The following is a 105,907-nucleotide window of genomic DNA, read 5'->3' as shown; positions in this document are numbered from 1 at the left end:
AAATCTTTTTGGTAACGCCTGCTATCAATGGTAACGTGATAGTTTTGATCGGCGTCTTAGGGGGTTGTTTATCCATGGTTGGAGAAACAGCTTTGCGGATAATGCGGTCCGAATATCCATTCATCTTAAGGGCCTGGTGTACGTGTTCCAGTTCACTGGCTAGGTGGTGTTGGTCAGAAATGCAGTGGGCCCTATGGTGTAGTGTTTTGATGAGGGAATTCTTCTGTGCCGGATGGTGGTGGGAATCAGGTTTCAGATAGGAATCTGTGTGGGTGGCTTTCCTGTAAACAGAGTGTCCCAAAGGGCCATCAGGTCTCTTCTCAAACAAAACAACATCCAGGAATGGTAGCTTACCATCATTCTCCACTTCCATGGTGAATTTGTAGGATGGGTGTATGGAGTTGATGTGGTCTAGAAATTGGTTCAATGCTGGGAGGCCATGTGGCCAAATGACGAAAGTGTCATCCACATATCTCTTCCACAAGGAAGGACGTAGGGTGGATGTCTGGATGGCAACTGTTTCAAACTTCTCCATGAAAACATTCGCTATCACTGGTGATAAGGGGAAACCCATGGGGCAGGGGTCGGGAACCTTTTTGACTGGGAGAGCCATAAAAGCCAAATATTTCTAAATATATTTCATTGAGAGCCATATAGTATTTTTAACGTATAATAAATTAAATATGTCTTACTTTTATTGCGACTTCTGGTGCTGCATGGTTTTGCTGATGGCCTTGTAGTCTGGTTCATACGTGGTGAGGTTGAGCTTCATGCAGGTGTTGAGGCTTCCATCAGTTAAACGTGAGCGTAGGTTGGTCTTAATGTTCCTCATATGCGAGAATGACTGCTCACATGCATATGTAGAGCCAAATATGATCAATACGGCAATACTCACACGCTGCATTGTGTGGTATGTCACAGGAAGCTCGTTCCAAGTTTTAAGAATCAGCTGGTCTTCAGGTTGAAGATTTTTCATTTCTGTCCACTTGTGTTCCCTCGCCAGCTCTGCTCGCTGTCGCGCAAGACTTTCCAACTCTCGATTAAGTGACTTGAACTTACTCATCCACATGTCTGATGCCTTCAGGTCAGCAACTTCCAGCTCAAAGTCTCCGATAGAGACCCCGGGGATGCATGTCAGGTCGACTTTGTCCACTGCACACTCATGTGGATGAGTGATTAACTTGAAAAGACCAGTGCGCGCACGAAATTCTCCAAAACGTGCTTTGAATGACTGCAGGAGATTGGACGTAAAGCCAGCTAGCTGCTGGAGATCCAGATGTTGAGTGGAGTCACTTGCTAAGCATGCATCTCTAAATTGTCGCAGTCTTTCAAAGTGCAGAAGACGACCTGTTTCAATGTCCCTGAGAAAGACTTCCAGCTTGCTTTCAAATGCAAACACTGCTTGTTGAAGGGATGAGATTGTATTTCCAATACCTTGCATTTTCACATTGAGCTGGTTCAGATGGCCAGTTATGTCCACGAGATAGTGAAACTGCAGGAGCCAGTCAGTGTTGTCTAGTTCAGGATGCTTGACGCCTTTCATTTCAAGAAAAGTCCGGATTTCACTCAGGCAAGCTGCAACACGGCTGAGCACCTTCCCCCTTGACAACCAACGCACGTTGCTGTGTACAAGCAGACCGGGATAATGATTCCCAACTTTTTCTAACAGAGCTTTAAACTGGCGATCATTTAAAGCTCGGGCAACAATAAAGTTGACCACTCGAATGACCAGCGACATCACCTCACCAAGCTCCTGGCCACACGTCTGAGCGCAAAGCGTCTCCTGGTGCAGGATGCAATGAAAACTTAGGATGGCTCTCTTTTCATGTTCACGGAGAAGCGCTACAAATCCTTTGTTCTTCCCCAACATACAGGGTGCACCATCAGTACAGACAGAAATAAGTTTATCCATCGGTAGTTTATTTTCTTTAGCAAACTCCTTGAAAGACGTGAATAAATCCTCTCCTCTTGTTGTCCCTTTCATTGGCAAAACAGTCAAGCTTTCCTCACGCAGTCTGTCACCTGCAGCATACCTGGCAATTATACTGAACTGAGATAGATGGCTAACGTCTGTTGACTCATCTAACGCGAGAGAAAAGTATGTCCCGGCGTTTATGTCCTTAATTTGTGTTTCCTCGACTTGATTTGCCATCATGATGCTACGATCGTGAACAGTTCTTGCTGACAGAGGCATGTCTTTTATTCGTTTGATTATCTTGTCTTAATTTGGGAAGTCATCAAACAGTTCATTGACCACATCAAGCATGAATGTTTTGGCATACTCGCCATCTGTGAATGGCTTTCCATTCCTTACTATTGCCAAAGCACCCGCAAACCTAGTGGAATTACCGTCACCTTGCTTGGTCCACACACAAAGTTGCTGCTGACTCGTCTGCACTCTCCGCTGTAGCTCTTCGCATGTCTTTTTCCTGCTGTCCCCCGCTGGATATTTCGATGCAAATGAAGCATGGTGCGTATCGAAGTGCCGCTTTATATTTCACCGTTTCATCGATGCAATTTTATCATTGCATATTAGACATACCGCAGATCCTGCTCTCTCCACAAATGCAAATTCCTCTGTCCACGCAGCCTGGAATGCACGGTAATCATCGTCTTTTTTCTTTTCGCCATCTTTTCCGTTACAAGGGTTGAAGCGGATAAACTAGTTGGCTATCTGATCAAATGGATTTCTTCACCTTTACAATGACCCGTGACATGCTCGCGAGCCATTGGTTCCCGACCCGACCCATGGGTCACGGGTCACGGGTCCCGTGACCCGTGAAATTTATCTTCAAAACTAATTTCTGTTTACTTTAAAATGACACAGTATTATTAAACAATATCACAAGTATTTTAAATTCAGTTCCAAACTGATTTATTATTTTTTATTTTTTTTATTTTTTTTTCAACTCAAAATTGTCTGGGAGCCATATGCCATCACCGGAAGAGCCATATATGGCTCGCGAGCCATAGGTTCCCGACCGCTGCCATGGGGGTACCTTCATTTTGTTGATAGAAAGTACCATTCCAGGTGAAGCAAGTGTTGGTAAGGCAGAGTCTAACCAGAGAAGGAACATCAGGGTTCAGTCCATGCAATAATACAAAACTTAGTCCAACAGGTAACGTAACAACCACCACACTTGTAATTACTATGGCTATCTTCAGCCCCGATGGTTTCCACCAAGTTGTTTCTCCATCACTCAACCCCGATGGTTCCCACCAAGTTGTTGCTCCACCACTCAGCCCCGATGGTTTCCACCTTGGTCGTCGATTAGTCCCCCAGCAAGCGCCCCGACCTCTGGTCTCACTCCCGCTTATAGACCCGCTCCACCCTGCCCCTCTAGACAGTCCCCCCCCCACTCTACTGTAACACGCGTGTTCTTTATTGAATAATGAGTACAGTGCCTTACGGCCACATGCGCCTAATGATCTCAACGCTGGGCCTTCTAGCACTTTCTGTCTGCAGTCCTCTACACGTGAATTGACTTTGGCTTGACAGCAAACTGTTCTTCAGGAGCTAAATACCAATGTGGACGTCTGCTGGCCAAGATGAGAGGGTGCCCTGGTGGCTAGGAGATGTTAACTACCTCGCCTGGTATACACAAGGTCGTGGGTTCGATCTCGATCTCTTTCACCCCATGGTCGCATAGAGGAGGAGGACTACACCAACTCTCTGCCGAAAAAAAACTATTAACTATTTTTTTTATTTTACCAGGTAAGGCCCACTGAGTTTTGTAGCTCATTTTCAGACGCGACCTGTCCACAAATGATAGCTCAACGAAGTGGCTTATCATTATCATGTGGAAATGTATTGCAGCCAAATATTCTGAACGCATCTTGATTCTGAATGTCGAGGGAAAAACCGGAGGACCTGGAGACAAATCCTCGCGACCACAGGGAGAGAGAGACACGCAAACTCCAAATATACAGCAGGCGTCAGGGTCGGGATCGAACCCACGTCTTCCTGCATACCAGGCGAGGTAGTGAACATCTCTGAGGAGGCACCACTGTTTTACTAGAGAGCGTACCCATTGCATGCTCCACCGTGCAGCAGCGTTCGAGTCCCTTCCTCACGACCACCGCCTCTGCTGAGCGCCCTCCGCTCCCCGTTTCTCCTCCTCCTCCATCCATCCTCCTGTTCTCATTTCCCATTCTGTCTCTTCTGCCTTCCCCTCTCCCGTTCCTGTCTCCCCTTTCATGCACCATTTGTCGTCCTAGCTTCCTGACTGTTTGTCGTTGTTGCTGCTGTAACTTTCTCACCCCCGTGCCTTTTACCGGACATCGGTGAACGGAAAAGAGCTTCACAGCTCATTGGATTTCTCCAGGATAAATGTAAGATTCTGATCGTCTCCTTGACTCCACTCCCCTCGCCGCGGGCAGCAACGGCGTTGCTCGCGACTCTCAACCACGAGGCAACACTCAGACGCACAGAAATATAAAAGTAGATGCGACTCAATGCACGTTTCCGAAGGATAGTGAGCAACTCTTTTCAGAGGTTCCTCTGATACATATTGTAGGTCTGTTGAACTTCTCTCGCACCGTACGTTAGCCAATCGCGCTCATCGGGAGGTGCGCTACATCGATATACTCGTCCCTGTCATAGGAATGCGCAATTTCATCCACTGGGTCAAGTTCGCCGACGTTTAAACGCCACCCCCCACTTCAGCTGTAGGATTTGCTTATTTTGCTAATTTCTTGTGGGTGGTGCGATTTAAATGCCCTGGGGTCAGGGGTCAGCAACCCAATGGCTCTGGAGCCACCGTGAGGCTCTTGAAGGACTCCTTCGTGACGCCAGTTATTTATTTATTTAGGGAGACCACCGCCGTCTCACATTCAGCACACACAGTTTCACTGCGGCGACTCTAGGAATATCTCGTTGAGATTTTTAGTTTTTGCACGCTTTTATAATTATTTAACTCACTCTGTTGTTGTATCCTCAGATCTTGTAACTCAATTTTAACCCAGTTCCCAATGTGGTATCGACTGCAAACTTGGTATACTTACGTCTTACTGATGACAATACTATATTCTATCATAAAAAATAAATAAAAGTATTTTAAAACATTAATTTTTTAAGGTTATATTTCGGCTTGGGTCTAATTGTCCACGCTCAACTAACGTTAGCTGTAAATCACCACGGTCCCTTACGTTATGGCAAGCTTCGGGGCCACTTCCTGGAGTCGTGGAGTTTTGCCATTACGAGTACGGTACATTTCATTAAAGCGTGTTTTTGAAAAAGTATTTTTAAATATTACTTATTTTTACTGAATTCTAAACAAACGCCTGCATCTTGTTGTTGTTGTTTTTGCTGTTGCCCGCCGATCCACCACTTGCCCCTTGGGGTGGTGAGTTGGGCACGGGCGGTCTCGGTTGTCGTCGCGCGCGATCGCGTGAATAACTACAACAACAATAATAATATCCACAATAGAGGTTATTTTTTGGGTTAGATCGCGTGAATATAAATGTGTCGTTAAACCCGCCACCACCCGACACAGCCAATTAGAGAGGTTTGTCACGTAAACAGAACACGCCAGTTCGTTACTAGTGCAGCACACACCGTTTGGGTGTTGGAGAGTGATCCCACTACAACATTTACAATCAGTGTAGTGTATAGCGTAGTTTTATAGTGTAGTGTATAGTGTAGTATACGAGTACAGCACTACACCGTTTGTGTGTTGGGGAGTAAACCCACTACAACATTTACAATCAGTGTAGTGTATAGTGTAGTGTATAGCGTAGTGTATAGCGTAGTGTATAGCAGAGGTGTGGACTCGAGTCATGTGACTTGGACTCGAGTCAGACTCGAGTCATGAATTTGATGACTTGCGACTCGACTTGGACTTGCATAACAATGACTTTGTCCCACCTCTGGTGTATAGTGTAGTGTATAGTGTAGTATACTAGTACAGCACTACACACGTTGTGTGTTGGAGAGTAAATCCACGACGTTTACAATCTGAGCACGACGTTTCACCAGTAGTTACAACCAGCATCATCAGGCGACAGACAGATTTGTTGTGAAATCCTCCTCCTGTTTCGTTCCCTAAATAGAGGGACACAGGAACGAAACAGGAGGATTTCTCCACAAATATGTCAAATGTATGTGGTGTTCTTGACTGTGGGAAGTCGCGTGAAATAGCATTCGCTAATTAACAACGAGGGCGGAGCGGGGGGGGGGGGTCGTCTGACAGCGCCGCTCATCACACCCCGGCAGAACCGGCAGCATCCAGGGCTGCGAGGCCGGGCCTCTGTAGCCGCACCACCACCACCACCAAGCAGCGGCAACAGCAGCCGTCTCATCCTCCCTCCCTCTCCATCTCCCTCGCTCCTCCTCTCACGCAGCGCCAGCAGTCACCTTCAAGCAGCAACTCCAGTCTCTCACCTGGTTCAGTCTCTCACCTGGTTCAGTCTCTCACCAGCCTACTCACCTGGTGAGTGGGTGAGTGGTTGGGTGAATGGGTGAGTGCGTGGGTGACCTGCAGTGTGGTGAGTGAGTGTGATTTCGATTTAAAGCTTTCGTGACTGCAGGGATTCATCTTCTTGGTTCTTTCGGTAAAGTCACGTAGAAGGGAAGTAATACAATAATAAAAATAAAACATAATAAAATAATTCTCACGACGTTTCGGCCACAATGCAAGCAGCCGTCCTCAGGTGAAAACCAGGTCTGTCGAGGCGACAGCGTCTGAATGAAACAGCACCATGCTTGGAGCATATATTTAAGCTGGGTTGGAAGGGGGAGAAAGGGCGCCTTGACAAAAGAATTTGCATATCAAGAGGAATTTAGCATATTTATGGGAAATGCAGGTATGTGATTAGTACTACTTATGCCCGTGCATTATGCAGGATTAGCAGCATCAAAGGGAGGGGATATGGGAAATGCAGGTATGTGATTAGTACTACTTATGCCCGTGCATTATGCAGGATTAGCAGCATCAAAGGGAGGGGATAGGGGTAGTATTTATAAAGGGAAGGAGTGTTAATAGTATGTAGCTGTAGTAACTAAAACCACCACGTAAACAACTAAAGTATAAACTACATAGTATCATCAGTATACTAAATATACTCTACAGTAAGCTGAGTTACTAACAGTAAGTAATACATTACAATTCTACGTCGTAAAAAATATAATATGCTTCCATCTTAACTTTATTCTCTTACATCACACGAGTCTACACCGTACTATATACTGTCATAGACAAACCCAACATTAAATTATATACTGTATTGCTGTAAACCACCCTATACCTTATACATTGTAATATTACACTGTATTATTCTACCCACCTGCTGCTTGCGTTGTGGCCGAAACGTGAGAATTATTTTATTATGTTTTATTTTTATTATTTTATTACTTCCCTTCTACGTGACTTTACTGAAAGAACCAAGAAGAGTGAGTGTGAGTTTGTGTAAGTGGGCGGTTGAGTAGGTGAGTGAGTTAGTGAATGGATGAGTGAGTGTTGTTACGACATGCAGTGTGGTGATTGAGTGTGAGTGGGTGGGTGAGTGAGTAGATGAGTGAGTGATTGGGTGTGTATGCTGTAGTGACCTGCAGTGTGGTGATTGAGTGTGAGTGGTTGGGTGAGTGAGTGAGTAGATGAGCGAGTGAGTGGGTGTGTGTGCTGTAGTAACCTGCAGTGTGGTGATTGAGTGTGAGTGGGTGGGTGAGTGAGTAGATGAGTGAGTGGGTGTGTGTGCTGTAGTGACCTGCAGTGTGGTGATTGAGTGTGAGTGGGCGGGTGAGTGAGTAGATGAGTGAGTGAGTGGGTGTGTGTGCTGTAGTGACCTGCAGTGTGGTGGTTGAGCAGAGTGTGATGGATGAGACGAAGCGGGTAGAGGCTGAGTCCTCGACACAGCTCAAGGAACGAATCAACGAGTGACGTTCACGTGAACCGTGGTGGTGGTAGTAGCGATAGCGCCTCGGTGGCGAGCTGTTAACTATCTCGCCTGGTCTACAGGAGGTCGTGGGTTCCATCCCGGGCCTAACGCCTGCTGTATATTTGCAGTTTGCGTATCTCTCCCTGTCGGCCAGGTGCATTTTTCTCCGGGTCCTCCCTTCCCCCCCCCTCCACATTTAGAATCGACTTGTGCGTCCAGTGTTTGGCTGCTATAAATGTCCACTTGACGATGAGCCACTTCGCTGGGCTCTCGTTCGTGATAGCCAGGTCGCTTCTGAAAACCATCTATGCCGCTCAGTGGGCTCTGACCTGGTACATTTTCTTGCTCCATATACAGGAATGACAAGCAGGTGACTGACCGCCGGAAAATGAACGAGCAGTGGTGGCGTGGTCATTACGTCTGGCCTGACGACGCTCGCTCCACGTGGCACGAACACGCGGGCAGTGCCTGGCCTCGATAGGTGCTCGCAAACCACCACGCGTTCCTTGTGGAAACTCCACGTGGGCGACTGAGACAAACTAAACACACCACCCCGGGGGTTACGGATCGTGCTGTGTACAGTGCTGCGCTAAAGTAGGCTTGAGCCGGCCATAAACAATTCATCACATCCCATGCTGTTTTTTTTTAAAGGAGCAGCGAATAAGCCACGCGCAGGGCTCGGCGCTTCAAGGCGAGTGGGGTGGTCATGGGGTGATGCGTGTGGCCGGCGGTCTTCACTTGGCTCCGAGTGGATCCATCACCACGGCCGTCGACTCGTGACGCTGCGCCGTCACCGCACGGTACCCGCCCGCTCGCTCTCGTCCAGAGAGGGCGGCGGGGAGGAGGGCGACTCAGAGGCGCCAGGGGGAGGAGGAGGAACCACAGACGAGGAGGGGGAAGGCAGCAGCAGCTACGCGGTGACGAGGAGCCGACGCTACCCAACAATTGCCCCCCAAGCTCTGCGGTCCTCTATATGTGAAGGTGTTATTGGCCATTTAACGAGTGCATGTGTAATAATCCTTCTTGAGACGGCTTCGGAATCAGTCCTTTTATTTCCACTCCACAATACACTTTACTCACTCACTCTCCGTTGCTGGCAGACAACGGAGAGAGGACAGACTTCGCACTCAGTCCCCACCGCGCACGTGGCACCCAGAGCCCCCGTCCGCGCGTGACCCTGCTCTTGTCAGTTTCTAGTCTGCTCTCGATCGTTCTCTCTCACTCTCTCTTAATCCCTTCGTCACGTGGTCCCCCCAGCCAATCGTTCATGGACAGCTTCGACCATTCTCGATGGTTCCCTGTCAATCCCGGGACCACGCCCCTCATCCGGCTCCCCATTAGCTGGGGCCCCGAATGGCTAGGCCAATCACTCCTGATGACATGCCGTGATCACGCCTGGGCCATGGTCCCTATCTCAACCCTTATTGGCTACAAGCAGGACCGGCAAGCCAATCCCCACGTGAACCCTCTATGGCTGTTATTACATCACCCCCCCCCCGGTGAAAAAATGTAGCCGTCTCGGCTGGGAAAAGGGTGAAGAACCAATTCCGCAACATCTTATTAGGGCACCAAGGTGCGTTTAACAATTTGAGGGTGAACCGGCATTCCCGCGCCTAACAACATTTAAAACAGTCACCCATAATAAAAAAAAAATCACGACATACATTAGGGTGCCCCTGCAGCGCAGTAACGACAGGGAAATCAGCGAAACGATCAAACGTTAACGAAACGGAAGAGATTTCGACCGCGTACGCGACGCGGGACCCTCTCTGCTTCCAGCGCAAGGTTGCTTTGCTTCCGGATGGACAGGAGGTGGCAGGCTCGAAGAAGAAGTAGGTTGTTGGTGCTTGGTCACGTCCAGGGCGGGCCCCGTTGGAGGGCGGGCAGCGGGGGCTTCCTCAGCCCTCAGAACCTGTTCATCTGCAGGAGGCACAACACAGTCCCCCCTGGGATCAACGGGCGTGTCAAGCGGCGTAGTCGGCCCGGCAGAACCCGGCAGGTCAGCTAGTGGGGATGAAGGACCGACACGCGCGTCAACATAGGGTTTAAGTCGCGAGGAATGAACATACCACCGACGTTTTCCGTATTGAACGCGGATACTTTGCGAGTTCCGAACATCTACCAGCATCACAGGCCCCCGCCACGGCCTGTGCAGTTTAGGGGATGTGCCCGCCGGTACCTGGGGGCAGTGGAGCCACGCCAGGTCTCCCACTGACCAAGGCATGCGAGTATGCGATCGACGCGCATATCGTTCGTTCCTTGCCTGAGCACGGGCCGTCGCACACCGGGCAGCCTCTCGCGCCTCCGTTACTCGTTCAAGCGAGTCACGCACGTGGTCAGGCAGGGAGCGGGACGGTTGTTTACTCGGCGTCCCCAGTTGCACATCGATGGGTGGAACATTTTCACGGCCATACATAAAAAAAAATGGTGAGTATCCCGTGGACGTGTGCGGAACCATGCGGTATGTCGCTAAGACGCCTGGTATGTGCAGGTCCCAATCGGTTTTCTTGTCACTGACCGTGTGACAAAGCATAGCCGAAAGGGTACGGTTGAATCGTTCCACCATACCATCTGTTTGTGGATGGTATGGGGAGGTGCGAACTTTCTTTGTACCTAACGCGTCACAAACTTCCCTAAGCAATTTAGAGGAGAAATTCCGCCCTTGATCTGTGAGCAGCCTCTCAGGTGCCCCTTTGTCCATGACATATCCGTTCAAGAAAGCGTCGGTGATGGACGCTGCCGTTTGGTCGGGCAGAGGCCAGGCCATCGGCCATCGAGAAAAATATTCCACCCCGACCAGAAGGTATTTATTGCCCCTAGCCGACGGGGGAAACGGCCCCAGAATGTCGAGAGCCACTAATTCGTTGATACGGGACACTTCAATGGAACGCAACGGTGGTACATAGTGGTTCCGAGGCGGCTTCCTCTTCGCACAATCATGGCACGAGCGGACAAAATCATTGATGTCTGCCGTCATACCGGCCCAGAAAAAATCCTTTTGCATCACGGCCACAGTCTTTTGTACGCCGAGGTGCATCAACTTATCAGCGTGCAGAGCACGGAGCAGGTCGTAGCGAAGCGAAGTAGGCACTACCAAGCGTGGTCGGTCAGACAACCCGTCGGTACACATTAACAATCCCGACTTACCCCGGAACATCTGCCACTTCCAACCCGCCAATTGCGATTTCTGTTTCCCAACCAATTTACGTAGCGGAGACAGCGAGGCATCGGCCTCCTGCTCGCGCAACCAGACCGCGTGCGGCAGCCGTAAGGTATCATCGGTGTCCACCGACACCTGCTGGTCCTCCTTCGCTTTCGCCCCTGTGTCGTCCTCATTCGCTATCGCCCCCATAACCGGGCAGGGCGACGTGGGCGGTGCCGCGCAGCGGTGCGTGCCCGTCAGGCAAGTGCACGGAGGAATGGGCGGCAGCCTTGAGAGCGCATCAGCGTTCGCGTGACGGGCCCCCTTTCGGTATGTTATATCGAAGGAAAATTCCTGTAACGATTCCAACCACCGGGCCAATTGGCCTGACGGCTGATCCAATTTGAGGGAATATTGCAAAGCCGCATGATCAGTGCGGACCAGGAATTTCCGTCCATACAGGTACGGCCGGTACAATCGAACAAAATGGACAATTGCCAAAAGTTCCCGCCTTGTCACGCAATATCGCGTTTCTGCAGGGGATAGAACCCTGCTGCCGTACGCCACCACCCTCTCAACCCCGTCCTTGCGTTGCGACAAAACGGCCCCAATGCCGATATCACTAGCATCCGTATCAAGGATGAACGGCTGCGAAAAATCTGGGTAATCTAACGTAGGCGCCGTGGCGAGGTGGTCCCGAAGTGCCATAAAGGAACTTTCTTCCTCCGCACCCCATTTAAACCTTTGATTTTTGCCAGTTAGAACGTGTAATGGTTTTGCCAACGTCGCAAAGTTCTTAACGAAGCGGCGATAATAGGAAGCGAATCCAATAAACCGCCGAACATCACCCACCGAGGTGGGTGTGTGCCACTCACGTACACACTTCGTTTTCAGAGGGTCAGTGGATACACTGTCCGAACTGACAATATGACCCAGGTAACGGACGGAGTGTTGCAGAAGGTGGCATTTCCTCGGTTTAAACTTAAGGTCAGCCGCACGCATTCTTTGAAAAACTGTCTCAAGGCGTTGGAGATGTTCCTCGAACGTGCGGCTAAAGACAATTATATCGTCTAGATATTTGAGGCACGTTTCCCACTGCAGTCCCGCCAACACCAATTCCATGAGCCGCTGAAACGTGGCCGGAGCCGCGTTCAGGCCCATCGGCAACCGATTAAATTCAAAGAGACCTTGCGGCGTGCGGAATGCCGTTTTGGCTTTTGACTCGTCATCGAGGGGAAGCTGCTAGAAGCCCGAGGACAGGTCAAGGGTGGAAAAGAATTTAGCACCCGATAAAGCATCCAATGAGTCATCCATCCTCGGTAAGGGGTACGCGTCCGCTACCGAAATTTTGTTCAACCGGCGGAAATCAACGCAAAACCTCGTACCACCATCTTTCTTCTTAACCAGAACGACGGGCGCGCCCCAAGGGCTGTTGGACGGCGAAATAATATCCGCCGCCAGCAATTCATCTACTGCCCCACGCACGTGTTCCCTTTCCGCCGGGCTCATGCGGTGAGGGTGCATACAGACGGGAGACGTGCGGCCGAGGTCCAAATCATTTCTGCTGAAAACATCAGCGTACCGCAGCAATAGCGAACGCAAGGCGTTCCTATGTTCATTTGACAAGGAAGAATTCTCTCCGCATAAATCTGCGATCCAGCGTTCTTGTGAACGATCATGTGGAGACCCATCCGCGGGCCTCCGAGCGCGCGGCGGTTTGTCACAAGAGGCGAAATCGGTAGTGGCGTGAGCCAGCACCGATCCCTCCGGAACAACAACGCGGTCAGGTCCCCCATTCAAGACCTGTATGAAAGGTGCCTGACCTGGGCGCACGATCGTTTGTGCCGCCGCCAAAGAAAAAGATTTAGATACCGAATTCGATGGGGATAATAGCACGCCCTTCGCATCCCTTCCCATTTGAAGTGGTTTTCGGTAACGCAGCGGGATAAGCATTTGCGCTCCCGATGGAACCTCCACCGTAGCCGCAACGACAGCAGTAACTGCGTTACCTGTAGGCGCATTGGCCAGCAGGGAAGGCAGGAACGCCATCCTACGACCCCCCGGCATTTCCAAACAGTCCTGGTCAACCCGTATTCTCAGCGGCATCCGGCGCAGGAAATCCGTACCCAACAAGCATGGAACAGCTAGCTAGCGAGAAATTAACACAGGTCCTGCGGCGGTAATATTTCCGATAGCGATGCTCACATCCACCTGTCCGCAGATACCCATGCCCCCCCCATTGGCGGCAACACACGCATCATTAACCTTGCGTATCCGCGACGCAGGAATGGACAACAAATGAAAAATAACATCAGAAATGATGGTAGCCGATGCGCCAGTGTCCACCAAGATACGGACGTCAACGCCGTCGATGGTACCTCGTACCGTCGACGAGCCCGACGCCGCAGCCACAATCCTGCGAGCCAATTTCTTCCACTGTGTAGCAGAGCGTGTCAATGGAGCAGGAGAAGTAAAATTATCCTTAGGAGTGTAAGAATGAGTGCGAGTGAATGAGTGATGTGACACGACCTGCCGGGTGTCCGATTTGTGCCGACTCGCCCGAGGTTGTTGCAGCTCCGCAGCAGGTAGAGGAGATGGAGGTCCCCTTGGCGGAAGAGGCGACAGCAGAGGTCGGCAGCGGCAGTCACGGGCGAAGTGGCCCCGTCTGCCGCACTTGAAACACGCGGCCGACGTCGGCCGGTGGTCGGACGACCCGGCCCTCGCACGCGGCCGGCCCGTGTAGTCGCCCCGCTGGTCGCGCAGCCGCCGTCCCGGAATCCTATGCGGGACAGCAGCAGCCAGCATGTCGTCGTCGCCCGAGTCGTCGGAGCAGTGGACAACCAGTCGCGGAGACCACCCCAGAGGCGGCACGTCGACCTCGGGTTTCCCCGTCCACGCCGCCATCTGGTCCCAACGCTTGATATTAAACTTAGCGTCCAGGCAGCGCGCCACCCACCGCGATGAAAGCGGTTCGTGGCCGCACACTGGTAGAGAGATGTTGAGCTCCTGAGACAACTCCAGCATGCGGGAAAGGATGAGTGGATCCAAATGCTCGGCCATTGCGTCGGGGTAGGCGGCCATGGCCATCGCCATCAACGCCCCCCGATAGGCCAACGGCGATTCCTCCGGTGCTCGGCGACGCGACATTAATTTTCTGGTGGCCGATGTCGGCGGGTCATAAAATTCCGCCATCTCTGTGAACGCATCCCGCAGTGTCTTCTTCTTGGACGCCGGGATGGAGCGGAAGACTCCCAGAGACACATCATCGAGCAGCGTAGGTAGCGCTCCCAGCGCTTCTTCCTCCGTCCAGTTCACAGATCTAAAAGCTGACTCGAAGCGCCACGTAAAAGCACTCCAATCGCCCCCGGCGATAAATTATTTTATTTGTGGAAGGCGATGTCCGCGGTGGCAGGCGCGTGCCGCGGGCGTCTCCGACTGCCGTTCCCGCTCTCCACTCGGTGCAGGCAAAATGGCGTCCGGCGGCCGCGTGGTGGTAGGCGCGCCCAAAATGGCGGCCGACGACTCCGGCACAGCCGCCCCACCCAAGACGACGGCATCCTCCCGCGTGGCAGGAGCAATGGCGGGTCCCGATTCCATAGCAGGACCCCTTCCCGTGGCGTCCAGCTGATCGGCGATCTGGCGACCCACGGCTGGTGAGGACGCCACCGCGGTCACCAGGCTTAGCAGAATGGCACGCAACGACTCAATCTGCTCCGCCATCAGCCGCCATTCGTCTCTTGGTCCTGCGGTGGTCGCATCCTCCCCCGGTCGACGCTGAGAGGCGTCGAGGCGAGTGTCATCAGCAGGTGGCACAAGGGCTGTAGCTCCCAACAGCTCATCTTCATCCGTCTCGACCTCTTCCTCCGATAGAGGCACGGGCAGGTTCATTTTTCTGGGGTGCTTAGACATCTTGACGATCGTCCAAACAGTCGCAGAATTACTTCTGACACCAGTGTAATAATCCTTCTTGAGACGGCTTCGGAATCAGTCCTTTTTATTTCCACTCCACAATACACTTTACTCACTCACTCTCCATTGCTGGCAGACAACGGAGAGAGGACAGATTTCGCACTCAGTCCCCACCGCGCACGTGGCACCCAGAGCCCCCGTCCGTGCGTGACCCTGCTCTTGTCAGTTTCCAGTCTGCTCTCGATCGTTCTCTCTCACTCTCTCTTAATCCCTTCGTCACGTGGTCCCCCCAGCCAATCGTTCATGGACAGCTTCGACCATTCTCGATGGTTCCCTGTCAATCCCGGGACCACGCCCCTCATCCGGCTCCCCATTAGCTGGGGCCCTGAATGGCTAGGCCAATCACTCCTGATGACATGCCGTGATCACGCCTGGGCCATGGTCCCTATCTCAACCCTTATTGGCTACAAGCAGGACCGGCAAGCCAATCCCCACGTGAACCCTCTATGGCTGTTATTACACATGTACGAGGGCATCGCAGCCACCTGGAGGAAATCCACGCGTGCGAGGGAGAGACACTCGATCCCGTCCAGATTGAACATGCGGGATACATCTTGTTGCTGTGCCGCCTTCTCCGGGCGAGCCGGAGTGCCGGTTCCCCTTCGACCCCCGCCACAGGAAGGGAGTTTCAGATCACATCCGTGCGTGATCCACCAACCCTCGCTGCTCCCACAGTGCTGGATCACATGGCATGTTGTGATATTTTTGTTATCAAGAGCTCGCGGATAGATGCCTCTGACTCAATGTGGCCTCTTCCCTTTGGTGAATTAAAGCGCATTGAATAATTGGCATCACGGATGCAAATGACTCTGCCGCAGCGGTTGTGACCCACGAAGCTGAGTTTGGTTCCCGGCCAGGGCGAATTGTCTCTCAGTCGGTCCCTTCAACAACTTCCCCTACACCAATCAACACGCAGTGACCGGGGTGGTGAAGTATGGTCAAGCAGCAACAGAAAACCACCGTTCGCCACCGAAAGGCGATGACATCACGGCGTTTGTGCCAGGCTGGGTGCACTTTGTGGCAGTCGCGAGTAGTGGCTGCTGGCAGGAGGAGGCCACGGGATAAACCCAGGTGCTATGGCTCGACTGATGTGCCATGCTAGGTGCAGGAGATGGCGGGACAGACCCCGGTGCTATGGGTTGACTCACTGGTATGATTAGCAGATGCACCATTAGCCAACATCACGTGGGGAGGCCTTCATCCAACAGTCGACTAATGAAGGCCGTACGTTTATTGTGATAATTTTAAAGGAATGATCACGATCCTCATTGCCGGCTCTCGCCTGGATGAATGGCAATATCAGTGAAGGGAGCTTTGTAAAATTAATGAGGAATCCCATTGGGATTGCTCCCCTCTCTGGGAAAAACACGACGCTCCATACTTACTTTTCACACAGACAATGGCGCATTTGCCTGACGAGGAAGAACATCTCGTTACAACCTCGACTTGGGACGCCGTGCGACCGCCACGACCGCACGGTACCCACTCGCTCGCTCTCGTGGAGAGAGAGAGAGGGTAGGGGGAGGGCGACTCAGAGAGAGAGGGCGATTCAGAGAGAGAGGACGACTCAGAGAGAGAGGGCGACTCACACACAGACGAGGAGCGGGAAGGCAGCGGCAGCCACGCGGTGATGAGGAGGCGGCGCTACCCCGCGAGTGATCCTCATGGCGGCACCCCGGGGTACCGAACAATACAAAGCGGCCGAGACAATTAAATGTTGTATTTCTGGGACAATATTTTCCCCAGGGGTGTACTTCACTCTACGATTGGGGTACCAATCAATCCGATGTTGGTGCTACTCCGCGATGTCGAAACGCAGCGAGGACGATTGCGCCGAAACCCTGAACGCTCGCGATACGCACCGTAGTGGTGCATCGTGTACAGCTCGTTGAGATACGTTGATTGCCGCATCGCCCACCATCAACAGACTAAACATGACTGCATCATGGACATCGTGTGAGAGCCGGGGTACTATGGATACCCCGAGGTACCGCCATAAGGTTCAATTGCCCCCTAAGCTCTGCGGTCCTCTACATATGAAGGTGTTATCGGCCAAATGATGGGGGTGTGGACACGTGGGAGCAACCCGAAGCAACTCGGAGAAGATGCACAGGTGCGAGGGAGAAACGCGCTCCTCACCCTGGCCAGCCAGGGTACGGCTCTCTCGAATGCCCGTGGTGAAGGGAGATGGAACAGATGGAGATTGGACCACACTCTTTTGCTGTGCCGCCTTCTCCTGGCGAGCCAGGGTACGGCTCTCTCTCTCGAACGCCCGCGGGAATGGAGTTTCACGACAACATCTGTGCTCGATCCACCGTGAAAGGAGGTGGCGGCTTGGAGAGGCCTTCATCCAGCAGTGGATTTATCTTGCACTTAATATTCCATAGCAATTGGTGATTCTATTCACCCCCAATAATCTCCCACTGCCACCCCACATATTGCTACTGCGTGAGGCAGCAGGCACTGAGCACTGTAGTTCAGATTTGATTGCACGCGCGCCACGGTGGCTAGCAGATGTTAACTACCTCGCCTGGTATACAGGAGGTCGTGGGTTCGATCTCGACCCTGACCTCTGTATATATGGAGTTTGCGGTGTCTCTCTCTCTCTCTCTGCTCGTGGTCGCGTGGATTTTTCTCCGGGTCCTCCGGGTTTTCCTTACACACTTCACAACGCGCCTTTAGATTATTTGGCTGCAATGACAAGCCCACTTCGTCGGGCTATCATTTGCGATGGTCTTGTCGCAGCTCAGTGGGGCCTTACCTGGTAAAATAAAATGCAAAGTTTAGTTTTAGTTTGTTTTAGTTGAGTTTATTGAGAGTCAATCGCTTTACAACCCCCGCTTATTTCAAGTGACTAAAGCACAATTCACTGCCAATAGCCACGTAGAGACGTCGGGACCCCTACAGGAGTGAGACAACTGTGGAGTCGGCTCGTGGCCTCCAATGGTAACACTACAAAGATCCCTCGCCGCGTGGCCTACACGGGCAAGTGCTATTCGCGAGCACCTATCAAGATCGGCACGGCACACAAGGGGGTGGGTGGCCCACACCACGCGGGGTATTTGTTTACACACCGCACCAGGTACTCACTTAAGGCTGAGTCGACCTAGCGGAGTCCCAAGACCGGTTAGAATGTTCCACACTGTTATCGGCCGTGAGCGGGGAATTGAACTCCGGTCGACGGGTCCGTAAGCGCAGTGCACTAACCGGTGCACCACCGCTCCCCGCAATCGCAACGCTCGCACCACCTGTGTAGCTCCTCACACCTTGATAGTCACTCATTTAAGGCTGAGTCGACCTCACGGGGTGTGGGGGAGGGGCCCAGCACTGGTTCAGATATCGCTCGCCACTGATGATAACCGCGGCTGTGGATTGAACTCGGGTCGCTGGGTTCGTAGCTTCGTGCGCGAATCCGCGATGAGACAGTTCGCCATAGCCTCCAGTGTCTGTAGGGACACAATTGGCACACACGCCTACGCACGCACGCGCAGTGCACCTCCACAATGCGCACAGATCTCCCGTGTAGCCTTGAACAGACTCCAGCTGTTAGCGAGAACCTATGAAGGTCGTCACACAGCACTCGAGCTGGTAGTGCGGTCAGCACCACGCCCGGCCGTCTTTGTCTTTCCAGTGCTGATATGTTACACACCGTAATGGGTACAGTACTCATTCAAGGCTGAGCCAACCTAGGTGAGCGCCGGGACCGGTTTAAATATTCGCCATTGCCTGTGGCTGTGAGCGGGATTGAACTCGGTTCGCCTGGTTGCGGTAGTGCAGAGCGCTAACCACTGCGCCACCGCTCCCCACAACACCTACACTCGCCCTCCCAACCTGCGTCCCCCCCCACCATTGCTCCGTGGTTGAGTCACCGAGATCCTCTTTCCGGCGCGCACGCATGCGCCGCGCGCATTCACCACACTCTCTCCCATCCCTCCCTCCCCCCATCTCTCATCTCTCCCTCCCACTCCCCTCCCTCTCTCTCCTCCCTCTCTCTCTCCCTCCCTGCCTCGACTCTCCCCGCGCCTCTCGCCAGCTCGCCCGGCAGAGAAGCCGGCCGGGAGGACGCGAGCCAGCCCGGCTCCATCATCCCGGGCGCACGCACGCGCACGCACACGCGCGGGGCGCGCTCGTCATGCTGGGGTAGAGAGAGAGAGGCGGAGAGGGAGCGCGGGCCCAGCCACTCGGCCTCCTCGCGCCGGAATGGGGAACGAGCAGAGCGGCGGAGAGGGAGAGCCCGGCTCGGCGCCGGTGCTGGGAGGAGGCGGTGGCGGCGGCGGCCGGGAGAGAAGCGCCGCTGGTCGGGAGGCTGCGCCGGGCGGTTCTCAGCCTGCGTCGGCTGCTGCCAGGCACGTGCTGCCCCCTGCGAGCACGCTCCGTCTCCGCGCGCGGCGCGGGCACAGTGCGTGAAGGGGCACGGCGGTGAAGATGCCGCTGTTAACCCTTGGGCGGGCGGTGACGGGAATGCGCGCTCCCCCGTGTCTCTGCGTGTCTCTGTGTGTGTGTCTCTCTGTGTGTGTCTCTCTGTGTGTGTCTCTCTGTCTATGTGTGTGTGTGTCTCTGTCTCTGTGTGTGTCTCTCTCTGTGTGTGTGTCTCTGTGTGTGTCTCTCTGTCTCTGTGTGTGTGGTCTCTGTGTGTGTCTCTCTGTCTCTGTGTGTGTCTCTGTGTGTGTCTCTCTCTGTCTCTGTGTGTGTGTCTCTGTGTGTGTGTCTCTGTCTCTATGTGTGTGTCTCTGTGTGTGTCTCTGTGTGTGTGTCTCTGTTGTGTATCTCTCTGTCGCTGTGTGTGTGTCTGTGTGTGTGTCTCTGTCTGTGTGTGTGTCTCTGTGTGTGTCTCTCTGGCTCTGTGTGTGTGTCTCTGTGTGTGTCTCTTTGTCGCTGTGTGTCTCTCTGTCTCTTGTGTGTGTCTCTCTGTCTCTGTGTGTGTGTCTCTTTGTCTCTGTGTGTGTCTCTGTATGTGTGTCTCTCTGTCTCTGTGTCTGTCTGTGTGTGTGTGTCTCTCTGTGTGTGTGTCTCTCTGTCTCTGTGTGTGTGTCTCTCTGTCTCTGTGTGTGTCTCTGTGTGTGTGTCTCTCTGTCTCTGCGTCTCGTGTCTTTGTGTGTCTCTCTCTGTTTGTGTGTGTCTCTCTCTGTCTCTGTGTGTGCCTCTCTCTCTGTTTCTGCGTCTCGTGTCTCTGTGTGTGTCTGTCTCTCTGTTTCTGTCTCGTGTCTGTGTGTGTGTCTTTCTGTCTTTGTGTGTGTCTCTCTCTGTCTCTGCGTCTCGTGTCTCTGTGTGTGTCTCTCTGTCTCTGTGTGTGTCTGTGTGTGCCTCTCTGTCTCGTGTGTGTGTTTGTCTCTCTCCGTCTCTGCGTCTCGTGTCTGTGTGTGTGCCTCTCTGTTTGTGTGTGTCTCTCTGTGTGTGTCTGTCTCTGTGTGTGTCTCTCTGTCTCGTGTCTCTGTGTGTGTGTCTCTCTATCTTTCTCTCTGTGAATCTTTTTGTTGCTGATTTGAATTCGTATTTTCATGCCTTCTTATATATATATAATTTGTTGGAGATCGAAATGCGGCGTGGCCTGGGCACGGAGCTGCCCGAGTAGTCGAGTCGGAAATGGACCGGGGGCTTTGATGGAAATCCCATTAAACGCGATTACGGAACACGCGCTGGATAATGCATCCATTGCGCGTTTGCCCACACGGTCGCTGCGGGGTCTTGCATGGCACCTGCCTCTTACAGGTTCCTCTCGAGGTCGTGAGATGGCCAGCCGAGGGAAAATCACAGGTTACTCCATTTAATACGATAGCTAAAGTGTGGTTGTTGTTATTTTTCCCATTAGTTTATCAGTTGTGGGGAGAGCACGTGAAGGAATTAGAGACATCTCGATGTGTTATGCAAGCGGCCACAGGTCGCCCTTAACTGCTGAAGGGGTTATGTTGTAGCAATGCATCGAGGTGTCGTCTGTTAGAGAGAGAGTGAGGCAGAGTGGGACCATTTGATCCAATCGCCGAATCGTCGCGGACCCGCTCGCCTGAATTGGCGACGGCGTTCTCTTGCGGTGAACTGACTACAGCGACCGCCCTTCCGTAGGAGAGGAGGAGACGCATCCACAGACAATGACCCCCATGGCGCCAGAGGTCAACGCTCCTCGGGCCGCCGACCGCAGAGGCAGTCGAGCGGCGAGGAGCGCACGCCGACAGGCCCGCAGAGGGACACGGGGCAGAGTTCAGCGGCGTTGAGGACAGCGGCGGCTGCCTCGCCGCCCGGTTCAGCGGCAAGGACAGCGACGGGGACCTCGTCATCAGCTGGTTCAGCACCACGGACAGCGACGGGGACTTCATCATCAGCTGGTTCAGCACCAAGGACAGCGACGGGGACCTCGTCCTCAGCTGGTTCAGCACCAAGGACAGCGACGGGGACCTCGTCATCAGCTGGTTCAGCACCAAGGACAGCGACGGGGACTTCATCATCAGCTGGTTCAGCACCAAGGACAGCGACGGGGACCTCGTCCTCAGCTGGTTCAGCACCAAGGACAGCGACGGGGACCTCGTCATCAGCTGGTTCAGCACCAAGGACAGCGACAGGGGCCTCGTCCTCAGCTAGTTCAGCACCGCGGACAGCGACGGGGACTTCGTCATCAGGCTCAGCGCCGAGGGCAACGACAGAGCCGTCACCTGCCTCTGCACGAAGGACGCCCAAAGGTTCGCCATCTGATTCACCAGCGGGACCATCGGCTCATAACTCAGCGCCGAGGACAGCCACGAGTGGAGGAGCAGCAGCAGCAGCAGCAGCGAGGGCCTCGTCGGGATCCGAACCGAGAACGGCATCCGGATCGACATCGAGGACGACGACCGCGGGCTCTGCAGCACCGAGGACATTGCTCTGCCCGATATGCAACAGCACTCCGCTGCAGCAGGCCAACTGCAGCAGGTGCACTCGCTGCCAGGCGACCGTGTGCAACCGGTGTGGCTTCAATCCCAACCCGCACCTGATGAAGGTAGGCCCTACGGCGCGTCGGCGTTGCATTGCGAAATGGAGCGCGTTGTCGAGCGCGTGGCCGAATGCCTCAGTGCGAGCATGAGAGAACGGGAGAGAGACACACGAAGCGAATGGCTCTCGATAACTGTGAGCGTGCAGAGGGACGCGTGAATGGGCGACCCCATACAACAGCGAGCGAATGGGCGAGCGAGTGGATTCTCGAGTGATTGGGTGAACGAATGGGTTAAAAGCACGAGCGAGTGAGTGAGTGATGTGAGCGAGCGAATGAATGCATGCGCTGAATGGGTGAGTGCTGCGTGCATGTGTGAAGGAGCACCCCAGTATCGGTGAATGGTCGAGTCCAGGCGGGAGGGAGAGAGAGAGAGCGAGGGAATGGGCGAGCGTCAAAACGAACCGATGGAGTTGAAGGAACGATTTCGTTTTCAGGGGCGAATGATGAATGATCCAAGGAACGAGTGAGCGGATGGATGTGCGGGTGGGCGAGCTTGTGCCAGCAATAGCGGGGGGAGGTGGTGGGCAGTGGAGCGGGGGGGTAGGTGAATGAGCAAACGGATGAATGAATGAATCGAACGAGCAACGCCAAACCGCACTGCCTCTTATTCCTCTTTCGCGGAGAGCGGACTCGCGAAGGGCGGAGGGAGGGGGGGGGGGTCGAGGTGACCTATTTATTTAAGGCGCCCCGTGCCGGAGAAGACGATCTGTGCCGGAGTGAATTATTGATTCGCACGGCCAAAAGCGGCCTCTCTCGAGCGCATACAGTGGCCGGGCCACGCGCCGCCAGCGTGCCGCTGGAAATAAATACCGCAAGTGACGCGCTCCTGTCGCTGCACGCGTGTGCTACAATGACAAAGACCCCCACCCCCGTGTAGCCTTCACGGGCTGTTGGGGCAAGTGCTGCTAGCGAGCGGTGCCTACTGTGAAGGCCGGCACGGCACACGAGGGGGTGGTTCGGTTTAGCGCCACGCCCGGCCACTCGCCTCTGTCTCCCCATCCCCAGCACCGCACCAGGTACTCGTTTGAAGCTGAGTCAACCTACGGGGGGGGGGGGGGGGGGCGAGAGGCTGGCTCAGATATTCGTCACCGATGTGGCGGCGTGAGCGGGGGATCGAGCTCCGGGAGGCCGTGTTTGTAGCGGGGGCGGTGCGGCGCTAACCACTTGCGCCACCGCTCCCCCACCACCACCGCCACCAACCACCACATTCGATGCACGAATGCCCCCCTGCCCCCCGGCACAATGCGAGCCAATCGCTGATAATCTATCATAGCCAGCGGATCAGAGTGGGGAGGGGCAGATCTGGCGGCCTCAGCCAAATCCCTCCAGGGGCCCCCCTCCCCGCTTGCGTGATGATGACGGCGAAGGCGGCGTGGGTTGAGTTGGAAATATCGCGTCATGATTTGGGGGTGGGAGGGGCGGGAGCGAGTAGGGGTGGGGGCGAGGGGGACAGAGCCACGTGCAATGTCATCACAGCTATAAAGGAGGGAGTCGTTACAATACCATAGCAGACAAGCGGTTAAAAACGGTAACCGTTATATTGATGAAGCACGGTCCGGAGGTAATGGGGGAAAGTTCCTGTACACGAGTGTCACGCGTGCTGGACGTAGAGCACACGGCACGGGCGACGTGTGGTACCGGTTTTAGTTTTTCTGCTTTTCATTATCTCAGTAAAAAAAGTTTTTATGCAAATGTACCGCGTTCATTTGCGAGACGGTGTCTATGTTGTTACGCGCAGCGAAGCTTTGTCCAATTAACCTCGGTCGGTTTGAACCGATTAAAAGGGGTGGGGGGTAAACCCAACCCTAAATATGACATCGCACACCAGACGGAGGCAGGGAGGCCCTGGTGTGTTTGTGTCGTCTGGCGTGCGTGCACTTTTGAGAGCGGTGGCACAGTGGTTGGCGCGAGACGACCGCTAACCCTCTCACACCACTACTCACTAACACCACCACTCGCAAACACCGCTAACACCGCCACTCGCTAACACCGCTAACACCGCCACTCGCTAACACCGCAACAGCCTGTTGGGGCTACACGAGGAGCGTGGGGGGATCTTTGTCTCTATGTCGAGGCACGTGGGCGGAGAGGATGCGGCTAATTGAATCATTGATCGTCGTGAATTGCGAGGCGGATTGATTCGCCACGCCAACCGAGACGACCTCCGCTGGGCAAACGCCTCTTTGGATGTCAATCTCGACTAAAACTATTCGAAAAAAAAATACTAAAAGCTATTACGATTTTTTATTTTACCAGACGTCAGAGCCCCCCTTGAGCGATGTTTTTGCAGAAGCGATGCGGCTGTCACACGTGAGCGCTCTACGAAGGGGGTTCATCGTGGTATGCGACATTTGTAAGCAGCCGAAAAATATTCCAAACGTGTTGATGGTTTATTCTGAATGTGGAGGGGGGAGAGAGACATCGCAAACTCTAAATATACAGCAGGCGTCAGGGCCGGGATAGAACTCACGACCACCTGCATACCAGGCGAGGGAGTTCACATTTCATAGCCACCACGGCCCCCAAAAAGCACCCCTCCCCTCCCTCCCAGCCACCACGGCGCCAAAAAGCGTTTCTCCCTTCCTCTTCCCACTCAAGGCCACGAGTCACTCACCCCCGTTGGCTCCCCCCCCCATCCTTGCCCCCCGCCCTTCCTTGCTCCATCCCTCCCCCACTTCCATCCGTCAGGAGCACCGTGCTCTGGAGAGAGTTGGGAGAGCGCTCCCAGCGAGGCTTTGCTGCGTAGAGCTCAACACGCAGGCAGCGTGGCCCAAATAACTCGCATGGGGTTATTCATTTAATTTATGTTCAACAAATGTTCAAACGGACTTCCACTGTCATTAATGCACGATTCATGAATTCCATTTGGAAATTAATAAAACTTTTTTTTCAGGATAAAGCTACATTATTTTGCAACCCCCCCCCCCCCCCATTAATCTCGTCTTTAGTCATATTTATTTCATATTTAAAAGGTAATCTAGGTGGATAGGTGGATGGGTAGTTAGGTGGGTAGGTGGATGGGTAGGTAGGTGGGCAGGTGGATGGGTAGGTAGGTGGGTAGGTGGATGGGTAGTTAGGTGGGTAGGTGGATGGGTAGGTAGGTGGGCAGGTGGATGGGTAGTTACGTTGGTAGGTGGATGGGTAGGTAGGTGGGTAGGTGGATGGGTAGGTAGGTGGGTAGGTGGATGGGTAGGTAGGTAGGTGGGTAGGTGGATGGGTAGTTAGGTAGGTAGGTGGATAGGTAGGTAGGTGGGCAGGTGGATGCGTAGGTAGGTGGGTAGGTGGATGGGTAGGTAGGTGGCTAGGTGGATGGCGAGGTTCGTAGATAGCATTCACACCAAGTACTTAATGAAAACATGAATAATTGAGGCTCAAGTGAAGACACCCAACCTGGGTTCACGGCCTCAAGGCACTGGTGTCCTTTGCCATTGCCACTTCCCTCCAGGGTGGCTGGGTGTGTGTGAGTGGGTGTGTGTGTGAGTGTGTGTGTGAGTGTGTGTATGTGAGTAGGTGTGTGGGTGTGTGTATGAGTGTGTGTGTGGGTGTGTGTATGAGTGTGTGTGTGAGTGTGTGTGAGTGGGTGTGTGTGAGTGGGTGTGTGTGAGTGGGTGTGTGAGTGGGTGTGTGTGTGGGTGTGTGTGAGTGGGTGGGTGTGTGGGTGTGTGTGAGTGGGTGGGTGGGTGGGTGTGTGTTTGGGTGTGTGTGAGTGGGTGGGTGTGTGGGTGGGTGTGTGTGAGTGGGTGTGTGTGTGTGAGTCGGTGTGTGAGTGTGTGTGTGAGTGGGTGTGTGTGTGTGAGTGTGTGTGCGTGGGTGTGTCTGAGTGGGTGTGTGTGTGGGTTGGCACAGTAGGGGGCACAGGTGGTGCATCTGCCAGTCATCTCAGTCAGTTAACCCATGGCACCTGGGTCTGTCTCGTAACCTCCTAACAGCAGCGAGCCTTCGACACTTCACGTGACCTCAAAGTGCACCTGGCCTGGCACTGGCACCGTGGTGACGTCTTCGTCACTTAGTGACGAATTGCGGGTATTGGTGTGTGGGTGGGTGTGTGCTGGTGGGTCTGTGGATGAGTGTGTGTGTGTGTTCGGCCGGATCGAGGGGGCTAAACGGGCGCGGCACGGGCTATAGAAGAGATGGAGTGATGTGGTACAGGAGGACGTGGAGCTAAGTGGACTTGCTGATGACTGGTACCAGCGGTGTCAAGATCGGCCTCAGTGGAGGAGGCTCGTGAAGGACGCTACTGGGCAGTTGGAGGCAGTCGCCCTCCAACAACAACGGAGGGCGGAGGAGCGACGCTCACAACAACGAGCGGAGCGCCGGGTAGCTAAAGCGCAGCAAGTTGTTACGGTAGGGGGCACAGGTGGTGCATCAGCCAGTCATCTCGGTCATCTCGGTCAGTCGACCCGTGGCACCTGGGTCTGCCCCTTGACCTCCTGCCAGCGGGCGTTCGACACTTCACGTGGCCTCAAGGTGCACTTGGCCTGGCACAAGCGTCGTGGTGGGTGTGTGGTTGTGTGGGTGTGTGTGTGTGGGTGAGTGTGTGGGTGTGTGTGTGTGGGTGCGTGTGGGTGAGTGTGTGGGTGTGTGTGTGTGGGTGCGTGTGTGTTGGTTTGTGGGTGTGTGTGTGGGGGCGTGTGGGTGGGTGTGTGTGGGTGTGTGGGTGTGTGTGTGGGTGAGTGTGTGGGTGTGTGTGGGTGCGTGTGTGTGGGTGGGTGTGTGGGTGTGTGTGTGGGTGCGTGTGGGTGGGTGTGTGTGGGTGTGTGTGTGTGTGGGTGAGTGTGTGGGTGTGTGTGTGTGGGGGCGTATGGGTGGCTCTTTAATAATGCAGCCGGTTACCCTGCCTGCGAGAAGTTCAACTCGTCGGTCGCCGTGTTGTTCCCCCCACGTCTGGGAATGGAAGAGGCAGTTGGGGTTGGTGGTTGGTGGTGGTGGTGGTTGGTGGTGACACCGGTGACAGCCGTGGTGCTGGCGGTGGGAGAGCGGTGGTGTAGTGGTTAGCGCTACGCTGTGCTACGGACCCCGGCGACACGAGTTCGATTACCGCTCAAGGTCAACATCAATGACAATTATCTGAGCCAATCCCGGGCCTCCACTAGGTTAACTCAGTGTCAAATAAGTACCTGGTGCAGTGTGTAAACATCACTACAAGGGAGACAAAGGCGGCCGCGCGTGGTGCTGGCCACCCACCCCCTCGTGTGCCGAGCCGGCCTGTATAGATGCTCGCAAACAGCATTTTCCACAACAGCCTGTTAAGGCTATACGGGGGAGTTTTGTCTTTCGTGGTGGCAGTGGTGATGGTGGCAGCGGTGGCGTTGGTGGCAGCAATTACATTTGGGCCACAAACCTCCCACCCAACCCAACCCAACCACCCACACAACGCACACAGCCCACACAGCCCACACAATCCACACAACCCACACAGCCCTCTCAGTGTCTCACCCCCTACAGAGGTGACAGGAGGGATTTTTTTGTTGGTTGTTATTTTTTGTTGGTTGACTTTCATGTTCATCCTTGCCTCAATTCGAGCCGATAGTTTCTGGAATATTGTAAATGAGCCTGGGGCCTGTTGGGTGCGTGGTGGTGGCGAGATGTTAACTCCCTCGCCTGGTATACAGGAGGTCGTGGAGTTTGCAGTGTCTCTCTCTTTCTCTCCCCGTGGTCGCGTGGATTTTTGCTCCGGGTCCTCCGGCTTTTCCCTCCGCATTCAGACACCAACGTCACGCGTTTGGAGCATTTTGGCTGCGACTGTAAATCTCCACGCGATGATGATGATAATCCACACTTGGTTGAGCGATCTTTTGTGATTGCGAGGGTCTCTTCTGAAAAAGAGCGACACACCAGCTCAGTGAGGCCTTACCTGGAAAATAAAAAAAACATTCTGCAGTTTAGTTTTGGGGTCCCTGCGCGGTCACGTGACCCGGGCACTCGCCCACCCCGGGGGTGCCTCGTGCATCGTGCGGCCCTTGAGACTCAGTGACGATGTCACCTTGCACGGTAGCCGCTCGCTTGCTATTGGAGAGAGGGAGGGACGGCGACTCAGAGAGAGAGGGCGACTCAGAGAGAGGACGACTCAGAGAGAGAGGGCGACTCAGAGAGAGAGAGAGGACGATGCAGAGAGAGGACGACTCAGAGAGAGAGACTCAGAGAGAAAGGGCGACTCAGAGAGAGAGGGCGACTCAGAGAGAGGACGACTCAGAGAGAGAGGGCGACTCAGAGAGAGAGGGCGACTCAGAGAGAGGACGACTCAGAGAGAGAGGGCGACTCAGAGAGAGAGAGAGGACGATGCAGAGAGAGGACGACTCAGAGAGAGAGACTCAGAGAGAAAGGGCGACTCAGAGAGAGAGGGCGACTCAGAGAGAGAGGGCGACTCAGAGAGAGAGACTCAGAGAAAGAGGATGACTCAAAGAGAGAGAGGGCGACTCAGAGAGAGGACGACTCAGAGAGAGAGACTCAGAGAAAGAGGATGACTCAAAGAGAGAGAGGGCGACTCAGAGAGAGGACGACTTAGAGAGAGAGGACGACTCAGAGAGAGAGAGGGCGACTCAGAGAGAGAGAGGGCGACTCAGAGAGAGAGGACGACTCAGAGAGAGAGAGGGCGACTCAGAGAGAGAGGGCGACTCAGAGAGAGAGGACGACTCAGAGAGAGAGGGCAACTCAGAGAGAGAGGGCGACTCGGAGAGAGAGGACGACTCAGAGAGAGAGGGCGAATCAGAGAGAGAGGGCGACTCAGAGAGAGAGGACGACTCAGAGGGCGACTCAGAGAGAGAGGGCGACTTGCCGCGTCATCGATGAAGGAACCGCGCGTGATTTTACTCGTCGTCTCTGGCCTCGCCTATCAAGCACAGTTGTTCCCTCCGCCCCCACCTTACGGCCACGCGCGGCGTTATTCACGGAGTGCTTCGAGCTCTGTGCAGCGCCCTCCAAACGCAGCTGCAGCAGCCGCGGGCAGCATCGCCAGGTATCATTTGTCGAGTCGAGTGAGGTGATCGTCGACAGAACCCGGGGGAGGGGAGAGAGAGGCGATGATGATGACGCTGCTGGGAGCAAGGGAATCCCCAGGTGGAGCAGTGCGAGGGATGAAGAGACAGAGGCGCGATGGCCTGCAGTGTGGTGAGTTGGTGGGTGGGTGAGTAGGTGGGTGTGTTGTTGTGACCTGCAGTGTGGTGAGTGAGTGGGTGGGTGAGTGTGTTGTTGTGACCTGCAGTGTGGTGAGTGAGTGGGTGGGTGAGTGGGTGTGTTGTTGTGACCTGCAGTGTGGTGAGTGGGTGGGTGAGAAGGTGGGTGAGTCGTTGTGACCTGCAGTGTGGTGAGTGGGTGTGACCTGCAGTGTGGTGAGTGGGTGAGTGTGTTGTTGTGACCTGCAGTGTGGTGAGTGGGTGAGTGTGTTGTTGTGACCTGCAGTGTGGTGAGTGTGTTGTTGTGACCTGCGGTGTGGTGTGTGGGGGAGTGTGTTGTCGAGACCTGCAGTGTGGTGAGTGTGTTGTTGTGACCTGCGGTGTGGTGTGTGGGGGAGTGTGTTGTCGAGACCTGCAGTGTGGTGAGTGTGTTGTTGTGACCTGCGGTGTGGTGTGTGGGGGAGTGTGTTGTCGAGACCTGCAGTGTGGTGAGTGTGTTGTTGTGACCTGCAGTGTGGTGAGTGGGTGAGTGTTGTTGTGACCTGCAGTGTGGTGAGTGGGTGAGTGTTGTTGATGTGACCTGCAGTGTGGTGAGTGGGTGAGTGTTGTTGTGACCTGCAGTGTGGTGAGTGGGTGAGTGTTGTTGATGTGACCTGCAGTGTGGTGAGTGGGTGAGTGTTGTTGTGACCTGCAGTGTGGTGAGTGGGTGAGTGTGTTGTTGTGACCTGCAGTGTGGTGTGTGGGTCAGTGTGTTGATGTGACCTGCAGTGTGGTGAGTGGGTGAGTTTGTTGTTGTGACCTGCAGTGTGGTGAGTGGGTGAGTGTTGTTGTGACCTGCAGTGTGGTGAGTGGGTGAGTGTTGTTGTGACCTGCAGTGTGGTGAGTGAGTGAGTGTGTTGTTGTGACCTGCAGTGTGGTGAGTGGGTGAGTTTGTTGTTGTGACCTGCAGTGTGGTGAGTGGGTGAGTGTTGTTGTGACCTGCAGTGTGGTGAGTGGGTGAGTGTTTTCTGACCTGCAGTGTGGTGAGTGGGTGTGTCATTGTTACCTGCAGTGTGGTGAGTGGGTGGGTGAGTGTGTTGTTGTTACCTGCAGTGTGGTGAGTGGGTGGGTGAGTGAGTGGGTGAGTGTGTCGTTGTGATCTTCGGTGTGGTGAGTGGGTGGGTTGGTGGGTGGCTGAGTGGGTGGGTGAGTGGGTGGGTGTGTCGTTGTGACCTGCAGTGTGGTGAGTGGGTGGGTGAGTGGGTGGGTAGGTGAGTGAGTGGGCCAGTGGGAGGGTGGGTGAGAGGCGGCCGTACGTGGTAGTGGTTGAACAGAGAGTGGCGGTTGTGGTAGTGGTTGTGGTTGAACAGAGTGGCGGTTGTGGTAGTGGTTATGGTAGTGGTTGAACAGAGAGTGGTGGTTGTGGTAGTGGTTGTGGTAGTTGTTGAACAGAGAGTGGTGGTAGTGGTTGAACAGAGAGTGGTGGTGGTGGTGGTAGTGGTTGAACAGAGAGTGGCGGTTGTGGTAGTGGTTATGGTAGTGGTTGAACAGAGAGTGGTGGTTGTGGTAGTGGTTGTGGTAGTTATTGAACAGAGAGTGGTGGTAGTGGTTGAACAGAGAGTATTGGTGGTGGTTGTGGTTGAACAGAGATCAGTGCTTGTGGTAGTGGTAGTGGTTGAACAGAGAGTGGTGGTAGTGGTTGTGGTAGTGGTTGTGGTAGTGGTTGAACAGAGAGTGGTGGTTGTGGTTGTGGTGGTGGTAGTGGTTGAATAGAGAGTGGTGGTAGTGGTTGTGGTAGTGGTAGTGGTTTAACAGAGAGTGGTGGTTGTGGTAGTGGTTGTGGTAGTGGTTGTGGTAGTGGTTGAACAGAGATCAGTGCTTGTGGTAGTGGTAGTGGTTGAACAGAGAGTGGTGGTGGTGGTGGTTGTGGTAGTGGTTGAACAGAGAGTGGTGGTGGTGGTTGTGGTAGTGGTTGAACAGAGAGTGGTGGTGGTGGTGGTGGGCGAGACGGAGCAGTGTCTGGTGCACGGTGAGTCCCCGAGGTGGGAGGAGGAGGAGGAATCGATGTTTGAAGTTCACGGGAACGGTGGCCATGGTAACGTCGTCTCGTTCCGCGAGGCAGCCTCCTTGTTTATTGCCACAAGAAGCAGGCGAAGGTGCGACCCTGCCCCTGCTCGGTGCCTCGATCTGAGTAGACTCTTGGAAGGGGACTTGGTTGGTTGGGGGTGGTAAGGGCACGGGTGTCTCCTCTTCCACGCCGCGCACGCGTGTAGGAAGAGGTGGGACGTGACCGCACATCACCTGTTGACCGCACGTGACCTTTTGACCGCACACCTCTCATCCCACGGGGTTCACGCTGTATTCTTGTCCAGGGAAATTGAGTTTTCGGCTCCATACGGTGTACAGCCGTTTCAATGCATTCAAAATGCGTGTTTTTGTGCGTCTATTTGTTTGTGTTTCTCCCTTATGATGGGACTTTGTAGGATGAACGTTGAGATTTATGCGGGCACGGGGGTGACCAATGCGGTCTGAATTGTTGTGTAATAATAAGGTAGGGCACTGTGAAGGGGTTGACAGGCGTGAGTTACCGGCTGCTGGGTCGACAGAGGCGACAGAGTTGGCGGAGTTGGTGGAGTTGGTGGGGGCATTTTAGGAAAACGCCCTCGGCCCACCACAGCGTTTCAGCTGCTACTGCTGTTGCTGCGGCTGCTGTTGCTGCTGCTGTTGCTACTGCTGCTGTTGCTACTGCTGCTGCTGCCCGCTACACCGCTGTGAGAATTGAAATCGCGTGGGTAAAATCGAATGGCGGGCAGGGGCGCTTGGTCACACTCCACTGCTGGCTGACGACCTTCCCGTGACCCCCCGCGCGGCCGCGCCGGCTTGTTTGGTCCCTGCGGGCGGATACACAGGCGGGAGCGTGGAAGTACGGTACAACACACTCCCCATCGCGCCTGCTGCTGCCCCTGCACACAGCACGGCGGTCGCCCATCCAAGCGCCGTCCAGGCTCGACGTCTGCTGAGCTCGCACAAGCGAGACAACGGCCACCACGGATCCCTATTTTCATATCCACCGTTTTTCTTCTCTCCAAAGACGCGCAGGGTGCAGTTGAGTGGGCAAGAGAGGCACGCGCCTGTGGGCGAGCGCTGGGTTCACTTGCTGTCGTTCTGCCCGGCGAGCGTCAGATTGATTCTGGTCTTAAGATAAAAATATATATATAGGCGACGTTTCAGGCAATGGGCCTTCTTTGTGGTACCTCAATCTGCCACGTGAGATGGGCAATGGGCCTTCCTTGTGACACGTGATTCATGCACGTGCCGAGACAATGGGGCGTTTTCCGAAACGTCGCCTATGATATGTGTTGTTCTTTTTCTGAAAGGACACGTTTCACACAGCGATGTCATTGACATGCAAGGCGCCGGGCGTTTGTGCTATGAGCCACATCCACTCATCACGAAGCTCTCATAATCGCTTGGGTTAAGTGACAATGATACTCATGCATGTCATTAATATAACGATCTTCCCACGCTCAAAGCAGTAGAAAAAAGTGTTCACTCTCATATTGCTGTTACAGGATGCAATGTTACGTAATCATCTCCAACAAACAACAGTCAAAGACAAAACACAAAGATCCCCCGTATAGCCTGTGACAGACTCTTGGGGCAAGTGCTGTTAGCGAGCATCTATGAAGGCCGGCACGGCACACGAGGGGGTGGGTGGCCAGCACCACGCCCGGCCGCCTTTGTCTCCCCCAGTGGCGGTGTTTTTTACGCATTGCACCAGCTACTCATTTGATGCTGAGTCGCCAAGGACCGGTTCCGATAAGCGTCACTGATAGTTGGCCAGGAGCGGGAATCGAACTCGAGTGGCCGGGTTCGTAGCGCTGACCGGAGCTGCGCGGACCACCTCTGGCCCCTCGCCGACCCACCCACGCCCCCCCCCCCCCCCCCGTGGTTCACGGAGACTTAATTTGTCTGCGCAAAGCGAGGGCGGGAGCGCCGGAATGCAGACGACAATTCAGGGGCGGAGGGGGGTGACGCGTCGCCGGAGTCGCCGTGGCCCCGCCGAAAGGGGGGCAGCTGAGTTAACGCACCCCTCCCGCTCGCGAGTTGCGTCTCATCATCGCCCCCCTCCCCACCCACCCCCTACCCTCTTGCGTTCCCGCACAGGTCGAGTGGCTGTGTCTCAGCTGCCAGATGCAGGACATCACGGGGCTGGTACAGCAGCAGCAGCCCAGCGCCAAACCGCACGGGCCGACTCCAACAAACCAGCAGCAGCAGCGTCGACAGCAGCAGCAGCCGCCGCCGGGAGAGAAAGCACCGACTCATCCCACGAGCGGAGGCGGTGGCGCCGGTGGCGCCGGTGGCAGTGAGCACAAGAGGTTGGGTGATTCGCGGCCTGCGGTAAGGCAGGAAGCGACGGGCACTTCGGCGAGCGATGAGAGGGCGCAGCAGAAGCAGCAGCCGCAGCAGCAGCGAGCGGCGGAGGAGAGCGTCACGGGGAAGCTGTTCGGCTATGGCGCCTCCCTCCTGAGCCAGGCATCGAACCTCATCGGGGCCGTCAACCCGGCGCCCGGCTCGCCGCCCGCGGCCAAGGCAGCCGACGCCGGTGCCGCCCGGCCGGCAGAGACCCGACGAGCGCCGGGGACCTCCACGCAGGGCCCGCAGCAGAGGGCGCACGGCGGCGGCGGCGCCGTCGCCGCTGTCCCCAGTGCCGTGGCGCTGACGACCCCCAGGGCCGCGTGCCCGCGCTGCAGGGCGGAGCTGAGCTTCGGCACGGAGCGAGCCAACAACGGGAGGACGTGCGCCGCGTGCGGAGCGAGCGCCTGCGCCGCGTGCGGCTCGGAGTCGCGGGAGCCGGTACGTGATGGTTGGGGGGAGGTGGGCGGGGGGGTCCTCGCTGGCTCGCTCGGGCACACGGTGGGGGGTTGGGTGGTGGGGACATTGCCACAACGTAGTGCCCTTGCCCGCTCGCCACCTCGCCCTCGTCTCGCGTCATCTCTGCCGTGTCGCTCAAGGACGCGCGAGTCGCGAGTTGCTTGTTCCGCGATTTAAATTGTCACAGCGGTGTAACGGGCAACAGCGGCAGCAGCAACAGCGGCAGCAGCAACAGCGGCAGCAGCAACAGCAGCAGCAGCAACCGCGCTGAGCTCTCGAGCCAGAAGGGTCCCTTAATTCTCAGGCGGTGGCAAAAATCGGTGGTAGAGACAAATGTGGCCACACCACTCAGCCTCCCTTCATGCGACATCAGAGGGACTTTGAGAGGTGCTCGCTAACAGCACTTGCGATGTGGCTATAAGTTTGGGCCACTGAGGGAGGAGGGCGGGGGGGACGATTCCCATCTTTAACAATTTTTTTTTATTATAATCGTCAAACAGAGCGAACTCATGCCGCTCACGTGAGCCACGTTCCCCTCCCGTTCAGAATCTTTCTCCAGGAGGAATCCGATCATCTATGACGTTCTTTTTTCACGGATGTCCAGAAGTAATAAATGTCCAGTTGATGCCCATCGACAGCCCCTGCAGAGCCGGCCGTGGAAATTCCACATTCCTGTCACGGGGGGAGAGGCGGGGGCCAGTCTACACATTGGATAACCACGAAAAGCGGTACCCCATTTTAGTGACCCCCGGAGGGAGGGTTGGTGATGGGCCGAGTCAACCCCCCTCAATCAGGGTGTGACCCCATGACCTTGCGGTCGCTGTGAGCCACACAAATCTTGGGGGGGGGGGGTCACCCGGCCAGTGTGTGGGGGTGGGGTTGGGGGGGTGGGGTGTGGGGTTGGGGGGGAGTGGGAAGGGTGGGGGGTGAACCCAGAGGCGTTCCGGTGGGGAGCAGTGGTGTAGTGGTTAGCGCTACGCTGCGCTACGAACCTCAGCGACCCGAGTTCGATTCCCGCTCATGGCCCACACCAGTGAAGATTATTTCAACTGGTCATGGGCCTCCACTAGGTCGACTCAGCCTCCAATGAATGTGTAAACATCGCGGGCCGGGCGTGGTGCTGGCCCCCCACCCCCTCGTGTGCCGTGCTGACCTTCATAGGTGCTCGCTCTAACAGACTGTTGGGACAAGTGCTGTTAACAAGTAGCGACAATTTGCGGCTCTTTGAAATCCAGAAGGTCATCGATTATCTGGGGGCTTCGGTGCAGCAAACGAGGATCCGGATAATCACCGTGTCGTTATTTAAAATATTTTATTTTTTGCATCACATTTTTAGGTGCTGTGTATAAACATATTTTTAGTAGTGTTATTAATTTAAGTGAATTTAATCTACGAAATTAGCGTAAATAAGCATGCAAAAAGACAAAAACAAATATCCTTACTGTCAAAAGTAGCGTACCTACCGCTCCAATCTCGAAGACTCTGCATGGGGTGATGTACCGTACGTATTCTGCTCTTGTTCCAACACAACCGCGATTTGTGTTTGACGATCGCCGGACTGGGCTACAGCCTTCGGAGTGGTTTTGCCGGTTTTGCCGGATCAACCCGGGGTGCCACTGGATAAAGGATGGAAGCCTCCGAATAATCACACGGTGCCGGATAATCGATGATCGGCCGTACATTGAGTTGTTTTTTTCGTATCAAATTCGTTAGAATCTAAAATGGATCTTATTGTTATTTTGTTTTCCCAACACCTCCCACCCTGGTCATGGCACTTTGCTTCTCCGCGACCGTCAACGCGCCGCTTCTCCTACAACGCCGCGTCTTGTTTACATCACGCGGCGTTGGATGATACAACGCAGCGAGTGTAATTGGGGAACGCGTTTATGTTTGTGGTAACGCGGATGCCAATGGGATGTGCCTCACGATCGAGCGAACGGAACCGCGGTCGCGCTCGTGCAGGAATGGGCGGTCGTCGTCATGGCTGCATCAGCGTAGCATCGCCGCACGGGTGTAGTGTATAGTGTAGTGTATAGCGTAGTGTATAGTGTAGTGTATAGTGTAGTGTATAGTGTAGTGCATAGTGTAGTGTATAGTGTAGTGTATAGCGTAGTGTATAGCGTAGTGTATAGCGTAGTGTACAGTGTATTGTATAGTGTAGTGTATGTTGGAGAGTAAACCCACTACAACATTTACAATTATAGTGTAGTGTATAGCGTAGTGTATAGCGTAGTGTATAGCGTAGTGTACAGTGTAGTGTATAGTGTAGTGTATAGTGTAGTGTATAGCGTAGTGTATAGTGTAGTGTATAGTGTAGTGTATAGCGTAGTGTATAGCGTAGTGTACAGTGTAGTGTATCGTGTAGTGTATAGTGTAGTGTATAGCGTAGTGTATAGTGTAGTATATAGCGTAGTGTATAGTGTAGTGTATAGTGTAGTGTATAGTGTAGTGTATAGCGTAGTGTATAGCGTAGTGTACAGTGTATTGTATAGTGTAGTGTATGTTGGAGAGTAAACCCACTACAACATTTACAATTATAGTGTAGTGTATAGTGTAGTGTATAGTGTAGTGTATAGTGCAGTGTATAGTGTAGTGTATAGTGTAGTGTATGTTGGAGAGTAAACCCACTGCAACATTTACAATTCGAGTACAGTGACGTTTCGCCAGCAATTACAACAACAACAACAACCAGGATCATCAGGCGCCAGCCACAGAGTTGCTGAGATATCCTCCTCCTGTTTCAAATCAATATTTACGCGATCTAACCCCAAAAACCCCCTCGATCGTGGATAACTTGGGTCGCGGAAGCCTCCCCCTACTCCGCGTTACACAACCGTAACGACGCCCGACACGCGTCGCTGCTTCACAGAGAGACTTTGTCGTAGACACACGGCCACTCTTCTCGAGGCCGGAACTTCGTCTTCTCTCCAGCCGCCCCTCCCCTCGTGCTTTCCCCTTTTATAGCCCCCCCCACACCCCCCGCCTTTCTGGAAGGTTCGCTCACCCCCATTGCCCTCAGCCAATCCTCGTCCTCCTTCTCTCTGACGTCGTCAACCGCCTTTGACGCAATCGGTCAATTAAGTAACGCACTCAACACTCTGCTTGCTATAGCAGAAAATGTAGACCCGTTGCATATTTACTCGATTGATGTTGAGTTACTATAGCAGGTAGGGGTGCAGTCCTTCCAGTTCCCTGTCAATTACTGATATCCATCCGAGCTTCAGCTGGGACGATGAGTAGATTAGGTTAATGGATCGTCTAAAATGTTGCAGTCGACTCTGAGGCCTCCCTGCAGCAATCAGAGGCCTTTGACACACTTCCAGACTGTCCGTCCGCACGCTCACCATGTCAGGGAAGTGGTCTGTCGTTTGCGGCCATTACACAATGTTGCAGGCGGATTGCATCATGGATAGCACCGTTGCCAAGCGTATGACAGCACTAATATCTTGTGGTATTTGTGCCACTACGCTGGCGCACAGGGTGGTTTTTCAGTTTCATGTATTAGGTACTGTTTAGCCGTATGAGCCATGCGGCTCTTGACTCGGGCACAACCGCAACAAACAAAAACATGAACAAGAAACATCTTAAAGTGACTACGTGCAACAGAAAAAGCCAGGAAAAACAGCAAAGTCTTCCAGAAAAAAAACACCTTATATCAACGCTGTGTGCAAAAATCCCAGTGGGACACAAGTTAAACAATAACAACCATAAGACAATTTATATTAAAATCATCAGGCTAACTCTGTACTTCAACAAACAAACATGGCTAAACCATATGTTTTCGAAATCACCAAAATAAAGCTATAAAAACAATGTAACCGTGATCATAGGAACTGTGATTCAAATTTAACAATAAACGATATACATAACATGTACGACCAAACTTTGCAGCCGTAGCTGGCAGCATGAGTCACTCCATAACAGCAGGAGTATAAAAACAATTCAATGCACCTGTAAAGATCAGCACACTATAATCAAAACTCAAGATCATTCTTTGCAGCGGTGATATGCACGAGAGGCTGCTGTGACGGCAATGTGAAAGTCGGTGTCATTTACCCAGCAGAGCGTGGACGAGTCTCAAGAGGGTCCTGCGTTTGGGATCTTTGGCCCAGTTCCTTTCAAAGAAGCCGTTGGCTCCAGCTGGGAGCCCTTTGCATCGTGTCTCGACCCATGTTAAAGGGGCCACCGCCCAGTGGCAGCTGTCCCTTTGCAGCGCCTGGCATGTGAGCGGGCATTTGTCTGCCAGTAGGGGGCAATGATTGCTGCGTGGTCGAGCCAAGGGCACCCCCGTTGGCAGCTGTCCCTGTGCAGCACAAGGTGACTCGACAACTGGCCTGCTATCAGGCGGTAGTCTGCTGCAAGTAGGGGAGCCGGGGGAATAATTGCCGCTGTGTGTAATACAGAAGCGAGTGATATTGAAGAAGAGGAGGGCGTCTTGGAGCCTGGACTTGATCGTTTGAATATTTTTGGCAGATTTCAGAATCAGAGTATTTATTTTTGGAGGAATCCGATGAGCTATCAAGCTTTTTCTCACAGATGTCCAGTAGGGGTAAGTACAAAAACACGTTAGTCGTGCAAAGTACAATTCAAATTTAACAAATCACCCACACACATACAAATACAATTGAAGCATCCCCATTCTACCAGGCAAAGCACACTGAGGTATTAACTTGTTTTTTAGAAGCAACCTGGCCACAAATGACAGCTCAACAAAGTGACCCATCATTTAGACATTTATAGCAGATTCATTGGGAGGGACTCCAAATAAATAATAACTAAAGAGGTCTTTACTTGTCTTCATTTTCTTCACATTATGGGGGAAACTATCGTGGCGAAGCGCGCCGGTGTATCATAGCGGCGGCCTTCCCAGCCCTTCTCAGGGAAGCACTACGATTGACACCGGGGGCTCCCCCTTCGGTCACTCGCTCCGAACCCGGCACTTTGTAGACGAGCATGCTCTGTGATGCCTTCTCGCGGTGTGGCCGCACGGACCCCGCGGTGTGGCTGGGAGGGTGCCGTCTCGGCTGTGAATGTGACTCGCGGCCGCCAGCGAGCGTGCGTGGTGGGGCGGTTTCAGGTCCATGTTTATATATAAATAGATTGTGTTGATGTTGTTGTTGCTGACGCACTCACTGACCTAGATTGTTTTCTGCATTCTCTCCGTGGCGAGCGGTCGGTGGGTGTGGGTGAAGAGATGTAGTGTCTGTGGTGAGTGGTGAGTGAGTGGTGAGTGAGTTGTGAGTGAGTGGTGAGTGAGTGGTGAGTGTGGGTGAAGAGATGTAGTGTCTGTGGTGAGTGGTGAGTGAGTGGTGAGTGGTGAGTGAGTCGTGAGTGGTGAGTGAGTGGTGAGTGTGGGTGAAGAGATGTAGTGTCTGTGGTGAGTGGTGAGTGAGTAGTGAGTAAGTGGTGAGTGAGTGGTGAGTGAGTGGTGAGTGAGTGGTGAGTGTGGGTGAAGAAATGTAGTGTCTGTGGTGAGTGGTGAGTGAGTGGTGAGTGAGTGGTGAGTGAGTGGTGAGTGTGGGTGAAGAGATGTAGTGTCTGTGGTGAGTGGTGAGTGAGTCGTGAGTGAGTGGTGAGTGAGTGGTGAGTGTGGGTGAAGAGATGTAGGTCTCTGTGCAAGTCTATGGGTCTCTATATTAGTCTATGGGTCTCTATGTGAGTCTATGGGTCTCTATGTGAGTCTATGGGTCTCTATGTGAGTCTATGGGTCTCTTTAAGAGTATATGGTTCTCCGTGTGAGTCTATGGGTCACTATATCAGTCGATGGGTCTTTATATGAGTCTATGGCTCTCTATGTGAGTCTATGGGTCTCTATTTGAGTCGATGGGTCTCTATATGAGTCTATGGGTCTCTATGTGAGTCTATGGGTCTCTATAAGAGTATATGGGTCTCCGTGCGAGTCTATGGGTCTCTATATGAGTCGATGGGTCTCTATATGAGTCTATGAGGTCTTTATATGAGTCTACGGGTCTCTATATGAGTCTATGGGTATCTATGTGAGTCACTGGTGACCATAGACTCTTTAAGGAGAGAACCGCGGTGTCACCGCAATGGTTGGGGCTGCAACGAGGACCCGAACCCAGCGTCAGTGCCGGCTATCGCGCTCCATCGCACGCCCTTCCACTGTGTGTAGATCGACTGTGAGCAGCCAATAATTGGTACTGCGTATTCTCTGCACATTCTCAGATCAACGTGATGTCATGAATTTATTATGAATGTTGATTAATACTCTTTGGGTCTTTCTGTAAAGTCACGTACAGTGAGGGAAAAAAGTATTTGATCCCCTGCTGATTTTGTACGTTTGCCCACTGACAAAGAAATGATCAGTCTATGATTTTAATGGTAGGTTTATTTGAACAGTGAGAGACAGAATAACAACAACAAAATCCAGAAAAACGCATGTCAAAAATGTTATAAATTGATTTGCATTTTAATGAGGGAAATAAGTAATTGACCCCTTTGCAAAACATGACTTAGTACTTGGTGGCAAACTCTTGTTGGCAATCACAGAGGTCAGACGTTTCTTGTAGTTGGCCACCAGGTTTGCACACATCTCAGGAGGGATTTTGTCCCACTCCTCTTTGCAGATCTTCTCCAAGTCATTAAGGTTTCGAGGCTGACGTTTGGCAAATCGAACCTTCAGCTCCCTCCACAGATTTTCTATGGGATTAAGGTCTGGAGACTAGCTAGGCCACTCTAGGACCTTAATGTGCTTCTTCTTGAGCCACTCCTTTGTTGCCTTGGCCATGTGTTTTGGGTCATTATCATGCTGGAATACTCATCCACGACCCATTTTCAATGCCCTGGCTGAGGGAAGGAGGTTCTCACCCAAGATTTGACGGTGCATGGCCCCATCCATTGTCCCTTTGATGCGGTGAAGTTGTCTTATCCCCTTAGCAGAAAAACACCCCCAAAGCATAATGTTTCCACCTCCATGTTTGCCGGTGAGGATGGTGCTCTTGGGGTCATAGGCAGCATTCCTACTCCTCCAAACACGGCGAGTTGAGTTGATGCCAAAGAGCTCCATTTTGGTCTCATTTGGCCACAACACTTTCACCCAGTTGTCCTCTGAATCATTCAGATGTTCATTGGCAAACTTCAGACGAGCATGTATATGTGCTTTCTTGAGCAGGAGGACCTTGCGGGCGCTGCAGGATTTCAGTCCTTCACGGCGTAGTGTGTTACCAACTCTTTTCTTGGTGAATATGGTCCCACCTGCCTTGAGATCATTGACGAGATCATCCCGTGTAGTTTTGGGCTGATTCTTCACCGTTCTCATGATCATTGCAACTCTACAAGGTGAGATCTTGCATGGAGCCCCAGGCCGAGGGAGATTGACAGTTCTTTTGTGTTTCTTCCATTTGCGAATAATCGCACCAACTGTTGTTACCTTCTCACCAAGCTCCTTGGCGATGGTCTTGTAGCCCATTCCAGCCTTGTGTAGGTCTACAATCTTGTCCCTCACATCCTTGGAGAGCTCTTTGGTCTTGGCCATGGTGGAGAGTTTAGAATCTGATTGATTGCTTCTGTGAACAGGTGTCTTTTATACAGGTAACAAGCTGAGATTAGGAGCACTCCCTTTAATAGTGTACTCCTAATCTCAGCTCGTTACCTGTTTAAAAGACACCTGGGAGCCTGAAATCTTTCTTATTGAGAGGGGGTCAAATACTTATTTCCCTCATTAAAATGCAAATCAATTTTAAAATGTTTGACATGCGGTTTTCTGTATTTTGTTGTTGTTATTCTGTCTCTCACTGTTCAAATAAACATACCATTAAAATTATAGACTGATCATTTCTTTGTCAGTGGGCAAACGTACAAAATCAGCAGGGGATCAAATACTTTTTTCCCTCACTGTAGGTACAAAAATAATAAATCATGACGTTTCGGACGCAACACAAGCATCCGTCATCAGGCGAAAAATGATGAGGGACGCTTGTGTTGCGTCCAAAACGTCGTGATCTATTAGTATTATTTGTCTACCTACGTGACTTTACCGAAAGACCCAAAGAGTATGGATTCCTGCAGTCAAGAAAGCTTCAAATCAATGTTGATAAACTATGAATAACCCAACCAACAATAATAGGAACTGCATTTTCTCAGATTAGCATGACACCATTGTAACTTTGATGGCCACATTAACCCCCCTCTGGCCTTCGCACCTGACAGGCTCATAGCGATGACATCCCCTTCACCACGTCGATTCAAGACCGAAATAGGAGAACTCTCTCCACAATTCTGGCTTGTCGCCTGATGAGGCTGGTTGTTGTTGTTGTAATCACCAGCGAAACGTCACGCGTACTCGAATTGTAAATGTTGCAGTGGGTTTACGCTCCAACACACAACCGGTGTCGTGCTGAACTCGTGTAGTGCAGTGACTTCGGAGACGATATTTGTACAGGCACCTTCTTTTATTAACACACAAGATCTCGCCTGCACACACTCTGCACTCACTTGCCTATAACACAACACGAGCCATCTAGCATCGACGACGCTGACCGAGACAGCTGACAGGCTCTCTGGCAGCGCAATGTCGAGCGAAGACTGCAGTGACGATGGCGACGAGACGACAGCGACGGCGAGACGATCCAATCCCCAAACCGACGAGCCGTGAGCTCCCCACTCTCGGCCCCTTTCTATGTGACCAGCGTGGCCTGGCTCCGCCCTGGCCACGCCTCCCTTCTCGAACCCACTAGCAGGTTCCAGGGGCTTCCAGATGGGGCCCTCCACGACCCTTGCCCCAGTTCCTTCGCCCTGCCGACACAGCCGTGTATATGCTCACCGGCGTGTGTACCGAAGTTACCGAACACAAGATTTATGAAACACGAGCTTTACTACCCGGCTTCGCCCGGGACTTGGATTCACCACGGCCAGCCGACTTTGTCTCCCCAGTGGCGATGTTGACATACCACACCACTTACTCGTTTGAGGCTGAGTCGACCTAGGGGAGACCCAGGACCGGTTCAAATAATCATCACCGGCCGTGAGCGGGAATCGAACTCGGGCCGTCGGGTTCTTAGCGCAGCGCGTCAATCGCTACGCAGTCGCTGCCCCGCCCCCCTAGGTACCTGACATCATTTATTGATGGCCCCAGACCATGGTTGCGGCTGTAACTTCACTCGCAAGCTGCTGCTGCTGACGTGTGTGTATGCAGCCTATCGCATAGGATTGCCTAGCGCCGACTAACCGGCTGATAGAGTTAGCACTAGCGTTATATTCTAAAAATAGATCTTCGGTTGACGACCGAAAGTCAATATCAGTTTCGACCGAAACCGAAACCAGACCGAAAGTTAAAAATTTACTTTCGGCCGAAACCAAAAGTATGCCGAAAGTGGCCATTTGCCAACTTTCGGCGCCGAAACAGAAACCGAAACCGAATTTGGGTCGGCCACTATTGTTAACTACCTCGCCTGGTATGCAGGAGATCGTGGGATTGATCCCGATGCTGACGATGCCTTCTGCTGTATATTTAGAGTTTACGTTTCTCCCTCATCATCATCACAGTGGCTAGGAGATGTTAACTACCTCGCCTGGTCTACAGGAGGTCGTGGGTTCGATCCCGGCCCTGACGCCTGCTTTATATTTTGAGTTTGTGTGTCTTTCTCTCTCCCCGTGGTTGCATGGATTTTTTTTCTTCGGGTCCTTCGGTTTTTCTTTTAGCATTTAGAATGTAAGCTTTGAGATTAGTGTGAGAGAGATACATGTTGCAAAATAAATTGTTCCCCCCCCCCCCCGCCACACATAATAGACGGCAATCGATGTTTTTTGGTGTCGCTGTATTTTACGGTGGTGAGATTGGGCTGTCCCAAACTTGAGTGGCCCGGCGGTGCCCACCTCGCGTTCGACAAGGGGCACGAGGTTCTTCCGCGCGGTTCTGCAGATGGCATATCACCCGATGGCATATCACCCCCCACGACCCTCCGCACGGTGGTCTCCGGCAGGGGAAACGCGTTAATTATAATCATCATGGAGACATTTATTAGATGTCAGTGCCTTCTCTGCCATTTCTTTTTTACTTTCGGAGCATTTTTCACGTTTACATCAGAGGCGCCCCCATGGAAAATAAAAATCGCGTGGAGCGGACGATGCTCGGAAGTTGCGAGAATTAAAAAAACAACAAATAATGATTAAAATAACAAAAACAACAACGACGACAGTCGTAGTTTTTACGGTTTGAACAATTTCCGGGGAGAACAGAACGGCATCGCCAGGCGATCTCTCCTGCAGTGACTCCGCCGGGCGATGCCGACTCGAGCTCCGCGCTCACCGCGCTGCGGTCGGCCACCGCGAACCACCACGAGAGTACCGCGGAGACCCCCGGGTGGACCGCGGACGGGGTGTGGGGGGGGGTCCCCTCTCCTCCGCCGTAGCGAGCGCCCGGCGGCAGATGAATTGCGGTTACGTTCTCAGTCGGAGCCCGAGCGTGAACCGCAATCACAGTCAATGTACATAAATATTACAACTAAATAAATAGATGAGCCCCAGCCGCCGCCGCCACCGCTGTGCCAGCGTGAGCGATGGGAGGCCCGGGGGGGCGGGGTGCGATCGTTCATTGCGCAGCGGCGCGGCGATGCTGGGTGCCCAGCGAGCCGAGGAAGAGGAGGGGCGGGGGGGGAGGAGGCGTCACCACGGAGAGATCGCCGCTCAGGCTGACCGGCGAGCCACGAGCCGTGGTGCGGTGGGTGGGTTTGGGTATCGGTGAGTGGGTGGGTTGGTGGGTGGGTGGATTTGGGTATTGGTGATTTGGTGGGTGGGTTGGTTGGTAAGTAGTTGAGTCGGTGAGTGTTTGCTACAACAGATGAACACAACCACGCTCATTCGTATGCAGCCGTGCAGAATCAGTGGCGGGAAATTCCACGTCCCTATGGTTTGGGAAAATTATTATCCATCGGATGACCACTGTTGACTTCCCGATGCATGTGGTATTTATTTTATCCTCGTGGCGGGCGTCTTCATATTTATTGTCGTCGTCGTAACGGTGACGCTCGGGGACGCACGCGTCGACGCCGCGAGTCCGGTTCACTCGTCGCGGGCGGCCCATCGGCTCTCGGAGTGCAGCCAGCGTGCGCGCTGCCGCCCCGCGTCAATCATGAACGCTTTGCGGTCCGGAGATGAAATCGTTTGTGTAGCAGTGGCGGTGGAGCCAACACGCCGGGCCGCCACGGTGCCGGAGAGGGAGGAGAGCGCAGCTGTGTTGACGTGGCCCCTGGGGACCACTTGGGAGACACTCGGGGCAACTGCGTGAGTCTATGGGTCTCTATGTGAGTTATTGGGTTTCTATGTGAGTTATTGGGTCTCTATGTGAGTCTTTGGGCCTTTATGTGAGTCTTTGGGCCTCTATGTGAGTCTATGGATCTCTATGTGAGTCTTTGGGTCTCTATGTGAGTCTATGGGGCTCTGTATGAGTCTAGGGGTCACCTTGTGAGTCTATAGATCTCCATGTTATTCTATGGGTCTCCATGTGAGTCTATGGGTCTCCATGTGAGTCTGTGGGTCTCTATGTGAGTCTATGGGTCTCCATGTGAGTCTATGGGTCTCTATGTAAGTCTGTGGGTCTCTATATGAGTTATTGGGTATCTATGTGAGTAATTGGGTCTCTATGTGTATTATTGGGTCTCTATGTGAGTCTATGGGGCTCTGTGTGAGTCATTGGGTCTCTATGTGAGTCTATGGGTCTCTATGTGAGTTATTGGGTCTCTATGTGAGTCTATGGGTCTCTATGTGAGTTATTGGGTCTCTATGTGAGTCTTTGGGTCTCTGTGTGAGTTATTGGGTCTCTATGTGAGTTATTGGGTCTCTTTGTGAGTCTATGGGTCTCTGTGTGAGTTATTGGGTCTCTATGTGAGTTATTGGGTCTCTTTGTGAGTCTATGGGTCTCTGTGTGAGTTATTGGGTCTCTATGTGAGTCTATGGGTCTCTGTGTGAGTTATTTGGTCTCTATGTGAGTTATTGGGTCTCTTTGTGAGTTTATGGGTCTCTGTGTGAGTTATTGGGTCTCTATGTGAGTTATTGGGTCTCTTTGTGAGTCTATGGGTCTCTATGTGAGTCTATGGATCTCTATGTGAGTCTTTGGGTCTCTATGTGAGTCTATGGGGCTCTGTATGAGTCTAGGGGTCACCTTGTGAGTCTATAGATCTCCATGTTATTCTATGGGTCTCCATGTGAGTCTATGGGTCTCCATGTGAGTCTGTGGGTCTCTATGTGAGTCTATGGGTCTCCATGTGAGTCTATGGGTCTCTATGTAAGTCTGTGGGTCTCTATGTGAGTTATTGGGTATCTATGTGAGTAATTGGGTCTCTTTGTGTATTATTGGGTCTCTATGTGAGTATATGGGGCTCTGTGTGAGTCATTGGGTCTCTATGTGAGTCTATGGGTCTCTATGTGAGTTATTGGGTCTCTATGTGAGTCTATGGGTCTCTATGTGAGTTATTGGGTCTCTATGTGAGTCGTTGGGTCTCTGTGTGAGTTATTGGGTCTCTATGTGAGTTATTGGGTCTCTTTGTGAGTCTATGGGTCTCTGTGTGAGTTAGTGGGTCTCTATGTGAGTTATTGGGTCTCTTTGTGAGTCTATGGGTCTCTGTGTGAGTTATTGGGTCTCTATGTGAGTCTATGGGTCTCTGTGTGAGTTATTGGGTCTCTATGTGAGTTATTGGGTCTCTTTGTGAGTCTATGGGTCTCTGTGTGAGTTATTGGGTCTCTATGTGAGTTATTGGGTCTCTTTGTGAGTCTATGGGTCTCTGTGTGAGTTATTGGGTCTCTATGTGAGTCTTTGGGTCTCTGTGTGAGTTATTGGGTCTCTATGTGAGTCTATGGGGCTCTGTGTGAGTTATTGGGTCTCTATTTGAGTCTTTGGGTCTCTATGTGAGTCTTTGGGTCTCTATGTGAGTTATTGGGTCTCTATGTGAGTCTTTGGGTCTATATGTGAGTTATTGGGTCTCTTTGTGAGTCTATGGGTCTCTGTGTGAGTTATTGGGTCTTTATTTGAGTCTTTGGGTCTCTGTATGAGTTATTGGGTCTCTTTGTGAGTCTATGGGTCTCTGTGTGAGTTATTGGGTCTCTATGTGAGTTATTGGGTCTCTTTGTGAGTCTATGGGTCTCTGTGTGAGTTATTGGGTCTCTATGTGAGTTATTGGGTCTCTTTGTGAGTCTATGGGTCTCTGTGTGAGTTATTGGGTCTCTTTGTGAGTCTTTGGGTCTCTGTGTGAGTTATTGGGTCTCTATGTGAGTCTATGGGGCTCTGTGTGAGTTATTGGGTCTCTATTTGAGTCTTTGGGTCTCTATGTGAGTCTTTGGGTCTCTATGTGAGTTATTGGGTCTCTATGTGAGTCTTTGGGTCTATATGTGAGTTATTGGGTCTCTTTGTGAGTCTATGGGTCTCTGTGTGAGTTATTGGGTCTTTATTTGAGTCTTTGGGTCTCTGTATGAGTTATTGGGTCTCTTTGTGAGTCTATGGGTCTCTGTGTGAGTTATTGGGTCTTTATGTGAGTCTTTGGGTCTCTGTGTGAGTTATTGGGTCTCTATGTGAGTCTTTGGGTCTCTGTGTGAGTTATTGGGTCTCTATGTGTGTCTATGGGGCTCTGTGTGAGTTATCGGGTCTCTATTTGAGTCTTTGGGTCTCTATGTGAGTCTTTGGGTCTCTATGTGAGTTATTGGGTCTCTATTTGAGTCTTTGGGTCTCTATGTGAGTCTTTGGGTCTCTATGTGAGTTATTGGGTCTCTATGTGAGTCTTTGGGTCTCTGTGTGAGTTATTGGGTCTTTATGTGAGTCTTTGGGTCTCTGTGTGAGTTATTGGGTCTTTATGTGAGTCTTTGGGTCTCTGTGTGAGTTATTGGGTCTCTTTGTGAGTCTATGGGTCTCTGTGTGAGTTATTGGGTCTTTATGTGAGTCTTTGGGTCTCTGTGTGAGTTATTGGGTCTCTTTGTGAGTCTATGGGTCTCTGTGTGAGTTATTGGGTCTTTATGTGAGTCTTTGGGTGTCTGTGTGAGTTATTGGGTCTTTATGTGAGTCTTTGGGTCTCTGTGTGAGTTATTGGGTCTCTTTGTGAGTATTTGGGTCTCTGTGTGAGTTATTGGGTCTTTATGTGAGTCTTTGGGTCTCTGTGTGAGTTATTGGGTCTCTTTGTGAGTCAATGGGTCTCTGTGTGAGTTATTGGGTCTTTATGTGAGTCTTTGGGTCTCTGTGTGAGTTATTGGGTCTCTATGTGAGTCTATGGGGCTCTGTGTGAGTTATTGGGTCTCTATTTGAGTCTTTGGGTCTCTATGTGAGTCTTTGGGTCTCTATGTGAGTTATTGGGTCTCTATGTGAGTCTTTGGGTCTCTATGTGAGTTATTGGGTCTCTATGTGAGTCTTTGGGTCTCTATGTGAGTTATTGGGTCTCTATTTGAGTCTATGGGGCTCTGTGTGAGTCTAGGGGTCTCTATGTGAGTCTTTGGGTCTCTATGTGAGTTATTGGGTCTCTATGTGAGTCTTTGGGTCTCTATGTGAGTTATTGGGTCTCTATTTGAGTCTATGGGGCTCTGTGTGAGTCTAGGGGTCACCTTGTGAGTCTATGGATCTCCATGTGAGTCTATGGGTCTCCATGTGAGTCTATGGGTCTCCATGTGAGTCTATGGGTCTCCATGTGAGTCTGTGGGTCTCCATGTGAGTCTGTGGGTCTCCATGTGAGTCTGTGGGTCTCCATGTGAGTCTGTGGGTCTCCATGTGAGTCTGTGGGTCTCCATGTGAGTCTATGGGTCTCCATGTGAGTCTATGGGTTAGGGTTTGTGAGTCACTGGTGACTGGGTTGAGACCATCAACTCGTGACACTTGAGAAGCCGGTTTTAATCAGAGTGAGCGGCTGAAACCCGGATTTGAGGCCAGGATCCTCAGCGATCAGTGGCGAGTGGTGGCACTGTGGGGTCCGCCCACCGTGCCACTAAACCCATCTGGCTAGGCATAATTCTCTAGCCACGTCTGGCATGAGTGGCGGGTCGATATCACAACCAGCCTTGGAACCTCCCGCCGCGGCTACTCATCCTCAAACAAGCATCCGATGCGACGAGCAAGACAAATCATCAGCGATGAGACAAAGACGGCCGGCCGCTTGGCCGTGGAACCCGGCCACACCGCCCCTGTCGTGGGATGCCGGAACACACCGCTCACGAACAGGCACTTACCACCCCTCCCGCGCTTCACCCCCCCCCCCCCCGTCGACATTTTTCTCAGCCCCTATGCTCTGCTCTTGGATAACGATTTGCCGTACGATCGTTAACCCAAGCAGCAGCAGCAAATCCCCGAGCTTGCCAGCCGGGCCTAATGGAATCTTGACGGAGAGGGCCACGGGGTTTCAATGCGCGCTGTTAATTGCCTTGTGGAGTGCCGGACAGCATCGTTCGTAACGCACGCGCATGCGGATGGGCGCGTGCGCGTGCGCGCCGCCGCGGGGATCCCCGCGCGTCGTTCCGAGCGGCACGAGGCGAACCGCACGGCGCCGGTAGTGCCGGCGCATCGATGGCGCGGTCGGCCACTCGCACTCGATGCACACACGCACACACTCACGCACTCACTCACGCGCGCATGCACACTAACACGCGCATGCACACACACACACGCACACACTCACGCGCGCACACACGCACACACTCACTCATGCACACACTCATGCGCGCACTCTCACGCACTCACGCACACACGCGCTTGCACACACACACGCCGCCGTGCGTGCGTGAACCGACGACTCAGCGGTTTCCAGCTGGCAGAAGGTGACGAGTCCAACTTAATCACTGATTGGAGGTTCACTCAGCACACATCATCCTTCCCTCTGGGGTAAAATCGCTACCACTTTGTAGGAAAGTCCTGGTGGTTTTTTCTTATTCTATGCATAGACCCTCCCCCGCCAGAGGAATGTGGAATTTCTGCCACCGGCTCAGGGTCGTGTACCGTGGCCGGCCTTCATAGGTGCCGTTCGCTAACAGCACTTGCCCCCAACAGTCTGGTAAGGCTACACGGGGGATCTTTGTCTTGCGAGGTGAGGGGAGACCCGTGGTGCCACTGGTCGAAGCGCAGCGCGCTAACCACTACGCCCACCGCTCCCCTGCACGTCCATTCACAGCACCGCTGGTTAGTGTGTACTGTCGTGTGTACTGTCGTGTGTACTGTCGTGGGCTCTGTCGTGTGTACTGTCGTGTGATGTTGTGTGTACTGCAAGCACATCCAGAGCTTGCGAATGGCGAGGGTCGATACCGGGCCTGCTTGTTAACTGCCACTTAGGTCAAAAATAAAATAAATCACGACGTTTCGGGCACAACACAAGCGTCCGTCATCAGGTGGGACAACCACAGCAAGAAACAATTGCTGAAGTGGGCAACAGAGGTGTTTGTATCAAGAGGCTCTATATGTAAGAGAGGGGGGCGGGGCCAGAGAGGAGAGATAGAGAGTGGGTGGGGGTGTGGGGTAGGGGGGAATGGGGAATATTTTCTACCTACGTGACTTTACCGAAAGAACCAACGAGTATGGATCCCTGCAGTCACGAAAACCTCGAATCTAGATTGTTAATTGCCCTTTAATTGTGGTTCCCAAGTGTGGCGATGAGAGATGGAAGTGGGCGTCTGCCGACAAAAAAACAAATGCGTGAGAAGGTGACGGGTTTGGGTGAAAGGGTCAAAGCGTGGAGGCTCGGCACGGGTGCGAGTGCGCCTGCTGCGGGAGGCCGACGTTTCGGTGTTAACGGATCGACGGTGAAGTTCGTTATAAACATGACGGCGCACGCCATCAGGGAGAGTGTTGCAGACTCGTGGGGCTCCCCAGAGACATAGAATGATAACAGCTGTGCGGCGTTGTGTGTCATCAAACACCCCGCACCTTCCGTGGAGTCATCCTCCTGAATTCATCATCTTCACCATCATCATCATCACCACCATCGTCGTCAAATCATCACCACCACCACCATCACCACCACTACCATCATCATTACCACCGTCACCACCACCATCATTACCACCGTCACCACCACCGTCACCACCACCACCACAACCACCACCACCTCCATCGTCGTCAAATCATCATCGTCGTCATCATCGTCGTCATCATCAAAGGAAAAAAGAAACATTGGTATTCATTATTGATTTAGTGTAGTCATTGCTATTAAACATTGAGAAATTTCACTCCTACCAGTAACTTAACTTCATTATTCTCGTCGAAGGAAGCTTCTGCTTTCTGCAAAGTTTTCATTCGGCGTGCGTTTTCAGGAACGTAGCCCTCGTCGGACGGAGAGAAGCTTTACCATTCGATGAATTTCTTTCGCACCATACGTAGCCAACCGTGTGCCAATCGCAGGTCCCGGGGACAGGCCAACAAACTAACACACAGAAAGCAGTTCTAAAGAAACGAGTTTGTCAATCAAGATGATGATGATGATGATTTTAAAGTGCATCATGGCTCCCGGTGGCTTCCTCATGTCGGACGGAAGAGCGTTTCCAGACGGCTGCAGAAAGTGCGTCTGAAAGCGCCGCAACGCGTTCGGTCGATCGGCCCGCCGCTCGTTCCGCGAACACGTTTGCTCGTTGTGCGAACGAATTGGTCTCGTCTCGAATTTTCCCCCTCGCAATCGCGAATTCTCGCAGCGAGGAGCGCTCGTGAGTGAAGCGAGGACACCGCGGCGGGAGCACGGACGGTGGCGCCGGGCTCGTGACGACGCGACAAAATTAATATCTAAATATGTGGACGAGTCCCAGGGGGTCGGAAAACCAAAATAATCATAATTTACATTGATCCGTGAGGCGCATTCCGCCAAGGAGGAAAGGCCGAGAGCGCGATGGAGAAGCCAAATAGAATGAACTGACTTAAGAGGATGTGGGTTTAAGACGAGACTTGAACGTGTCCACATTGTCGGCACGGATAATGCGGATGAGCAAACAGGCGACGAAGAGGGAAGGAGAAGAGACCCCAACGGTAACGCCGACTCGGGCGGGGGCGGCGCAGCATGCCGGACGGCTGCCACCCTACGCGGCGACGTCTCGCCACAGGATCACAAGAAGGGGCACTTTTGTTTTCGAATTTGGTGAGAGCCGCAGGCGCACCGTGGTGGTGAATACGAGACGGTGGTGGTCCCCTTTTAATAAATAAACGTCACGAAGCAGCAGCAGCAACAGCAGCCCTTAAAGAGACACGGCACGCGGCTCCGCCGACCGATGCATTGGTCCCATCAGCCTCTTGGCCTTCCAGTCCCAGTGTCGTCAAGTGTCGTCAAGCAGCGGCAGCAGCAGCAGCAGCAGCAGTGTTTGTCAACAGCCGTTGTTGATGTTGTTGTGTTCTCTCCCCGGGGTCTCAGCGGAAGGGCTGGCTCTGCTGGCTGTGCCGGGCGGCGAGCGAGACGGCGGCCGGGCGGCTCGGAGGAACGACGCCGGCGGTGGCGGCGCTGCCGATGCCGCCGCCGCCAGCACCGGGCCCGGCCGAGGATCCGCCGGACAGGCAGGCGGCGCGGGATGCGGCGACGACGGCGACGACGATGCAGCAGCGGCAGCAGCAGCAGCAGCGGGGGCGCGAGGAGGTGCGCGGTGCCCGGCGGAGGGACGCGGAGCGGCCTGACGCCGCTGCCCCCGCGGCTGCTGCGCCCGGCGACGTGGGACGATCGGGGAGGGCCGTGCACACCCTGCAACAGCAGGATCAGCAGCAGCAGGAGCAAGATCAGCGGCGGCATCAGCAGCAGTATCATCATCAGCAGGATCAGCAGCAGCAGGAGCAAGATCAGCGGCGGCATCAGCAGCAGTATCATCATCAGCAGGATCAGCAGCAGCAGGATCAGCAGCAGCGGCACCAGCAGGATCAGCATCAGCAGCAGTATCATCATCAGCAGGATCAGCAGCAGCAGGATCAGCAGCAGCGTCACCAGCAGGATCAGCAGCAGCAGTATCATCAGCAGGATCAGCAGCAGCAGGATCAGCAGCAGCGTCACCAGCAGGATCAGCAGCGGCATCAGCAGCAGTATCATCATCAGCAGGATCAGCAGCAGCAGGATCAGCAGCTGCTTAGCATGGTGAGTGTCCGGATCATTGTGAAATCCGCAAGTCCAAATCAGACGCACGCGAGGAATTACGCTGTGAGACGTGGATTAGAGGACACACACACACCCAGTTATGTCATTCTAATAGGGTAAGCACACTCACACACACACGTGGAATCTGTGTTGGCCACACGACCCAATGTAGCTGGACTCTTCCGAAAGAGAGATCCTTGGACTCGGGTGTCGATTTCTTGGGTAAATATTCGTAAAAATTGTATTTGCTCATCGCTCTGTTAAGATAGAGAGGACGACTCAGAGGCACGAGGAGGATGAACCACAGACGAGCGAGCAGCAGCAGCGAGATCCTTCCTCACAAGCTCTGCGGTCCTCTATATATGAAGGGGTTACCGGCCAATTAATGGGTGTTTACATGTGGGAGGAAACCTGAGCACGCGAAAAAAACCCACGCGGTGCGAGGGGGCAATGCTCTATCCCCGTCCAGTCCGAACAGGTGGCAGTCCACATGTTTGCTTTGCAAAGTCCATGTGGACATCTGTGCGTGATCCACCAACCCTCACTGGTGCCTCCACAGCGCTGCGGCTGCAAGCTGCTGCCATGTGTGGCGCGGACACCACCACCACCGCCACTGCCACCACCACCGCCGCTACCGCCACCGCCACCACCGCCTACGCCACCGCCACCACTACCACCACAGCCACTACCACCGCCACCGCCACAACCGCCACCCCCACCGCCACTGCCACCACCATCACCACCGCCACTACCACCACCACCGCCACCACCACCACCGCCACCCCCACCGCCACCGCCACCACCACCGCCACCATCATCACCGCCACCGCCACCACCGCCACTACCACCACCACCACCGCTACCACCGCCACACTCAGCAGACACAGGGCTGCTGAGTGTTTTCCCCTGGCACGGTGGCTTTGGGCGCCACGTTGGCGAGATGTCAACTCCCTCGCCTGGTACGCAAGAGGTTGTGGGTTCGATTCTGACAAAGACGCCTGCTGTATATTTGGAGTCTGCATGTTCTCTCTCTCCCCGTGATTGCGTTAATTTTTCTATAAATGTCCACATGGTAATCCACTGATCGTTGAGCTATCATTTGTGATAGCCAGGTCGCTTCTGAAAAAGGGCTATAGAGCCCAGTGGGCCTTACCTTTTAAAATAATCAAATATAGTTTAGTTTTTGTTGTGTTTACTGGGTGAACTCCGGTTTCCTCCGATTCGAATCCAAACTCACATCAGTGGAAATTGGGCCCCAAACCAACCCCGAGGTGATCAGAATCTCGTTCGAAGAAGCGGACCCCGAGACTCCGGGCGGGTGGCCAAGCGATCGATCCCCGGCGACGTCGCGGCTCGCGAAGAGCGCGACCCTCGCACACCGCCGGTGGAGCGCCTCCCGCACGCAAGCGGCCGGGCGGGCGAGGGAGCGAGTGGCGGAGTTCGTGTCGCGCCACGCAGCCGCTCGTGCTTCCTCTCTGCAGGGTGTTTCCCCCCCTTCCTTTCCCACCCTGGTTGTTTGTGCGGCGCCGCTGAATTATACACGAGAGAGCGCACGCATGCACACGCACGCACGCGCCACATCAATTATTGAACGCGCCCGACTCGGGAACGGCGGTAGATCGTTCAGGCGGCTCCTTAACCAAGAGCTTGTGGGGGGGGGGTGGGGGTACCTCCCGTCCCCCCCACCCCGCCCTCATCCCCTGCCCTGGTTGGGCCACCGCGCTCAAGGAACCTCCAGGATCAACCGGCAATTGCGACAGCGGCCGCCACCACCGCGTGCGATGTCCGATAGTCCGGGAGAGGTGGCGAGCGGGGCTGTCGTTCCTCCGTCAGGAGCTGGATTGGTGCCGCGTGGAGCTGCACGAGGTGTGGTGGTGGTGGACTGCTTCTGGCTCCACCACCACTAGGGATGGGACGGGTCCCTAACCGAGTCCTCCACTCAGTCCTCCGCTTGGGGCAGGGAATCCATCAGACGGCAGGGAGTGGCTGTGCGTTCGATGCTTGTCTCGGGCGCTTCTCTGTGTGATGACTGTAAGTTCTGTTCTGCAGAGTCAGAGTGGGGAGCGGTGGTGCAGCATATGATAATAGTTGTTTTACCATATTCTTAGGTTTTTTCGGTAAAGTCACGTAGGTAAAACATTAAAATTAATAAAAGTTAAATAAAATAAAAATCACGACGTTTCGGAGGCAACACAAGCTTCCGTCTTCAGGTGGAACCGTCACAGCCACGACAGCTGTATCAAGTAAATGAGAGATTACAAGAGCTACCACTCCGTATATATAATGGTTGGAGAGGGGAGAAGGGCAAAGTACGGCACACTTTTTATTAATATGGTAAGGTGGTGAGGCTTAAGAGGCTGAGCCTTTGTTATGGAGAGGTACGGTTTGTGACTAAGCCTGGCCTACATAACAATAGTGTGAAAAAAGAAACAACTAAACATGGTAAAACAAGTCTGGCTGTCTATCAATAACCTGTAATAGTTGTCTGTCAAATAAGATGGTCCAAATAAGTGTAGTTAAATCTTTTTTGCATGGTTAATCACATCTTTCCAATGATTACTCAGTTTGTAACCATCATCACGGTTGAAATTATGTCTGTGTTTGTATATTTGTATGGCTTCGTGTACAAACCTTTGATGGTAGCCAGGAGGTTTGCAGAGAACCTTGGTCTCGGAAAAGACAATTTCATGAGAGCCCACCGAGTTGTAGCAATGATCGGCAACGGCCGAAGAATCAGTTCTGCCGTGTTTCAGATCTGACTTGTGCTCGCGGACACGATCAGAAACATGACGTTTCGTTTCTCCAATGTAGCAATCACCACAACTGCAACTCAATTTGTAGACTCCAGGATACTGTAAGTCAGGAACGACATCCTTCACAGATGGAATCAGATCACGGATTTTATGCAATGTACTGAATCGGACTTGGATCTTATGTTTGTTTAGAATTTTGGAGATCTTTTTGGTCACGCCTGCTATGTATGGTAACGTGATAGTTTTGATCGGAGTTTCATGTGGCTGTTTCTGTGTGGTGGGAGAAACAGCTTGGCGGATAGTGCGGTCAGAGTATCCGTTCATCCTGAGGGCCCCGATGTACAAGTCTTAATTCACCGGCCAGGTGGTGTTGGTCAGAAATGCCATGGGCTCTGTGGTATAGCGTTTTGATGAGAGAATTCTTTTGAGATGGGTGGTGGTGGGAATCCGGTTTCAAGTAGGAATCTGTGTGGGTGGCTTTCCTGTACACACAATCAAACATAAGATCCAAGTCCGATTCAGTACAGTGCATAAAATCCGTGATCTGATTCCATCTGTGAAGGATGTCGTTCCTGACTTACAGTATCCTGGAGTCTACAAATTGAGTTGCAGTTGTAGTGATTGCTACATTGGAGAAACGAAACGTCATGTTTCTGATCGTGTCCGCGAGCACAAGTCAGATCTGAAACACGGCAGAACTGATTCTTCGGCCATTGCCGATCATTGCTACAACTCGGTGGGCTCTCATGAAATTGTCTTTTCTGAGACCAATGTTCTCTGCAAACCTCCTGGCTACCATCAAAGGTTTGTACACGAAGCCATACAAATATACAAACACAGACATAATTTCAACCATGATGATGGTTACAAACTGAGTAATCATTGGAAAGATGTGATTAACCATGCAAAAAAGATTTAACTACACTTATTTGGACCATCTTATTTGACAGACAACTATTACAGGTTATTGATAGACAGCCAGACTTGTTTAACCATGTTTAGTTGTTTCTTTGCTCACACTATTGTTATGTAGGCCAGGCTTAGTCACAAACCGTACCTCTCCATAACAAAGGCTCATCCTCTTAAGCCTCACCTTACCATATTAATAAAAAGTGTGCCGTACTTGGCCCTTCCCTCCTCTCCAACCATTATATATATACGGAGTGGTAGCTCTTGTAATCTCTCATTTACTTGATACAGCTGTCGTGGCTGTGACGGTTCCACCTGAAGACGGAAGCTTGTGTTGCCTCCGAAACGTCGTGATTTTTATTTTGTTTTTACTTGTATTAATTTTAATGTTTTACCTACGTGACTTTACCAAAAAAACCTAAGAATATGAATCCTTGCAGTCACGAAAGCTTCAAATCTAGTTTTTTTACCCTTTTAACTGGCAACAAAACTGACACATTGTTTACGAGGAGTCATGTTTGCATTAACCACAAAAAGGGTAAAAAAACAATTATCATATTTTGTTACTGGCAAATGAGGTTCCAATGGTGTAAATGCTTACCCCGAGCTCTCGTACTCTTATGGTTCATTGTCCTTGAGTTGTGCGCCTTTTGGCGTCATCTGGTCCAACACCATGTGAGACTAGGCTCTAAAGAAAGCTGTCTCGGGTGTGGACCAATCAATTTCAAGGACAGTGCATACATTATCAGAGTTATGGGTTTTTTTTGCATTCCGAATGCAGGTATTGTGGTTAATGCAAACATGACTCCTCGTAAAAAAGGTGTCAGTTTTGTTGGCAGTTAAAAGGGTAAAAAAACTATTATCATATTTTGTTGCTGGCAAATGAGGTTCCAATGGTGGTGCAGCAGTTCGCGCTCTGTGCTATGAACCCGCCGACCCGGGTGCAATTCCCGCTCATGGCCAACAACCAGTGAAGATGATCTGAACCGGTCCTGGGCCTCCCCTAGGTCGACTCAGCCTCAAATGAGTACCTGGTGCGGTGTGTAACATCGCTACTGGGGAGACAAAGGTAGCCGGGCGTGGTGCTAGCCACCCACCCCCTCGTGTGCCATGCCAGCCTTCATAGGTGCTCACTCACAGCACTTGCTCGACACGTCTGTCAAGGCTATACGGGGAAACCTTATCTTTGTGAGTGAGAGTAAGGTTAGTTTAACACGTAGGCTTTCGCGACCAATATAATTCACAATAAAGGTTTTTGGGTTAGATCGCGTTATTTATAAATGTGTCACAACCCTCCACCACCCAACACGGCCAATCAGTAAAAAATGTGTCATGTTGACAAAAGACAAATATTTCACTACTTTAGCCCACCGGTGTGTTGAAGAGTGGATCCACAACATTTACAATTGGAGTAGTAGGCTGTCTCGCAGAAAATTACATCCAGCATCTTTAGGCGATTTGCCAGAATAGTGAAGCCATCCAACTGCTTCCGGTCTTCAATAGTGCAGGATGACGTCATCATTGTTGAACCCCATCAGGAATCGAGATCAGAAGCGGAGGTGGAGGTGTATGTTTTTATGTAATAGACCAGTAATCAGCTACTTAGCATGTGACTCACCTGTAAGGAATTAAAATGTGTTTTGTATTACTTAATAATGCGCTTCCAGGCTGCTCTGAGTCTATAGCTATCACAGCGATTAAAATTATTTTAATTCTTCTCAACTTCAATTGATTCTCTCACTAATCTTGGCCAGTAATAATTAGTTCTGCATAACACTTCAACGGTATCAAAATTAATTGAATGTCCTTGTTGGTAAGCATGCTCTGCCACTGCTGACAGCTGTGTTTGGGAGAATTTAATGTTCCTTTGGTGTTCTTTCAGTTTTACGCTAATGTTACGTCCCGTCTGTCCAATATACCACTTACCGCATAAAGCAATTGATCCGATATACACCTTCTGTTGAAAACTTCGGTAATTTATCTTTAGTACAAGACGCTAGTTTTTGAACTTTAATGCTTTGCTTTTGCAAAACACGGGCTCATTTGTCAGTAACTCCCGAGATATATGGTATTTCAATTGTTTTGATAATCTGATCACTTTCACTAGTATTGTTGTTCGATCTTGATTTGGCATTCAATGCTCTGTTAATTTGAGCATTATTGTAGCCATTCAGTCTTCGTGCTTCTTTAACATGTTTAATATATTTTCTTAAACTTTCACCCTCTGACACTGTCTTTGCCCGATGTATGAGTTTCTTGATGAGAGATGATTTCTGTGCTGGGTGATTATGCGAATCTGCATTTTGATAGGCATCTGTGTGCGTTCCCTTTCGGTAGACGCTGCGTGTTATTTTTCCCTTTTGACCGCGTCCCCAAGCAAAATATCCATAAATGGGAGTGTGTTGTTCACCTCCATTTCCATGGTGAACTGAATGGCCGGGTATTGCGCATTAAGATTATTTAAAGATTCAGTAAGTGTATCTTTACCATGTGGCAGACAACCAAAGTGTCATCGACATATCTAAACCAAAAATATGGTTTCAATGTACTTGAGGTAAGTGCTCTTTTCGATTTAAAGTTTTCGTGACTGCAGGGATTCATCTTCTTGGTCCTTTCAGTAAAGTCACGTTGAAGGAAAATAATAAAATAATAAAAATAAAACATACTAAAATAATTCTCACGACGTTTCGGCCACAACGCAAGCAGCCGTCCTCAGGTGAAGAACAGGTCTGTCAGGAAGATAGCGTTAGACAGCGTCCGACAGCGTCCGACAGCGTCAGACGCTGTCTTTCTGACAGACCTGTTCTTCACCTGAGGACGGCTGCTTGCGTTGTGGCCGAAACGTCGTGAGAATTATTTTAGTATGTTTTATTTTTATTATTTTATTATTTCCATTCTGAACAATTACCCTGGAAGTTACTAAGTTGGGATAACACGCACAACAGCAACGGCAGCAAAGGCAGCAGCAACAGCAGCGGCATTGCGCCCTTCTTGCGAAAACCTGGCAGGATCCTCATGAAATACGATTGTTGAGACTCCGAGTGAGGCGTTCCTGGGTAACCAAGCAGAACAACAATGCAATAGTTGGAGTGAGCCACTCAGCGTCGATAAGATGTCAAATGCAGTGGTACACCGCCGCTGCTGAGGCCACGGCCGCTGAGGCAGCTTCTATCACTGCGAACCGCTGCGCCTACGACTCAGCCTTGGTGACTCAACCTTGGTGACTCAGCCTTGGTGACTCAGCCTTGGTGACTCAGCCACGCCGAGCCAGCCACGCCGAGTCGAGTGACTCATTAGGAGGGTCCTGCCGCTGCCGCCGCCCCTGCTGCTGCTGCTACAATGAGGATTTTATTTGTGAGATGTTTCCAAGCAATCGATAACGAGTTGTGTTTATTATTATTTATTCATGAGTTGTGTGTATTATTGACGTGCGAGGGGAGGAAACCGGAGCGCCTGGAGAAACCCCCCCAATCCTTGCGCGAGAGAGCATCTGTTTGTTCCGTACAGACGGAACAAACAGATGGAGTTTAGTCCAATTGCTGTCCCGCCTTCTACTGGCGAGCCAGAGTACGGAACCTCTTGGACGCCCACAGGAAAGGGAGATGGAACAGATGGCGATTAGTCCTCACCCCCTTCTTCTGGCAAGTCATGATATGGCACCTCCACGCGATCTAACCCCAAAAACCCCCCCCTCAATTATGCCTCTACAGTGCTGGGTTACTGGCATCCACGTGAGGCATAGCCACCACCTCCACCCCAGTCATCACCACCACCACCAACGCCACTACCACCACCACCACCACCACCACCACCTCCACCACCGTCATCACCACCACCACCAACGCCACTACCACCACCACTTCCACCACCACCACCACCACCACCCCCAACCCCCACTTCCACCACCACCGCCACCGCCACCACCACCACTACCGCGCTGCCACCGCCACCACCACCACCACCACCGCCATCGCCACCACCACCACCACTGCCAGGCTTTTGCACCCAGGTTGCGTTCTCATTAGATCTTGACAGTTAAGCAGAGTTTGTTCCTGGATAATGCTTGGATAGGCACTCGCCATGCATGCAAACAGGTGCTATTGGCTGGTGCTGTGGGGATCATTTGTCAGCAAAATACAAGCGCAGCAAAATCCATTGTTGTACTGCACTGTACTATGCTCCCACAACTATGTTCTCCACCTTCACTGAAACCCGAAACTGACCAGAGCGGTGAAGTATGGTCGAATGAACCACATGATGCACATGGCGAAGTGGAGACCCTCTCTCATTCGGTGATGGATCGACCTGGGGCGGTCGTCATTAGATTTTCCTGATTGGGCGGACATTCTCACCCGCAGGGGAGCGAAGGCGCAGGACCGCCCCGCACCAGGCGCCTCTCCGCGACCGACCCGCTGGCGCCGCTCGCCCCCCACGACGACGATCTCCAGCGCGCCACCTCGGCGGAGTCGGACCCCGGGGAACGGCCTTGTGTGCCGGTCGGGTACCCCGGCCCCGGCGACGACGGCGCCGGCGAGGGCCGTGCGCAAACTGCGGGGGCCGCGCCATCGCCGCCCGAAGGCCCCGCAGGGCGGCCCCGGCCACGGTCGCTTCCCATCGCCGCGGAGGTCCTGAACGGGGCCCGGGGGAGGGACACGGCGGCGGCGTCGACGGCGATTCCGGCGGAGCGAGCGAAGGCCCTGCGGACGTGCGGCGGCAGCCTGGACTCGCTGGAGGAGGAGCTGGAGCGGATCCAGCGGCACGACATGGTGGAGGACAGCAGCGAAGGAACGCCGTCGCCACTACCGCGGCTTTTGCAGGGTCTGGCGAGTTGCCGCGGCCCACGGGGCTATGGGCCTCCTGCCGCCCCCATCGACGGGAGGGAGAGGGACGAGGAGGAGGACCTGATACGCAAAGTCCTGCAGCTGACCACCGGCGGGGGAACGGCGCCTGCGGGCGACGCCAGAGGCTGTTCGAGGGTGGTGAAACTCGGCCCCTGCAAGGACAGCGAGAGCGCGAGCTCCGTGAGTAGCCCCGGCGAGAGCCTGCGCTTCGACAGGGAGCCCGAGCTGGAGAGCCTGGGCAGCAGCCCCGACGACCGCTCGCCGGGGAACGGCTCATCCAGCTGCCTCCCTCTGTCAAGCCGAACGGCCGGGAGTGCCACGTCGCCCTCCGTCTCCTCGCTCGAGGACGACAGCGACGCCAGCCCGGGCTGCCGCGGCGTCAGCGTCGGCGCCGTCGTCGGCGGAGGGAGGGCAGCGGACGACGAGGTCGGCGTGCCCAGGAAGAACCGCTCGCACTCGCAGAACCAGCAGCCGCCCGCGATTGTAGACTCGTCGGAGGAGGAGGAGGCGCTCGAGGGGCGGGTGGCGCTGCGCGAGCAGGAACAGCTTCACGAAGCCGAGCTGCAGCAGCAGCGCAGGAGCGCCGGCAGGAGGTCCAAGCGCGAACGTGAGGACCTGAGGGCCCAGCGGCGGAGGCAACGGTCGCGCGCGTCGCCCAGCAACTTGTCGCCCATCGAGGACGCGTCGCCTACCGAGGAGCTGCGACAGGCGGCCGAGATGGAGGAGCTGCGGCGCTCCTCCTGCTCCGAGTACTCGCCCAGCATCGAGTCGGAGCCCGAGGGCTTCGAGTCCTACGCTGAGAAGATCTACCGCCTGCAGGAGGAGTTCAAGCAGCTGACGTCCATCAACCGCAGCGCCAGCCACGAGGGCTCCGAGTCGTATGCGGCACGGAGCCGCGCATCGTCCGAGCGCGTGCTCAAGAGCGCCGAGGAGGCATACGAGGAGATGATGATAAAGTCGCGAGCGCGGCCGGTGGACGATGGCGGTGTCGGTCCGACGGCGGTGGTGGAGGTGACGACGGCGGGCCGCGCTGGGGCTTCGCCATGCACTACAGAAGGCGGAGACACTGGCCCCGGCGATGCATGGCACGGAACGTCAGGGAGGCCCTACAGGGAGGAGACGGGTGGTGACGCGGTGTTCGACTTCAGCCGGAGTCGCGAGCTTCGGGCATGCAGGAAAGCGACGAGCACCGCGACGCCAACCATGTCTGCGGCGACGGGGAGTGGCGCGGATTACCTGGGCGCAAGGTATGGCTACGGCGACCTGCTGGGCGACGTTACCCCCCTGCTCACGCCCGGCATCAGCCCGACGCAGCTGGCTTCGCCATCACCCGCCTCTCGCGGGCAAGGGAGGCCGGGCGACATCGTGAACCTGTCCTGCGGTGCCGGCGCCACGATTCCCGCCGCCAGGCCACACGTCGCCACCGCCGTCACCTTCCCGGCCATTCCTGCCGTGCGAATAACTCAGCACTTTACCGACCATGAGGATGGCGCTGATACTGCCGAATCAGCGGAGGCGTTGCCGGAGCCCAACTCGCAGCATGACTACCGACCCGTGGCCTCGGACGTGACCGTCACTACTCACACCGTCCCGTGTTCGGCTTCTCCTTCGTTGGCACAGCAGCAGCAGCTGGTGACAGCACCGGCCGTTGCCGAGGACGTGCGCTTGACGAGCTCGTTGGGTTACTGGCGGGAGCCACAGACGCCCATCTCTTCGAGTGTTAAGCAGCCGCCGCCACTTTTCAGGAGCTCCAGCTACGACTTCTCATTTGCCGTGGACGATGATGCGATGGAGAAGGCCTCCATCCTGCACAATTTGTCCAGCTTCAGCCAGGGTGCTGGTGGCGGTGCTGGCAGTGCTGGCGGGGGTGGCGGCAGAGGGGGCAGACACAGCTCCTCCGTCGATGCGGAGTTGTACCTTTCCTCGGAGCTGAACCCCATGGCGCTGCTGTACGATGCAGGGGAATCTGTCGACCACGTGATTTCAAGGCCTCCGACGGCGTCCTCTGCACCGTGCTCACATGCCTCGGGCGAGGAGCCTGGCGATCCATTGAGGGCCTTCGCTCGCCCGCAAGCCTGCCAATGGCCAGATGATGGATTTGGCCAGAGAGGGGAGGTGGAGGAGGAGGAGGAGGCCAGATGCGGCGGGGCGAAATCTCGAGTCGTCGACCTGCGCATGCTCAAGACGCAGCCGCTCATCATGACGGACCAGGGCGTGGACCTGACATCGTTCGCCTCGGAGAGCCGGCGCTTTGGTGGTGATAACGTCGGTGTCGGCGCCGCCAACAAGCCAGGCAGCGTGGTGAAGCCGGGGATCGTGAACCTGAGCGCGCTGGATTTGAACACGAGCCAGAGCCAGAGCCAGAAGGTGACGATTGTGAACCGTGGCACGAACGTGCCTACAAATTACAAAGTGGCCGCCAGGCCTGTGCCATCGCCGCATGATGTCACCACCACCACCACGACCAGCAACAGCAGCAACAGCATCAGCAAGCCATTAAACCTGGCCCAGAATGCATCGGCCACCACTATGGCGCCAACGAACGGGCCGGCGTTCGGTCTCATCATCACTGCCGATTCCTCGGTGAAGGCCGCAGCAGGGCACAGTGCGGAGGCGTCACGGGCAGAGCAGGCCGAGCGATGCCTCGGTGCCGCTGGCCGGCCAAAGTACAACAACTGCCCGAACGGCATGGTGGGTGGCGGGCATGGCCCGGGCCCGAGGGTTGCGGCCACGTCTCCGGACGGGAGGCCCGACGAGGCGGCGAGCGGCCTCTTGGGGCCTGGGGAGGGCCCGGCGGATCTCGTCCGGGGCGGCGACGGGAGGCGAGCGACGTGCTGCGACGTCGTCTACCGCTTCCCATTCCTCCGCTCACCCTCGCTCTGGGGGAAGCCACCGTCAGATTCATCGCCGCCGCCCGCCGTCGCGGCGCAGGGGAAGGCCGATCTCCTCCGCCGGCACGAATCCGCGAGCGCCTACCACTGCTTCCCGCTCGGCCCCCTGCGCTCCTCCTTCTCCGACACCAACCTGGCGGGCATTGGCGACTACGGCAGCTGCCCTTTCGGGTACGACGGCGTGGGGACGGGCAAGGTCATGGACCTGACAGCCAAGAATGGCTTTGTGGCGCGAGGCAGCCTCCTGTCGGGTGATGTCGGCCTGGGCGCCAAGTTCGCCCTGGGGGCGTACACTGAGTGCGGCCTGAGGCCCATGCGGCGCTACAACTCGGACCACGCCATTTCCAAGATGGAGTGCGATGATGGCAGCGGTGGCTGCGGTGCGTCCAGGGGGGCGCACGTGGACTTCCGGTCGACCGAGGAGACCATCCGGGAGATCAACAAGCTGTGCACGGAACTCACCTCGCTGCAGCAAGAGTGGTCGACCTACAGCGACGGCAAGGGCGCAGCGCCGACGAGCCAGCTCGCCCTCGCCGGCTACGGCGTGGGTGCCCCGGCGCTGAATGCGCTGGTGGCGGCGGTGGCGGCGCCGTCCGAGGCTGCAGATTACCTGGTGCCTGCTGTCCCCGTAACCGCGCAGCCGTCGTCCATCATGGGCCCTCTGGGCGCCACCGGCTATCGGAACGGGGCGACCAGCCGCATGGAAGCGGCGCCGAACTTTGAGGACTTCCTGCCGATGGTTGTGCAGCAGCAGCAGTGGCGGAGGGGGTCGGGGTCGCGGAGCTTCTCGGCGGTGCTGGCCGGTGCTGGCACCCAGGCATATTCCCCCGACGCTGTCACCGCCACCACGAAGACCGCCAGCGGCCACCTGGGCTACGGCATCCCGCAGCTGTGCACGGCAGCGGCGGTGGCCGTGGCGGGCCCGGGAGGCTACTTCGGCGACGGCGCTCCGCCAGGATGCTCCGAGGAGAACGCGACGCAGCGGCTGGGTCCGTACGTCCTCGACACAATCGCGCCGGACACGAGGGAGGGGGCCCTTGTCGGGCAGCGGTGGGACGAGGGGGAGGTGACTATGGAGGCGGAGGGGCGCCGGTGGTCCCTGGAGCTGGAGGAGCACGAACTGCTGCGGGAGAAACAGGCAGAGCAGCAGCAGGTGCAGCTGCAGCAGCAGATACTTGAGTTGGAGAAGGTGAAGCAGAGGCGCCTGCAGGAGGAGATGGAGTGTGAGCGTGTGGAGATGCGCCTGCGCCTCGACCAAGAGAAGCGCCTGGTGGAGCAGGAGCTGAGCGAGCTGCACGGCATGAAGCGGCGCCTCTTCCGGCGGCAGCAAGAGGAGCGCCGCGAGCAGTTGTCCCTGCAGCAGGAGCAGATGGTCCACCACCACGTGCAGATCGACAAGATCAAGCAGCTGCAGACGCAGCTTCAGCAGCAGCTGGAGGAGCAGAAGATGATCCAGGCGACCCCGTCGGTCGCCTCCGTCACTGCCACCGCCGCATTCGGCCACGACGTGGGGCCATGGTGGACGACGAGGGCCGGACAAGAGCTCGGCGGGCCACGCTGGCCGGCGCCGGGACCGCACGAGGCCGGCGCCGGCGGCCGCGTCCCCCGCCGGCCCTCCCGGCACAGCGTCGCCAGGCCCGCGGCCGAGCTCTCGCTCCGCGAAGCCCGATGGCGTAGGCCACCCCGGCGGAGGAGCCTGGGGAGTGGCTGTGGAGGAGCGCGGTCATCCTCATACTGGGAGGAGGAGGACGAAGAGATGGATGATGAAGAGGAGCAGAACGTCGGCACGGGATCAGTCCGGCGGCCGTGGTTCGATCGCGGCGTCCGGACGGACGACGACGGCGACGAGCGCCGGCGTTCGCGCCGCAACGGCGTGGACTGCGGCGTGCAGACGGACGACGAGGACGGCCGTGGCAGCGCTGGCTGGGGCAGTTCCTCCCGGAGGAGGAGGGGAAGGAGTGCGAGGGCCAGCGGCCCGGGCCACGAAGCCGTCGTGGGCGACGGCTCTCTGCCGGCCCGTGCCCTCACATCGAGCGTCGGCGTCCAGACCAGCGCCGACTGTTCGGTGCAAACAGAGCCGGCGCCGGGCGCCGTCTCGCGGCGCGACCGTGACGACTTCTATGACATCTCGAAGCCCGAGCGGACCCACCTGGGCCGGAGCTCCGGCTGCCAGACTGACGGCGACGGCGGGAAGCGGCCGGCACCGCTTGAGATTGGGGCGGCCGGCTTCCATCCCAGTGATGCCGGGGCTGGCGAGGCATCGCCCCGGTCGCCCAAGCTGCTGTTCTCGCCCGTGTCGCCGCTGGCGTGCGGCAAGCCACTGGACGCGCCATTCGGCACCAGCGAGAGGCTCAACAAGGCGCACGTGTCACCGCAGAAGCACCTGCCGCCCACGCCGGCGGCGCGGCAGGGGAAGCAGGGGCCGCCCTCTCGGCGGCACCAGGAGGAGGAGGACGACGACGGAGCCGGGAGTCACCGTGGGCTCCAGCGCTCCAAGGCTGGGGTGAGCATGAGCGTTGTATCTTTGTATGTTGGTTATTTTGCACCGTACGTACCATACTTATTTGAAGTTGCGCGTTCAATTAAATGTTATCATACGGTGTTGGATTAAATTATTTGGTAATTCAGTGAAATGCCTTGTTATTTTTTATTGTTGTTATTCGTTTATCTGAATAAACGTTTCAGGCCGTCGCCCTTCTGGCCTCCGTGGCTGGTCGTCAGGCCCTGTGATATTGGCCGAGAGCCCTCAGCTTGACCAGTGAGGCCCGTAGAGGGCGGAACTCGGCCAGCCAGCCTTTATGTGATCGATGTAAACCCAGGCTTTCTGCCGTAGCGATGCATAGTTGACGGCCTGACAGCATGCGTGCCGTTCTCCCTTGCAGGTTGACGGCCCCGGCACGGGCCGCAAGGTAAAGAGGACATTGCCCAACCCTCCCATGGAGGAACGGCCACCCACCGGGCCCGCCGCCTCATCTCCATCGCCGGTGCCATCAGCAGCGTCGACGAGGGACAGCGCGCCGGGGGCGGGCGGACCCGACGGGCGATCGGCGGCGCCGGCGGGGTCCGGCGTCGCGCCCGTGCAGCGCAAGCAAATCTTGCGTGAGATCGACGCGGAATTGGAGCGGGTGGAACACGACTCGGCGAAGCTGCGCCAGCGCCAGGAGGAGCTGGACGCCGAGGAGCGCGAGATTGACGCCCGCATGCGCAACCTGGAGCGGGGCCTCGGCCGCAAGGCGGAGAGGAACGGCGGCGGCGGCGACGTCGGTGGCGCCGCCGACCCCGGACGCTACCCCACAGCGCGTGCCCTGGGACTTGACGCCGGGCTGGCGGGGCCGGGCTTCTCGCCGGCGCGGCGCCAGCAGGAGGCGTGCCTCCCGGGACTTTACCCGGCACCGGCCGGCCCGGTCCCGCCTTGCCGAATCTTCCCATCGTCGTCCTACCTGGCTTATCCGCAGTTGCGCCAGGCCGATGGCGCGGAGGCGCCAAGGGGCTACGCGCCGTCGTCCAGCTCGCTCCCCTACGCCATCCCCACAGCCCCGTACCCCGGCCTCACAGCGCCGGTGCCGCAGCTCAAGGCCCGGCAAGCGTCGCTGGACCTGGAACCGAACCTCGAGACGAACTACGAGGTGGTGGCCGAAGAGGAGCTGCTGGGGGCGTTGCTGGCACGTCGGCGCTCGGCGGCCCGTGGCGGCAGGGACGACGACGGGCCGAGCAGCGACGCCGCGACGGTGCCGCTGCGCGACCTGGCTGCTGCCGTCGGCTTCGCCGCCAACTCGGACGCATTTTACGCCGACCTGGAGCAGAGCGTCCCACGCAACTACGAGCTCATCGACGACATCGGCGAGCTGACGAGGACGCCGGCGCCGAGCGTCGTCGCCGCGGGCGACCCCTTGCAGTGCCGGCAGCGCCGCCGGCCACCCGAGCGCGAGCCGCCGTTCGGCAGGAGCCCGTACAGGGCCGACGCAGAGTTCGCAGATGACGCCTACGAGCAGAACCTGCCGAGGAACCTGGCGCGGTTCTACCGGGGCGACGGCAACGGCGGGGAGCCGCTGGGGGCTGTACGGGCCGAGCCGCGGCATGCCGAGGAGAGGCCCGGGCACAGGCCCGTCTCGAAGGCCTTCTCATCGGCCGTCATCTCCAAGCGCGGCAAGCACAAGCGGCAGCAGAACATGGAGCAGAGGCTGGCGGCGGCTGCCGCCGGCGCCTTCGGGCCTGGTTCCGACGCCGACATGGGGTACACGGGCCGCTACGACGGCACGCTCGCGTGGCCGGAGGAGAGGCCCCGGCGCCGGCACGGCGATACGGCCACGCCGCTCGGCGGGTGAGCAGTGAAATACGAGATGTCCCCCTAAGCCAGCCAACGGGACATTGGCATTAACCCGAACCATAACCCTATCCATGACCCTAACCATGACCCTAACCATGACCCTAACCGTGACCCTAACCTAAGCATGGCCCTATAACCACAGAAATCCCATATCATGTTTCGGATGCAATGTGAAGCTTTCTGGGTGATGGGAGGGCAGCTGCATAAAAAAAACAGAATCACTGTTACCCCGAGTGCCATACTAGCTCTACGGGATTCTCGCGAACCACAACCCAAGCCAGGCTGGCTCTACCGGATTCTCGTGAACCCTAACCCGTGCCAGGATGGCCCTTCTGGCTTCTTGTGAACCTTAACCTGAACCACGTTAGCCACACTTGGGTGTGGCGGGGACGTCAGAGTGAATGACCTCCGTTCCTTATGCCTCTGCTGCTGCTGCTTTTGCTGCCTCTGCTGTTGCCTCTGCTGCCGCTGCTGCCTCTGCTGCCGTCACCGTGCGGCCGGTGACAGCGTTCTCCTTTACGACGACGACGGCGAAATCAGCTACAACGGCTACGGCCCTCCCCTCCACGACTACGCCGAGCGTTACTCCTGCGACCCCAACGCGCCGCCGCCGCCACGCTTCCCGCCGCCCCGGCACCGCCGCGCCGACGCGGCGGTGACGGCGACGCCTGGCGCCGACCGCGCCGGGTCGGGCCGGGCTCGCGAGCGTCCTCGGGCCGCCAGCCCCGAGCGGCGGGCCCATGCGGCCCCCGAGTGGGACGAGGCACCGGGTTCCGGCCGCCCGCCCCTCGAGGTGCGGCAGCGGCTGACGGAGCGGGAGGCGCGCAGGCGGCAGCCGGGGAAGGGGGCCCGCCTGGACCCCCTAAACCAGCGGCTTGTCGGCTTCCCCAGCGGGCAAGGTAACCGCGTCGCGTGCGACCGAATGCGTGGATGTCACCGACACCGCCATCAGCACCGCCGTCAACAGCGCCACCGCCATCAGCACCTCTTGTCACGACCACCGCCACGATTATCATAATCGTTACCAGATGCACGATCTGTGACCACCACCACTATCATCACCCTTACCAACGCGATCATCACCACCACTATCATCACCCCTGCAAACACCACTATCACCTCCACCACGACTCACCACCACCACCACCGCACTGTCCTCCTCCGCGTGTCACGATCCCCAGGTTGGGAGTTCTCATCCTCATCAGTTGGGCGAGTGACCTTGACTCATCCAATCATCGCTCCATCTGCTGGCGGTGTCTAAAACGATCACCCGCGTTGTGTGGGGGGTGGATAGTGGGGGGGGGGGGGTAGTGGGGGGGATAGTGGGGGGGTAGTGCAGGTGGGTAGTGGGGGGTGGGGGGATAGTGGGGGGGGGTAGTGGGGGGTGGGTAGGGGGGGTTAGTGGGGGGTGGTTAGTGGGGGGGGGTAGTGGGGGGTGGGTAGTGGGGGGGATAGTGGGGGGGTAGTGGGGGGTGGGTAGTGGGGGGTGGGGGGGATAGTGGGGGGGGTAGTGGGGTGGGGTAGTGGGGGGTGGGAATGTAGTGGGGGGCACCACCCCCCCCCACTCCCCCCGGTCACACGCCGCTGCGTCTGCCCCGTCAAGCGCATCAGCCGTGGGAGGAGGAGGAGGCAGCCTCCTCCCGGCGAAGTCGTCGTTGTGGCGGCGGGCCTGACCTCCTCCTCCTCCTCCGCGCCGCCGCAGCCGCCGCCGTCGGACCCGCGGCGTCTCCGGGGTCGCCCGCGGCAACCGCGATGCACAACAACCACAACAACCACAACAACCACGACAACCACGAGCAGCAGCAGCAGCAGCGTCGGCAGCAGCATCCGAGACATCACCATGGCAACCATCGCAGGGTGCGCGGGGGAACGGGTGGGGGTCCGTTGCCGTGGCGACGCGAGTTGTTGGGTGAACGGCGACGATTGGGGGCGGCTCTGTGGGGGCGATTGCAAAACTCCCTCTGTGAGTTGTGGGGGGAGAGGGGAGAGGGGGGGCGAGGGAGGGGGGCGAGGAAAGGGTGGGGGGGGGGCAATGGAGGGGGGCCGAGAAACGGGGGGCGAGGGGGGGGCGACACTGTACAGTTTCTTGCCTTGCAGCAGAACGAAGTACAGTGGGGGTGGTTCTCGGGCCGTGTGTGTATTTGGTTACACTACCACCACTCACACTGTGTGTGTGTGTTTATTTATTTATTTGGTTACACTACCACCACCACCACCACTCACAGTGTGTGTGTGTTTATTTATTAGGTTACACAACCACCACCACCACTCACACTGTGTGTGTTATTATTGATCTGAACTGGTCCGGTGCCCTCCCCTCGGTCGACCCAGCCTCAAACGAAAACCTGGCGCACTTCTGGACACAATCAGAACCGGGGAGACAAAGGCGGCTGTGCGTGTCTCTGGCCGTCTACGTATGTGTTGCCCCAGTAGTTCTGCTGAGGCTGTTACGGGGCATCTTTATCTTTTACCTGTCAACGTGAAGCCAGAGGGAGCCCACCCATGACGGGGGGGGGGGGGGGTGCCGCACGCTCCGCAGGGAGAGACGCCTGAGTCGGGGGTTGAACCCAGGCGCTTGAACTCACCCCCCACGCCCTCCCTCTGTCTGCAGGAGTTGTCGCCGTACGGCGAGGTGCCCAACGGGGCCGCTTTCAAGCCGCTGCACGCCACGGGTGTGCCTCGCTCACCCGCTCACCCACAACATCACTCGCTCGCTCACTCATCTGCACCATCACTCGCTCGCTCACTCATCTGCACCATCACTCAGCCGATCGCTCGCTCGCCCGCTCACCCACTCGCTCACTCACGTGCTCACCTACACCATCACTCACCCACTCGCTCACTCGCTCGCTCGCTAACACCATCACTCACCCACTCGCTCGCTGACTCACCCACTTTATCACTCACCCGCTCGTTCACCCGCTCGCTCACCTGCTCGCTCACAACATCACTCACTCACTCAACCGCTCGCTCGCTCGCTCACCCGCTCGCTCACAACATCACTCACTCACCCACTTGCTCCCTCGCCCGCTCGCTCGCTCGCCCGCTCGCTCGCTCACGTGCTCACCCGCACCATCCCTCACTCACCCGCTCGCTTGCTCACTCACCCGCACCATCACTCACCCGATCGCTAGCCTGCTCGCTCACCCGCCCGTTCGCTCACCCGCCCTCTCTCTCACACCATCACTCACTCACCCGCTCGCTCGCTCACCCGCTCGCTCGCTCACCCGTTCACTCACGTGCTTACCCGCATCATCACTCACTCACCCGCTCGCTCCCTCACTCACCCGCACCATCACTCACCCGCTCGCTCACCCGCACCATCACTCGCCCGCCCGCTCGCTCGCCTGCTCGCCCGCTCGCTCACCCGCATGTTCGCTCACCCGCCCGCTTGCTCACACCATTACTCACTCACCCGCTTGCTCACCTGCTCGCTCTCGCTCACTCACGTGCTCACCAGCACCATCCGTCACTCACCCGCTCGCTCACCCACTCGCTCACTCACATGCTCACCCACTCGCTCACTCACATGCTCACCAGCACCATCACTCGCTCATCCCGCTCGCTAGCCCGCTCGCTCACCCACTCGCTCACCCACTCGCTCACTCACGTGCTCACCCGCACCATCACTCACTCATTCGCTCGCTCACTGACCCGCACAATCACTCACTCACCCGCTTACTCGCTCACTCACCCACACCATCACTCACTCACCCACACCATCACTCACTCACCCGCTTACTCGCTCACTCACCCACACCATCACTCACTCACCCGTTCGTTCACTCGCTTGCTCACCCACCTGCTCACCCACCCGCTTGCCCACTCACCTGCTCACTGGCATGATCACTTGCTTACCAGGCTCACCTGGACGGTCACACACCCGCACGATCACTCACCCGCCCAACTGCGCAATCACTCACTCGCTCACTTGCTTGCTCATCTGCGCGATCATTAAGCCGCTCACTCCCTCACTGCCGTGTGTGCAGTGTCGCGTGTGTGACGCGGTGCCGCGTGTGTGCTGGCGGTGCCGGCGGTGCAGGGAGCGGCATTGGCGCGAGGGCCCTGTCCGAGAGGGAGTTTGACGAGCGCGACGGCGACCTCGGGGACTCCCTCTCCCGGTTCATCGCGGACGGCGCCGTCGAGCAGGCGGGGAAGCTGGGCGAGGGTGAGCGGCGTGCGGGAACCCAACGCGAACCGCGTAGGGGGCCGGGCGGATAGCGGGTCGGAGCGCCGGGCCGGCGCCGCCATAGCGATGCGCCGTGTGCGGGGGATGGGGGCGCCGGCTCTCGGCCCGGGCATAGCACGGGCGCGGTGGTGCCGGGTGTGGTGCTGGCGGACGGGTGCCGACCTCGCGCACGGCGAGAGCTGAGCCCTTGTGAGCGCCTGACGATGCTGGGCGCAGTCCCCAGCGAAACGTCGGACAGAATTGTTCAAAACGTCTGCCGCCGCTTTTCAACGTTCATCCTCCTCTGCTTTTGCCGACGAACCAAATCGCTTGGCACTTTTGCCAACACGACGCGACAGGTCGATTCGATTGGCTCCTCTAGCTGGGTTGGTGCAGAGTTGATTACTGGGACTCCTCTACTTACGAACATTTGACTTAGGAGCTTTCAGAGATACGAACAAACCTGTCTGGATGTCCAGTTGCCTGTTCGGACCGAGAATCGTAAGTTCAACCACCGCACAATAGATGGCGGTGGTAGCATCTACATCTGCAGAACGTTAAGAACCAGTGGCATCTACATTTGCAGAGCATGAAAAACATGATCCAACTTTTAAAGCCATTCCCCGTGTGGTTAGTGTACACGCCATACAACCTGTTTGGAATCGACAGGAGTAACGTTGGACTTACGAACAAATCGACCTTAGAACAGACCTCTGGAGCCTAAGTTGTTGGTAAGTAGAGGAGTCCCTGTGCTGGCTTCACACCCACACCGCGATCAGAAGCAAAAGGATGGAACCGCGAACAATCCTCCGACGTGGGTGCCGCGGCGGGGACACCGGCGACTAACAGCGACAGGCTCCTGGGTTCGATTCCCGACTCGGGCGCCCCTCTCTTTACGCGGAGTCTCTGTCGCTATGACAATATTGCACGGTTCGTGGTGTCGCATTGCAACATTATTATCAAATCTAGAATTCTTATGAGGCTCCGCGGTGGCGAGACGTTAACTCCCTCGCCTGGTATGCAGGAGGTCGTGGGTTCGGTCCCGACCCTGACGATGCCTGCTGTATATTTGGAGTTAGCGTGTTCTCCCTCTCTCCTCGTGGTCGCGTGGATTTTTCTCAACGTCACGCGTTTTAGAGTGATGATAAGCCACACTTTTTTTTGGGCTAACATTACGTGTGATAGCCAGGTCGCTTCTGCAAAAAAGCTACATCGCTCAGTGGGGCTTTACCTGGTAATATAAAAAATAGTTAAATCGATGCACACGGCATGACGCCGAAACAGTTTGACGGTTGGTGGCAGCGGTGGTGGCGGTCGCGTCCCGCGGGTTCCAGGGCGGTCGGGAAAACCACGGCGTGAGGGGAACGTCGATTTGCAGCCGAAGCCCCGCGTGGTCCCCGGCACTCCGGGAACCTCCGCTGCGTTTGAGCAGCGCTGGCGACCGGCCCACGGCGCGAGAGAGGGAAAGAGGAGCGCGACGGTCGCCGTAGCGGTCAGCGCGCTGGGACCGGCGACCTCGGGTCTCTCCCGGCACGGCGGTTGAAACGACGCGGGCGAGGTTCTTAAATCAGCCGCGCCCTGTCCACGCATCAGCAGCAGCGGACAGGGGTTCACCACCGTCAGTCTGTAATCGGCAGCTCACTGCGTGTGGTGGGATACTCCCACCTCTTCCAAGACTCTTGACATTCTCTAGAAATCCCCCCCCCCTACTCACCCGCTCACCCGCACCATCACTCACCCGCTCACCCGCACCATCAACAACCGCCATTCGACACTAAGTGGCGGTGACGTTACCACGACGCTTGTGCCAGGCTTGGTGCACCTTGAGGCCACGTGAAGTGTCGAATGCTTGCTGGCAGGAGGTCACGGAGCAAACCCAGGTGCCACGGGTCAACTGACTGAGATGACTGGCTGATTCACCACCTGTGCCCCCTACTGTGCCAACTTGCTGTGCTTTAGCCACCCAGCGCTCCGCTCGTTGTTGTGAGCGTCGCTTCTCTGCCCTCCGTTGTTGTTGGAGGGCGACTGCCTCCAACTGCCCAGCAGCGTCTTTCCGAGCCTCCTCCACAGAGGCCGATCTTGACACCGCTGGTATCAGTCATCGGCAAGTCCACTCAGCTCCACATCCTCCTGTACCACATCACTCTATCTCTTCTCTAGCCCTTGCCGCGCCCGTTTAGCCTCCTCTATCCGGCCAAACAAAAGCTGTTCAGGCATGCGGTGACTGGGTATGCGGGCTACATGACCCAGCCAACGCAGCCTTGCCTGCCAGAGGAGCTCACCGATGGGACTTTGCCCAGATCTTTCAAAGATTTGTGAGCTCTTTACACAATCCAGCCTGGTTAAACCCAGGATGGATCGTAGGCAGGCCAGCCTAAATGTTTCCAATCGGCGACGATGCTCCATTAGGGGGGTCCACATTTCGCAAGCATAGAGAAGGGTTGGAATGACCGTGGCCGAGAAGACTTGAAGCTTCGTGCGGAGCGACAGACCAGGTAGCTTCCACACAGCAATATGCAACCGATGAAAAGATAATGCCGCTCGACTGATTGTGAGTGAGACCTCTGCTGTCAAACCTGAGCCGGTCATGAGCACACTGCCCAGGTATGGGAAACTCTACACTCTCTCCACAACTGCCCCATCACCGATTGGGAGTTGTGGGGGTGGAGTGCCCGATGGTACAAAATACCCAGGCAGGTGCTTAGTTTTGGTGGGGCTGATGGTAAGGCCCCACCTCTTAGTGGTACGCTCCAGTTTCATCAGCAGCGCCTCCACCTCCTCCTCTGAGTGAGCAGCAATTACCAGATCATCGGCATACATAACGTGGTTGACTAATAGGGAACCATCCCTTGACCGCACCCGGGCATCGATCAGCCTCCCATTGTATCTGTACCAGATGTAAATTCCTCTGGTACAGCCATTAAAGGCTTCACGAACTACGTGGTCGAAAAATATGTTAAATAATGTTGGAGCCAGAGTTTACCCGGGCCCGCTCACCATCATGAAGGTCCTCAATGATCGTGAGAAGAGGGTCAGGGACTCCGAAAGCACGATGAACAACCCAGTGCCCAGGCCTACTGATGGTATCATAGGCCTTGACCAGGTCAATAAAGCAGAGATGTAGGTCTTGTTGGAATTTCCTACACCTCTGCAATAGCAAGCGGACAGAGAATATGGCATCTGTGCAGGACCGCCCTTTCCTGAAAGCACATTGCGGCTCCGCAAGCCTCTCCTCAGCGTGTCTGGCAAGGCAATGTTGAATAAATAATCCTTGCCAGGACCTTTCCCGGCACACTGAGGAGTGAGATGCCCCTGTAGTTGTTACAGTCTGTGCGGTCCCCTTCTTAAAGAGGAGGACCACCAGGGCATCCTTCCAGTCCTGCGGAACCCGTCCAATGGTCCAGACTGTTGTTATGATGTCATATAGGGCAGTCTGTGCACAAACGCCACCCTCCCTCAGCATTTCGCTTGGGAGATAATCTCTGCCCGGTGCCTTTCCTGGTCTCAGACTCTGGATTGCCTTTAGTACTTCCTCAACAGGTGGCACCTCAGCCAGCCACTCACAGGGGGTGACTTCTTCTTCCAATATTTGAGGCACCAAAGCCTCAGCAGGGTCATCCCCACTTTGTCCCACGATGTTTTCCATGTCGAGGGATTTCCCCTCCCCCAGGACTTCACAGAAATGCTCACCAAATCTGAAAACCTGTTCCTGGAGGTCGGAGATTGGATCACCCTTTTTTCCCCTAATGATGGTAATAGGTGTGGTGCTGCAGATTACTTTTTTGATGGAGTTAAATAGGGATTTATGATCGCGGGCCATTGAGGCATACTCCATCTCCTCAGCAACCCGCGTCCACCACCCATCTTTGCAGCGCCTCACGGCTCTCCGAACCTCCGAGCGAAGGCTGCGGTAAGCCTCCTCATTGTCTAACGTGGGATGCTGTCGACGATTAGAGTGGGCCTGTCGCTTTTTCTCAGCCAGCTTGAACACCTCCTCTGTCAGCCATGGTCTCTGGGGAGGTCTGGACCGCATACCCAAAGCAGTCATTGCAGCTGCCTAAACCTCACCCATTTACCCTCGACATCTGGAGGAGTGGGGGACGATGCCAACCCCAGCCGCAAGCGATGATGAAATTCTAACTTGCAAGTTTCAGCTGAGACCAGGCCACCTTAGATTTGAATGGGGTCCTGGGTGTACACCCACCACCAGAGTGGAAGAATGGCAGGCGCATCTTACAGATGACAATCATTGGTCAGAGGGCAGATCAGCTGGTGTCAAGGACATGGGCCCGCATCCTTTGTCGCAGGTGCTAGCTAAAGTGGCCTCTCGGCACCTGCGACAGGAGGTCATAGAAGGCATCTGACTCATCGGCCTTACCTGCATCCCTCCACGGATGTTCGTCTTCGGTGGGGGCATAAGTAACCACGACCACCACTCCTCGCCTCCGGTGGATGGCAAGGCGAGCCCAAAGTAGCCTGGGGCTTACAGCTTCCTGCACCTCACCGCCACACTCCCACGCCCCCTTCATTCTTTTGTTCATAAGAAGAGCCACACCCTGTTGTTTGGCAGTCTCCTGCCCCGAGTAGAGGACTGTCCACCCCTCATGGTGGCAGGAGCCAGAGGCGGTCCATCGGACCTCCTAAACGCCATAGAGATCCAGGCGGAACCGGTCCAGCTACCGACAGAGGAGTGACAGGCAGCCTCTCCTCCGCAGTGAGCGTTCGAACATTCCACGTGGCCATCCGTAGTGGCTTTTTGTTGTTTCTGGAGGAGCCCCGAGGGTAAAGATTCAATCTCCCCGCACCATCACTCACCCGCTCACCCACACAATCCTCCCCTCGCCCCCACCGCCAAGCAGTGGCACGAGTGAGCAATTGCAGAGCTGCTTCTCCCCTAGCACGTCATCATCCTTCTGCTGCTGCTGCTACTCCCTGCCCTGCCCCCAGCTACGACCAGGCCTACCCCAACCCCTATCACTACCACAACCCCTATCACTACCCCAATCCCTATCACTATCCCTATCATTACCCCGACCCCCATCACGACCCCAACCCCTATCACTACCCCAACCCCTATCATTACCCCAACCCCTATCACTAACCAAACCCCTATCACTACCCCAACCCCTATCACTACCCCAACCCCTATCACTACCCCAACCCCTATCATTACCCCAACCCCTATCACTAACCAAACCCCTATCACTACCCCAACCCCTATCTCTACCCCAACCCCTATCACTACCCCAACCCCTATCATTACCCCAACCCCTATCACTACCCCAACCCCTATCACTACCCCAACCCCTATCACTACCCCTATCACTACCCCAACCCCTATCACTACCCCAACCCCTATCACTACCCCTATTACCCCAACCCCTATCACTACCCCAGCCCCTATTACTACCCCAACCCCTATCACTACCCCATCCCCTATCACTACTCCAACCCCTATCACTACCCCAACCCCTATCACTACCCCTATCACTACCCCAATCCCTATCACTACCCCAACCCCTATCACTACCCCTATCATTACCCCGACCCCTATCACTACCCAAACCCCTATCACTACCCAAACCCTTGTCACTACCCCGACCCCTATCACTACCCCAACCCCTATCATTACCCCAACCCCTATCACTACCACAACCCCTATCACTACCCCAACCCCTATCACTATCCCTACCCCTATCACTACCCCATCCCCTATCACTATCCCTATCACTACCCCGACCCCTATTACTACCCCTATCACTACCCCAACCCCTATAACTACCCCTACGCCTATCACCACCCCTCCTGCTACTCCCTGCCCCTCACCCCCCCCAGCTACGACCAGCCCAGCTCCCTCCCGTGGCCCAACCTCTGCTCCCTGCTCTCCCCACGGCCACCGTAACTCTACCAGCACCACTCTCAATAGACCAGAGGCCTTTTTGCGTCCTCTGGTCTAACACCGTTTGAGACTTGGCTCGAAAGAAAGCTGTCTCTGGTGTGGACCAATCAGTTTCAAAGACAATGCATATGCTATCAGAGTATGTTTGTTGTTTGCATTCTGACCACAAGTATTGTAGTTAATGCAGACGTGATTCCGTTTGGTGTTTTAACATCTCAACACAACTGTTTTGTTGCCAGAAAAAAATGGGAAAACCTATTCTCATATTTTGGTACTGGCAAAGGAGGTCCCATGACTCACCGTTTATCTCAACCACTTTAATCATACGCACCATTCTTATAATTCCCGCGAAGCGCCTCGGATTAAGGCGCTGTGTGTGTACATGTTTCTACATAAATATCGACAAGATAACAAAGCAAAGATTGCCCTTGCGCATTAAGATCTACGGATGAAAAGCGCCTTACAGATGTAAATGATTGTTGTTGTGCCCTTTGTATTTTTGCCGTGGGGGCGCTGGCCCATCGGCTTCAGGAGGGGGCGGGCATCGTCGGCGCACCTTGTGCGTCTGCATGTTCGACCACGTGCGTGCGTGGGTCGTCGCAATCAGAATCCGATGAGCTGTGAAGATTTGTATTTTCCACAGATGTCTAGTTAAAGGGGGGTGGGTGGCAAGGTGTCAGAACGTTACAACAGCAGCAAGCGACACAATGCAAACACCACGGCAGGAGCGCAAAGTATAGGAAAGGTAAACAAATCGCAAATACAACGGAATATTTTTTTTTTAGCAGGCGAGGCCCACCGAGCTATTAGCTTATTTTTCAGAAGCGACCTGGCTACCACACACGACAGCTCAACGAAGTGGCTCATCGTCATCACGTGACGCCTTGCTGTAATCTGATGTGTCATTTGGTGTGCGAACATCCCAACACTGTGGATGCGCTCGCCCCGCACGCTGCAGGGATAGAGAGCCAGTCGCTGACGTAACGAGAAGACAAGGCATGGCCACGTACTTTTGGGGAAATAAATTAACGTGCATCCTATCGAAAACTATAAACTGTTCTTTATTTTGCCAGGTAAGTCCCCAGTGAGCTGCTAGCGATTTTTCTGAAGCGACCTGACTATCGCAAATGATAGGTCCACGAAGTGGGCTTATCGTCATCATCATCATTATGACGTGGAAATGTGTAGCAGCCAAATATTCGAAACGCGTGACATCGATTTTGAACGTGAAGGGAACAACCGGAGGAGCCGGAGAAAAAGCCACGCGGGGAGAGAGGGACGCGTAAATTCCAAATATACAGCAGGCGTCAGGGTCGGGGATCGAACCCACGACCCCCGATTAGCCGGTGACTAATCGGGGATTTTGAGAGACTCCAAAACGGCGGTTCGCAGCCGGCGACCGGCACAAAGACCAAAGGCCGTCATCCAGCAGTGGATCGAGGATGGGGGCCGTACATCCGAGCGCACAAAGAGAAATACCATCGGAGTTCATTTTCTAATAACCGACGTTTTGGGCAATGGCCCTTCTTCACAGCACATGAGTTAAAACGAAAAATATCGGATCGACTTTAGTGTGGCCAGCGTTACTCCCACATGGCGGGCGGGTGGGGAACGTTCTGCCCTCTACTGCCAGTGTCACTCGAAGAAGGAGGGATCTCGGAGGGAGCTCTGCGATATCCGCTTCTGTGGGCCGTGACCCGGCATTGGCGATTTTGTAAAGCGCGACCGGTGCGTCGACAGAGATGAGGGCCCGTGGCTCTCTCCCCTCTCTCCCCCCTCTCTCTTCCTCCTCTTCTCTCGCTGCCCTCTCTGGCGTGCGTGCAGTGAGTCGAGATGTTTCCCCGCGATGCCGAGCGCTGCTGCAGCGGCCCAACGAGCTCCCCGTGGCCGCGCCGCCGCCCAGGCCGCTTCAAGATTCACAGCTCCCTCCCCCCGCATCGCGACGTAATCACAAAGATCGCCGATAAGCGCGCCGCGGCATGCCCGCTGCGTAAATCTCGACGCGAGCTGGCACCGCCGACTCCCCACACCCTCTCTCAGCCTCCTCTCGGCCTCGTCTCGGCCTCGTCTCGGCCTCCTCTCGGCCTCCTCTTGGCCTCCTCTTGGCCTCTCAGGGTCTCTCTGGGCCTCCTCTCGGGCTGGCCAGGTGTGCTGGGTGCGGGGCTGCTGGTGGCGGCACGCCGGTGGCTTCGTGCATCGTCCGCGTGAGGCTCGCGAGTGTCGCCCCCCCCCCAGCTGACATAGACTCATACAGACCCATGTCTGCCTGCCTGCCTGCCTGTCTGCCTTCACACCTGTGTATCTACCTGTCCGTCCGTTTCTCTGTCTGCATGTCTGTTTGCCCAATCGTCTGCCTGCCTTCCCACCTGTCTGCCTGCCTGACCGTCTGTCTGCCAACTCCGCTCGCCTTTGCTTAAAAGGGGCCAAGACAATAAAAATCCATTTTACTCCCATGAGACATCACAGACAAACAATACTCTCTCCGTCTCCCTCGTGTGCTGCCGCCCAAGGCGTCGAGTCGGTTTCTGCCTCAATTTGAAATCGACGTTCCGTGGTGTGAACGGCGAAACACCGTCCACGCGAAGCGATCACCAATACTCCCCCCGTAACACCCCCCCCAACACCCCCCCACCCCAAACCCCCCAACACCCCCCCACCCCAAACCCCCCAACACCCCCCCCACCCCAAACCCCCCACCCCAACACCCCCCCCCCCCCACCCCCTGCGTGTCTGGATTGTCCTACCACTGTTCCTACCACGTTCCTATCACTGTTATTACCACGTTCCTACCACGTTCCTACCACGTTCCTACCACTTTCCTACCACGTTCCTACCACTGTTCTTACCACGTCCCTACCACGTTCCTACCATTGTTTCTACCACGTTCCTACCACGTTCCTACCACGTTCCTACCACTGTTTCTACCACGTTCCTACCATTGTTTCTACCACGTTCCTACCACGTTCCTACCACTGTTCCTACCACGTTCCTACCACGTTCCTACCACTGTTCCTACCACGTTCCTACCATTGTTCCTACCACGTTCCTACCACGTTCCTACCACGTTCCTACCACGTTCCTACCACTATTCCTACCACTATTCCTACCACGTTCCTACCACTGTTCTTACCACGTTCCTACCACGTTCCTACCACTATTCCTACCACTATTCCTACCACGTCCCTACCACGTTCCTACCACGTTCCTACCACTGTCCTACCACGTTCGTACCACTTTCCTACCACGTTCCTACCACTGTTCTTACCACGTTCCTACCACGTTCCTACCACATTCCTACCACTGTCCTTCCACGTTCCTACCACGTTCCTACCGTGGTGGCTGAGCGGCCCCTCGCAGTCGCAAGGCCGCGAGTTCATGATGCTGGTTTTGTGGGGCGGAGTGCGGAGTGGGTTGACTCAGCCGGATGTCGATGGAGCGTGTACCAATTTGCGTCAGCGGGCTGACTCCATCTCAGAGCACACCGCTCTCTATCGTGTCTCACCTGTGTCTCACCTGTGTCTCATGTCTTCCACACGTCTGCCCGTGTCCTCCGTGTCTCCCCCTTGTCTCTCCGTGCCTCCCCAGCTGTGACGGCGTTCAGCAGAAGGTTCACGTCTCTGTGGTGACGGCTCCGCGCCAAGGCGAGTTGCTCCACGTGGAGACGCGCCACCACCGCCACCACCACTACTACCACCACCGCCTCGACCGCCACCACCACCACCACCACCGCCTCCGCCAAGACCATCACCACCGCTTACACCACCACTGCCTCCACCACCGCCACCACCACCGCCTCCAACACAGCCTCCACCGCTTACACCACCACCGCCTCCACCCTCACCACCACCACCGCCACCACCATGACGTCCGCCACGACCACCGCCACCACCACGAACACCTCCACCACCTCCACCACCACGGCCACCGCCACCACCACTGCCGCCGCCACCACTGCCGCCGCAACAACCACCGCCAACACCACCACCACCATCATACGTGCGCGGTGCTCCGTGAGAGGGCACAGCGACGCTACCACAGTCTGCGTCACGCTCAGTACAGCGACGCGTGCCTTGAATGTGAAACGCCTTCATCTAGTAGCGACTTTGATCGTCTCTAAAATGCTATCTCAGTTTTAATAATTGATGCGACTTTCTGGATTTCATCATGACTTGCTGGATTCACCTGAAGATACTTGTCGCGGTTTCAAGTAAAACTCCGCGTAATATATGACTATACATCACTCTATGTGGCTGTGAGAATCAATATTCGGATCAACGATGCTGGTGTCCGTGAGCGGGAATCGAACTCAGGTGGCCGGGTTCTCGGCGAAGCACGCTGACCGCTCCACAGCGGCTCTGCCGATGCACCAGCTGTGACCCCTACTGTGCCACCTTGCTGTGTTTTAGTCGTCTGGCGCTCCACTCGCTCACCCAAACGCTCACTCACACTCACATGCTCACACGCTCGCTCACACTCTCACACTCACACTCTCGCTCACACACTCTCACTCACGCTCACTCACACACTCGCTCACACTCTCACACTCTCACTCACACTCTCACACTCTCATTCACACTCACACACTCTCACTCGCGCTCACTCACACGCTCGCTCACACTCTTACACTCTCACTTACACTCTCACGCTCGCTCACACTCTCACACTCACACACTCACGCTCACTCACACTCTCACAGTTTCACTCGTGCTCACTCACACGCTCTCTCACACTCACACACGCTCGCTCACTCACACGCTCGTTCACACTCTCACACTTTCACTCGCACTCACTCACACGCTCGCTCACACACTCACGCTCACTAACACGCTCGCTCACACTCTGCATGACGGGGGGGGGGGGCGAGGGGAGAACACACAAACCCGACACAGAAAGACCCCCCCGAGTCGGGAACCGAACCGGTGCCCCTTGTCTCTTCTGTTGTGCGAGTGGCGCGAGCGGTGGCACCGCTGGCCCTGTGCCCCCCCCCCCCCCCCGTGTGCTGCGTGCACAGTGAGTGGTGGCGCGACGTCGCGGCGCAGCCCCCACGCCACCGCCCTCCCCCGGCGCCCCCGGGACGCCGCGCCCCGGCACCCAGCGAGGCTCACTGCGGTAAGCGAGAGGCTTGGGCTGGGGTAGGGGTGAAGAGGAGGAAACTAAAACGAATAAACACAACTTTTAGCAGGTAAGGCCCCACTGAGCTACGTAGCTCTTTAGTCAGAAGCCCCGGCCTGGCCATCACACATGATAGCAGCTCGACGAAGTGGCTTGTCGTCATCATCGTCGTCGCCGTCGTCATCACGTGGACATTTGTAGCAGCAGCCGAACACTCTAAATGCCTGATGTCGATTCTAAATGTCGAGGGAAAAAACGTGGCCACGGTGAGAGAGACACGCAAACTCTAAATATACAGCAGCAGGCGTCAGGGTCGGGATCTAACCCATGAACTCCTGCTTACCAGGCGAGGTAGTTAACATCTCCTAGCCACCCAGGAGAAAGCCTTCATCCAGCAGTGCATTGATTATGGCCGATGATGATGATGATGGTGGTGAGCGGATGGGAGGATGATCCGCATCGTAAGGGAATGCATTCGGAGAGGATACAGACGTGGCCTCAGCGAGCGGCTGAAGCACTTGTGAAGGGGTTGGTGGCCAACACCACTCCGCGCTTGTCGCCCCGGTGCCGGTGTTTGCTCAATTTCGCCGCGTACTCCTGGCAGCCCGAGTCGGCCCAGGAGGAGGCCCAGGACCGTCACTTGATGACAAAGCTTAGCGGGGAATCAAACTCGGGTCGTTGGTCTTCGAAGGGACGTGTCCTCACTATTATGCCAGCGTTCTCATAGACGCCGAATGGGAATCGGAATGTTCATTTAGACTGCCGGAGGAATCCGATGAGCTACAAAGCTTTTTTTCACGGCGTCGAGCTGGCATCGTCTGCTGTACCTCGTCGTTCGGCGGCGGTGGCGACCCCCTCCCACCCGGCACCGGCAACAAATTGCTCGGTGCGCTCGGAGCGACGGCGCCGGAGTCGTCCATCCACGCGGCTTCAACGCGTGGACGGGGGCCTGACCGGTAAATGTTTTCTCGTCGCGACCGTCGCCGGGGGGGGGGTGGGGGTCTCGAGAGCCGGGCGCTGGTGGGGCCGGCGTCGCCGCCGGCGCGGTGAAGGAAAGTGGAGATGAGGAAGCAATGAGAGGTACACGGGAGCAGAGGCTCGGTAGGGGGAAGGGGAGTGACGTGGCCCTGGTTTTGGTATCGTGTCCGCAGGGTTTAACGCGGTTGCGGATCGCCGCCCGGCCGGAATCGACGGCGACAGTGGCGGCGTGGATGCTGCCGCGGCGACGACTCCGGCCCTCCACTTTGGTCGTCCCGCCTCTCCCGGCGCCGGAGGGACCGCGTCGTCTCCCACGACCACCCCACTCCCCCCCCCCCCCTCAATGACCGCGCACTAATCGATCCGCTCAATTAGAAAATAATATCGGAAAATACTTTTACAACGCATTTTTTTATTACATTATATATATATATAAAGCTCACGGTTGGCGGCGCGGCTCTCGAAGCGGCGGCTGTCGCTCGTCCGCTCGCCGCGACGGAAAGGGCGGCGGGCGACCTCACCGGCTCCCGCTCTCCCCCTCGCCGCCGCCGCCACCTTGTCCATGCACTCGCCGCTCCGCGCTTTCCGCCCCGGTCGTCTCCGCGCCGATGATTACGACGCCGCCGCCGTCGTCGCCTCTGCGTCGACCCGCCGGCAAAGCGTCGTGGCCCCTCTCCCCCAGGTGAGGCCCCCCTCTAGCAAAACCAAACTCGCGATTGCTCCTCCTTGCCACCACTGCCCGGCGCTGCAAGTCACCGCGAGCGGGCGACCTGCTCAGACGGACGCGTTCCCCCCCCACCCACCCCCCGCTCCGGTCGGCCCGCGGCCAGCGGCCTCTCAGCCGCCCGCATCTGAGGTCAACGCTGGAGCTCTCGGCGAGTGAGTGCCACCTCGACCTGGCCTATGCAAGGGTCCCCCAACTCGATGACAGATGGCCGAAAGACGGGGCCCCGTTTGGGCTCGAATCGAGGAGTCAGACGGCCACTGTGATCCGAGCGGGCTGCCCAAGTGGAATGGTCTCAGCCTGGTCGCGCGTTGAGCATGCGGCAGAGCGGGTGGGAAAGTTCTGCCCTCGACTACGTGTGGACCAGAGTGTCGCTCGGAGAAGACGAAGGCGATCTCAGAGGTAGCACGGTGGTGTCCACTTCCGCAGGTCGCATTACTCTGCGAGACTTCCGACAGCGGCGCGATCGGAGATGAAATATGCGCGGGAAAGAAAATAATAATATTAAATGAATGTTCTCACAAACGTTACGCTCAGCACAAGAGCAACTGCTGTGATAGTCGACCAATCGCAGCGGGAGCGGGGGTTGCGTATTCCTATCGTTGTGCATGTTTAGTCAGGAATGCCTGCGTCTCAAGACTGTTTGTCGGGAGGGGTCCTGCTCGGGTTTTTTGCAGTAAGGGGCGATGTCGCTGCTGCAGCTGCTGTGAGATCCAAATTTGAGTGATCTCGCTTGTCGATTTGCAGCATTGGGGATGTTTTGGCCAATTGTGTGTGCGTGTGCGTTTAGCTATTAGAGGAGGAAAACCCGGAGCGACCTGGAGGAAATCCATGCACACACACCCCATGTCTTTACCCTACAGCCATGCATGTACACAGACACACACACACCCCATGTCTTTACCCGACAGCCATACGTGTACACAGACACACACACACCCCATGTCTTTACCCGACAGCCATGCGTGTACACAGACACACACACACCCCATGTCTTTACCCTACAGCCATGCATGTACACACATGCACACACACACCCCATGTCTTTACCCTACAGCCATGCGTGTACACAGACACACACACACACCCTATGTCTTTACCCTACATCCATGCGTGTACACAGACACACACACCCCATGTCTTTACCCTACATCCATGCGTGTACACACATGCACACACACACACCCCATGTCTTTACCCTACAGCCATGCATGTACACAGACACACACACAGACCCCATGTCTTTACCCTACATCCATGCGTGTACACAGACACACACACCCCATGTCTTTACCCTACATCCATGCGTGTACACACATGCACACACACACACCCCATGTCTTTACCCTACAGCCATGCATGTACACAGACACACACACAGACCCCATGTCTTTACCCTACAGCCATGCGTGTACACAGACGCACACACACCCCATGTCTTTACCCTACAGCCATGCGTGTACACACATGCACACACACGTGTGTTAATGCTTCATGTGTGTCGGTGTGCCTGAGCTCACTGCCTAAGCCCTCTTAGCGAAGTCACAGAACGCTCATCGTTCTTGCGGCCATTCCACGATTGCTTATTTATTGTACACCACCATCGTCGTAGTCGTCGCTGCCGGCCATGTTCAGTCCACTGCTGGATGAAGTCCTCCACCAAGCCGCCGGCCGCCGTCTCTCAAGGCCGCGCGATGCAACGACGAATCCAGAACCTGGCCTCTCGCATCGGCCAATTTCCTCGCTCGCCCCCCCGTGCCGATTTGAAATATTTGTTTTATTGTACCAGGTGTGTGTCCCCCACTGATCTACGTAGCGCTTTCTTTTTTGAGAAGCGACCTTGCCATTGCAAATGAAAGTTCAACGAAATGGCTTTTATGATGTCGACATTTATAGCAGCCAAATACTCTTAAGCGCATGTTGATGCTAAATTTCGAGGGGGAAAAAACGGAGGACCCGGAGAAAAATCCACGCAACCACTGGGAGACACCGCAAACTCCAAATATACAGCAGGTGTCAGGGTCGGGATCGAACCCACGACCTCCTGCATAGCAGGCGAGGTAGTTAACATCTCGCCACGGGGAGAGAGAGACATCGCAAACTCCAAATATACTGCAGGCGTCAGGTTCAGGATCGAACCGACGACCTAATGTATACCGGGTGAGGTAGTTGACATCTCGCCACCGCAGTGAATACACGGCATGGATCGTGATGACCCCCCTGTGACCTTCACTCGCTGAGTGCAGTTGGTCATTGGTGGTGATGGGGATGGGTATGTTTGACCCCCCTGTGACCTTCACTCGCTGAGTGCAGTTGGTCATTGGTGGTGATGGGGATGGGTATGTTTGACCCCCCTGTGACCTTCACTCGCTGAGCGCAGTTGGCCAGTGGTGGTGATGGGGATGGGTATGTTTGACCCCCCTGTGACCTTCACTCGCTGAGCGCAGTTGGCCAGTGGTGGTGATGGGGGTCGGCATGTTTTGGGTTCAGGTTGCCGACACCTCGTGGCTGGGTGGGGGGGACCCCTCTGGCTTCATCCGCACCGCGTGGAGCCGCGACGCCACCTCGTGGTGTGGTGGCGGCGTGGGCAACCACCCCCACCCTCCTCCTCTCCCTCCTCCCCACGCGTGAGTCCCCGAGGCTCTCGTCGAGTGGGCAGCGTTTTAATCCGCGAGAGAGCGAGAGAGAGAGACCAGGATAGAGGAGGAGTCTCATTGGCAAGAGTGACATGAGGGTGGGGGGGTCATCAGAACGACCAAAGCGCAACAGATACGTCTCGAGCTGAGGTCAAAGCGCTTGTGAGGTCGTGCATGGAAAGTCCACGTTCCTGTGGCATAACGACGGCGTAGGGCGATTGTGGTGGCGATGTTCGGCCGTTCAGGTTGAGTTGACCCCGACCGGGATTTGAACTCGGTCAAGCCACGGGGTGGCGATTGAGCGATTGGAAATCTGGAGCGGAAAAAAAGGCCGCGCGTTTTTCTTCATTTTGCTCCGGTTATAATTTGCTGCTGCTGCTGCTGCCCACGTAAGTTTGATGGACTGGCCCTGGCATCAGTGAGGGCTTGGTGGATGTTATCGCCCTGTTACCCCACAGCGCCTGTGGGACTCTGGTTGATCCGTGCAGCAGCTCCAGCAGCTCCAGCAGCAGCAGCCCTCGGGGTTTACCGGCGGTACGGGTCCTCGCATCATCACGGCGGCAGTCGTCGGCGGGTGGCTCGGCGACAGTCCCCGTGGCTGCGCGGTGGTGCCGCAGTGGCGACACGCGCAGCAGGAAAGCGCCTCGGTTCGATTCCCGACTCGGGTTTCCTTTCTGTGCGGAGTTTGTGTGTTCCCTCTCTCTCTCCCCCTTGTTCTGCGTTGCTTTTCCTCCGCGTTCTTCAGGTTTCTCCTCCCACAGCGAAACACGCGCACAGGCGCACACACACCCAGGCGCACACGCACGCACACACATGGACGCACACACAGGGTAGCGCGCACACACGCACGCACGCGCACCGTGGAACTGGAATTGGCCAAACCACCATCCCCAGTGCTGCAAAAAATGCCATGCGAATGTCCTCAGTTGGGATCAGACGCAGCAGCAGCGGCAGCAGAAAGGTTTGGCAGGACTCTCCTTGAGACTCCGTGAGACTTTTCTGGGTAAACCGGCGGAATCGTGGTCCTGTTTAGCGTGGATGGTTCTGAGAATCCTCTCCTCGCTCGAGATGAGTGCGGGCAGCGTCGAATGACGGACGTCGTCGTCGGCACGATCGTCGCAGGCGCGCGCAGCTGCCAGCGGGTGAACTCGGGGGGGCCACGTGTTGGCCACCGTCGCCGCCGACTGCGGATTTGCCGACGAGTCGCTTCGAAGGCGAAACCCACGCGAGCTTCGCTGCTGTTGCGCCCGTGGCTGGTGGGAACGCGTTGCACCTTGAGGACCGCACGGTTCGCAAAATTTTTTTTTTATATTTTAGAGAAACGTGATTGGTTTGAAACGGCATTCGTGTTTGCATGGGTGTGTGTATGTGTGTGCTTGTGCGTTTAGCGCATTGCGCAAATAACTTGGAGACCCGGGTTCGATTCCCGCTCACGGTCAACACCGGCGTCGATTATCTGAACCGGTCCTGGGCCTCCCCTAGGTCGACTCAGCCTCAAATTAGTACCTGGTGCGATGTGTAAACATCGCCACTAGAGAGACAAAGGCGGCCGGGCATGGTGTTGGCCACCCACCCCCTCTTGTGCTGTGCCGGCCTTTATAGGTGCTAGCTGACAGCACTTGCCCCAACAGTCTGTTAAGGCTACACGGGGGATCTTTGTTTTTGTGCTCGTGCGTACACGAGTGGGGAGCGGTGGCGCAGTGGTTAGCGCTACGACCCACGGCTCCCCAAGTCCGACTCCTGCTCACGACCAGTAACAGCGGCAGCGAATATTTGAAGCGTTCCTGGTCTCTCCTTAGGTCGACTCGGCCTTAAATGAGTATCTTGGTGCAGTGTACAGTATATAAAACAACGGGGAGACAAAGGCGGCCGGGAGTGGTGCTGGCCACACCGCCCCCTCGTGTGTTGTTGCGGCCTGCATAGGTGCTATTTGCTAACAGCACCCTTACCCCAGTCTGTTAAGGCTATACGGGGGATGTTTGTGTATGAGTGTACAAGTGCGTGTGTGTGCATGCGTGTGTGAATGTGTGCATGACACGTGTACAAGTGCATACATGTGTGTGTGTATGCACGTGTGTGTATGCACGTGTGTGTGTGCACGTGCGTGTGTGAGTGGGGAGCGGTAGTGTAGCGGGTAGCGCTACGCTGCGCTACGAACCCGGCGACCCGAGTTCGATTCCCGCTCACGGCCACCGGCGCCAGTGACGATTATCTGAACCGGTCCTGGAACCTCCTCCCCTAGGTCGACTCAGCCTCAAATGAGTACTCGGTGCGGTTTGTCGTAAACATCGCCACTCGGGAGACAAAGGCGGCCGGGGGTGGTGCTGGCCACCCGCCACCTCGTGTGCCATGTCGGCCTTCATCGGTGCTTCTTGCTAACGGCACTTGCCCCCAACGGTGTCGCGGGCTACACGGGGGATCTTTGTCTTTGTGCGCCCAAGGAACGCGACTGGCGCGTTGTCGATGCCCGACTGGCACGGCGAGACTCCTCGCTCCTTTCGCTTCGATGCGCTCTTCACAACAACAACAACAACGAAACATCACCGGTTGTTGTTGTTGTGGTGGTGGTGGGGAATCCGTGCCCTGCTCGTACGCGTCATGGAGACTCCATGCACTCTTTGAGTGCAAATGCGGAACGGCGCCATTGCCTTATCTGAAGGTGGTAATGAAAACCATTGATGTGTATATTTGTTTTGTAATTCATCTTCGTCGTCGTGAGTTGTCCCGCGCTCTTGCCCTGTGGAGCTGTACATATCGGCGAGTGGCTGAGGGTGACGATGATGACGATGAGACCACGGGGCCTCTCTCTGCCCCCTGCTGCGTGTGGCTTGCAGCACCGCGCCTCGCTCCAGGCGAGAGCAGAGCGGCTGCCAGAAGCGACTTTTATTTGGGCGATGTGCTATGATGAGATGCAAGGGTCGTCGCCCGAAACGTCGTCGGTTATATGTTGTTGTTCGTCGAGGCCACACTCGCAGTGTTATTGGCGGATGCGTGGAATCTAAATCGTAGCACAGTGCAATCTTATCTTGAATCTTGACTTAAAGCTTTCGTGACTGCAGGAATTCATATTCTTTGGGTCTTTCGGTAAAGCCACGTAGGTAGAAAAAATAATAAAAATCTTGTAATAATCAACATAATAATCAAACTAATAATAAAATAACAATATCAGAGTGTTATCATTTTCATTATTTTTTCTATCTACGTGACTTTACCGAAAGACCCAAAGAATATAATCTTATCTTGATCTAACACGTCGTCGTCGGCGGCTTTCGCGACCAATGTTATCCATTACAGAGGTGTTTTGGGTGAGATCGCGTGAATATGAATGTGTGTCGTTAAACCCGCCACCACCCGACACAGCCAATCAGTGAAGGGGTTTGTCAACAAAACGTGTAGTGTATAGTGTAGTGTATAGTGTAGTGTATAGTGCAGTGTATAGTGTAGTATACTAGTTCAGCACTCACGGGTTGTTGTGTGTTGGAGAGTAAACCCACTACAACATTTACAATTATAGTGTAGTGTATAGTGTAGTGTATAGTGTAGTGTATCGTGTAGTGTATCGTGTAGTATATCGTGTATACTGTAGTGTATAGTGTAGTGTATAGTGTAGTATACTAGTTCAGCACACACCGGTTGTGTTGGAGAGTAAACCCACGACTACATTTACAATTATAGTGTAGTGTATAGTGTAGTGTACAGTAGTGTAGTGTAGTGTATAGTGTAGTGTATAGTGTAGTGTATAGTGTAGTGTATAGTGCAGTGTATAGTGTAGTATATGTTGGAGAGTAAACCCACGACTACATTTACAAATATAATGTAGTGTATAGTGTAGTGTATAGTGTAGTGTACTAATACAGTACTAACTGGTTGTTTTGCGTTGGAGAGTAAACCCACTACAACATTTACAATGCTAGTACCGTGACGTTTCGCCAGCAAATACAACAACGACGACGACGACGACCGGCAGCAGGCGGGCAGCCGCAGAGCAGTGGAGAAGTCCCGTAGCAGGAGGATTGCTGGCGAAACGTCGCCCTCGAATTGTAAATGTCGTAGTGGGTTTACTCTCCAACATACACTACACTATACACTGCACTATAATTGTAAATGTTGTAGTGGGTTTACTCTCCAACATACACTACACTATACACTCCACTATACACTGCACTATACACTACACTATAATTGCAAATGTTGTAGTGGGTTTACTCTCCAAGACTCTGGTGTGTGCTGTACTAGTATCGAATTATCACGTTTTGTTCACGTGACAAACCTTCCTAATTGGCCGTGTCGGGTGGTGGCGGCTTTAACGACACATTTATATTGACGCCATCCAACCCATAAAAAAACACCTCTTATGGACAATCTTATCTCACATAGATTCATATCACAGCGCCTTATCTCAAGGCGCCTTTTACAAGAATTATACAATTGTACATAAAATAATCGTGGTTGAGAATCAGAATCGGAATCTTTATTTAGACTGGTGGTGTGGTGGTAGTGACAGCAGGCGGGAGTCGTTAAGGAGGGGTTGGGGTAGTGATAGGGGTTGGGGTAGTGATAGGGGTTGGGTAGTGATCTGGGATGGGGTAGTGATAGGGCTGGGGTAGTGTTAGGGGTTGGGGTAGTGATAGGGGTTGGGGTAGTGATAGGGGTTGGGGTAGTGATAGGGGTTGGCGTAGTGATAGGGGATGGGGTAGTGATAGGGGTTGGGGTAGTGATAGGGCTGGGGTAGTGGTAGGGGTAGTGATAGGGGATGGGGTAGTGATAGGGGTTGGCGTAGTGATAGGGGATGGGGTAGTGATAGGGGTTGGGGTAGTGATAGGGGTTGGGGTAGTGATAGGGGTAGTGGTAGTGATGGGAGTTGGGGTAGTGATAGGGGTTGGGGTAGTGGTATAGGTTGGGGTAGTGATAGGGGTTGGGGTAGTGATAGGGGTTGGGGTAGTGATGGGGGTTGGGGTAGTGATAGGGGTTGGGGTAGTGATAGGGGTTGGGGTAGTGATGGGGGTTGGGGTAGTGATAGGGGTTGGGGTAGTGATTGGGGTTGTGGTAGTGATAGGGGTTGAGGTAGTGATAGGGGTTGGGGTAGGGGTTGGGGTAGTGATAGGGGTTGGGGTAGTAATAGGGGTTGGGGTAGTGATAGGGGTTGGGGTAGTGATAGGGGTTGGGGTAGTGATAGGGGTTGGGGTAGTGATAGGGGTTGGGGTAGTAATAGGGGTTGGGGTAGTGATAGGGGTTGGGGTAGTGATAGGGGTTGGGGTAGTGATATGGGTTGGGGTGGTGATAGGGGTTGTGGTAGTGATAGGGGTTGGTGTAGTGATATGGGTTGGGGTAGTGATTGGGGTTGTGGTAGTGATAGGGGTTGGGGTAGTGATAGGGGTTGGGGTAGTGATAGGGTAGGGGTAGTGATAGGGGTTGGGGTAGTGATAGGGGTTGGGGTAGTGATAGGGGTTGGGGTAGTTATAGGGGTTGGGGTAGTGATAGGGGTTGGGGTAGTGATAGGGGTTGGGGTAGTGATGGGGGTTGGGGTAGTGATAGGGGTTGGGGTAGTGATAGGGTTTGGGGTAGTTATAGGGGATGGGCTAGGTCTGGTCATAGCTGGGGTGCGGGAGCGAGGGTTGTTGTCAGGGAACAGGAGAAGCTGCTGCTGGTCGTCGTCGTTGCTGTTGTTGGGTGTCAGAGTGAATCTGGCTGCTCTGTGTTTGTTTCGGGGCGAGGCCACGCGCGTGCTGAAGCTGCCGCGGGTCCCGGCAGAGCGGCCACGCAAAGTGCTCTGGACGTTCTCCCAACTCGCGGCTGCCCTCGGAAGCGTTCAGTCTCGAGCGAGGCTGTCCGTGGCAGGAGGAGGGGGAGGAGGAGGTGGCGGGGGCGGAGAGTTCGCGGTTTAGACTCGGGCGGCCGCCCTCGGTCAACACCGCGTTGTCCGTGCCACCCGTAGCGGTGACGGTGCGCTCGCAGCGGGCGCCCTTCGCCAGAGCGGGCCGTCGTGTGCCGGGCGTTTGTCGCGGCCCAAATTTTGGCAAAATTTGTCACGGCGTGGGTGGTGATGAGGGTTGTTTTGATGAGTTGTTTTGCCAAATTTGGACCGCGACTTTCTCCGTTGGTATCGCGCGAGCACAGCGGGGACGATCATCGACCCCCGACCAGGAAAACCTGGCAGGCCCCCTCCCGACAAATGAGTCTTGAGTCTCGGCGAGGCTTGCCCGTGTAAGACAAGCACAACGAGGGAGAATACCAATACATGTGACCATACGTGGTGATGTGTAGACAGTGCAGTGCCACTGCCGCTGCGATCCAAGAGGTTCGTTTTCACTTGGGCTTGTGACTCTTGGGCAAGGCAGAAGTAATCGTAGTCTTAAGTGGCTTTGTCTCTGCTTTCAAAAAAATGTGTACAAATCAAAAAATACAACTGCTTTGTATCCTTAAAACAGAACATGTAAATAATAACAATGTATGATTCACGCGTGTGTGTGTGCCTGTGTGTGTGTGGTGGAGGGAGCGGTGGTGCAGCGGTTAGCGCTATGCTGCGCTACGAACCCGGCGATCCGAGTTCGATTCCCGCTCACGGCCGACATCCAGTGACGATTATCTTAACCGGTACTGGGCCTCCCCTAGGTCGACTGAGCCTCAAATAAGTACCCTGGTGCTGCGTGTAAACATCGCCGCTGGGGAGACAAAGGCGGCCGGGCGTGGTTTTGGCCACACCACCCCCTCGTGTGCCGTGCCGGTTATCAGCGGTGCTCCTCGTTAACAGCACTTGCCCCCAGCATTCTATTAAGGCTACACGGGGGATCTTTGTCTTGTGTCTCGTGTGTGTGTGTCAAACGACAGACGTGACTACTGTCCCCTGCTATGGTGACGGACCAGCGAGATAAAGCGCGAGGTTGAACGGGAGAAGCCGCCTCGCGTAGTTCAAATACGAGAAAGACGCATTATTACATTGACTCATCAACAACAACCCCCCTCCCCCCGCACACCCCCCCAATTGCAAGCTGCCCAAACCAAAACACGAAATGAGCCAAGGGTTGCCGTCATCGCCTGATGGCGTGGTCTTAATTGCGCTGCTGTTGCTGCTCAGTTGATGACGACGAGGATATTGATGAGGTTGTTGTTGATGCTGCTGAGTTGACGACAATGTTGTTGATAACGACCACGATGAGGTTGCTGATGCTGCTGAGTTGACGATGATGACAATGATGTCGATGACCACGATGAGGTTGTTGATGATGATGATGACAATGATGTCGATGATGATGACAATGATGTCGATGAGGTTGTTGATGATGACAATGATGTCGATGGTGATGACAATGATGTCGATGAGGTTGTTGATGATGACAATGATGTCGATGGTGATGACAATAATGTCGATGAGGTTGTTGATGATGACAATGATGTCGATGGTGATGACAATGATGTCGATGAGGTTGTTGATGATGATGACAATGATGTCGATGACCATGATGAGATTGTTGATGATGATGATGACAATGATGTCGATGATAATGATGGTGGTGGTGGGTTGTGAAACTGCCTCTTGCCTTGCCTGGAACCGCACTGCACAATCCCTCTGCCGTGACGGACAATAAATATCCCTTGAGCGCGCGCCCTCTCGTGTGTCAACTCGCACCCTGCACCCCCATAGCCCCCCCCACCCCCCGTCCTCTGCGTGAGTCTTGACGCATCCCATCAGCCGACAGCAGCCCTCTGGGAGTGCATCGTCCTCAGCGCCGGTGGCGGTGATGCCGGTGGCGGTGATGCCGGTGGCCGTGATGCCGGTGGCGGTGATGCTGGTGGCGGTGATGCCGGTGGCAGTGATGCTGGTGGCCACGTGGCACGTGGCGACTGCCCGTGGCCACCCCTCGCTGTTGCAGGCAGCGGCGAGGGTTGGTGGATCACGCGCTGATGTTGCTGTCAAACTCCCTTCCACCCGGGGGCGTCGAAGAGGAGCCGCGCCCTGGCTCCCCAGGAGAAGGCAGTAACAGCCACATGTGGACTCCACCTGTTCCGCCCGTACAGGGATCGAGCGTTGCCCTCTCGCACGCGTGCGTGTGCGTGGGCTTTTTCCGGGTGCTCCGGATTCCTCCCACGTGTGCACGCTCATTAATTTGGCCGGTAAGACCATCATATGTAGAGGACCGCAGAGCTTGGGGGGCAATTATTGTGTAGCGCCGCCTCCTCGTCACTGCATCACTGCTGCTGCCTTCCCCCTTCTCGTCTGTGGCTCCTCCTCCTCCTGGCGCCTCTGAGTCGTCCTCTCTCTCTGAGTCGTCCTCTCTCTGAGTCGTCCTCTTTCTCTCTATGAGTCCTCCTCTCTCTGAGTCGCCCTCTCTCGCTCTCTGAGTCATCCTCTCTCTTTGAGTCGCCCTCTCTCTCTGAGTCGTCCTCTCTCTCTGAGTCGTCCTCTCTCTGAGTCGCCCTCTCTCTCTGAGTCGTCCTCTTTCTCTGAGTCGCCCTCTCTCTCTTAGTCGTCCTCTCTCTCTCTGTGAGTCGTCCTCTCTCTCTGAGTCGTCCTCTCTCTCTTTGAGTCGCCCTCTCTCTAAGTCGCCCTCTCTCTCTCTGAGTCGCCCTCTCTGAATCGCCCTCTCTCTGAGTCGTCCTCTCTCTCCGAGTCGCCCTCTCTCTCTGAGTCGTCCTCTCTCTCTCGGAGTCGTCCTCTATCTCTGAGTCGTCCTCTCTCTCTGAGTCGCCCTCTCTCTCCGAGTCGTCCTCTCTCTCTCTGAGTCGCCCTCCCTCTCTATGAGAGCGAGCGAGCGAGTGTTGTGCGGCGGTGGCTGTGACGCACCATGACAAATTGACATCACGGTTATGAGCATCAGAGGTTTAATGGCATCAAACTCTCGGCCGGTTTTGACATTCGGTGCCTCATCAGCAAGAGTCAGGCTCGCTTGATTATCATTCGAGGGCATCGCGATCAGCCGGGCGGCGGCGGCGGTGGCTACGCTGCTGCTGCCGCACGCGGCTGCCTGCAATTCGGCGCTGTGGAGTCAGCAGCGAGGGTTGGTGTATCACGCACAGATCAGCTGTGAGACTCTTCTGCCCATGAGTGTCGAGGAGGCGGTAACAGCCACATGTGGACTAATCTCCATCTGTCCCATCTGCCTTGGTGAACTGCGAGATGTCTTTTGGCAAGGGCCCTCTCCGTGCGATCGGGGGCCCCAGCGTGACGCAAAGTGGAGATCACAGAGCTACCTCTGAGATCGCTTCCGCACGTGACCTGCGGTCACAAGGTGACCAATCAGAGCGCTCTCCTCTCGCTCGCGAGTGTCCCTCCACAGCAGTCGCGCCACGGGGCGGGCCCCTGGCGTGCGCTCCCCCTACCGACGGTACACACAGAGTCAAGGACATCCCCCATCATCATCATCGTGCCGCTGTCAAACCCCCAACGGGTTGAAATGTGTGGCGGCTCTCACGCTCTGATGACGCATTATCATCGGCGAGGGTGGCGCCCGCCACTGAACTCGAGTGGAGGACGCAGAGCCACGGAGAATGCGCTGCGGCTGCTGCATTGGCAGTGATGCTCAAACAACAAACAACAACAACGACGACGACGATTGTTGTCCTTCACCAAGCACATCCCGATTAGCGCGGTTGGCTATGTACGGTGCGAAAGAAATTCAGCATACGTCATGTTCCGTATCAATAACAAAAGGGGCAATATATAATATGATAGTCGGCGACGTTTCGGACAATGACGTGTGGGGTTTTGCAGCAGCAACAACAACAACATCTAAACACTTTGACACATCCCATTAGCCACACGACTTATTCTGTGAGGTGAAGACTTCCAGCAGCATTAGCTCAACGCGAGCAAATCTCTGCGCCGGTTTGGACATTCCGTGTGTCGTCAGCAAGAGTCAGGCGAGCTTTATTGTTTATTTGATGTGAGAGGCAGGTGCGGGGTAAGAGGCGAGCGGTCAGCCAGCTGATGTTGTTATCACTGGTGGCTAGGAGATGTTAACTCCCTCGCCTGGTCTACAGGAGGTCTTGCGTTCGAAACTCGATCCTGACACCTGCTGTATATTTGGAGTCCTGCGGTGTCTCTCTCTCTCTCTCTCGCCCCCGTGCGGAGAGGCCACACCTAGTGGTCGCTCCTGCTCCACCAGGTGAGCGGACAGAGGCCTGGGCTCAGGTGAGAGCCTGTGCCTGGTCTGAAAGGGAGAGTCATCGTTATTTTCGTTTCCCTTTCTCGCTAAGACCTGCGGTTACTGCTGCCTTTCCACCATGGCGCAATATCCAAGGCTCGAGTGTCTTTCGCGAAGGAACGGTTTAATCTGCTATCCACCGCCCGAGATCACAGCCGACATCGTCGCTGCTGCTGTGGCCACGTGTGTGGGCCATGCGGGCATCCTCACCGCCCAAAGGCAAGACCGAGGTGTGGTGGTGTACGTGACCCAGGAGAGTATGGTGGCGCGCCTGGTAGAGACGGGGCTCGACGTCGGGGAAGGGCTGTTTGTGCAGTGCACCCCGCTCTCGTCGCCCGCCATCAGGGTGATGCTCTCAGGTGCGCCGCCATTTCTCAAGGTCACCGAACTGCGCCGAGATCTACAGCGCTTCGGCACAGTGATCTCGAATATAACTATGCTGCCTTTGAGGTCGAAAGACCCAAAGCTAGCACACGTTTTGTCGCTGCAGCGTCAAACGTTTATGATCTTAAAGGAAGGCAACACGGAATTGGATGTGAACTTCAAGTACACCATTGATGGTCACGTCTATACCGTGTATGCCTCCACGGCCGCGCCGAAGTGCTACGGGTGTGGTGGTGTCGGACACACCCGAAAACACTGCACGGCAAACAAACAGGAAAGGGGAAAAGCAGCTCCGCCTGCGCAGACAGCAGCAGCAGAAGTGCGGGAGCAGCAGAAGCAGCAGCAGGCGTCGCCGCCGCTGCAGCAGCAGGCGCCGCCACCGCGGCAGCAGCAGCTGCAGCAGCAGCAGACCTCCACCGACTCTGCTGATGGTCACGCGCAGCCAATGACTGACGGCGGGGAAAAGGGTTTCACCGTCGTTGAGTCGAGAAAGCGGAAGGCGAGAGGAGGCAATGCGGGGGGGGGGGGCGCGGTGGCACCTTTCCAAAACGCGTGGCCGCCGCCGCCGCCGAGAAAGACAACAGCGACAGTGACGAACGGGACAACCGCCCGAACGCAACAGCAGGGCGCGGCGGTGAGGCCGAGCCACAGGGTGAGGTGATCGTCATTGACGAGGCCCACCGGCCGGTTGATGCCGAGGCAGAGGGGCGACCACCAGACCCGGACTCAGCTGCCCCGGAAGGGGGGGGGGGTGCTGGAAGCCACCGATGAGCCTGCCGATGACACGGCGCTCGGGGGTGACGACCAGCTCACCTCCTCACCCGACCAGGTGAGGGAGGCAGAGGCCGCAGAGGGGAGCCGGCCCGAGTTGGAAGACACCTCCGATCGGCACGGTGCGTTGGAAGAGGTAACCACCGAGCCTCACACAAGCGTGCCGGGAGACTCAGACGACGGAGGGTCGGAGTTAGAGATAGAAGACAACTTGAGTGAGGGGAGCTACTCACATGTTAAGAAGAAACGAGAGTACACACCCGGCAAGATTGTCGAATTCCTCCGAACTAGTTACAAGAAGCGGGGGGTCGACATCGGAGATTCTTTCCCCGATGCGCAGGCCTTCTTGAAGGTCGCGCAGACAATCATCAGCGACATGGAAAAGCACAAATGCACCCCGCAGGAAGGCAATCGGCTGAGAGGTTTCATGCAGAAAGCAAGAAAGGGGAGCATGTCCCAACCGGAGTGCCCCCCCGCTGATGCTGTTGCTGAAGCCGACGCCTAAAGCCATGGCTTCCTCAGGTGTAAGGATCGCGAGTTTAAACTGCAACGGAGCTCGAAGCGATCAGAGGTGGCACCGCATCTGCAGCTTCATTAGCGAGCAGAAAGCGGATGTGACGTTTCTGCAAGAAACGCACCTTGACGCAACTCTGCAGGCCCAGCGCCAGCACCTCTTGGGCAGTCAGACCTTTTTCAGTCACGGAGAAGACAACCGCGCTGGTGTTGCAATTGTGTTTAGTCCAAAGTTTCTCCCGGAAGGCGTGGCCTTCAGAGAGATCCAAAAAGGCCATCTGATATCTGTAGACTTCGTGTTAAACAACACGAGGCTACGGTGTTTCAACGTTTATGCGCCGAGTAAGACCAGTGAGAGGAAACGCTTTTTCTCCGGCACACTGCGGAATGCCTTGGAGGCAGGCAGTGCGGACGGGGTGCTCACGGTCGTGGGGGGAGATATGAACTGCACCCTCGACCCGGCTCTCGACCGCAATAGTGCTGAGCCCCACCCGGAATCCGCACGGCCATTAGCCGACATGGTGCAGCAACTGGGTTTGCTCGACACGTGGCGACTGCAACACCCAGGCCAGAGGCAATACACTTGGTGCCGCGCGGGCCTGCAGGGGAGGATGAGCCTCGCCAGGCTGGACCGGCTGTACATCAGTGCGGACAGCGCTAACCGGCTCGGGGGCAGCAACATCACCCCATCCGGTTTCTCTGACCACCACCTGGTCTCAGCACTGCTGCGAGTCCCCAGGGAGAGGCGTCGCTGCCCCTACTGGAAACTCGACGTGCAGCTGCTTGAGGACGAAAATTTCACGGAGGCATTCAGGGCCTGTTGGTCACACTGGGCAGCAACTAGGAGCAGTTTCAGCTCTGGTCAGCGATGGTGGGAACACACTAAAGCGCAAATTAGGGCCCTCTGTCTACAGCTTTCGAGCCAGCACGCCGCCGCCAAGGAGGAGACGGTGAAACACCTGGCGAGCGAGCTGCTGCTGCTCGAGGCTGAGATGGGTTCGGCCCAGGACGCGCACAACAACGAGGGCGAGGTGCTGCTGGAGAAGCGGCGACTTTTTAGGGCCGTCACGGACCAACAGGCACATAGTTCGTTTGTGCACAAAAAGGTGCAACACCTGGCACAGACGGACTCTCCCTCAAAGTATTTCTTTAGGCTAGGCAATAGACCCTCGAGCAATGAGAACAACATTTCAGGGTTGCTTACCCCAGAGGGGAAGACAGCAACTGCCGAGGGGGAAATTGCTAGGATCGCGAAGGACTTCTATTCACACTTGTTCAAGGCTGAGCACGTACAGGACGAGGCGGTTGAAGAACTACTAGCTGCGGGCCCTACTCTGGGGGACGCAGAGAGAGACAAACTGGAAAGCCCCGTCACCCTGGAGGAGCTGCACACTGCCATGAAAGGTCTGGCAGCTGGCAAATCCCCAGGGATCGATGGGCTGCCAGTTGAGTTCTACGAAACCTTCTGGGATGTACTCGGCCCTTGCCTGCTGGGGCTGCTGGAGGAGAGCCTGCGGGACGGGGAACTCCCGCAGAGCTGCAGGAGGGCGGTGGTCACCCTGTTGCCTAAGAAGGGGGACCTGCGTCGCATAGAAAACTGGCGGCCCGTCTCCCTCCTGTGCGCCGACTATAAAATATTCGCCAAGGCGCTGGCAAACCGCCTCAAAGAGGTGGTGGGTCAGCTCGTGCAACCCGAGCAGGCGTATTGCATCCCCGGCCGCTGCATCTATGACAACATCGGCACGGTCAGGGATGTGATCTCCCTCGCGGATATGCACGACATGGATGCAGGTCTCCTATTCATGGACCAGGAGAAGGCGTTCGACAGGGTAAGCCACGAGTACCTGAGAAGACTGCTCCTCTCCTTAGGGTTCGGCCAGAACTTCACGGCACACGTGCACCTCCTATATACGGGCATATCCAGCCTCATAAAAATCAATCAAAGGCTGGGCTGCCCTGTTCCCGTGACAAGAGGAGTCAGGCAGGGGTGCCCTCTCTCGGGGCTCCTCTACACCCTGTCCCTTGAGCCGCTCTTGCGACGCCTGAGAAACACCTTGTCCGGGTTCGTGGTCCCGGGGCCGGAGAATGCAGTCATAAAGCTCTCCGCATATGCGGACGACGTATGCGCCGTGATCAACGACGCGCAGGACGTCGCTGCACTCTGCCGGGCGGTGGAGGTCTATGAAAAGGCCTCCTGCGCCAAAGTCAACTGGCGGAAGTGTGAGGCGTTATGGATGGGGTCACAAGGTGCAGTGAGTTCCGTGCTCCTCCCAGGCGGAGTCACCTGGCAGGGTGAGGGCGTGAAGTATCTCGGAGTGTACCTAGGGAAGCCCCAAGTCGTTCACAAAAACTGGACCGAGATGAGCGACGTATTTGATGCTAAACTGAGAGCGTGGGCACATCTTGCCCCACAAATGTCCTTCAGGGGGAGAGTGCTCATAGGGAATAACCTGGCAGCCTCGGTGCTGTGGCACAGAGCCAAGGCCCTCCAACCCCCGGGCTGGTTACTCACGAGGGCGAACAGGTCGCTTGCCCACTTTGTCTGGAACGGCAAGCACTGGATGAGGCCAGGGGTCCTCTGCCTGCCGGTGGGTGAGGGCGGCCAGGGCCTGGTAGACGTCACCGCTCGAGTGATGAGCTTCAGGCTCCAGGCCGTGAGAAACTTGCTATATGAACAAGAAGAGCTGCCCCGGACGTCGCTGGCCCTCGCCCTGCTGAGAAATGCGGGCGGGCGGCTGGGATATGGGAGGGAGCTCTTCCTTATGGACCTGTCCCTAGTCGATTGCACCGGACTGCCGGGCTATTACCAGAGCCTGTTGGAGGCGTGGCGGAGCCTGGAATGGAGCAGGGCGAGCCCGCACCACGGCCTTAACGGCTTCATGACCGAACCCCTGTTCCACAATAGCCTCCTCGATGGAATCAGGGAGGAGGGAACGCTGGCCCTCCGTTTCGCCTCGGCAGGAGTGCGAACGGTTAGGGATCTTGTGAAGAGCCAGGACGGCCGCTCCAAATGGAAGAACGCAGCTGAGGTGAGCGGCGCCGCTGGGCTCCGCTCCATGATGGCCGGAGAAAAGTTGTTGCGAGAGGCGATCGCGGCGATGCGGAAGCTGCGTTTGCAGCTAGAAACGCCAGGAGACAGCGGTGCCGCACGGCCGCCGCCCTCCTCCTCCCCCCCCCCTCCCCTCCCCCCGCTTTCCAGGAGTTGCGCGTCTCCTGCATCCAGCCCCCCGGGCGCTGTGAGGCAGGGAGGTTGCTCAAGCTCGCGAACTGCAGAGACGTGGCCCTCAAGGGTGCCTCCAAGCGGGTGCTGTACGACTGCTGCGTCAAAACACTGCGGTGTCGAGAGCTGGAAAACCTACCGGACACGAAGTGGAGGGAGTTCTTCTCTCCCTTGATCGACACCACCCCCCAGTGGAAACAGCTCTACAAGGCCCTCGTGGCAAAGCGCAGCGGGGACCTCCAGTGGAGGCTGGCGCATTGGACGCTGCCCTCGGCGGCGTGGATCAGCGAGGTCACCCCGGGGGCATCAGACCTGTGCGTGTTCTGTGGCGCGAGGGAGGACCTCGCCCACCAGTACGTGGGGTGCTCGCGGCTGGACCCGCTGTTCAGACTCCTGGGAGCCGTGTTTAAGAAATTGGGGGTGCCCTTCTACAAGAGCGTCTTTATATGCGGGGTACCGTGCCGGGCGGACAAGCGCCACATCCTGGCAAACTTTGTCTGCGCGCAAGCCAAGATGGCAGTATACAAAACGCGAAAAAAGAAACTGCGAGGTGACACGGACGATAGTTGTTCAGCGGAGGCAACGCTGAAAGGTCTGCTGAAAGCGAGGCTCCGGCTGGAGCACGCGTACTTTTCCCAGGTTGGAGATGTGCACGCCGTGTTCCAGGAGCGGTGGGGGGCCGGTCAGGCCCTCTGCACCAACACGAATGGTGAACTGACCTTCACTTTTTAATGATCGAGTCGAAACGGGCGTTAGACGCGGCGACGCGGGCAGGACGTATGCGGCGGTGCAGCGCGCGTGGTGGAGCGGAGCGCGTGACAGTCCGGCCGTGCGGCGCACGCGCCTGGCAGTGCGGCACATGTGCTGAGGTGTGGCGCACGCGGCGGTCTGAATAATGTGGTGTGTGCGCGGCGGTGTGGCGCGCTTGGCGGCGCGGGACACGCGCCGCGGTGTGTCACGCGGAGTGAGGCGGCGTGACGCACGTGGCATGGTGTAGCGCGCGCGGTGGTGCGGAACTCACTCAGCGGTGTGACGCACTTGGCGGCGCGGCACATGTGCTGAGGTGTGGCGCACGCGGCGGACCAAAAATGTGCGCACGTGCGCGGCGGTGGGTCGCACCAGGCGGCGCGGCGCACGTGCCGTGGTGTGGCGCAGGGCGTTGTGGCACGCGTACCTGCGGCGTGACGTGCGCGTCGCAGTATGGTGCATGCGGTGGTGTGACGCACGTGTCGCGGAAATCTCGCGGGGTGGTGGTGCGTGCGCAGCGGTGTGGCACATGTGACGTGGATGAATGTGCACGTGGCGGTGTGGCTCGCGCGGTGGCGTGGCGCACGGGCCGCGTTGTCTAGCGGTGGTGATGTTACCGATGACTGTGACCTCGAACCATCAGCGGAGGAAGTGTGGAATAAGCGGGGGGGCCCTGCCAAGCAAAGAGGTGCCAAAGCTCGAAATGACACAGCGCGTCGGATGCTGTTGCGCGGCCGGTGCGTGGGGATTGTAGTGCCGGCGTTGCGTGTCGCGGGGCGGCGGTGGGATGGTGAGCTGTGCTTTTTGGTGTGGCCATTAAGGCTTGAATATTGCAAAATTCCAGGGCATTTTGCCGCTGGTGAATAAACTTATAAAAGTCTGTCTCTCGTCATCACGGTGGCTAGGAGATGTTAACTACCTCGCCTGGTGTACAGGACGTCTCTCTCTTTTGGTGGGCGCTAAATGCACCGCGCACAACACGAAAGAAAAGTCACGTGGTGGTTGTGGTGGTCATCGCGCACGCCACGATGACAAGCGAGCGCTTCAGAAGGTGAACACGAGGGTGCCGTCCACGCTGGTACAGAGGGTTTTTCCGGCTCCCCAGCGTTCGAAGAAGACGCGCACATAGCGTTTGTTTATTTTTTTGCTGGTGATTTTGTGTATTTCATATCGGAATTGCCTCCAGTGCTGTTGCTGCTGGCGGCAATAAAAGTTGCACATTTAGAATCGGCATCACCACGCGTTCAGAGTTTTTGGCTGCTCGACATTTGCCCGTGATGATGATGATGATGAGCTTCACTTTCGTTGAACTCTCATTTGTGACGACCAGGTCGCTTCTGAAAAACAGCGACGTAGCAGCTCAACGGGGCCTTAGCCAGAGGTGTGGACTCGAGTCATGCGACTTGGACTCGAGTCAGACTCGAGTCATGATTTTGATGACTTCAGACTCGACTTGGACTTGCCTCATCTTTGACTCGACTTGACTCGGGACTCGAGAGCAAAGACTTGAGACTTACTTGTGACTTGCATAACAATGACTTTGTCCCACCTCTGGCCTTAGCTGGTAAAATACAAAAATAGTTAATACATTTAACGTTTTTTTGTAAATCTAAATGAACGAGGCGAGTCGATGACTGAGCGGGCGATCTGCGAGGCGACCACCAGAGGGCGAGGTGGCACCACCTTCCACGGGACTTGGGCTGTGGCGGCGGTGGGGTGGGCGTGGCTTGCGAGCCACCAGCGATTCACGTCGACCACCTTTGTTTTCCCAGTGCTGCTGTGAACACAATCGCTTGTGGCTGAGTCGACCTAGAGGTTGGGTGGGTGGGGGGAGGAGGCTCAAGAGACGTGGGGACGTCACAGCACGGGATGGAATGACAGCGCCATTGGCCGATAGCCACACGGATGCCGGCCACGGCACCCACGCAGCCAGCGAAGCCTCTCTGTGTCTCAGGGCTCCATTTAC

General features: G+C 55.4%; 2 protein-coding genes across 5 annotated transcripts; one reads left to right on the top strand and one right to left on the bottom strand.

The window, feature by feature from the left end:
* Nucleotides 1-9,643: 9,643 nt before the first annotated feature.
* Nucleotides 9,644-14,718, bottom strand: LOC144946296 (uncharacterized). The gene is made up of 2 exons (XM_078875181.1): nucleotides 13,547-14,718; nucleotides 9,644-9,795 (listed from the first exon to the last, which is right to left on the bottom strand). The coding sequence occupies exons 1-2, from the start codon at nucleotides 14,207-14,209 to the stop codon at nucleotides 9,781-9,783; spliced, it is 678 nt and encodes a 225-aa protein (XP_078731307.1). The 5' UTR covers nucleotides 14,210-14,718; the 3' UTR covers nucleotides 9,644-9,780.
* Nucleotides 14,719-18,943: 4,225 nt separating this feature from the next.
* On the top strand, nucleotides 18,944-91,281 carry LOC144946231 (protein bassoon-like). Of its 4 annotated transcripts, none has more exons than XM_078875099.1 (13): nucleotides 18,944-19,332; nucleotides 21,047-21,953; nucleotides 33,206-33,895; nucleotides 52,222-52,926; nucleotides 60,947-66,823; nucleotides 67,203-68,641; nucleotides 69,155-69,546; nucleotides 70,350-70,504; nucleotides 71,259-71,319; nucleotides 72,690-72,815; nucleotides 82,300-82,355; nucleotides 83,726-83,823; nucleotides 84,978-91,281. In XM_078875099.1, the coding sequence occupies exons 1-11, from the start codon at nucleotides 19,187-19,189 to the stop codon at nucleotides 82,338-82,340; spliced, it is 10,539 nt and encodes a 3,512-aa protein (XP_078731225.1). In that variant the 5' UTR covers nucleotides 18,944-19,186; the 3' UTR covers nucleotides 82,341-82,355; nucleotides 83,726-83,823; nucleotides 84,978-91,281. The 4 variants fall into 4 exon arrangements, with proteins under 4 accessions (XP_078731225.1, XP_078731224.1, XP_078731226.1 ...); XM_078875098.1 differs by having other exon boundaries at nucleotides 70,251-70,504; XM_078875100.1 differs by lacking the exons at nucleotides 82,300-82,355; nucleotides 83,726-83,823; nucleotides 84,978-91,281 and having other exon boundaries at nucleotides 70,251-70,504; nucleotides 72,637-72,731.
* Nucleotides 91,282-105,907: the final 14,626 nt, after the last annotated feature.

The sequence above is a fragment of the Lampetra fluviatilis genome, chromosome 40, assembly GCF_964198595.1.
Source record: "Lampetra fluviatilis chromosome 40, kcLamFluv1.1, whole genome shotgun sequence".
NCBI lineage: Eukaryota > Metazoa > Chordata > Hyperoartia > Petromyzontiformes > Petromyzontidae > Lampetra > Lampetra fluviatilis.
The sequence above is the reverse complement of the archived record's forward strand: the minus strand, read 5'-3'. Positions and strand labels throughout refer to the sequence as shown.

What these genes read in the sequence shown, in the direction of transcription:
- LOC144946296 (XM_078875181.1), bottom strand. Translation starts at nt 14,209, where the DNA reads ATGGCGGAATTTTATGACCCGCCGACATCGGCCACCAGAAAATTAATG.
- LOC144946231 (XM_078875098.1), top strand. Translation starts at nt 19,187, where the DNA reads ATGGGGAACGAGCAGAGCGGCGGAGAGGGAGAGCCCGGCTCGGCGCCG. An exon ending in ACGGCCACGCCGCTCGGCGG is followed by an intron (nt 68,642 to 69,154) that starts GTGAGCAGTGAA and finishes GGCCGGTGACAG; the next exon opens with CGTTCTCCTTTACGACGACG. An exon ending in CGGCTTCCCCAGCGGGCAAG is followed by an intron (nt 69,547 to 70,250) that starts GTAACCGCGTCG and finishes TGCCCCGTCAAG; the next exon opens with CGCATCAGCCGTGGGAGGAG.